Raw genomic sequence first — 144,179 nt, forward strand, 5'->3', positions numbered from 1 at the left:
TTTTTGAAAAATAATGTCCCCCAGTTTTCACTTGTCTATATATCATAGCTATTTATAGTCACTATACATCTTCTCCCATTAAGAGATAAAGAATCTTCGCTGGTTGTGTGACTTACTTTGACCAACAGGATAAAGTAGAAGTGAAAGCAATCTTGAATTGCTGGAAGAAAGAGACTTGGAACAGAGCCCAGTCAGTCCTCTTGTACTAGTGAGAAAGTCCTGCCAAGACCCGCAGAGCCACCAATTGAGTAAGTTTTGCAGAGCCCAGCTTTGATTGGCAGAAGTGCCAGCCAACCTACAGATGCAGGAACAAAAATAAATGTTTATGAGTGTATACTCTTGAGGTTTTTGTGGTTCTGTCGCAGCATCAATGTGGCAAAAGATAACAGATAAACTTTGTATCTACCAGCCCTCTCTCTCATCCCCATTCTGCCCCAGAGGTAAGCATCCCCGCCATGTGCTCATAGCACTTACTTTCACAGCCCATATTACACTGTGACAGTGTTTATACTGAGTTATAATCATTTATTGTAACTACTTGTTTACATATTTATCTCCTTGACACTAAGTTATTTTAGGGAGGAATTTTTTTTTAATCTTTTTAAGCCTAACACTCGGCACAATATGTAGTAAAGAAAAGAAACTGGTTAAACGTTCCTAGGAATTATGAGTTACCAAATCGCTAGCCAGGTTGAATATCTTTCCTTGGGTATTAGGGTCGTTTGTTTTTCCTTCGCCATGAATGGCATGTTTCATAGTTTTCTGTATGTGTTTCTATTGGATAGCTTCTCTTTCTTCCTCTTAATTTGTAAATCTTTTAAAATATTGTTTCCATATGTATTCTTTGTCAGATCCATGTATTGAAAACAACTTCCTGCCAGGCTGTAAACAAACTCTTTCCCTTTTATTATGGACTACATGAATTGTTTAATGAGGTTTAACTTTTTAATCTTCCCTTTATATTCCATTCATGCATGTATGCTCAGTCACTCAGTCGTGTCTGACCCTTTGAGAACCTATGAACTGTATGTAGCCTGCCAGGCTTCTCTGTCCATGGGATTATCCAGGCAAGCATGCTGGATTGGTTTGCCATTTCCTCCTCCAGGGGATCTTCCAGATCCAGGGATCAAATCCACATCTCCCGCATTGCAGGTGGATTCTTTACCACTATACCACCTGAGAAGCCAATAGTCCATCTATTTCGTGTTTATTTAAGCATGCCCCCTTTATTTCCGGGTCATAAAGGCACCCTCCTATATCGTCTTCTAAAACTCTGGGAGTTTTGTTTTTCGTATTTGGGTCTTTGAACTGTGTGGAGCTCACTTTCATAGATGGTTTAAGGTAGGGATTCAATTGCCTCAGCATCATTTAATGGATATTTAACCTTCCCCTTCACCTGAAAGTGAAAATCGCTCAGTCCTGTCCGATTCTTTGCGACCCCATGGACTATACGTCCATGGAATGAATTCTCCAGGCCAGAATACTGGAGTGGGTAGCCTATCCCTTCTCCAGAGGATCTTGCCCACCCAGAAACTGAACCGGGCCCTGCTGCATTGCAGGCGGATTCTTTACCAACTGAGCCACAGGGAAGCCCAGACACTGGCTCGCCTTCACCTGGGATGCAGCTAGCAGCAGGTTTCTCTATGCGCAGGGCTGATGTCTGGTACCTCTATTTGGCCCACTATTTGTTGACGCCTGCGCAAACACACAACCTCTGTGTTCACAGGACAAGCTACTCCACCTTGCTCTTTTTCTTCAAACTTGCTTTGGCTATTTCTGGCTTTTTATTTTTCCATATTCATTTTTACCGTCACCTTGTCAAGTTATACGCCACACCCTTATATGCGCTAGAGTAGTCAGAATTTTGTTTGGAAGTGCATTCAATTTTTAGGCTGATTTGGGGGAGAATTTACGACTTTAAAAATGGAATCTTCCTATCCTCTAAATAATGTAAATTCACCATTTATTAGATTTCATCTGCCTCCAAAATATACCCAGAATCCAGTAATTCTCACCAATAACCAACTTGGTCCAAGCCACGATCATCTCTCCCCTGATTAGCCAAAGTCGCCTGCCTACCGCCTCTCTGCCTCCATGTCACCTCCTCCACAGCAGCGGGGTGAGTTTTGTGAAGACATAAATCAGGTCATGGCCCTGGCATCAGGGCAAATCGCTTTGTCGCCTCCGTGTCAGATTCCACACTTTGGGAAACAGTGGCTTAAATGAATGTGACTGAGACGATGCTGGTAACTGGGAAATGATCAACTAAAGGGGGCGGAATGGGTAGCATTTCCCTTCTCCAGGGGATCTTCCCAACCCAGGGACTGAACCCAGGTCTCCCGCATTGCGGGTAGATTCTTTACCCGCTGAGCCACAAGGGAAGCCCAAGAACACTGGAGTGGGTAGCGTATCCCTTCTCCAGAGGATCTTCCGGATCCAAGAATCCAACCGGGGTCTCGTGCATTGCAGGCGGATTCTTTACCAACTGAATGAGAAGATGAGTGAGTGAGAAGATGAGCAAGAAGATGCTGGTAACCGGGAAATGATCAAGTAAAGGAGGCGGTCTCTTGGAAACCAAAATGGAAGCGGAGGCACCGGCCTGAGCAGAGCCTCGCACCGCCGCGAGGATGAACTTGGGAGTTTCTGATGGACTCAGAAGCAAACGCGCGGGCACAGCGGTTCCGCTCCCGGATCAGGCGGAGGCTGCGCCCAGAGCGCAGTGACAGCGAGGGTGCGTCCGGGCCTCCTGGCCTCGTGGCTGCGCACGGGGACGCGCTCCGAGGGCGCGCTCCGGGAGGCGGCGACGGCGACGCGCGGGGCCGCCGTGGCGGGAGAAGCGTTTCCGGTGGCGGCGGAGGCGGCGCCGAGCAGATTCTGTCTGAGAGCTGCGCCGGCTGTAGCCAGTGAGTAGCGGTGAGTTGCGGGCCTGGGTGCAGTGGGTGGGAAACGCGCAGGGAGCCGGGCGGACGGGCGCGGGCTGGAGCTGGGGCTCGCGCCCGCGGGCGGCTACTGGGCGACCCCCCACATCCCGGCTGGGAAATCAAAAACCCCCTCGGCCTGCCCGGGACTCCCCGGGCCAGGGGGTCCCTGCACCTTGGAAACCCCACCTGCCGTCCCGCTGCCTGAGCTCCCCACCTCCGGCAACCTGACCTCCCGCGAGCTCCGCCCGGAGCCCTGCGGTGGAGCGGGTCCCCCGGCACGGAAGGGGGTTCATGCATCCACGCTTGCACGCGCCCTGCCACGCCGTCCTCGGGGCCGCGTGCCGAAACCCGCCGCGGGGAGGGCACCAAGATGGCTGCCGCGGGGACGGGTGCGGGCGAGTGCAGGTGGCCGGTGACACCGACCCCCGCGTCCCCAGCTCCTGGCTCCTGGCGCAGAGCGGGGCTCCAACCCTGGAACGAGCCATCTATTAGGGAAGAGACCGGCAGGTGATGGAAACAGCGGTGGTCCTCTCAGAGCTTCCATCTCAGTGCTGACCTCCTGAGCTTTCGCACTTGTCACGGGTCTCTAACCTTCTGAGAATGACAGTAGCCACAGTGTCTACTAAGTGTGTGCAGGTGATCCAGGTCCATGCATTTTTACATTACATTCCTGCAGCCCCATGAGGTACTTGGCCTTGCCTTCCTAATCCAGATGAGAAAGGAAACTGGATCTCAGAGAGGTTGTGCATCCTGCCTAAGGTCACACAGTGGGTCCTCTGTAGTCTCAGCTTAAACGTTACTTCCTCAAAGACGCTTTCCAAACTTGGCTGTCTTGTTTGACATTTGTTTTTTCCATAAGATAATTTGTCACCAGTTGAAACGAACTATTGGCTTTCTTGTTTGATTCTCTGCTTGTGGTCAGGACCTCTGTTTTTCTTGCTCATCTGTCTGTTCTCTGCACCAGGTAGACCCTCACTGAATATCTGTTGAGTGCCTGAATGAAAAAGCTTAGCATGGGGAAAAAAAGCTTAGCATGGGTGACTTCAGAGCTTGGACACTGAATCAGTCCATGAGCCACTGCCTTCTGAACCCCCATGGCATTTTGTTTGTACTTATCTCAAACTTGTAATCTCTCTTCTGCCTCATTGTCTAGATTTTTTCCTTGCATGCCTCTAGCTTTTCTCTTCCTGTGCCCATCCCCAGTTTGTTGAGCTGCTTCTATGTTTCAGGCCTTGTAATAGGTGTGAGATGGATATGCAAGTGAATAAGGAAGCTTTGCCACTCTTGTGGTGCTGAACTTGGACTTGACATGTAAGATTGACTTGCCATATAAGAGGCATATAAGATGAGAGGGAATCTGGGACAATGAGGCTCCACCAGGAGGTTCTGGGACCTCAAGCAGCTCCTTTCTCCCCTGAGGACTGTGGGTGTCTGGTTTGTAAAAAATGATGGTGTTTGGAGAGGTGGGTATATCAGTTTCTCTCCAGCTCTCATATAATTGTTCTAAGTCTGTATTCAAGGGTTCAGCTGAGTGTGCAAGCATTTAAAGTCCCATGGACTTTCAGGAAAGTGTTGATACCTGAGTTGCGGTTGTCAGAGAAAAAGCTGTAGCTATAATTCAGAATCAGGAAAATATTTAGAACGCTTTTAATAGTCTGTAGAAGTTTTACAAAATCCCATGTGGATGGGTATAGAAGGAAGCCCAGAGGGCAGCTGGAGCATCCGTGACCCTTGGAACAGATGCGTCATACAGCTCCTCAGTTCTCTGATGCCTTGGAATGAAGAATAGCCTCTAACCTATTAAGCAAGCAGTGCTTAGGTGCATTCGATTGGAGTATGATAGTGAATGGAAGAACCTTTTGTTTGAGGTTAAAGGTAAGCAGGCAGTCATTTTTTAAAGGCTGAAGATGGCCTCGACTTGAGAACTTATTGTCAGAATAGAAATCAAACCTACACTCAGTTAATTATACAAAGTTTAAAGTTATCAAGTTTTTGGTTAACTATTACTTTGTGAAATAGACAATATATATAATCTGTGACTTGATTTTTTAAAGTAGGTGGTAAAATATGCAACTTGGTATGTCCAAAGTGCTAGAGTTTGGGAGTATTTTATTATTTTCACAGGCTGACACCACTGTCTCTAGTATAAACCAGTAGGATTTTTTTTTTTTAAATGGATAAGAACTTCACTCATCATAAGAAATTGATTAAGAAACTCAAAGGTGATCTTGAGGACCATCGAAATACAAACAATGATTATATTGTCACCTGTGTGTTTGAAAGTTCAGCTAAGAATGGGATCTTCCCTGTGAACTGGGAGGTAGGGGGCAGGAATGCTGGCAGGGAGACAGACAGACGGCAGTCATTCCCCCATGGCTTCTTGATTCTACACAGGCCCTCTGTCTTCATGCAGACATGTCCCTGAAACAGAGGAAGGTATGCAACAGAAGGTCATGCTGGGATTCGAAAGAATCTGCTTCTCAGCACAGGATTCAACTTAGTGTTCTATAAACTGATATCCTGAGTGGCCACACCCGTAACAAAGGAATGCTGTGTGCTAATGACCATCTCAAAGCCAAATTAGGAAATGTGCTCCTTGAATAAATGTTATTGCTGTTGCCATTCACATCACTTTTGGCCTCACAAGGGTCCGGAGTGAAAGAAAGAGTTAGTTGCTCAGTCGTGTCCGACTGCAGCCCCGTGGACTGTAGCCCACCAGGCTCCTCTGTCCATGGAATTCTCCAGGCAGGAACACTGGAGCGGGCTGCCATGTCTTCTTCCTCCAGGGGGTCTTCCCAGCCCAGGGATCCAGCCTGGGTCTCCTGCATTGCTGGCAGATTCTTTACCATCTGAGCCACCGGGGAAGCCAAGCAGGATATAAAATCAGGTAGAAATGGCATCTTGGGCATGACACTTGGTTTCGCTGAGTAGCTTTACAAAATAGGGGGAAATTTCTTAGAGAGCTGAAGTGAGAATTTAGCTGTCTAGTAACATGTGGAAAGCCCGGTATCTGGCACACAGTGGTCTCTCAGCCACATCCCGCCCCGGGGACTGGGATAGGGTATGTCGCACTTTCTGGCCCTAACCAAGTAAACCAAGGGCAACCAGATTCCTTCCCAGCTTTTTCAAATGCAGTTATCTTAACTAACAGTAAGCTTCCAGTTTAATAATTATCATTGTTAATCTTTGTCCAAGGTTAAAGGTCTTTTCCCAAGTCCTTGGGAGAGCACATTTCCTGATAATTTGTTTTCTGTGAAGTAAATTCTTCTTCTTTTTTTTTTCACAGTAGTTAAGCGTTTTCTTGGCATATAACTCGAATTTTGAAATAAAGCTTATCTTAGGAGAAAAGTGTTTTTCTCAGGTGTTTCTGGTCATCCTCAGGCAGTTCAGGCAGCCAAGCACTATTGTGCCCCTCGGGTCCCACCACACCAGCGGCCACCGTGTTTATGGACAAGACTTCAGCACATGAGGACAGGAGAGTCCGTGCATGGAGAACCGCGTGTCAGTGACGATCTGACATTTGTCTGCCCCTTCACATTTACTAAGGCTCAATAAAGCCCTCCTGTACACCTCCATTTTATAATCCTTTCAACTCTATGTCAGCCAACCCTCATCTCCATCTTCAAGATGAGAAAGTTGAGGCTCAGAGAGGCAGAGTGAGTCACCCAGTGACATGCTTAGAACAGAAGTGACAGAATCAAGACTCTAACCCCGACTGCAGTGGTTCAAGTCCGGTTCTCATTCTGCGGGTTGGTTGTCAGGATGGATACTCAGGGAACCAGAACGTAGAGTAAGGGCTCTTCCTCACAGGACCCAGCCAGCAACTAGTGTGGATGGCCATGGAGTCATCTAAATATTTATACTTCCCCAGAAAGAGGATAAAAACCTTCCCTTGATTGGAAGAGCATTCGGTTATTAATGTTTACTCGTAAGTTTTATATTCTTTACCACATAGTGTTTCCCAAACTTAGCTAGTCATAGGATGATGGTGGTTTAGTCACTAAGTTATGTCTGACTCTTTGCGACCCCATGGACTGTGGCCCACCAGACTCCTCTGTCCATGAGATTTCCCAGGAAAGAATACTGGAATGGGTTGCCATTTCCTCCGCCAGGGGATCTTCCCAACCCAGGGATCGAACCAGCATCTCCTACGAGTCATTCATATCGAAGTCATCAGTAAGGTTGATAAGTTAGTTGAAGACTTCAGTGGAGGTGGGTAATGTCCATCCGAAACAAGCTCTATATGGGAAGGGTGTCTGTACGTACGTTTGGGGAAATTTAGGCTATAGTCATTAGAATGTGTTTGCTTTTCAGTCTGTTCACTGTGTATTGGGTCTTTCCAAATCCAAGGCCAAGCCAGCGTGGGGTGCAGGAGAGGACTCCAGCCCATGCTGACAGACAGGGACAGTGACAGTTAAGTTGCTCAGTCGTGTCCAACTCTTTGCGACCCCATGGACTAACCTATCAGGCTCCTCCGACCATGAGGTTTTCCAGGCAAGCATGCTGAAGTGGGTTGCCAGGGAGTCCATACTGAATGTACAAATTAATTTTGTTCTGGGCTTCCCTCGTAGCTTAGTCCATAAAGAATCTGCCTGCAATGCAGGAGACCCTGGTTCAATCCCTGAGTTGGGAAGATTTCCTGGAGGAGGGCACGGCAACCCACTCCAGTGTTCTTGCCTGGAGAATCCCAGGGACAGAGGAGCCTAACAGGCTACAGTCCAGGGGGTCGCAAGAATCAGACACAACTGAGCAACTAAACCACCACCACTGTGGCTTCATCACCGGGCTTCCTAGGTGGCACCAGTGGTAAAGAACCCACCTGTCAATGCAGGAGGTGTAAGAGACCTGGGTCTGATCCTTGGGTGGGGAAGATCCCCTGAAGGAGGGCATGGCAACCCACTCCAGTTTCTTGCCCGGAGAATCCCAGGGACAGAGGGACCTGGTGGACTGCAGTCCGTGGGTGGCACAGAGTCCGCCATGACTAAAGTGACTCGGCATGCACACACACTTCCCCCTCATCCTCGTGGTGCCCAGTGTCGTCACAAGGCTGTCCAGCGAAATGCCTCCCTGTCTCCTCTGAGCAAATTCCTGCCCGAGAAGCACTTGCTCTAGTGTTGTCACCGTCCATTGTCATGAAGCACTGTGAGAACCACATCATCAGCTGTGCTCAAAACGCTCTGGAAAAGTGTCTGATCTTTGACCAAAGTCAGCCTGGACAGGGGAGAGAGGGAGGAAGGTTCAGGGACTGCAGGCAGGGGTATGGCTATGCTTTTCATGCATAAACCAGACTTTATGCTTAAAGTACACCATCAACCATAAACCTACCACTACCACTGGGGGCTTCACTTCCTATCCACGATGGTGCCCTGGGCAGGCAGCCCCATGGCCCAGCCCACAAGCTGGCACCAGGTGTGCGGGCCGGATGACCCCTAAGCGCAGACCCTGGCAGTCAGTAGGCGCCCACGATGCTGCAGGACCAGGTGTCCAGGCCTGCCAAGCTTCAGCAACGAGGCAGGTGGAAAGCTGCTGTGCCCAGGGACCCCTGCATAGCAGTCAAGGTCATGGGGTGCTTTGCCCCCCAAGGCAGCTCCTGGGGCAGGAGCCCCCGCCTTGGCCCCCTGCACTTTGGGCAGAGGCTCAGAGCTTCTCCTGGGTCTACAGCTGGGGAGACAAGTGAGCCAGGGCAGTGGCGCCTTGTCCACTGTCCCACAGTTTTAGTATAAAATAAGAAATAAATTTCATTTGTTTTGTTTTCAAACTGGACTCTTATTTACAGAAACTGGTTATTTTATTTAGTTGAGCTATTCCAAATCCTGAAAGATGATGCTGTGAAAGTGCTGCACTCAATATGCCAGCAAATTTGGAAAACTCAGCAGTGGCCACAGGACTGGAAAAGGTCAGTTTTCATTCCAATCCCAAAGAAAGGCAATGCCAAAGAATGCTCAAACTACTGCACAATTGCACTCATCTCACACGCTGGTAAAGTAATGCTTAAAATTCTCCAGGCCAGGCTTCAGCAATATGTGAACCGTGAACTTCCTGATGTTCAAGCTGGTTTTAGGAAAGGCAGAGGAACAAGAGATCGAATTGCCAACATCCACTGGATCATGGAAAAAGCAAGTGAGTTCCAGAAAAACATCTATTTCTGCTTTATTGACTATGCCAAAGCCTTTGACTGTGTGGATCACAATGAACTGTGGAAAATTTTGAAAGAGATGGGAATACCAGACCACCTGATCTGCCTCTTGAGAAATCTGTATGCAGGTCAGGAAGCAACAATTAGGACTGGACATGGAACACAGACTGGTTCCAAATAGGAAAAGGAGTTCATCAAGGCTGTATATTCTCACCCTGCTTATTTAACTTATATGCAGAGTAGATCATGAGAAACATTGGACTGGAAGAAACACAAGCTGGAATCAAGATTGCCGGGAGAAATATCAATAACCTCAGATATGCAGATGATACCACCCTTGTGGCAGAAAGTGAAGAGGAACTAAAAAGCCTCTTGATGAAACTGAAAGAGGAGAGTGAAAAAGTTGGCTTAAAGCTCAACATTCAAAAAACGAAGATCATGGCATCCAGTCCCATCACTTCATGGGAAATAGATGGAGAAACAGTGGAAACAGTGTCAGACTTTATTTTTCTGGGCTCCAAAATCACTGCAGATGGTGACTGCAGCCATGAAATTGAAAGACGCTTACTCCTTGGAAGGAAAGTTATGACCAACCTAGATAGCATATTCAAAAGCAGAGACATTACTTTGCCAACAAAGGTCCGTCTAGTCAAGGCTATGGTTTTTCCAGTGGTCATGTATGGATGTGAGAGTTGGACTGTGAAGAAGGCTGAGCACTGAAGAATTGATGCTTTTGAACTGTGGTGTTGGAGAAGACTCTTGAGAGTCCCTTGGACTGCAAGGAGATATAACCAGTCCATTCTGAAGGAGATCAGCCCCGGGATTTCTTTGGAAGGAATGATGCTAAAGCTAAAACTCCAGTACTTTGGCCACCTCATGTGAAGAGTTGACTCATTGGAAAAGACTCTGATGCTGGGAGGGATTGAGGGCAGGAGGAGAAGGGGATGACAGAGGATGAGATGTCTGGATGGCATCACTGACTCGATGGACGTGAGTCTCAGTGAACTCTGGGAGTTGGTGATGGACAGAGAGGCCTGGCATGCTGCGATTCATGGGGTCGCAAAGAGTCGGACACGACTGAGCGACTGATCTGATCTGATCTGATTTTATTTAGAGTGGGAAAAAAGTATAAACTGTTCCTGGGCTTGAAGGTTGGTGCAAGAAAATGCTTGTCCAATTAGATTGTGGGAGTCATAGTTAATAATTAAAATTTTATCTGGCTTGAGATCAGCTTTCTTTGTAAGAATGTTCATATGGCATTTCTGATTCACCTTTATGGTTTTGAAATTGGTGGGGGCAGGGACAAGCTCTCAAGTTTAGTTGGTATGTCTTACACCAGTACACAGTTGTATTAAAATCCTTTTTAAATAGTTTTATTTATTTGTTGTTACTGAAGTTTAGTTGATGTAAAATGTTGTGTTAGTTTCAGGTGTACAGCAAAACTCTTCAAGTATGTATATATATACACACACACGTATACATATATATACAATAGGTCCTTGTCGTGTGCCTGTTGTATATGCGTGTGTGTGTGTGCTCAGATGCTTCAGTCATGTCCACCTCTTTCTGACACTATGGACTGTAGCCCGCCAGGCTCCTCTGCCCATGGGATTCTCCAGGCAAGAATACTGGAGTGGGTTGTCATGCCCTCCTCCAGGAGATCTTCCCAACCCGGGGATCGAACCCGAGTGTCCTGCATCTCCTGCATTGCAGGCAGATTCTGTACTGCTGAGCTACTGGATGTATTTTATATAATGTGTAGATATTACTCACAAATCCCTAATTTATCCCTCCCCTGACCCCCACCTTTCCCCTTTAGTGACTGTAAGTTTTTTTCTAAATGAACGTATTTACAAAATCACGTCCTTTTAAGTAGTAGAAAGAGTGCAGTGTTATAGCCTAATGCTACTTAGCATATTGCTACGAATGTAGTACCTTAACACAACTAAATCTTACCCTAAAACAACCATATATTAGCTTATCTTTCTGGAGGTCGGAAGCCTAGACTGGTTCTGTGTTGCCTCTGGAGGCTCCAAGGGAGACTCTCTGTCCCTGCTCTTGGTAACTTCCAGAGGCCGTGCCCCTCACTGGGCTCCTGACCCTGCCTCACACCAAGCTCTGCTTGTCCCTTGTCACATCTGCTTCTCTGACTCTACTCTCCTACCTTTCTCTTTCTCTCACAAGGACCCTTGTTGTGATCAGGCCCACCTGAATCGTCCAAGGGAGTTTCCTAGTCTTAAGAGCTTTGACTTAATTATGCCAGCGAAGTCCCTTCGCCAGATAAGGTCACACAGTCAGAGTCTGGAGCTTGGGGGCAGGCATCTCTGGGGGGCCATGGTTCTGCCTGCCACAGTCTATACAGAGTGGGTGGCATGAGGTTTCAGTGTTGGGCTTTTGGCAGGCTAGGCCTGGCATCTGATGATAAGCCAGCCTTCTTCCTCCCTTGCTGGATAGCTACGAGCGACTTCTGAGAATCTTACTCTCCTCCTCTGTGAGTTGTGCATAATATGCCTAAAGCACAGTGTTGTGGAAACTGACATAGAATATTCTTCCACTGGCACACAGTAGGGGCTTGAACTCTCAGGCAAGTGCACAGCCCTGTTCCTTGTATGCAATAGAAACTCCAAAACTGTTGGAGTTCCTTTCCCTATCCGTCTCTTTTTCCTTTGCCTGTTAAAGAAGAGACTTTGTATACACTACTATATATAAAATAAACAACAAGATCTTACTATACAGCACAGGGAACTGTATTCAATATCTTATAAGAATCTATATGGGAAAGAATCTGAAAAAGAATATATATACAGATACATACATATATTGATACCTGTCTGAGTCACTTTGCTGTACATCAGAAACTAATGCAACGTTGTAAATCAACTATACTTCAACTTAAAAAAAAAGAGACTTTGTGAGGCCTCCACAGCCGTCTTCTCCTGTATACTGTGGGCACCATAGGGTTAGCGTAGCTTGGAGCTTCATGGTATGAGTAGACCTGTTTTTATTTAAGGGGAAAAAGAAGGGCCTTAAAGACAGCCGTTCTGTGAAGACATTAACTGCTGTGATTTGAGGGCGGGGGATAGCTGAAGGAGTAATAGAGAAGAGAATGATCTGGCTGACCAGCACCCGAGAGTCCCGTCCAGCTTTGGGCCTCTGCCCACTTCCTTCTGCTGCCAGCACCAGGGGCACACCCTGGGCGGTTATTTCCCCCTCTGTGCCTCTGTTTCCTGTGTGATGGGCACATTGAGGGCATCATTTTTAAGATCTTCTCTAGCTCTTACCCAATTAGAACATCTTTTATGAAGTACCGTGTTATAAAACCAGATCATGTTTTCAATAACGTGACCTTAAGTTTGCCCCATATTTAACAAATTAGAGGTTGGTTGCATTGTGGGAGACCTGGGTTCGACCCCTGGGTCAGGAAGATCCCCTAGAGAAGGAAATGGCAACACACTCCAGTATTCTTGCCTGGAGAATCCCATGGATGGAGGAGCCTGGTGTGCTACAGTCCACGGGGTTGCAAAGAGTCGAACACGACTGAGCAACTTAACTTTAACTTTTAACTTGTCGTTAAGAATGAGAATTCTCTGAAAGCTAAATTAACTTTTTGTTGTTGTTGCTGTTATATATATTAAGTGTAGAGGGGAAATAGTGACAGTGAGAATTAGACTTTACAGGGAAGAAGGATGACTTGGTACACAATTTTATGAGAAGACATCAGTGTCAGATACCCATGGGGGAGCACAGCAGCCCACTCAGGGCTGTGAGAAGACAGCTCCCAGCCTCACACAGAGGCGCAGCCTGGTGCCTGGAGAGCCGGAGGCCCAGGCCCAGAGCGCCTGCAGGAGCACCTGCTGGGCCCTGTGCTAGACCTCCTGGGCCGAGTCTCCAGAAGGCTGACAGTGTTTGTCTTTTTCAGAAGCTCTTCAGGTGATGTCAGTGTGTTCTGTTGGTTAGGAGCCACCAACAGGAGTCCAGTACAGTAGAGTACAGGAGTCTGTACTGGGGGCTTTGCAGGAATAAGAGTGCCCCAGGGCGGGGCCGCTAACGTGCTGTGTTGCCACTCCCTGCTTGCCACCACCATTGCTCATCCTTTTTAGAATTTGTCAAGATAACCAGCTTGCAGTATTCTCACTCCCCCGATGACCCTTTGGGACTTGTCTCCACTTCCTCACTGCCCAAGGTGGAGACAACCAGGGGGATCTTCCTTTTGGGCAGCGGGACGACTGGTAGACTCACTTCCCCTGTCCTCCAGGACAGCACCCTGCTGAGCTCCTACCCACTGTCACCCGTCGCAGCCTCTTTTGCTGTGACTTAGTCTTTCCCAACCTCTTAACATCTGAGGCCTTGGGTTCCTTCTCTTTTTACATTCACGTCCCTGTTGATCTCCCATTGCATGAGTTTCCGCAGTCTCTGTGCTTATAGCTCCCAGATGAGTAGACAAAAGCTCTCCTCTGAACTCCAGACTCTCCCTTTCAACTGCCTCCTGGACATCTCCACTTAGAAGGCCCCTAGGCATTGCAAACTTCATTCGTCCAAAGCTGAACTTGCTGTTTTCTCCCTAACATCTGCTCCTCTTCCATCCAGATTACCTTAGGAGTCATGCCTTTTTATTCTGTCCCACCCCCTGTCCAAGTTAGCAGGAAATCCCGTTGGCTCCATCAACAGCATATCCAGAACATCAGCGCTTCTTGACAGCTCCCTGCTGCCACCTGCTCCACCATCAGCCGTCCTCTGGATGTCTGCAGGAGCCTCACAGTGACTCTTCCTACGTCTGCTCTTATCACCCCACTGCATTCTCCACACAGCAGCTAGAGAGGTCCTTTTAAATTATAAGTCAGATCATTTAGTCCTCTGTCTGGAACCCACCAGTGACTCCTGTTTCCCTCAGGGTAAAATGCAGAGGCCTCACAGTGGGCACAGGCACCAAATAATCCTATTCCAACTTAACCCCCTCCCCATGCCTCTCAGACTGCTCATCTCCTGTCCCCGTCTTCCTCTCTCCAGCCCAGCTGCACACCTTCTTGCTATTCTTTGAAGACATCCGCCTCAGGGTCTTTGCCGTGTCTGTTCCTTCTCCCTGGCATGCCGTTCCCCCAGTGCCCGCATGCTCCATTTCATCTCTTCACTCCCATCTTGCTCCACTGTTATTTTCTCAGTGAGGCCTGCCCTGACCGCCCTGGTTCAAAACACACTCCCCATGATGGTTCCTATTCTGGTTTTTCCCCAAACCACCTATTACCTTCTTGTATATCTGACACTTGGTTTACTTTTGTGTTTTTACTGTCTGGCTCCCCTTCTATTCCCACCATCCCACGTCAGCTCCACCAAGGCAGGAATTTTTGTCTTTGTTCACTAATTTACCCCAAGAATCTGTCACAGGGTGGATGCCCAGTCAGTGAACACTAAAGGTAGCAGAATTTTCTAGACTTTAAAGAAAGAAGAAACCTGTAAGTCTGGTCTTGGCAAGAATTTCTTCTGTATTTAATCTGTGACCTACTGCAGTGTAGAGTATAGGAACTATACCATTCAGAAATGGGAGTGAGTTTGACCAGATTATCTGGTTTAATTATTACAGCATAGAAAGTATAACTGTAGAAACAAACTGTGACCTATATGCATAAGTGGAAATTCAAATGATGATCCTGAGGCAAAGCCAGTGTGAACTGTGTGTTATAGATCCATACTGGAAAAAGCACAGAAATTGGAAGTGCTGAGAAACTTCCATAAAACCATGTTAGAGTTCTATTATGTTAATATCTGCTGATCAATAATAAAAAATTGGGACTTTTTTGTGTCCAGCCTTTTTCAAAATTTATTTTTAATCTAGTTTACAAAAGCATTGGCTCAAGACAGGGGATTGGAAATGGGAACAAACCAAGCAGGGCTTTGACCACACAGTTTAAGACACACCGATCACACAGGCTCGGGCGCCCTCAGGGAGCCGGAGTGAAAAACACGTGAGACCTTCTGTACCTTTATGAGTTATCTCAGAGATCTTCATTTTATTGTCTCCTACAGTGATTTTCAACTTTTTGTTTTTTTGCTTTTCTTCCCCCCCAGCAGTAGAACCCTCTTTTTAAAAGATCGTTGCCATAAAACACAGCTGTAGAAGGCAGATGAAAGCAGACCTACTGTGGTTGAGTATGAATCCCCTCCACTCCCCTCAGTTTCGTTCAGTCGCTCAGTCGTGTCCAACTGTTTGCGACCCCATGGACTGCAGCACGCCAGGCCTCCCTGTCCATCACGAACTCCCAGAGTTTACCCAAACCCATGTCCATTGAGTCGGTGATGCCATCCAACCATCTCATCCTCTGTGGTCCCCTTCTCCTCCTGCCCTAAGTCTTTCCCAGCATCAGGGTTTTTTCCAATGAGTCAGTTCTTTGCATCAGGTGGCCAAAGTGTTGGAGTTTCAGCTTCAGCATCAGTCTTTCCAATGAATATTTAGGACTGATTTCCTTTAGTATGGACTGATTGGATCCTCTTGCAGTCCAAGGGACTTTCAAGAGTCTTCTCCAACACCACAGTGTAAAAGCATCAATTCTTCAGTGCTCATCTTTCTTTATAGTCCAACTCTCACATATACACAACTACTGGAAAAACCATAGCTTTGACTAGACAGATCTTTGTCAGCAACGTAATGTCTCTGCTTTTTAATCTGATGTCTCAGTTGATCATAGCTTTTCTTCCAAGGATCAAGTGTCTTTTAATTTCATGGCTGTAATCACCATCTGCAGTGATTTGGGAGCCCAAGAAAATAAAGCCTGGCAGTGTTTCCATTGTTTCCCCAACTATTTGCCATGAAATGATGGGACCAGATGCCGTGATCTTAGTTTTCTGAATGTTGAGTTTTAAGCCAACTTTTTCACTCTCCTCTTTCACTTTCATCAAGAAGCTCTTTAGTTCTTCTTTGCTTTCTGCCATAAGGATGGTGTCATCTGCATATCTGAGGTTATTGATATTTCTTCAGCAATCTTGATTCCAGCTTGTGCTTCATCCAGCCCGGCATTTTGCATGACATTCTCTGCATATAAGTTAAATAAGCAGGGTGACAATATACAGCCTTGACGTACTCCTTTCCCTATTTGGAACCAGTCTGTTGTTCCATGTCCAGTTCTAACTGTTGCTTTTTGACCTGCATACAGATTTTCCAGGAGGCAGGTCAGGTGGTCTCGTATTTCCATCTCTTTCAGAATTTTCCACAGTTTGTTGTTATCCACACAGTCAAAGGCTTTGGCGTAGTCAACAAAGCAGAAGTAGATGTTTTTCTGGAACTCTCTTGCTTTTTTGATGATCTAATGGATGTTGGCAGTTTGATCTCTGGTTCCTTTGCCTTTTCTAAATCCAGCTTGAACATCTAGAAGTTCACAGTTCACATACTACTGAAGCTCAGCTTGGAGAATTTTGAGTATTACTTTGCTAGTGTGTGAGATGAGTGCAATTGTGCAGTAGTTTGAAAATTCTTTGGCATTGCCTTTCTTTGGGATTGGAATGAAAACTGACCTTTTCCAATCCTGTGGCCACTGCTGAGTTTTCCAAACCTGCCGGCATATTGAGTGCAGCGCTCCACTCCCCTAGAGGTCACTAAAGTCCCTCAGCAGAGCCCTAAGTCCCTGCACACAAGTCTGATTCCTATTTTCCTGGGCATGAATTGGAGTTTCTGTTTTACTTTTTATATGTTTTATAGATAATATATCTTATGTAGTCTTATTGAAATTTGGACATTTCTTCATACAGTGACCCAGCTCTTTGAAGTGTTTCCTCGTATATCCGGACTTAACATGCATGACTTAAAGGTGCCCTAATTTGAAATTTAGACACTTCTTTTATCGTAGCAGAACTGGCTCAAAACTAGCAGGGACAAACCTTAGTTAAATAAAGTCATGTGTATTTCAGTGAGAGAAATAACAGTGGAGGGACTGGGGCTGTCTCAACAACAAAGGAAGAGATAGGTCTTTGAGAGCATCTTGGAGAATGGTGGAATTTAGGGAAGCTTAATGAAGAAATATTATGATTGACTCAGAGCAGGGCTTGGAGAAGGCCATGGCACCCTACTCCAGTACTCTTGCCTGGAGAATCCCCGGGACGGGGGAGCCTGGTGGGCTGCCGTCTACGGGGTCACACAGAGTCGGACACAACTAAAGTGACTTAGCAGCAGCAGCAGAGCAGGGCTGGCTGTGAAGCTCTGAACCATGAAGTAGCCCCTTGACCTTGTTTCTGTGGAAACAGCAAAGTTAAGAAAGATTTGGAATATTGTTTCCAGAAACTCCTTAATCTGAAACTGTCCTCCTGGGCTGGAAATCCAGGCTCCTTTTCTGTGTCAAAAGTGGGATATTTCATTCTTCCAAGTTTTATTTCAAACAACAAAGTTTCTGACAGTCTGTGATTATGGAGAACAAGGTTTCTTATCCACAAGTGAGATAAGAAAGCGGGGTCACCCAAAAAATGGGGTCGTTATGACACCTTTTAGCTGTATTATGAGTTTCAGAGAAATATGAAAGGAAGTGTTAGTCGCTTAGTCATGTCTGACTCTTTGCAACCCCATGGACTGTAGCCCACCAGGCTCCTCTGTTCATGAAATTCCAGGCAAGAATACTAGAGTGGGTTGACATTCCCTTCTCCAGGGGACCTTCCCAACCCAGGGATCAAACCTGAGTCTCCCACATTGCAGGCAGGTTCTTTACTGTCTGAGCCACCAGGGAAGCCCCTGGGAGAAATATGGTTTCCAGTTAACTTCACAGCTGACTTTATCTGTTTGTCATCTCAGCCTGTTTTAAGAATAATAGGGCTAATTTTTTACTTTCTCACTCTCACTGACCCGCTATTTCACATACACTGCATTCCTCACATCTGCGGGCCTAACATGCTTGATTTTGATCCCGTGAGCCATGATACATGTTAATTTGAGATTCTAATAAAGTTTAAATGGCAGGACTGACATCTTAAAACACCTGCCATCTAGTGAAGCACTGAAAATTAACTTAATGAAAAAATGACCTGGAAAAGAAAGCTACTAGAAGAACCAATATTAGAAATGTAAGAGGAGGAAACCAGTATGAGAAAGCAGTGGTTTGAAGCCATAATAGTGACCAAATCCTTGGACCTTCTAATATTGTACAGAGAGATATAGTTTAAGGAAGTCACTAGCGACGAGGGAAAAAATTAGTAGACAGTGATACAGCGTTACTTTAAAATAACATAAACTTTGAAGGTGTTGCTAAATACCCCAAATGAATATTTAGTGCCATAGGGGGTGCTTATGAAATAAGTGCAAGAAATAGTCAGGGTATTAAAATACCAAGTATGAAATCAACTTTGTTATTTGTTTTAATTAGATGATAATATGTATAGAAAATATCTGCAAGGAAATATACAAAGAGAGCAACAATAGTTATTTCAGAATGGCTAAATTATAGTAAGTTTTGTTTCTGTATTCTTTATTTTCTAACATAAACTTATATTATTCAAAATAGTACAATAAGCATATATTAAACAATACAGAGCAGTTCTAACAATAAACATATATTACTCAGAGAAAGAAATTAGTTACTTTAGAAAAAAGTAAGGGTTCTTAGCCAGAAAATAAGTACTTTATGAGAAAAATTATATGCTCCCATGTTATGACTATTCATGGGGTTGGCAAAATGTGTTTTTCCCATTATGACCCTGTTAGATTGAAGAGCATACTTTTTCATTTTTGATTGGTGGTTTTTATGCTGAATAAGGCTGAATGAATCTGAATCTTTTTTTAATTGTAGAATTTTTAGCATTGACCCTTTTTTTGCATTAGTCACTTCTACTTGTAGGAATAACAGATTTAGTAAACCAGAATGCAGTAGTAGTTTGATGTTTCTTTCACCCAGAAAAAGAATTTCAAGCTTCAGTTGATTACTGTTGATGTTATTTCTAACTTTTCATATTTTAATTTTTTTCTAAAGGATAGCTTTTTAAAAGTAAGGGATGATGAAATACTATGTCCTTTTAAAAACAATTGTGTGGGAAATTATTGAAATTTGTTTAGGATCAACTGAGATTTGCAAACAAATTTAGCTTTGGACTTAAATTGTTCTCTGCCATTTATTACAAAGTTATTTTCGCAAACTGAAGTGTCTGTAACTCTTTAGTGTGATTACAAAGTTTCCAATTGTATGGTAACATTATAAATCTTAAATCAGCTTGTCTTTCTGATCCTCTCCAGTCCAGGAAGATGTCTGGAGAACTTCCACCAAACATTAACATCAAGGAACCTCGATGGGATCAAAGCACTTTCATTGGACGAGCCAAACATTTCTTCACTGTAACTGATCCCAGGAACATTCTGTTAACCAACGAACAGCTGGAGGCGGCAAGGAAAGTAGTCCATAATTACAGGTAATACTGCTGCTGCTGCTGCTGTTGCTACGTCGCTTTAGTCGTGTCTGACTGCGTGCGACCCAATAGACGGCAGCCCACCAGGCTTCCTGTCCCTGGGATTCTCTAGGCAAGAACACTGGAGTGGGTTGCCATTTCCTCCTCCAATGCATGAAAGTGAAAAGTGAAAGTGAAGTCACTCAGTCGTGTCCGAGTCTAGCGACCCCATGGACTGCAGCCCACCAGGCTCCTGCGTCCATGGGATTTTCCAGGCAAGAGTACTGGAGTGGGTGCCATTGCCTTCTCCGACAGGTAACTCTAGCGGTATGCCTTTTGACTTAATGTGTTAGTAGATCGTCCTGATGGCCTCTTGTCTTAAACCTTCTCTTAGTGAGTTTTCAACATGTTTTTGCAATTAAATCCTTTTTATCAAAAGAAAAAAAAAGTGAGAAGAAGACAGGTTTTGTGCCCCATTGCTGACCCTTAACAGAAATATCCAAGGTTCATAATAACCTGAATATAAGACAACCATCCTCCAACTCGTAAGTGCCGATCTGTGAGGTGCCCTGCCTCCCACTCTGTGATACAGCTACTCCTGCATCCACATCCTTCTGTCTCCAGGTGGAGACCGCCTCTTACAGAACCAAGTTGTCAGGAATTAGGGTACGTTGGTCGCTTCTTCTTAGATAGAGCCTCAACGAATAAACCCCACATATAGCAGCTCAGATGGGAAGGATGCTGGTGGCATGGTTTGTAGGTTTGGGATGGATTTGGTCAGTTCAAAGAGCCAGGCATGAGGTAGAGAAGAGGCATGAGCTCTAGGGCAATAGTCACAACTTTCATTTATTTTTAATTTTTTTAATGCAATTTTTAAAGGCTATACTCAATTTACAGTTGTTAACAAAATAACTGTATGCTGTCTTCTGAAATACGTCCTTGAGCCTGTCTTATACCCAGTGGTTTATACCTCCCACTCTGCCACCCATATACTGCCCCCTTCCCCAACTTAAAACCACTAGTTTGTTCTCTGTATCTGTGTGCCTGATTCTTTTTTTGTTGTATTCACTGGTTTGTTGTATTTTTTAGTATCCATATATAAGCGATAATATACAATATTCATTTTTCTCTGTCTGCCATATTTCACTTAGTTAGCATTCAGTTCAGTTCAGTTCAGTCGCTCAGTCGTGTCCCACTCTTTGCGACCCCATGAATCGCAGCACGCCAGGCCTCCCTGTCCATCACCAACTCCCGGAGTTCACCCAGACTCAACGTCCATCGAGTCAGTGATGCCATCCAGCCATCTCATCCTCTGTCGTCCCCTTCTCTTCCTGCCCCCAAGCCCTCCCAGCATCAGAGTCTTTTCCAATGAGTCAACTCTTCGCATGAGGTGGCCAAAGTACTGGAGTTTCAGCTTTACCATCATTCCTTCCAAAGAAATCCTAGGGCTGATCTCCTTTAGGATGGACTGGTTGGATCTCCTTCCAGTCCAAGGGACTCTCAAGAGTCTTCTCCAACACCACAGTTCAAAAGCATCAATTCTTTGGCGCTCAGTCTTCTTCACAGTCCAACTCTCACATCCATACATGACCACAGGAAAAACCATAGCCTTGACTAGACAGACCTTTGTTGGCAAAGTAATGTCTCTGCTTCTGAATATGCTGTCTAGGTTGGTCATAACTTTTCTTCCAAGGAGTAAGCATCTTTTAATTTCATGGCTGCAATCACCATATGCAGTGATTTTGGAGCTCCCAAAAATAATCTGATACTGTTTCCACTGTTTCCCCATCTATTTCCCATGAAGTGATGGGACCAGATGCCATGATCTTTGTTTTCTGAATGTTGAGCTTTAAGCCAACTTTTTCATTCTCCACTTTCACTTCCATCAAGAGGCTTTTGAGTTCCTCTTCACTTTCTGCCATAAGGGTGGTGTCATCTGCATATCTGAGGTTATTGGTATTTCTCCCGGCAATCTTGATTCCAGCTTGTGTTTCTTCCAGTCCAGCATTTCTCATGATGTACTCTGTATATAAGTTAAATAAACAGGGTGACAATATACAGCCTTGACGTACTTCTTTTCCTATTTGGAACTAGTCTGTTGTTCCATGTCCAGTTCTAACTGTTGCTTCCTGACCTGCATACAGATTTCTCAAGAGGCAGGTCAGGTGGTCTGGTATTCCCATCTCTTTCAGAATTTTCCACAGTTTATTGTGATCCACACAGTCAAAGGCTTTGGCATAGTCAATAAAGCAGAAATATATGTTTTTCTGGAACTCTCTTGCTTTTTCCATGATCCAGTGGATGTTGTCAATTTGATCTCTGGTTCCTCTGCCTTTTTAAAAACCAGCTTGAACATCAGGAAGTTCACGGTTAACATATTGCTGTAGCCTGGCTTGGAGAATTTTGAGCATTACTTTATTAGCGTGTGAGATGAGTGCAATTGTGCGGTAGTTTGAGCATTCTTTGGCATTGCCTTTCTTTGGGATTGGAATGAAAACTGCCCTTTTCCAGTCCTGTGGCCACTGCTGAGTTTTCCAAATTTGCTGGCATATTGAGTGCAGCACTTTCACAGCATCATCTTTCAGGATTTGGAATAGCTCAACTGGGATTCCATCACCTCCACTAGCTTTGTTCATAGTGATGCTTTCTAAGGCCCACTTGGCTTCACATTCCAGGATGTCTGGCTCTAGGTCAGTGATCACACCATCGTGATTATCTGGGTCGTGAAGATCTTTTTTGTACAGTTCTGTGTATTCTTGCCACCTCTTCTTAATATCTTCTGCTTCTGTTAGGTCCATACCATTTCTGTCCTTTATTGAGCCCATCTTTGCATGAAATGTTCCCTTGGTATCTCTAATTTTCTTAAAGAGATCTCTAGTCTTTCCCATTCTGTTGTTTTCCTCTATTTCTTTGCACTGATCGCTGAGGAAGGTTTTCTTATCTCTTCTTACTATTCTTTGGAACTCTGCATTCAGATGCTTATATCTTTCCTTTTCCCCTTTGCATTTTGCTTCTCTTCTTTTCACAGCTATTTGTAAGGCCTCCCCAGACAGCCATTTTGCTTTTTTGCATTTCTTTTCCATGGGGATGGTCTTGATCCCTGTCTCCTATACAGTGTCATGAACCTCATTCCATAGTTCATCAGGCACTCTGTCTATCAGATCTAGGCCCTTAAATCTATTTCTCACTTCCACTGTATAATCCTAAGGTATTTGATTTAGGTCATACCTGAATGGTTTAGTGGTTTTCCCTACTTTCTTCAATTTAAGTCTGAATTTGGCCATAAGGAATTCATGGTCTGATCCACAGTCAGCTCCTGGTCTTGTTTTTGTTCACTGTATAGAGCTTCTCCATCTTTGGCTGCAAAGAATATATTCAATCTGATTTTGTTGTTGACCATCTGGTGATGTCCATGTGTAGAGTCTTCTCTTGTGTTGCTGGAAGAGGGTGTTTGCTAAGACCAGTGCATTTTCTTGGCAAAACTCTATTAGCCTTTGCCCTGCTTCATTCCGTATTCCAAGGCCAAATTTGCCTGTTACTCCAGGTGTTTCTTGACTTCCTACTTTTGCATTCCAGTCCCCTATAATGATAAGGACATTTTTTTTGGGTGTTCGTTCTAAAAGGTCTTGTAAGTCTTCATAGAACCGTTCAACTTCAGCTTCTTCAGCGTTACTGGTTGGGGCATAGACTTGGATTACTATGATATTGAATGGTTTGCCTTGGAAACAAACAGAGATCATTCTGTCATTTTTGAGATTGCATCCAAGTGCTGTATTTTGGACTCTTTTGTTGACCATGATGGCTACTCCATTTCTTCTGAGGGATTCCTGCCCGCAGTAGTAGATATAATGGTCATCTGAGTTAAATTCACCCATTCCAGTCCATTTTAGTTTGCTGATTCCTGGAATGTTGATGTTCACTCTTGCTATCTCCTGTTTGACCACTTCCAATTGAAAGGTTGTTGTTGAATCACGCGAATACACCGGGATTCTTGGCCCCCGGAGGAGAAGAATTCAATCCGGGGCCAGAGACGAGGCTTGATCGCTCAGAGCTTTTGTGTAATAAAGTTTTATTAAAGTATAAAGGAGAGAGAGAAAGCTTCTGACATAGGCATCAGAAGGGGGCAGAAAGAGTACCCGCTTGCTAGTGTTAACAATGAAGTTATATACTCTCCAGTGAATCCAAAGAATGTCTGGAGGTTGTAAAGACCTCATCAGACCTACTCCCATAATTTACATTTTAAGATAACACTGTCCTCAGGCAAGATACATCCTTGTAAAGACCAGGTGTACTCCCATAATTAACATTTTAAGATAACAGAAGGTTGAATCCAAAGACTGTCCTTAGGCAGGATACATCATTGGTATACAATCCTAAGGAATGTGGAGAAAGAAAAAAAGTTTGTCCTTTCTTCCTCCTTGAGAATTCCAGACCCCTCTCTCTTTGGGGACCCCAGACTCCTTATCAACCTGCCTAGGAAATGACTCTCTCATTCCCCCCTTTTCTTTTAGGAGAATTATGATGCCTAGGGAAAAGGGGCGTCGTTCTCCTTCCATAACTGCTTCCGAGCTGACAAGGGGCGTTGTCCCTAAATTGGTGAGGCAACATATTCTCCTAATCCTCATATTGAGGATATCTGATCCAGGGGCCCCAAATAGTAGTTGGAGGAAGCTACAGCAGTAGCAGGAGTTTGAGCAACCATTTGTAACTTAAAAGCTTTCATGAGACTAGAAACAAATCCAGTTATACAATTACAGATGCAGGGAGCAAACAGCAAAAACAAAACAATCCGAATTAAAATTAAAAGTCACATTATGTCCATAGTTAAAGTACAGAGTTGCACCAGTCCATTTTAGGGTTGGTAGATGTCATCAGATGAAGAAGAGGCATCGCATGTGATTGTTGTCGAAGGTATTCACAGACTTGGAGAAAGTCTTTTCCTTGAAGTGGGGATGTCCACCACGGGAAGCCTTCCACTGACGAAGAGGGGAGCGCTCCGAAGACCCAGCAGTTAGACCGATTGTGGAATGCAGCATAGGAGTGAGCCCAGGACAGGAAGACATTGTCTCGAGGATCCAACGGCAGACTCAGGATATTTGGAGTCAGCAGAAGGAGACTCACATAGATTATCAGGCCCATCTGCTGCCCTTTGCTTAACTCTAGAGCTTGGGTCAGAGCCACAAGCTCCGCTAACTGAGCATGGGTTCCCTGGGGGAGAGATTTTGCTTCCAAAACCTGTTCAGCAGTCACCACGGCGTAACCTGCTTTACGGTTTCCATCCTGAACAAAAGAACTGCCATCTGTAAATATTTCCATGTCAGGATTGGCTAATGGGGTATCCTTTAGATCCTCCCAAGCTGCATAGTTTAAAGTTAGGAATTGAGAACAATCGTGATCAGGTGTTTCATTTTCCTTCTCAGGAAGGAAAGTGGCAGGATTTAAATTTCCACAAACTTTAAGTTTAGTTACTGGTCCTTCTAACAACAATGACTGATACTTAAGAAGCCTACTGTCTGTCATCCAAATACTAACCTTAGACTGTAAGATTCCACTCACATCATGAGAAGTCAGTACAGTAAGGTTTCATCCATTAATTATTTTTAAAGCTTCAGGTGCTAATAAAGCCGCTGCCCCAATTACTCTTAGGCAGTGGGGCCACCCACGTGAAACTACATCTAATTCTCTGCTTAGATAAGCAATAGGTTGCTGGTGAGGCCCTCGGGGTTGTGTCAAAACTCCCAATGCCACACCTTTTCTTTCAGTGACAAACAAATTAAATTCTGACCCTGTGGGCAAGCTCAGAGCTGGAGCTTGCAGGAGAGCAGTCTGAAGAACCTTAAAAGCCTTTTGAGTTTCTGGAGACCAAACAAGTTTGTCGGTTTGGGCCTGTTGAGTTTCAGCTATAAGTTTATATAAAGGCCGAGCAAGTTCCCCATAACCTGGAATCCAAATGCGACAGTAACCTGTGATTCCCAAAAAATCCTCTCAATTGTCTTAAAGTCATAGGTAGGGGGTGATTTAGTATAGGTTTAATTCTCTCAGGGCCTATGGCCCTAGTCCCTTCTGATATGATTAGGCCCAGATATCTAACTGATTGTTGACAAAGCTGAGCCTTTTCTCTTGATGCCTTGTAACCACAGTCTGCCAGACAGTTTAAGAAATCTTCTGAGGCTCGCGAACAAGCTTCCTCTGTCTCAGCACAGAGCAAAATATCATCTACATATTGTAACACCACTGCTTCAGAGCTATTAAAGTTTTGTAGATCCCGTGACAAACTTTGTCCGAATAAGTGAGGACTGTCACGAAATCCCTGGGGCAAAACTGTCCAGGTTAACTGAGAAGCTGGCTGCGTAGGGTCTTCAAAGGCAAATAGGAATTGACTTTCTTCTGCCAAAGGCACTGAATAGAAAGCATCTTTTAAATCAATTACTGAGAAATATTTGGCCCGTTCAGGAATTTCAGACAATAGAGTATAAGGATTAGGCACCATGGAGTGTAAAGGAACTACAGCCTCATTTATTATTTGTAAATCTTGAACTAGTCTCCATTTACCATTCGATTTCTTTATACCCAAAATAGGAGTGTTGCAAGGACTGTTACAGGGAATTAATAGTCCCTGCTCCTTGAAATTTTCGATGATGGGTTTTAACCCTTCCTTAACTTCAGGTTTCAGTGGATACTGCTTCTTATGTGGAAATGTGTGTGGGTCTTTGAGCTTAACAACTACAGGAATAGCATTTTGTGCTCGACCCACAGATTTTCCATCAGCCCATACTCTAGGATTTACATTTTGTTCAACTAAAGGGAGAGAAAGGGAGGGCTCCATATTCATGAAAACAGAGGCATGGACCTTGCTCAGTATATCCCTTCCCAAAAGGGGTGAGGGAGATTCTGGCACGATCAGAAACTCGTGTGAAAACAGCACAGAATCCCAGTTGCAAGATAAAGAGTAACTGAAATAATACCTTTTGGCTCGTCCAGACAGTCCCATTATGGAAGCGGATCGGGAAGAAAGTGGGCCAGGGGCTTCAGTAAGCACAGAATAAGTTGCCCCAGTATCTAAAAGGAAATCGACGGATTGGCCCCCCACAACTATTAATACCCGGGGTTCCTCAGGTGTAATTAGGATGGGAGCTTGTGTGGGGACCCCCGGGCACCTTCAGTCCTGATTGTCTTGAGAGTCCGACCCTGGAGACCTACGCCTCTGGGGGCAGTCTCTCTTCCAGTGTGGTCCTTTGCAGACCGGACATGGAGCCGGGGGCGGCTTAGATGCCTGAGGGCAATCTCGCTTGAGGTGCCCCTCCTTTCCACAGTAATAGCAAGCCTATCCCTTTTCACCTGGGCCCCTCTGGGCATTTTTCTCAGGCTGTTTAAGAATGTTTTTCATAGCCATGGCGAAGGCTTCCGCCTTTTCCTTTGTCTTTTTTTGCCTTTCTTTCTTTTCCTCATATTCCCTACCATAATAGACTGTCTGAGCCAGTTGTAACAGAGTATCTAAAGACTGATTTGGTCCATACGCCTGTTTTAATAGCTTACGGCGGATATCTGGAGCCGACTGAGTGAGAAATCTATCCTTTAAGATCACTTTTCCGTCTTCACTTTCGGGATCAATCTCAGTGAATCTGCGAAGGCCTTCTCTCAGTCTATCTAGGAATTTACCAGGAGCTTCTTTCTCCTCCTGTTCTATATCTGCCAATTTGCCATAGTTTAAAGGCTTAGAACGCACCTGCCTAAGTCCTTCAAGAATACATCTAACAAAATGACTCTGATCCCATATTCCTTTTGCTGTGTTGTAGTCCCAATCTGGTTCTATAGTTGGGACCGCCTGATTCCCAGTGGGGAGGGCCGCTATCTTGTTCTCCCTCTTCCCTACTGATTCATTACCAAGCCATTCATCTCCATAAGCAACCGCTTTTCCCAAAACTCGAGTCTTTGACTCAGGAGTCAGCGTTTGTCCCAAGATATACATCACATCCTTCCAAGTGAGGTCATAAAGCAGAGTAACACCTTTAAAGGCTCTAATATATTTTTCTGGATCCTCTAAATAGTCTCCCAGATTCTCCTTGATTCTTTGTATTTCTTGATAAGAAAAAGGCTTATTAACTCTCACAGACTGATTATTTCTCCCGGTGGGTGTTTCATAAAGAGGCAACAGCTTGTGTGGCTGTTCCTCAGTCTCTCTGGCTGCTCTGCGCATATGATCCCAGGGATAGATTGGAGAAACCTGTTTTTCCTCTTCTCTTTGTCTCCTGTCCTCCATCTCATCTCTTACTTCGATGGTCTGAGTTTCTACTGAAACCAGAGTAGTCTGAGGTCTTACTGAGACAGGCGTTGTTTGGACCTCCATGTGGGCAGTTTGAATCCCAGTTTGGAGTCCCCGGTACGGGGGCAAAGTAAGAGGACAGGAGGGACCTGAAGTTTTCACGCCCAAATCTATACCCTTAGGACATAAGTCTGGCATATTTCACAGAGAGAAAAAGGGCAACACATATGCTACTTCTACTCATTTCCCTTGTTCCTTACAGAACCGGTCTAATTGCAGAACAGTATTATACTTAAGAGACCCTCCAACTGGCCACCGTTCGCCATCCTCCAATGGATACCGTGGCCATGCAGTATCACATAGGAAGACCAGGTGTGTCTTTTTTAGGCCCTGGGGATCAAATCTATCCCAGTTTTTCAGGATACAGTTCAAAGGAGTGAGGCTGGAATTGTTAGCTCCCATCTGTAAGAGAGAAAAAAAGCGACCAAGGCCATTTTTCTACCAGAGGCGTCCCTCCCTGCTCTAGATGGGGGTGTAGACAGACGTTACACCAAAAGCTTTTCCTTCCTGGTCGGACTTGGTCTGTCCCTTACCGACGCAGGCGCAGTCTGTGTCCCTCCCGGTTCTACCACCGAGATGGGGTGAGGATGTACCAGGGGTAGACTTGATAGCATCCCTACTTGACGTCCAGCTCTTCACCCTTAACCTTGCTTGCCTCTGATGTCACCCGGGGTGAATCAGAGTAACCTTCCGGAATGCCTCCCAAGCTAAGACTACTGGGGGAAACGTTCGTCACCTGAGTGCCTGTGCACGACCCTGAGTATTTCCTGACCACAATAAGACCGACACGAACATAAAACTGAGATGTTCTTTCCAAGCATCACCACACCAGTATAACAGCCTCCTCTGATCCATTAAGAGCCGGCGTTACCAAAGAAAAAGAAACCCATCACAGTCCCAATCTGAGTAACCTTTAACCTCAGAGATGTTCTGGGAGCTAGCGCTCCATCTAGCTTACGAACTTTCGATTCCTAGCGAGGCTAGACACTTTCTTGACTACCAATCCAAGTTTGGGACCTAAGCCACAGTACACAATAACAGTATAGATCACAAGTCCCTTGAAAGTCTATGATCCGATAGATTAGGTTAGTACTTCTAATTCCCAAGGAGTTGTGAAATGGTCAAAGAGACTGAAAAGTTTGACCGAGAAAGGAGAGTTCAGTGCACACGCTTTGCCCATTTCTGGTTGGTTCCCAAAGGAGACATTGGGTGCCTGTTGGCATTGGCAGGTCGGTATAACGCCCCGACAGGTTTCTGCCATAAGCCGTATGAGATCACCATGGAACCGCAGAGCAGAGCTCCTTACTTGTTTCACGCAGGGCATGCCATTCATTCACACAAGCACACGGTTAGTAAAGCACAGCAGAAAACGTGTTCGCTAAGAGAACAAAGAACTAAAGCTCCAAGCATCCTTACCTTGTCCTGAAGGATCCCGGACGAGCCCCCAAGATGAAAGGTTGTTGTTGAATCACGCGAATACACCGGGATTCTTGGCCCCTGGAGGAGAAGAATTCAATCCGGGGCCAGAGACGAGGCTTGATCACTGAGAGCTTTTGTGTAATAAAGTTTTATTAAAGTATAAAGGAGAGAGAGAAAGCTTCTGACATAGGCATCAGAAGGGGGCAGAAAGAGTACCCGCTTGCTAGTGTTAACAGTGAAGTTATATACTCTCCAGTGAATCCAAAGAATGTCTGGAGGTTGTAAAGACCTCATCAGACCTACTCCCATAATTTACATTTTAAGATAACACTGTCCTCAGGCAAGATACATCCTTGTAAAGACCAGGTCTACTCCATAATTAACATTTTAAGATAACAGAAGGTTGAATCCAAAGACCGTCCTTAGGCAGGATACATCATTGGTATATAATCCTAAGGAATGTGGAGAAAGAAAAAAAGTTTGTCCTTTCTTCCTCCTTGAGAATTCCAGACCCCTCTCTCTTTGGGGACCCCTAGACTCCTTATCAACCTGCCTAGGAAATGACTCTCTCACAATTTGCCTTGATTCATGGACCTGACATTCCAGGTTCATTTGCAATATTGCTCTTTACAGCATTGGACCTTGCTTCTATCACCAGTCGCATCCACAGCTGGGTATTGTTTTTGCTTTGGCTCCATCCCTTCATTCTTTCTGGAGTTATTTCTCCACTGATCTCCAGTAGCATATTGGGCACCTACTGACCTGGGGAGTTCCTCTTTCAGTATCCTATCATTTTGCCTTTTCATACTGTTCATGGGGTTCTCAAGGCAAGAATACTGAAGTGGTTTGCCATTCCCTTCTCCAGTGGACTACATTCTGTCACATCTCTCCACCATGACCCGCCCGTCTTGGGTTGCCCCACGGGCATGGCTTAGTTTCATTGAGTTAGACAAGGCTGTGGCATAAGGCCCTCCAATTCCATCTACGTTGCTGCAAATCACAAAATTTCATTCTTTTTTATGATGAGTAGCATTCTCTCTCTCTCTCTCTCTCTATATATATATATGTATATCAATCAGTTTAGCTCAGTTCAGTCGCTCAGTCGTGTCCAACTCTTTGCAACCCCATGAATCACAGCACGCCAGGCCTCCCTGTCCATCACCAACTCCCAGAGTTTACTCAAACTCATGTCCATCGAGTCAGTGATGCCATCCAGCCATCTCATCCTCTGTCGTCCCCTTCTCCTCCTGTTCCCATCCCTCCCAGCATCAAGGTCTTTTCCAATGAGTCAACTATATATATATATATATATGTATGTATGTATATACACCACGTCTTCTTTATCCACTCGTCTGTTGATGGATATGCAGCTTTCTTGATAAATGACCATGCTGCTGCTGCTGCTGCTAAGTCGCTTCAATCATGTCCGACTCTGTGTGACCCCATAGACGCCAGCCCACCAGGCTCCCCCGTCCCTGGGATTCTCCAGGCAACAACACTGGAGTGGGTTGCCATTTCCTTCTCCAATGCATGAAAGTGAAAAAATAAAGTGAAGTCGCTCAGTCATGTCCGACTCTTAGCGACCCCATGGAAGGCAGCCTATGAGGTTCCTCCATCCATGGGATTTTCCAGGCAAGGGTACTGGAGTGGGGTGCCATTGCCTTCTCCGAAATGACCATATATTAATCTTTGAAGCTTTGTGGACACAAAGGGTTTCTGTCTTATTCTCCATGTTCTGTCTGTTCTTGCTAATTTCTTGGCTGTTTGCTTTTTGGTTGGTTGGTTGTTTTACAATCCTTTAAAAAAAACAATAGAAAAACCACTCTTAGCTAGCTAGCCATATAGGCCACAGACAGTAATTTTCTGACTCCTACTCTCAGGGAAAGTTAGAAGCTGAGAATTGGATTAGTGTGAGCTAGAAGCCTAAACGTGCCGTAAATAATGCATGCAGGGTACATACCTGGCTGTCACGTGGGTAGTCAGGGAAGCCAAGGGCAGTCTACAAACTGTTGCCGAGCACTGAGCTGGCCAGGTCCTGGCATGCGCAGCCGTGCAGAAGGAGGGCTCCCTGGGCAGAGAACATCTTGGAGCCCTGTGAGCAAGTCCTGAGAAAACAGGCAGTGGAAGAGAGCAGAAATGTTATTCTGGGAATTCTGACAAATAAAATGTTCTGTGATTCTGGAACAAAAGCCAAGAAAAGAAGAGAGGTAGAGAGGTAAAGACAGCTAGGGGAGTTGAAACGAAGCCATAAAGGAGATTGCAAAGCCCCTAAACCTGTAAGAGCAAAAGTAAAACCTTCACTGGAGCCAGTGGTGGAGAACTCAGGACGTCAGTGGTACCGAGAAGCAGCAGACACAGAGACGCTGGGGGTGAACCTGAGCCGCTCTCCAAGGGTGAGAATCCAGGGTCGGCAGACTTCCTATGCGAAGGGCCAGATGTAAATATTTTCACTTTGCGAGCCCTACAGTCTTATTCTTTTGTGTTGTTTTGCGTGTTCACCACCCTTTAAAAATGGAAAAACCATTGTTAGCTTCCCAGCCATTTAAAAATAGGACATGATTTGTCAACGTCTGACCCAGGTGAAAAAGTGAGAGTGTGCAAAGGATTGTATTTCAGGAGAATAGAGGATGGCGCGTGAAGACATAATTCACTGATGCTTCTCAAGGAGAAATTAGAAAAATGCGAACAAAGCAATATTAAGTAAATAAAGAATTTTCCTCTGGTGAAATATCTAGAAATTAAACTCACTCTGTTGCAGGCAGAGACCCCCACAAAATGGAAATTTTTTTCCTTTTCTTTTTCTACAAAGAAACTTTAAAAAATGTTATAAGCAGCCAAAACAGGAAAAAAGTTATTTAAAAAAAAAGAACAAATGACAGAGAAGTCAACTTTTTCATCTGTGCACTGAGCATGTGAGGACAGCAAAAATGTGCTGGGTTTCCTGGAGAAAGCATGTAACTCAGGAATGTTATACCAGAGAGTCTGTTTAGAGAGGCAACAGAAAAATATACATCAAAAATGAACTCCTGGGGACTTCCCTGGCTCTTCAGTGATTAAGAATTCATCTTCCAATGCAAGAGGTGCCTGTTTGATCCCTGGTCTGGGAACTCACAGCCAAAAAGCCAGAAGATAAAACTGAATCAATATTGTAACAAATTTGATAAACGCTTTAAAAAATGGTTCACATCAAAAAAAAAGAGTCTTAAAAAAATGTAAAAAATAGACTCTTCATCAGTCCTTCTTATGAGGTCAAGAAATGAAGCAAAATTGAGTTCAAAAATAAGAAATCTGTAGTATGTAGTGATTCTGCAAACAATTCAAAATGGAATTGCCATATATCTAGCCATTCTGCTTCTGGGCACATACCCAAAAGAAGAGGCAGCAGGGTCTTAAACAGATATTTGCATCCTGGTGTTTATAGCAGCATTACCCACAGCAGCCAAAGCTAGAAGCAATGCAAGTGTCCATGGAAGGATGAATGAAAAAATAAAACATAGTATATTCACACAATAGAGTACTATTTGGCCTTGAGAACAAAGGGAATCCTAACACACGCTCAGTTCAGTTCAGTCGCTCAGTCGTGTCCCACTCCTTGTGATCCCATGAATCGCAGCACGCCAGGCCTCCCTGTCCATCACTAACTCCCAGAGTTTAGGCAAACTCATGTCCATTGAGTTGGTGATGCCATCCAACCATCTCATCCTCTGTCGTCCCCTTCTCCTCTTGCCCCCAATCCCTCCCAGCATCAGAGACTTTTCCAATGAGTCAACTCTTCGCATGAGGTGGCCAAAGTACTGGAGTTTTAGCTTTAGCATCATTCCTTCCAAAGAAATCCCAGGGCTGATCTCCTTCAGAATGGACTGGTTGGATCTCCTTGCAGTCCAAGGGACTCTCAAGAGTCTTCTCCAACACCACACTTCAAAAGCATCAATTCTTCGGCGCTCAGTCTTCTTCACAGTCCAATGCTCACATCCATACATGACCACAGGAAAAACCATAGCCTTGACAAGCCAGACCTTTGTTGGCAAAGTAATGTCTCTGCTTTTGAATATGCTATCTAGGTTGGTCATAACTTTCCTTCCAAGGAGTAAGCGTCTTTCAATTTCATGGCTGCAGTCACCATCTGTAGTGATTTTGGAGCCCAGAAAAATAAAGTCTGACACTGTTTCCACTGTTTCCCCATCTATTTCCCATGAAGTGATGGGACCGGATGCCATGATCTTCGTTTTCTGAATGTTGAGCTTTAAGCCAACTTTTTCACTCTCCACTTTCACTTTCATCAAGAGGCTTTTTAGTTCCTCTTCACTTTCTGCCATAAGGGTGATGTCATCTGCATAGCTGAGGTTATTGATTTCTCCCGGCAGTCTTGATTCCAGCTTGTGCTTCCTCCAGTCCAGCGTTTCTCATGATGTACTCTGCATAGAAGTTAAATAAGCAGGGTGACAATATACAGCCTTGACGAACTCCTTTTCCTATTTGGAACCAGTCTGTTGTTCCATGTCCAGGTCTAACTGTTGCTTCCTGACCTGCATATAGGTTTCTCAAGAGGCAGGTCAGGTGGTCTGGTATTCCCATCTCTTTCAGAATTTTCCACAGTTTATTATGATAAGACATATATATTCATTTGTAAAACCAATTGTTGAATTAATGACTAAGAAATACCCCAGAGTTCTCCTTCTTCTACCAAAAGACAAACTATCTGTGACCTTTCGGGGGAGGATATCTCAAAGGGTTAGTTGGCATCAAAGAAGAATCATGTATAGTGTAGCTTCAGGAAGTATGAATACCAATAATCTGTAGTCTTCATGAGATTCCAACAATGCCACTTTAATGTAAACCCAACCGAAGGTAATAAAAATGGCTAACATTACAAAGCAGGACAAAAGTAACTGCAAATAAAAAGGAAGTTGTATGAAAATCAGACAAAATTCAATTCAGGGCAAATAGATCAGAAGAAAATTGATATTGAGAAAATGAACATGGTCAGTATTCATGAAACAGTGGTTAATGTTGCATCAAATACACAAAGAAAAGACCGTTAGAAATACAGACAGAACTTGATTAAACATAGTCATCTAATCACATCAGAGTTGTTCAATCCTTTCCTTTAACTGTATGAAAAGAAAAACCAAGAATAAAATCACAAAGTAAAAATAATGAGAAAATTAATATCAAAACTTAGGGGATTGTGCCAAAATTGTACTGTGAAGGGAAGTTTATAGTTTTACATATCCCTCTGATTAAACATTAAAGGCTGATGACAAATGAACTGAGACTTCAGCTTAAAGAAATTAAAGAGCAGCACAAAATAATAAAAAGAAAATAGCAATACCACATGGCACATGCCGTGGGCTGATACTGCCTGCAGCACTTTACATGCGTTCATTTAAGCGTCACAGCAAAAGTAAATGCTATTCGTGTGCCCATTTTTCAGATGAAAGAACCAAGGCAGGAAAGTTTAGCTGGCTCCGAGTCCTGCCGCTGTTAAGGGACAGAGCCAGCATAGGAACCAGACAGTCTGACTCCAGAGTACATGTTGTTAACCACTCCACAGACTGCTTTTCAAGGAAAACAGAGGGAAGTTCGTATTTGTTTAAAGTCAGAAATTAATAGAAAAATAAATGTAAAAACGAATTCTTTGATAAACCTAGAGAAAGATAAGCCTGTAGCACATCTAATCAATACAAAATAAATACATAAAATTCAAACTATATAGCAAGAGGATAAGAAAGTTTCCTATGGGAAATAGAAATATAAAAATAAAGCCTACTATTTAGCTCTTTGCTAAAAATTTCAGAAATCTTAGTAAAATATCTCTGCTGCTGCTGCTGTTAAGTCACTTCAGTCATGTCTGACTCTGTGTGACCCCATAGACGGCAGCCCACCAGGCTCCGCCGTCCCTGGGATTCTCCAGGCAAGAATACTGGAGTGGGTTGCCATTTCCTTCTCCAATGCATGAAAGTGAAAAGTGAAAGTGAAGTCGCTCAGTCATGTCCAACTCAGCGACCCCATGGATTGCAGCCCACCAGGCTCCTCTGTCCATGGGATTTTCCAGGACATTTCCAGGAATATTCCAAGAATACTGGAGTGGGGGTGCCATTGCCTTCTCATTCTATCGCTCTATGAATATACAAATTACCAAAATTGACTCAATGCAAAAGAAGGCAAGGAAAGAGAAAAAAGGAATAAGGAAGAAATGAGATGAATAAAAAATAAAGAGAAAGATGGAATAAATAAATAAATATAAAACTTTCCCACTAAAATCTCTCAGACCAGTTAGCATCACAGGTGAAAGCATTTCTTCATTGGAAGAAACAACACCAATTCCATCACAAACTTTCCCAGAAAAGAGAAGAGGGGGAAAGTCTTCCTCATCCATTTTATGACACTACTGACAGCAAAGCCAAAGGGATTGCAAGAAAATTACAGACCAATATCCCTCATTAACATAGACATAAAAATCCTCAATAAAATTAACAGCTTAAAGCTAGCCACATAAAAAATGGATAATACCCAAAATAAGCAGAACCCAAATGTGGTTTATTACAACAATGCAATTTCATTTTAACATTTGGAAATTACTGTATTAGTAGACTATGACAGAAAAACATATGGTCATCTCAATAGATGCAGAAAAAGCAGACAGAAGAATCCAACATCAATTCATGATAAAACTCTCAGCAAACTAGGAATAGAAGGAATAAAGTACATCTAAGAAAACCCTACAACAGACACCAAATTTAATGATGAAAGAATGAAAAGTTTTCCCCTGAGATCAAGAACAAAGCCAAGAGTTCAACAGTCACTACTTTCATTTAGCATTGTGCTGAGTGGCTAGTAGTCCAGTAAGAAAAAATAGCAACATAAAAGATGTATAGACAGGAAAGGAACTAAAACTGTCTTCATTCACAGAAAGCATGATCATCTGTGTAGGAAAAATGAACCAAAAATGCAAAGAGTGTGTTTAGCCCAATCACAAGATATAAGATCAATATAGAGAAATTAGTTGAGTTTCTATTTGCTGCTGCTGCTGCTGCTAAGTTGCTTCAGTCATGTCCAACTCTGTGCGACCCCATAGACGGCATCCCACCAGGCTCCCCCATCCCTGGAATTCTCCAGGCAAGAACACTGGAGTGGGTTGCCATTTCCTTCTCCAGTGCATCAAAGTGAAAAGTGAAAGTGAAGTCGCTCAGTCGTGTCCGACTCTTAGCGACCCCATGGACTGCAGCCTACCAGGCTTCTCCATCCATGGGATTCTCCAGGCAAGAGTACTGGAGTGGGGTGCCATTGCCTTCTCCGTGAGTTTCTATTTAGTAACAGTTAATAACTGGAAATTGAAATTTTACAAATAGTATTTTCAGTAGCAACAAAAATATTAAATGCCTGATTTCAAGATTTACTATCAAGCTCGAGTAATCAAAACAGTATAGCATTGGCATAAAGATAGGTATATACATCACTGGAACAGAATAGAGGATCCCAAAATAGGATTCTCAGGATAATTCAGTAGAGAAAGAATATTCTGTTAGATGAGTGGGTCTGGAAAAATGGATTTTCGTATTAAAAAAAGTATTAATCCTTAAACAAAACCATAAACATAACTTGAATGATAAACCTAAATATACAAGCTAAACTATAAAGCTTCTAGAAGAAAGCAAGATAAAAGCTGTATGACTTTGGGATAGGCAAAGATTCCTTAGGCTGTAAGCATAAAGAATAAGGGAAAAGTTACGTCTCTACACTGCAGAAGACACTGCAACAACGCAGTTCACAAACTGGAAGAAAACATTTGCAAAACTTACAGCTCATAAGGGACTTACATCAAGGATGTATACCTGTGGTGGATTCATTTTGATATTTGGCAAAACTAATACAATTATGTAAAGTTTAAAAATAAAATAAAATTAAAAAAAAAATAAAGAAAGAAGAGATAAAGACTTCTTTTAAACCCAATTTTTTAAAATGGCCCAAAGATTTGAGTAGCCTGCTGACACTCAACCAAAGAAAATATAGAATATCAAGCAAGCACGCAGAAGGTGCTGAGCATCATTAGTTGTCAGGGAGATGCAAATTAAAACCACAGTGAAGTATCATCTCACACCTGTCAGAATCAAAAAGACAACAAATAACAACTTTCCGTGAGGATGTAGAGAAAAGGGAACCCTCATGTCCTGTTGGTGGGAATGTATAGAATGGAGATTCCTTTAAAAATTAAAACCATTAGGTGGTGCAAACATAATTGCGGTTTCGGATCGTGAATTTTAAATCATTATAACTAGGCTCAAACACATCTTTATTAATCAAAATAGGAACCATCACAATCAACACATTTTTGCCAACGGAGAAATAAGTTTGTTTATTCCTGTAGCATAAAAATCCGTGCTTGGGGATCCGATGAACTCTGGGAAAGCGTTTTCCAAGCCCCCTGCTGGTTGTGGAAGCATTTTCCCTGCAAAAAGGGATCAGGATGCTTGAAGAAGTGGTAGCCGGTTGGTAAGAGGTCAAGTGAATGTGGTGGAGGAGGCAAAACTTCGTAGCCCAACTCGTTCACCTTTTGATGTGTTCGGTGTGCAAAGTGTGGTCTGGCGTTGTCACGAGAAGACTGGGGGCCATTCTGTCGACCAGTGTGGGCTGCAGGTGCCACAGTTTTCATGCATCTCATCAATCTGCTGAGCACGCTTCTCAGATGTGGTGGTTTCACTGGGATTCAGAAAGCTCTGGTGGATCAGACCAGGAGCAGACCACCAAATGGTGACCATGACCCTTATTTTGGGTGCAAGTTGGGCTTTGGGAAGTGCTTTGGAGCCTCTTCTCAGTCCAGCCACTGAGCAGGTCATTGCTGGATGTCATATAAAATCCACTTGTCACACATCACAATCCGGTTGAGAAATGGTTCACTGTTGTTGTGTAGAATAAGAGAAGACGACGTTTCAAAGCAACAATTTTTTGATCTATGGTCAGCTTGTGAGACACCCACTTACCGAGCTTTTTCACCTTTCCAGTTTGTTTCAAATGCCAAACGACCACAGAAAGGTCGATGTGGAGTTCTTCAGCAACTTCTCATGTAGTTTTAAGAGGATCAGTTTCGATGGTTGCCCTCAGTGGTCCTTGTCAACTTCTGATGGCCGGCCGATGGGCTCCTCATCTTCAAAGATCTCGTCTCCTTGGCAAAATTTCTTGAAGCACCGCTGCACTGCATGTTCATTAGCAGTTCCTAGGCCAAATGAGTTCTTGATGTTGCGAATTGCCTCTGCTGCTTTACAACCCATTTTGAACTTGAAAATCACTCAGATTTGCCTTTTGTTTAACGTCATTTCCATAGTCTTAAAAAAATATGAAATATATAGCAAGTAATATGGAGAAGGCAATGGCGCCCCACTCCAGTACTCTTGCCTGGAAAATCCCATGGATGGAGGAGCCTGGTAGGCTGCAGTCCATGGGGTCGCTAAGAGTCGGACACGACTGAGCGACTTCACTTTCACTTTTCACTTTCGTGCATTGGAGAAGGCAATGGCAACCCACTCCAGTATTCTTGCCTGGAGAATCCCACGGATGGGGGAGCCTGGTGGGCTGCCATCTATGGGGTCGCACAGAGTTGGACACAACTGATGCGACTTAGCAGCAGCAGCAGCAGCAAGTAATAAGACATTTCACAACAAACTGTGGAAAATTCTTAAAGAGATGGAAATACCACACCACCTGACCTGCCTCCTGAGAAATCTGTATGCAGGTCAAGAAGCAACAGTTAGAACTGAACATGGAACAACAGACTGCTTCCAGATCCGGAAAGGAGGACGTCAAAGCTGTATATTGTCACCCTGCTTATTTAACGTATATGCAGAGTACGTCATGCAAAATGCCAGGCTGGATGAAGCACAAGCTGGAATCAAGATTGCTGGGAGAAATATCAATAACCTCAGATGTGCAGATGACACCACCCTTATGGCAGAAACCAAAGAAGAACTAAAGAGCCTCTTGATGAAAGTGAAAGAGGACAGTGAAAAAGTTGGCTTAAGACTCAACATACAGAAAACTAAGATCATGGCATCCGGTCCCATCACTTCATGGCAAATGGATGGGGAAACAATGGAAATTGTGAGAGACTTTATTTTCTTGGGCTCCAAAATCACTGCAGATGGTGACTGCAGCCATGAAATTAAAAGACACTTGCTCCTTGGAAGAAAAGTTATGACCAACCTAGACAGCATGTTAAAAAGCAGAGACATTACTTTGCCAACAAAAGTCTGCCTAGTCAAAGCTATGATTTTTCTAATAGTCATGTATGGATGTGAGAGTTGGACCATAAAGAAAGCTGAGTGGTGAAGAATTGATGCTTTTGAACTGTGGTGTTGGAGAAGACTCTTGAGAGTCACTTGGACTACAAGGAGATCCAACTAGTCAATCCTAAAGGAAATCAGTCCTGAATATTCATTGGAAGGACTGATGTTGAAGCTGAAGCTTCAATACTTTGGCCACCTAATGTGAAGAACTGACTCATTTGAAAAGACCCTGTTGCTGGGAAAGGTTGAAGTCAGGAGGATGAGTTGGTTGTATGGCATCACTGACTCGATGGACATGAGTGTGAGTAAGCTCCAGGAGTTGGTGATGGACAGGAAAGCCTGGCGTGCTGCAGTCCATGGGATCACAAAGAGTCAGACACGACTGAGCTACTGAACTGAACTAAATAAATCATTAGCAAAAAACGATAAAGCAAGGAATGCACATTAAAATGATGTATAACATAACCACATTTATTTAAGTATGTATTCCAGTATCAAATGGCAAAATTCATCAGCGCAAAACCATAATTACTTTTGCACCAACCCAATACATACATACATCAGTTCTACTCCTGGGTTTTCAAAAAAAGATATATGTACACCTATGTTTATTGCAGAATTGTTTACAATAGCCAAGATATGGAAGCAATCTAAGTACCAATCAATAGATGAATGGATAAGAAGTTGTGATAAATATAGATATGTAAAAACTATATTACTCAGCCATAAAAAAAAAAGAATGAAATCTTGTCATTTCTGAGAACACAGCTGGACTTGGGTGTGTTATGCTAAATGAAACAAGTCAGACAGAGAAAGACAAATACTGTATGATTTTACTTGTGTAGAATAAGAGAAGACGACGCTTCAAAACAATAATTTTTTGGAATCTAAAAAATGAAACAAATGAACAAACAAAACGGACACAAACTCACAGGTACAGAGAACAGACAGGTGGTTGTTAGAGAGGAGGTTGTGGAGAGGAGAGGGATAAGTGAAGGGGATTAACTCCCAACTGGTACAAACTCCCACTTACTGAATTGTCATCGTTGTTCAGTCACTTAGTCGCGTCCAACTCTTTGTGACCCCAAGGGCTGCAGCATGCTGGTCTTCCCTGTCCTTCACCATCTCCCAGAGCTTGATCAAACTCATGTCCATTGAGCTGGGGAGGCCATCCAACCGTCTCATCCTCTGTTGCCTTCTCCTCCTCCTGCCCTCAGTCTTTCACAGCATCAGGGTCTTTTCTAATTTCAAAAGAAATGAGTCACAGGTATGAAATGTACATTGTGGGGATATGTCAAGAATTATAATTTGAATATCTTTGTAAGGTGGCAAATGGCAGCTAGACTTATAATTTTGAAATGTATAGAAGTACTGAATTACTATGGTGTGTACCAGAAGCTCACACAGAGTTGTAGGTCAGCTATCCTGCAAAAACAAACTCATGGAAAAGAGCTCAGATTTGTGGTTACCAGAGGCAGTGGGCAAAGGAGAGGAAGTGGATAAAAGCAGTCAAAAGATACAAACTTCCAGTTACAAGATAAGTACTTGAGATATGATATACAACATGATAAATAAAATTAACACTTCCATACATTATATATAAAAATTGTTTAAAGAGTACATTCTGAGTTCTGATCACAAGAATCTTTTTCTATTTCTTTAATTTTGTGTCTGTATATATGAATGTTCGCTGAACAACTATTACGCTGATCATTTCATGATGTATGTAAGTCAAGTCATTATTTTGAACATCTTAAACTTACATAGTGCTGTATGTGAACTATATCTCAACAAAACTGGAAGAAAAAAGAGAGTATATACTAGAAAGTCTAAAGTAAAAAACAGAAACGACAAATACCACTTTCTGCCTACAAGAATGGCCAAAACGAGAATTCATCAATGTGAGGCAAGCGCAAGACGCTGGGCGTCGTCTTTAAAAGAAGTCCTTTGAATAACTGGAAGAATGTGTGGTAGGCCTGGATATGTTACAGAGGTTTCAGTTCTCTCCAGATGACTACAGTGCTGGTCAAAATACAACTGTGGTCACCTATAAAATTAACAAAATAATAGCTAAGGCAGGTTTGAAAAAGCAGAAGAGGAATGGGGTGAAGGATCACTGCTGCACGAGGCATGGAGTGGACTGCCATACAGTGGCAGCTAACACGTCATAAATCAACTATATTCCATTAAAAAAGTAGTTAAAAAAATAAACCATCGATTGCAGTAGTGGCTTCGACACCACAAGATGAGGGGATTACTGTGGAACGGCCAGAAAGCAAGCCTAACGCTCATAAAAGCTCGACTGGTGATAAAGATGACATTGAAATCTTCATATTGGAATGGGAGACCAGCCAACTGGAAGCAGAAGTTAAGCAGTTTCTCATATTGGTATCTTAAGGTAAATTCCAAATCGATTAAAAACTTTAAGTGACAAAACAAACAAAAAGACTATTAAGAAAATGCAAGAAGTGTCTGTAAACATACCTATAACCCTACAAGGGGTCACACCTTTCTGGGCAGAGCCTTATTTTCTTCCTGTGCTGTGCTTGGTCGTGTCCAGCTCTTTGCAACCCCGTGACCTGAATGCATAATAATAAAAATTTTCATGACAGCAGATAACCTAACTGAACAAAATTATCCACATTGTATAAAGAGTACAACAGGCTACTTAGATAATGACGATGGGACCGCTGCTGAGGATAAGAAAAGGGACATACTCAAGTCGAGAAAAAGGATAAAATATTTAGTTTTAATGTTTTACATAGTTTTTATCTCAGAGAATATACTCATTTCTAAGTAATCTTGGATGTGGGGAAAGTTTTATTTATAAGGACATTTACTTCCTCATCCTTTACCAGTGGAAAATGTTAAATGCAGTTGCAGTGTCCTACAGCAGGGATTAGGATTTCTATGGCTGCCTTAACACATGACCACAAACTGAGTGACTTAAAATAATGGAAATGTATGGTCTGAAATCAAGGTGTTTGCGGGGCACCCTCTGACAGCCCTAGGGCAGATCCTTCTTTATCTCTTCCAGCGTCTGGAAGCCCTAGGCTTGTAGCCATGTCTCTCAAATCTCTGTCTCCCTCATCACATACCCTTCTTTATGTGGCTGCGCTTGGTCTTACAAAGACATCAGTCATTGAACTTGCACCCCCTTCCCCGCAATCCAGCATGGCCTCATCTTAACTACATAATTAACAGCCCTGTTTACAAATAAGGTCATATTCTGAAGTTCCATGTGAGTGTGAATTTTGGGGGGAAAAGTATTCAACCCAGTATAGATGATATAGAATATATGAAGATACAGAGAAAGGTTTACAAAATAGCATTGATTAAAAAGGTGATAAACGCATCATATACATCCATCTAGAAAAACCTGAAAGGGTATTCAGTAAGCATTACCAGTGGCTGTGAATCAGGGAAAGCTCGAATGGTTTTAGTTATGCTAATGAATTTCTGTGTTTTCTAAATTTCTTGCAAGGAATATGTGTTTCTTTGATAAGGAAATATAATGAACCTTTCTAGTCTAGGTTTTCAAAATACAGGTTTAAGAATGACTTCATGTTCTTGATTGCCACAGCCTTTGTCTAATGAGGTAAAAATATCTTAGAGTTTACAGAGTTCAAAGTACATTTGAAAATGTCATTTAAAACAAAGAATATTTCAAAGTTGAATAGTTCCCTATTATACACAAATTTTTGTTTTTCCAAATTATAGATAAGTTGAGATTTGTGGGTTTAAAATGCTCATTTTAAGTGTATACTGTCCGTTGTATTATTGGAATTTCCCTGACTTTATGACAGTTCGATTTTTCACTCTACCCAGACAGAGATGTTCTAGGTAGCACTGGTGAGAGACTTGGAATGAACAATTGCTGTGTTGCTTTTGCTGTTTTCCTAGGCAAGGAATCATTCCTTCAGGTCTCACAGAAAATGAATTATGGAGAGCAAAGTACATCTATGATTCAGCGTTTCATCCTGACACTGGTGAAAAGATGATTTTAATCGGAAGAATGTCAGCTCAAGTCCCAATGAACATGACCATCACCGGCTGCATGATGACATTTTATAGGTAACTTCCGGCAGTGTCACAACACTTTGTTTTATATTCCAGGAGCTTAAAGCACATTTTTGTACTTGAATGGTTGTATTGAAATAAATGTCATTTCATGTGGAGTTTCATTTTGTATAAAAGTTACAATCCTGGGAGGTTGTTTTACCTTTTCCTTCTGTTGAATAGAACTCTCCTTGTTGCCCAAAAAGAGGTTGAATTTCTCCCTAAATCTTAGACTCAAAAGAAAATGAGAAAGAACGTTTAGAAAGCCTCTAAGCAGAGTCTCTTTGTAATCGATTCGTATAATATAGGTATAAGTATGTATGTAGGTGTAAACACCTAGGCTTATACGTGGAATGAGGGGGGATGAGAAATACTTAGCCTGCAGATAGCTTCTTTCTGTAAGAGAAGGGACCTGACGTTAATCACAGCAATTGAGTGCCTGCTCTTTGCTGGGCTCCCTTACAAGTTTAAGACAAGATTTAACTCCATCCTCACCTTAACCCAGCGATCCCATCCCCCAGGATCTAATGCCTGATGATCTGAGGTGGAACTAATGTAATAATAATAGAAATGACGTGTGCAATAAATGTAATGAGCCTGAATCATCCCAAAACCATCCCCCACTGCAGTCCGTAGAAAAATTGCCTTCCATGAAACCGTCCCTGGTACCATAAAGGTTAGGGACCACTGCCGTAGCCCTCTTAAGCTTGTTGCTATCCGTAGTTCATGAATGAGGAAACTGAGAATCAGAGAGGATAAAACCCTGCCCAGCTCCACTGGTCCTCAGCCTCTGACGCAGAGCATCCAGTCCTGGGCCCAGCGCTCTCCCTGCTCCAGCCCGTCTCCCGTCTGGTTCCCGGCGCTCACGTCGTCAGACGGCTAGATCCCAGGCGGCGGTGGGTGTGTGACGGACCTCTCTATTTCAGGACCACTCCAGCAGTGCTCTTCTGGCAGTGGATCAACCAGTCCTTCAATGCCGTGGTCAACTACACCAACAGAAGTGGAGATGCTCCCCTCACTGTCAAGTAAGACTGGAAGCGTTAACCAGCCTCTGCATTCCTCTGGCGTTCATTTGATCCAGTGCTGATGCCCTCCTGGTGAAAAAGTATATTTGTACAGATCGTTTATATGGTTCGGAATCTTAGGGAGCCTGTATCTCAGTAGTGTGTCTTTTCCTCCCTTTCTGCCTAAACACCAGTTTCCACAGCCTGCCTTCTCAGACATCATCCGTGCTGTTGGTGGCGCTGGTAGGAAGGCAGGGCTCCCGCACCGGGAGCACATCCCCTTCACCCCCACGGATCACACAGCAGGCAGCTCGGGGCAGGCCTTGTGGGTTACACAGATAGCAGCATCAGCAGTGGGGGTCTCTGCAGAAATGCAGGGGATTTTATATCTGATTTGTCTTTAAAATAGGATGTCTCTGGAGCCTGAAAGAAAGTGAATGGATTTAAAATTTTGCCTCCTGTGAAACAATGTTCAGGCAAGCTAAAGTGATTAGTTAACCAAAACTTTGAGCCTAACTGATATAACACTTCAAAGAATTTTTGGTTTTGTTTTAACTCTTAAATTGAGTTTGATCATCTGTATTCTTCTATTATCATCCTAGGGAACAAAGAATACTGAAATCTGCAACGCAGCAGTGCTGATCACACCTTCATTTCATCCAATTCTTGAATAAAAATTTATTTAAAAATAATAGAGAACTGCTTGGGCTTACTTGTATTTAGAGGATAAGATTTTTAGTATTTTTATACAGTAAGATGTCATTTTAAGAATGGCTGCACTGCATTTTTACTTTCAGTATATATAGCGATATTTTGAGAAGTATTTTTTATATAAGTCCATATGCTACAAACATTTAAGTTAATATGAATTTCCCCACATCTGTAGCTTCCTGCCCAGTCACAGCTTCCTTTCTTCCCCTCCCCGAGACATACATATTCTCCATGTCTACTTGTTTGGCGTGGTATTTAGGTTATATGTGAAGAATGCCATTTTTATATGGGTCTGCTTCCTTTTTGTATGAGTAGCTCTGCTGGCAGAGCTGAATATATCATTGATGAATCTTTTTTAAAATGTATTTTATTGAAGTATGGTTGATTTACAGTGTTGTTAGTTTCTACTATGCAACAAAGTGATTCAGTTAAAATGCACACTCTTTTTCACATTCGCTTCCACTGTAGTCTGTCACAGGGTGTCGACTGGAGTTCCCTGTGCTGTTCAGGAGGACATTGCTGTTTATCCATTCTATATACAGCGGTTTGCATCCGCTAAACCCAGCCCCCCACTGTGTTGCTCCCTCCCGTCTTCCGGCCTGGCAGCCACGAGGCTCTTCTCCTGAGCATGTTCCTGTCTCTTCAATGAGTTCATTTGTGTTATATTTTATGGAATCTCTATTCTTAATCTTCTTCATTTCTTCCCAAAATGTCAGACTTGAGTTTTCTGACATACACTCATTGTTTTTGTACCATTTTCCTTTTCAGTGAACTGGGAACAGCTTACGTTTCTGCAACAACAGGTGCTGTAGCAACAGCTCTAGGACTCAACGCATTAACCAAGGTATTCAGATTATTGTCTCCGTAGTAAAGCGTCTTAATTTGTTCTCACCTACCTGGCTCGAAGTCTGTCTGTTATTTCTCAAAATAGTTCAAGTCTGATGAATACTGTAGTCATCATTTTCAACTGTATTTTGTTTTTTTAAAAAGATTATATCATCACTAATAACATTTGCCAAGACACTAGTTTGTACCTGACACTGTGTATTAAGCGCTAAATGCTTCCCTACCACCCACACGGCCCATCAAGGCTGGGCGCTGGGCAGGGTGCCTTGGGGCACACCTCTGAAGAGTGGAGGAGTCAGCATCTAAACCCAAGACTTTGGGACTTCAAAACCCCTGCTCCATCATCCACATGCAGCCATCAAAATACGGATGTCCACCTGGTCCTAGGATGCCCAGGCTGGCAATATAAAAATAACCTCTAGGAAACAAGTTTTGAGCACACTTTTGGCCTGCGTTTCTATACAAGTAGGACTCTGTGTTGGTAGTGGTTTTTGAGAAGAAATAAGTATTTGCATTCAGTACTGTAGAAAAAATAAGATCTTGCTTTTGGAATTATCTTTTCTGCAGCATGTCTCTCCGCTCATAGGACGTTTTGTTCCCTTCGCTGCGGTAGCTGCGGCTAATTGCATTAATATTCCGTTAATGAGACAAAGGTAAGGTTAACATGCCCTCCTAGAGAGGACTTTTGCTTGACAGTAGGATCTCTTCTAATAAATTGCTTTGTTGAAACTTTAACAACTTTTGTTTTAATATTTGCAGATGAAATTATGTGAGATTTGCTTTCATATAATCTGGTAACAGGGTGAGGATGGGTCCATTGATGAAACAGGGTCAGCTCTGAGTTGCTGATTATTAAAGTGGACTGATGAGCATATGGGATTTGGACTAGTCTTTCTACTTCTGTATGATACAAAGTTTAAAAAAATAGATCTCAGACTTATGTCTGTGCCTGGAAAGCTTATTCTATAAAATAGGTTCTTCCCCCACCCAGATTTTCTTTTAGGGTTTAAGATAAGATTAATCTATATCTTTGGAAGTATTTTCTAGTACTGGCAAAAATTAAAGGAGAAGGAAGAATGAAAAAAAAAAAAAGCATTTTGGAGTGGATAACGAAAAACAGGGTAACAGAGGAGCGATAAATATAGCACTAGTGACCGTAGTTAAATATTCAGTAGTGCCTCTTCTTGTGGCTGCTCTGTCAGTATCGTTAGCTTACTTAATGATGCTGTGAGTTGTATCTCTCTATTTTCCTTTTTTTAGAAATTCAGGCAAGGCTTCATTGTTAGGGCATATTCTGGAGAAAAGACATAAAGAGACCAAAAAAGGCAGCTCCCACTTTTGAAGAGCCTGGAGCAAAAGCAGGGGGCTGGGGCAGGCCCCTGCGCACGCAACCTAAGGACTGGGCAAAATGCCTCAGCCGCCGTCCTGCAGGACCCCTGGACACACCCCTGCCCTCACCACTATAAGGAACAAGCTGGCCCCCAACCGAGGGAGCAAGCAAGCCCCCAGCCAGCCAGCAAGCTAGAAAAGGAAGCTGTTACTTGTTTTCGCTCTCCACTGCTGCAGCAGGAGCCCCAGTTAAGCCTTGCCTGAATTTCTTTAAGTTACCCTTTTCATCCTTTGAGTTCTATTGTTATTCAAAATGCTACCTTTTTTTTCTTTTTTACAAAGTTTGCTAGTGTTGTTTCCTTTTTGTGTCTATCCCACAAGGATTAAGCTTGTTCATGGCATTTAAAAATAAGGCTTATTAGGGCCAAAAATGACCCTGGAGTGCATTTTTGGATTAAGTAGGGACTTGATCTTTCACAGCCTAAGTACTGTTTCCAGCTGTTCCATGAACCGTCTGTGTATGAACTTTGCATGTGTCTTGCTCTCCAGGGAACTCAAAGTTGGCATTCCTGTCACAGATGAGAACGGGAACCGCCTGGGCGAGTCGGCAAACGCTGCCAAACAAGCCATCACGCAAGTGGTTGTCTCCAGGATCCTGATGGCAGCCCCTGGCATGGGTGAGGAGAACCTTGGCATCTGTTCATGTACTTGGCAGGTCTCGCTTGAACAAGCGTTGGTGTGCCAGTGAGCACCAACCATGAAGGATCCCTCCCTGAGGCGGCCTCTGGTGGTGGAGGCAGAAAACTGACCAAATAAGTCAGATATGTAATCTGTGGGATGGTTATAAGGGCTCAGGGGATACAGAGTGTGGGGATCTTGGAGTAGACGTTTTATCAAACACAAGTCCGTGTGTGCAGTGAGGCCAAACGACAGAGTTTGGAGAAGAGGAAGATCTATTGCAGGGCTGTGCAAGGGCAACGTGGCTCATGCCCCCCCAAAAAACCCCAAAGCATTTAAAAACAAAGCATTCTTAAAGGCCACACGATGGGGAGGGGGTGCCGCGGGGTGATTGGCTCATGCACAGTTCTCTGATTGGTTGATGGTAAGGTAACAAGGAGCTTAACAGCACAAGTCCTTGGGCACCGGACAGTCTGGGGCTATGTGCTCATGATCGTCCTGAGATACTGTTATCTGGGTGCTTCAGAGAGGAGCTGCAGCAGAGGATGTGGGGGATGGGGTCTGTCCCAGGAAGACCCCAGAGGTCCTGCTTGGTGACAGGAGTAGATGGGGCAGATAAGGGGGAGAGTGGTTCCAGGGATGCATCTTCTGGGGCAGATGGAACAGCAAGAGATGGCTGAGGAATGCCTGGTGGCTTGGAAGCATCACAGGGCTGCGTGGGGAGAAAGAAAAGGGCAGGAACAGTAGACAGGGGAGCCGGGCTGACGTGGGCAGAGCGTGGATGGCTCTGCAGGCATTTGGAGCCCTGGCTTTAGTCCAAGGGGTGGGAGGCCATGCAGGGTTTTGAGCAGGGCAGTAGTAATAATAACCCAATTCGGGCTTTAACTGCATGACTCTGGGTGCCATGTTGAGAGTCAGCTGAAGAGGAACCAAGACTGGTGATAGGAGACGGGTCAGGATGGTGGTGGACCAGGGCAGTTCACAGTACGGGTGGTGAGGATCGGAAGAGAAAGAATTGGGTCTTAGTCAATCTTGACAAGAAACTTCTAACAGTTCGTGAATAAGAATAACTTATACTGAGGATTTATTTGTATCAATTGGAAACCATTGGAACACAAACCAAGTTGGGTTAATTCCAACAACTGTGAATAAGATGGCTGCCAGTATGGACTCAGTTTTGTCCGTTAGACTTGGACTCAGCATGATGAAATGCAGAGAATCTCTGTTGTAACTTAGCTCCTCTGAGAATCTCTCATCTACTCCTAAAGCTTCTTCAGCTACACTCAGACCAGGACTCTTAAGAAGGTTCTCAGAAACCAGAGGGCCCGAGAGTACGGTACTCTTTAAAGAAAAAAGGAAACAGAAATGAGTATCTTCGATTTCCTTGTCTAAATTGAGTGCAAACAGCCCTTGGCTATTTACTAAGCTCTCAAAGAAGCACACTTACTTGAGTGCTGTTAGGGTTTCCCAGTGATGTGTTTTTGATTGTTGTCTTTGAATTCCTTTTGTCACTGAGAACGCTCATCAGCATTCCTCACAAGTAGGAGTGAGCAAACAAGTTAAAGAAAGAAAACTTTCTTCCTTTCCAACTACTGGCACTCCAGCTAATTGGTTATCTGATTAAAAAGCAGAGACGTTACTTTGCGGACAAAGGTCCATCTAGTCAAAGCTATGGTTTTTCCAGTAGTCATTTATCGATTTGAGAGTTGGACCATAAAGAAAGCTGAGCACTAAAGAATTGATGCTTTTGAACTGTGATGTGGAAAAGACTCTTCAGAGTCCCTTGGACAGCAAGGAGATCCAACCAGTCCATCCTAAAGGAAATCAGTCCCGAATATTCATTGGAAGAACTGATGCTGAAGCTGAAACTCCAATACTTTGGTCATCTGATGTGAAGAGCTGACTCATTGGAAAAGACTCTGATTCTGGGAAAGATTGAGGGCAGGAGGAGAAGGGGACGACAGAGGATGAGATGGTTGGATGGCATCACTGAGTCAATGGACATGAGTTTGAGCAAGCTCCGAGATAGAGTGAAATACAGGGAAACCTGGTGTGCTGCAGTCCATGGGGTCGTAGAGTTGGACACGACTGAAAGACTGAACTGAACTGAACTGATTAACCACCGTTAAGTGATTTAACAAAGACATCCTCGTGCGACAGCAGTGTGCATGCACTGTAGGGGTGGGTGAACTGAGGAAACCACAGTCATGAAATGCAGGCCGAGAGTCCCCTGAGTCAGGGACCAGCACGTTGTCACTGACCTGCAAGGAGCTGGGGAGGCTGCCCTGGTACGCCTGCTGAGCCCAGGTCTCCAGATTTTATGAGACCAAGCTGGCCACTGCAGCTTCTACCCTGGGTAGGCTTTTGGTTTTGCTCTCTCCCATTTTGAAATACAAGGCTCCTCTTTGGAGTTCAGGCATCCCAACAGCTTTGTTTCCAGTGGCTTGGTTATCTGAAACAGTAGTCCTGGGAGAAGAGACAGTCTTCCTATCCCAGCAACATCTCTAAAGGTGATTGACATATTGGAATAGCTGTGACAGTTTAGTCTGATGGATAGTTGAGCCTGAATCATGAGTAAATGAACTGTGCTCTCTGATGGTTACGTGCATCATTGCAGCTTATCGTCCGGGCTAGTTTGGTACAGTTATCCCATTATATAGATGAGGAAAGCAGAAAACCAAGGCTCAGAGCAGGGAGGTAACGTTTTCTGGATCACCCAGCTAACAAGTGGTCTGTGTGACTCAAGGCAGGAATTTTTATACTGTACTCCACAGGGATGGACACCCGGGGAAGCCTGCATTTGTATCATTGGTACAGAAGGGGAAAGTTCCTGATGCTTGCATTGTTGCATATTTAATGTTAAAGTTCTCATCAAAATCATAAAATTTTCTAGCGGGCATAGAGCATTGTGTTATTTTTCAAAACTTTAACAAATAGAAACAGTGGGAGTTTTTTTAATGCTAAGATATTTTAAAGAATATTGCAATGGCTTTTACTCTGCCAGTGTGAAACTCGTCTGCAAGTAATATAAGCCTCGTGAAATTGTTGAGAAAAAAAAAGTGAGCTGAAAATAGACATTATCCAAGATTTAAGCGGGTCTATCTTTACTTCCAGCCATCCCTCCATTTATCATGAATACTCTGGAAAAGAAAGCCTTTCTCAAGGTAAGTCCCAGTTCTGTTTATCCTTGTCTCAATCCTTACAATTTGTCTTCAGACTTCAAGCTATACAGACTGTTTCCCACGTGGATAGGGAGTAAAGAATTTGAAGGCCAGTGGCAATTGGACACTTGATGAAATATTTTATTTCTAATGAGAAATATTTGAAAAAGCTCTCATAAGTCTCTCATTTGTTGACTGCTGCCCACTCCTCTTGAGCGGCCATAACCCAAGTACAGGCTTATCTTAGTTATCAGTCAGATCCCTAGCTAAGTAATAATGAAGGGAGAGTATGAATTTGGAATAATTTGTTTGTAAGTCTGTGTACATACTATCTGAAAGGAAAGAATAATTGGGAGTAGCAGCTTCACAGAATACTGAATTAGTGCCTAGATGGATTTTTCTGTGGTAATCATCTCTAATAATCCATTAATCTATCAGCCGCCTCCCCTCAGGGTCTGAAGATATTCCAGGATGAAACTGTAACTGAGAAACCTCCTTGCATTGTCTGCATTCTTGTGGTTTCCAGGATTCAAAAGCAGTTGTATGTATGCTTCACCTTAGCTTTCCAGTTTCCTGTAACAGGTAGGGAAGAGACGGATGGGGTAGCTCCTCTGGTTCCTGCTGTGCTTGGAATCTGACACCGTTGCTCCTTCGGGAGGAAGGGCTCCAGCTCCTGGCTGGGGGAGCAGGCGTGTTGTAAACACTGCAGCTGTCTCAGGGTGAACCGTCACAGTGAGGGAACACTACCAGACTTTGAAAGAAGGACATGGTTCATAGGCCTGATGCTTTCTGAATGATTTCTGTGATTAGGAAAATTCTAAATGTCCGACAGGTTCATTAACCTGTATTCACCCTATGGGCTCCAGAGGGGAAAATTAAGGCCAACATCAAATACTTTCAATACAATTACATTCTCAGACGATAAGCCAAGAAAGTATGCTTTGAAAAGTCAATAGTATTGAGTGCCTCATTTGACTGGCATGTTGGATGTACCAATCACGTGTGAGAGTCAAAAAGAGGGCCCTCTCCTCCGCAGCCCGCTCATTCTCTCCTGGGAGCTTCGGGTACATGAGCAAATTATATTCTCGGAGCTTCTTCCTCTAGCAGTCTCGCACGTCGATGTGAATAGTGGGATGGGGTGTTGCAGTGTCTCTGTAGTGATCGAGCTGTTCTCCTCCGAGCATCCCGGGCGGTCCACAGACCCCTGGACCACCCCCAGGAGGCAGCATTCTCACATGCCTGCTGAGTCTCTATCCATCTGGTGGATTTCTACAGTCTTAAGTGTAAGATTAAACAAAAATATAAAACAGTTTCATTGATTTAACCAGTAAAGCTATTAGTGAAGACCAAAATGTAAAGGTGACCTCATTTGACATCTTACCTACTTTGATAAGCTCTTACTTGAGGATTCATGAAAAGGCTTTGCTGAAGTCTCTTTCCTCTGCAGAATTTAGAAACGATGAATTCTTTAAAGCTGCTCAGGGATTAGTGTGTGTGCTGGAACAGGGACTAGATCTTGAAGCTACCATATTATGTAAACAGATGAACTCTTTAAAGCTGCCAAGGAATTGGTGTATGTACTAGAACGCTGACTAGATCTGGAAACTACTAAATTATGTAAACATCTAAAACTCACCAACTTTGATGTCTCATTTATTTTCGGATAATCTAAATAAAAAAAAATTTGATGTTCCTTTCTCTATCTATCCCTGCTTTCCTTATGGGAAGTGGTTTAGGCTCTGAAGGAGAGAACCTGTCAAATGAACTTAGAGAGGGGCCATCAGCCTTATCCTCCAGGATGCTGGGAGGAAGTGGAACATCCAGTGGCTCCTTGACTTTACAGATATGGAATTGATTCACTGTGTTCTTCACTGCTAGCTCTTGATCTGATAAGACATTAGGATTATAGTCCTTCTGCAAGGGCATACGTTGACCCAGGCAACCTTTGGATTTTCCTGATTGTTAATTTCTTAAGGTATTGGCATGCCAACTTCAGGGGCAACAGAGAATAAAAAAAAAATAATAATAAATCCAACCTCCCCCTCCTGCAGACTTTAAGCAAAATCAGACTTTTAAAGCAAGATCAGATTTCCGAGTGGATACAAGGCTTGGAGACAGTCACCTCATCCTGTTGTCTGACATAAAAGTAAACTTCTGCAGGAAAGGAATACTAAGTGTGAGTCATTCCACCAATAGTATATGATTGTCGTGAATCAGCACCTGTGAATGCAGTGGGGAGACCACCTTCAGTGGCAGTATCCCCACCATCAAAGCTTTCCCAGTCCTTTCTCTCGGCCTCCCCAACACCACCCAGCACCCAGTTAGCAGAGGGGTGTCAGCAGCCCAACTCCGCAGCGAGGCTCCAAATCTGGCCATTTGCCACTGCTGCTGGGACATTACTCCCTGGGCGTCTCACTCCTGGCTGTGGGTATTGAGCACACGTGGGTGCTAATGTGGGCCTGGGATTCCAGAAATTCTCTGAGAGAGTCTGCATGCAGACCTACGTTCATGCTGAAGTTAGGTCACCAGAGAAAGCAGTGATGTGAACTTGGCCTTTTCTTCTGCTAACTGTCATGGCCTTGAACTCCTGGGGTCTCGGTGTCATTGGGAAAGTTGCTGCCGTTACTCTAATATCTCAGCAACAGACACTGGCCAGGAGACAGAGTTGGGCATATTGCATCATTTTCCTGCTGGGACAGACAGAAACTGCTTCAGATACAGCCTGGTGTTTTCTTCCATGAAGCAACCAGCAAATTGTTGCTGGTTAACCAGTTAGCCACTACTTCCACATGGCCCTAGGGTTTTTCACACGAAAAATGAGTAACTATTGTGTTTTCATCCCTTGTCCTTCCTCCCTGGTTTGTGGTTTTCGGCTTTGCTTGGAACTGCACCCTTCAACAATAATTTGGAGGTGTGCCACCTTGCTTCCCCTCTGCTTGCCCCACTTCCCCCCTGAAGGGCCTCACACAGGGCCAGAGGAGGCTGCTGGCATCAGAAGCCAGGTGGCAGGGCGGGGAGGCGGTCAGAGCAGCTCATGGATCCGTCCAAGGGCCTCACTAGCTGTCAAGGGTCTGGCTGCTGCTAAACTGATTCAGACCTCCTTGGAGGATGATGTTTTGAAAAAGCTATGGTTAAATGTTGAGCTCCTCAGACGTACATCCCACCCCTACATTCAGGGTTGTTGTTACATCAGAATATTGCATTTTTGCCCACGTGGCAAGGACTGTAGGACTTCACCGATAGTATGGCCATTGTGGAAGCGGAGGTGGAGGCAGCTTATATTTGTATCCATACATTTCCATCTGCAAAGCACGTTCACACACTATTTTGAAAGGGAGGCTTTTCTGAGCCCTGTTTACAAAGGCCCAGAGATCATTTCTTCAGCTGTGCATCAGGTCTGTGTGGGCGGCCACGTCTGCCTGGGTCAGTCGGCCCTCTGTTCCCACAGCTCCAGCAGCCAGATGTGCCTCCCTGCAAGGATGTGCTTCTCGGGGCTTTCACCTTGGATGTGACCAAACTGCTCTGCAAACATGAAAGGAATTGAATGTTCTTGGCTTTTTTAACCCGTGAGCTTGGGGAGCATTCGGCATGACTCATCCTTCCCCCCACGCCCTGTCTTTTTCCAAACGGAGTGCTAGCAAAAAGCATCAGCTGTGGGCAGGTGACTCACTGAAATCTTTGCAGTAAACCAGAAGTTCACTGCTTAAAAGCTGGTGCTTCACCCAACAGTGTTCTTGAAGAATCGCTCCTGTGGCCTCTTTACCTGGCTGGCACTTTTCATTGAGAACAAAGTTGACATGAATTGGGTCAGATAAGAGCTCCTCATTCCTGAAGTTCTTGTTCATTTATATTTTCTTTAAGAAAGGTGGACGGCTCTGTCTACTCAGTAGACTTTAAGGATTGTCTGCTGATGGAGTGTGACGACAGCATTTATTTGTTCACTCGTTTGATGCAGCAGCCCTTTGGTGAACGCCTACTGCACGCCAAGCAGTGTGCTGGGTGCCATTATCTTAGAAATAGGGCTTGGGCCGTGCTCTCAGAACCACATGGGGTGGTGGCAGGGAGGGCACAGGACATGGTCCAGTGCATGGTGAGTAAGAGTGTGGGGCATGGTGGGAGCATAGGGGAGTTCTCCCCCAGCTGCCGCAGGTGAGCGGAGACCCCTGAAGATGGCTGGCCGGGGGCACAGGCACTGCAGAAGCACAGAAAGGGCACAGAGGTGGGAGGCCTGTGTATGGTCAGGTTGCCTGGGATGTGGGCCATGTGTAGGGAATTGGTGGCATACACACATACACATATCAACTCCCAGTGGTTCATAGAATCTAAGTGTAAAAGTCTACAATTGTCACGCTTCTAGGAGAAAATAGAACATCTTTGAGATCTGGAGTTAAGCAAAGATTTCTTAGACTTAACACCAAAAGCACAGTCCATAAAAGAAAAAAATGGACAAATTGGGCTTCCTCAAAATGTTAAAATTCTGTGTTTTGAACACTATAAAGAGAATGAAAAGACAGGGAACAGACTGGAGAAAATTTATGCAAAGTATGTGTCTGATAAAAGACTTGTATCCAAAAGATACACTTATTCAGGAAAACAACTCAGTGTTTTTTTTAAAGGGCGAAAGGTTTGAACAGATATTTCACCAAGTATACATAGAAATCAAATAATATCACATATAAAGATGCTCAGTATCTTTAGTCATTGGGGAAATTCAGTTTAAAAACCACATTAGCTACCTTTAAACACCTATTGGAATGGCTACAATTGACAAGACTGACCATAATAAGCGTTGGGCCATAGTAAGGATGTAGCTAGCGGACCTGAAACTCTCATTCCCTACCGGTAGGAATGGAAAAGGAGCCAAAGACTTTGTTGTTCTTGTTGTTCATTCTCTAAGTTACGTCCAACCCTTCGCAGCTCCAGGGATTGCAGCACACCAAGCTTCCCTATCCTTCACTCTCTCCTGGAGCTTGCTCAAACTCATGTCCATTGAGTCAGTGATGCCATCCAAGCATCTCATCCTCTGCCATCCTCTTCTCCTCCTGCTCTCAATCTTTCCCAGCATCAGAGTCTTTTCCAGTGAGTCGGCTCTTCTCATCAGGTGGCCAAATTATTGGAACTTCAGCTTCAGCATCAGTCCAATGAATATTCAAGGTTGATTTCTGATAAGATTGACTGGTTTGATCTCCTTGGAATCCAAGGGACTCTGAAGACTCTTTGGAGAATAGTTTGGCAGTTTAAGTTAAACATATCCTTACCCTGCAATCCAGCCATTACACTCCTAAGTATTTACCTAGAAGAAATGAAAATGTATGTCCATAAAAGGCAGGTATTTAAAGCAGCTTTATATGCAATAGCCCCAAACTGGAAACAGTCCAAATGTTCATAAACAGGAAAATGGATTATCAAATTCCATTCACACAATGGAGTACCTAACCCAGCAATAAAAAGCCCCGAACCACGCATATATACAACAGCATGAGTAAATCTCAAAATAATTATACAAAAGAATAGATACTGTATATAAAATCCTAGAAATCATAAACTAGTATATAATGACAGAAAGTAGATCAGAGGTGGCCAGGGAATGGGTATAGTAGGGTTTAGGAAAGATGGTGGAACGGCCAAGGGCACAAGAAACAAAACAAGGATGATAACTACTAATATTTAATGACCTTGATTGTGACAATGGCCTCACAGCTGAATACTTGTGTCAAGACTTCTGCATGGTGAGTATGTGCAATTTGTATTTCATATACAGTATGAAGTAAAGAGTAAAGATCATTGGAAACAGAAAGAATTTACTCATACTAACTTTTTGAGCTTTTACTTCATTAGATATGTATCTTTTTAAACTTGTGATTACTGTCTGTAATTCATTTAAAATATCCTGTTTCCACAATTCTATGCTATGTCTCTCCCTCAAGTTCTGTGATTATTTAGGGGAAAACCCAAACATCCTCAGCTCACTTTTAAAATCTCAGACCAAGTTCTGTTTGAAGTAGGGGTGAATGAGGCGGGAGGGGGTGCTGGAAAGGAGTTGGGAGCAGAGATGACATACAGGTTGAGCTTCATGAGAGAGATCAGAATTGTCCGGAATCCTTGCGGTTACTGAGAACCCTTCCAACAAAACCCTCTGCACGAGCCTCCATCAGCCTTTGGTTTGTGCACACCCATTGTTGAGATTACACACGCCTATTCAAGAGTCCACTTGAGAAGAAGAGGCTGCTCTCATGGGCTCTTGTGGGTCAATCTTCCAGCAAGATGTTATTCAGTTCTTAGCTTGCCTTCCCATCATCAAGTCTGTGCTCCCAGACTGATGATACATGACTGGGAAAGAAGGAAGACGATTTACCATCTCCTTATGAAAATCATGCAGCATCATTCGGAGCCAGCTGCCCCTGATGCAGTATTTCCTTCTCCTGCCATCCCTTGAGGGGCGGGGCCCATCTACGCGAGCTCTGTGGGCCTGTCTCTGCTTGCTGACATCTCTCCCTTTCTCTCCCTTAACCCACGGGATGTACCTTTTCGCCAGAGGAGCCTTCTCAGAGACCAGGGTACGCCTCTCACACAAGCCCCCTTGGGATCCTGATCTTTTAATTAACCACTTGTGTTGACTCTGGCTGATTTCATTACAACTAGTTGGCAACTTGGTGGCAGCTCTTTCAGTGGCCTTACTTACATAATCTATATATCTCGTTGCTCTTTATATTGCATATTATGCGCTTATAAAAATTCCCTTTTGAAAGCTAAAAATCTAATAGCACATACCCTCCAAAAGACCAACCAACTCATTCATTTCCATTAACGAAAAAGTGGCAGTCAAGAATTTGTTATGCTAGCAATTATTCTAACCATACTGACAGCAACTAAAACCAAGGCAGGAGAGGTGCAGGGTTGGGGGCAGGAGCAGGGCAGCGACGCCTTTGGGTTTCTGAACATTCCAGGCACAGCGCTAGGTGCTTGATAAATGTTATCTGGCGTATCTTCGTGCACATGTTTTTAGGAACCTGTTGGGATCTACATTCTGCAGAAAAGGAACCAGAGCTTGGGCTGGGTGGACTCTGCCTCCCTTTGCCCACAGTGGGGGTGAACTGGAAGGACAGAGATTTGAATACAGGTTTGTTAGTTTTCTGGCTTTGGAACCACACTCCTCCCCAGCCAGGAGACAAATGATAGTCAAGCGATAACACTTTCTCTAGTTCCCATTTACGAGCAGGCATCTCTCTGATTCTAAGTGCAAGGGAGGAATATGAGAAGCCGCCTGACCCTTGCATGTGCATTGTGGCCAGATCTCCGAGGGCTGCAGGAAGTCAGGACTAACGAGCCGTTGCAGTGATACCCCCACACCTCGCTAATCGCATCCCAGCTGCATCTTGTAACGTGGCCATGCTCCTTCCAATTAACCAGCAGAGAAAACTGTCTCTGAGAGCCTGTATAAAAAGTATTCAAAATAGTTTATTTCTTTACCCAGAGGTTCCCATGGATGAGTGCACCTGTTCAAGTTGGAATAGTTGGCTTTTGGTGAGTAGAATTACTTCAGTGTCATTCTTTCCTTTTTTAAGATTAATATACAGCATATGAAAGTGAGGGCTAATATGGGACATGCATTTTGAAAAATGAGACCATCTCAGAACATCTGGTCCCAGTCATTAGCTAGAAAGAAACTGCCTTTAGAGAAACCTGCAACATTTGGAGCTACTTGTGTGATTCTTTTTAAAACTCCTTTTATCTGTTTGATTTTTTCCCTTTTTAAAATTATTTTGGCAGCCCTTAGTAGTAAAATTACACAAACAGGACATATTTTTGAGTTGGCAGTATAATACCAAAAAGAAAGAAAGGGGATTGTTATCAAAGTAGAATAGAAAAAGTCTGAAAAGTAGACCATTTTTAAAAGTGCTCTGATGTGTCTTTTTCATTTTTCTTTAAGCTTGGTGTTTGCTACGCCTCTGTGCTGTGCTCTGTTTCCGCAGAAAAGGTATGTATTTGTTACTCTTCAGAATGATCATGCGTTTTAACCTAAAAACAAGTTGCAGACACAGGTTCATTTCACTAGGAGGAAAGTTGAGTCTCAAAAAGATAAGGAAGCAGAGTCTCTAAAAGGAAGAGAGAGGCAGAAATTAAATGCACATCTATTTAATATCAAAACTCTCTTTGCCCAGCTCTTCGCTACTTGCTATGATTACATTTGAAAATGCTTTATTCTTGTGTAAGACCCAGGTTAACTCTGGTGCCAGTTTGCTCTTGTAAAAGTTTAAATATGATCCACTGATGTCCTGTCCATTGGCAAAGGCATCTATAAGGCAGAAATATTAGAATTTAAGTTCCAGCCCCAGGGAGAGCAACTGTATGTACTTAACTTTGGTTGGTATATTGGCTTTCCTTCTTCCTACTTGAGTTTTTTTTCCTTTTTTCCTTAAAAGCCTTATTGTGCATATATCTTTCATCACAAGTTGCCCTTGAATCCTGCCTTTGATGTAAGAACAGGATTAACCGGCATTAAATAGGCATAGATCTGAGGCTTCAGCCTTTTTCTGTCTAATGCCCAGGTGCAGAGGGGCAGTGCTGTGCTTCGTTGCTGGGATTCTGCTTCCAGTCCTGCCTTTGTCTTGTCCTTCATGGGCCGACAGGCCCCGCACAGATGGCCTTTAACACCCGAGGCTTTCCAGTGGCTTTGGGACGCGGCAGTCTCTTCTAGAACTGACTTCATCAGGTCCCCCATCTGATGAGACATCCGTCTTTTATCTGGTCTTTTGCTTGTCTCTGACCCCCACTGTTGTTAGCTGGGGACTTAAATTTCAAGGAGAGGGAACCTTTATCACCTTGACGCCCATAGTTAAGCCCCGCTTGGAGAGGGCAGGAGCTTCAGAACCTGTTGTGAAGCCCAGTACAGATGAATTTCCTGAAGAGGAGCACTGTTTAATTGGGCGAACCCCAGAATCTCAGGGCTTCGGGTAAGGAAGGTTTGTTTCCTTAGTCTGCGGTACTGGAATATCAGTGTTCAGCACTTGGCCTTACACTCTGTGACTTAGGAGCATGGCGTTTGGGTTGAGAAGGATCTAACTTCAAATCTCAGCTGCACCTCTGGTTTCCTTATCTGTAAAATTAAGATAATACTTAACTTTCCAAGGTTTTATAAGGGTTAAAAATGCATAATGTCTGACCCAAAAATTAAGCACTAAGTCATAGCCATTATCATTGCCATTAGCAACATTATTTTAAAATTACCCAAGGTCTCCCTATATAGAAGAAAAAAAACAGCCACTGTTTTTTCTATATTCATCATTTTTCTTTTTTTGCATTATGTCTATAAATCTATATCCTATCTTTTTACCTCTTAGTTTACCACATCTCAACTATGGTGGTGGTGGTTTACTCACTAAGTCCTGTTTAAATCTTGCTACCCCATGGACTGTAGTCTGCCAGGCTCCTCTGTCCATGGAATTCGCCAGGCAACACTGGAGTGTGTTGCCATTTCCTTCTCCAGGGGATCTTCCTCACCCAGGGATCTCCATTGCAGATGGATTCTTTACTGACTGAGCCACCAGGGAAGCCCACTCAAGTAAAGAATAATTCTTAAGAAACTAATTCCTAGTGTTACCAAACCCAAGTTCAGCAGCTTGCAGCTCAGAAGCCAGTAATTCAAGACACAGGTGTCAGTAGAAAGGAAAGATGCTTTACTCAGGGAGAAGGTGAACTCATGTCCAGAGACCAACTCCAAAGATTTTGCTCAGTTGTGACACTTTTTTTTTGTTTCATGTAATACCTTTTATTTAAAAAAAACAAAAACAAAAAACAACTTTTAATTTTTGTATTGGAGTGTAGCCAGTTAACAAAGTTGAGAGTTTCAGGTGAAGAGCAAAGGGACTCAGCCATACACATAGATGTATCCATTCTCTCCCAAACTCCCCTCCCATCCAGGCTGCCACATAACGTTGAGCAGAGTTCCCTATGCTATACAGTAAGACCTTGTTGGTTATCCATTTTAAATATAGCGGAGTGTACGTGTCCATCCCAAACTCTCTTAACTATCCCTTCTCCCCATCCATCCCCCCAGCAACTGTAGGTTTTTTCTCTAAGTCTGTGAGTCTGCTCCTGTTTTTTAAGCAAATTCATTTGTATCGTTTCTTTTTAGATTCCACATATAAGGGACGTCATACGATATTTCTCCTTCTCTGTCAATCATGACAGTTTTTAAAGGAAAAAAAAGGGGAGGGGAAAGAATCTCAACGAACCACCTACTGTGTCTTCAGATGTTGTCTTGCCCGAATGATCTGCCTGCAGATTGCTTGGCAGGGGGCAGAGTAGGGGGTGGGTGTTGGGGATAGAGAGCTCGTCATTTTTTTTAACTGCTTAATTCTTCATTCTTCTTTCTATCTAGGAAAAGAACAGGTTATTCAGGACAGCATAAATCAGGAGTTAGGTTAAATTGCCTGGTGATCTCATTACTATTAAGATTAGAGGGGAACAGAAATGGGCAAATAGGAAAGGGGCAAATGAGCTTTCCATAACAGAAAGTCAACAGTTTTGCTGGCCAGTTTTTCTTCATCCTCTTATATATTAAGTATGCATTCATAATGAAAAAATAAGCTTTAATACATGGACTTCCCTGGTGGCTCAGACGGTCAAGCGTCTGTCTACAATGTGGGAGACCTGGGTTCGATCCCTGGGTCAGGAAGATCCCCTGGAGAAGGAAATGGCAATCCACTCCAGTACTATTGCCTGGAAAATCCCATAGACAGAGGAGCCTGGTAGGCTACAGTCCATGGGGTCGCAAAGAGTCGGACACGACTGAGCAACTTAAAACATTCAGGTACATTTTTTACATGCACAAAGCAAAGACTTACAGTGGTCCTTCTCAGTAGTGTGACTACAAGAGATGTTTTTTCTCATATATTTTCATATTTTCTAAAAGTTCAGAATATATATCATTATACAGTGGACAGAAGCACATTAATGCAAGTGAATTTTTAGTGCTAAAAATTCCACTGAATGCATGTGTCTTTTTCTCATGAATTGTGAACATTTATGTTATTTCCCTTAGGAAGTGTCCTGACCACAGATTACTTTCCGATACATCAGGGTCTGAGAGTGTGATTACCATACCTCCTTGCCAGCGATAAGTGGTTTTTAAAGCTTTCAGTAAGATGAGAGATCAAAAGGGATCTGATGGTCCCTTTCTTTCTTATTTAGTGATAGTTTCCTGAGACATGAAGCATTTTTCAGACAGGGCTTTTACACCAGTCGGGGTGAACGGGGGTCCTTGCTTTCCTCTCCTCAGGTTCGAATTTCCACCGTCTGTGGGATGACCCTGTCATTTTCTCCCTTCTCCCAGTTCCATGTCTGTGACAAGCTTGGAGGCTGAGCTGCAAGCCAGGATCCGAGAGACCTACCCTGAATTACGGCGTGTGTACTTTAACAAGGGGTTATAAAGCAGGTTAAGAAGCATCTTCAGAGGAGCCTGCCTGCCGCGAGCCTGGTGTACCCAAGTTGGAGAGGAATAACCTGGGCGGCTGGGTTCTCTCAGTGAAGAAACCTTTTAAAGACCCATAGAAGCCTTTAGAGTCCAGCTGCTACTTACGCCACAGCCCCTGGGGGTGGTCCAGGTGCCTCACCTGCCAGCCCCCGCCCCTTACATTTGAATCATGCTATGATTTACAGACACCCTTCCTGTAGCTTTTATAGTCACTGTTTTTTCAAAGACAATGTCCTAACTCACACCCAGAGTTTTCCAGAGCATTGCTAGGCATAGAGTTAGATGTTCAGTATATTGATTGTCAGTCAGTGAAAAGGAAATCATACTGAAATTTTATCCCACCCTTGTTTCAAATCAAGGAGAGCTGAGTAGTGAGTTGAGAAAACACAAAAGCCCTGAGGCTAAACTGTAACAACAACAAAAAAAAAGACTCGTAAATATTAAGGACAGTTTGCTTTTCTGCCCAGGTTGGGCAGGAGGCAACTGAAGTAGAAGATGAATGTTTTGGATTTGTAGGATAAAAGCTCCTTCATAAACCTCCTGAAAGTCAAAGTAATAGACAAGTGTGATGCATGGAGGCTGCTGTCAATATCTGTAAGCTTTCCTATTGCTGGTGGCTTTCTTTGATTGAATTTTAAATTTACTCTGTTTTGTATTCTTATGAAGATATTAATCTTACCTTGCACTTGTTGACTTTATATTCAGTCATTTAAATCAACTAATTAAGTAACAGAAATGCACAAATGTCAAATTTGGGGAGTATATTCAAAACCAGCACTATATGACTGGGTTGAATCTGGCTTTTTTTTTTTAGAATCAAGAGAATGGTCTCATCTACCTACATCTCTTTTCTTGTCCTATCAGATTTCTTTGGCTTTCAGAAAGCTACAGAAACGATGTGTATGTGAATCATTGACTCAATGGATTTTACTTGAATGTTTGTATATTACATTCCACCCTGTTGGAAAATAACCAGCCCAGGGACCACTGTTTACATCACCTGTCTTGGTTTCACAAGTAACATATTCAATGTAACCGAGATTATGCTGTAATTTATAGAGGTTCAGAGGCATATGGGAGGTGGTTATTTCAGTAAGTGTAGACCACTCAGTACGATGTCTAATAGAGACCTGTAAGTGGAAACACACGTAGAAACTAGTTTGGGCAGGTTTTTGCTGACGATGTGAGCAGACTGAATTTCCTTATAAAGGCAGAACGGTGCGCCTCGTGTCTGTGCTTCTCTTTTCTCTGAAACGGTGAGTGGGCCTGAGGCTGGGCTACTCTGGGCCCTCCTGTGTGCTGCCAGAACCCTCTCACGGAGGTTTTCTGTCTTAAGCCATTTGAAGCAAAAGAGCTGTCCCGTGACATTCTGACCTTGGACATCTTTTGTTGCCATTTTTGCTTCTCTTTAAAAATTGGTAAAAGCTAGAAATTTGAGCCTGAGCTCCAAGAGGTGCTTACAGGGCACTTTTAACAAGAAACTGAGGCAGCTCGAAGGGCTTCCCCAGCGGCTTAGATGGCAAAGAGTCTGCCTGCAATGCAGGAGGCTTGGGCTTGATCCCTGGGTCGGGAAGATCCCCTGGAGAAGGCAATGGCAACCCGCTCCAGTACTCTTGCCTGGAGAATCCCATGGACAGAGGAGCCTGGCGGGCTGCAGTGCATGGAGTCGCACAGAATCAGACACGACTGAGTGACTAACACTTTCACATTCAAGGCCCTGAAGCCTCCACCCCCCACCCCCCGCCCCCACTAACCTCAGAATTCTTAGCCCTGGATAACTGGCAGCTCCACGTTAGTCTTAACCTTCATTGGAAATTGAATGACTGGTTGGAAGATTGGCAAACTAACCAAACGTTTAATGCACACCAGGATGAGACTGCCAGAGCCTCATGACAGAAGGGACCATGAGCCTGGAGATGTGTCTTTTAAAGTGTTATCTGCTGATTTTTGATGCTTTTATAGAGAAATACGAACTGTAGAGTTGAATCATGGTTTATCAAAAGGAACAAAATGAACCAAGGTTGGCAGTCTTTGCTGATCTCTTAGGAATACCTTTTCTGGAGAAAAGTTCACATGAAGTGCAATAAGCTTGTAAAGGTAAATAGTTATTAATATTTTGGGTAACATAACGAATTATAAGTATGAGCTGACTGGCAGCTTTTATTTCAGTATTAGCACAGTGTCTAGCCAGTGTTGGAGTCCACGTATTATTTCATTTCAACCGGATGAAATGTTAAATAAACTCAGAATGAAAATAAACCCTCTCTTTTATTTGTATGTAAAGGACGAAGCAGTTTTTATGTTATAGTCAACGGTACCTTTCATTCAGACTTCATACTGGGTACTGCCAGTAACTCCTTATTAATCAGGTAATACATTTCTAGTTTTGGCTACCAGTTTTCCACTTTCTTGAACCCCACAGAGGCACCCAGCACCCGCCATGAGCCCCACAGTGTAAATTCCAGGAACATGCATTATGACACAGGGGGATGAGATTCTGCCTTTGGCCTTGGTGACTAACACCCTTGCACGTGATGCTGAGGTCACCTGGCTTTTGTATTGTTCGTCAGATCCTAACATGGAACTCGCGTTTGCCATAGTTCACAGAGAAAATATACATCTAACCCAGGATCTGGGGAGTGCCTTTTAACAGACGTGATAAAGAACTGAGCGTTTTACCCTCCTTGGTCACATCTCTGCACCTGTTTTACTACTGGAACTCTGTTCGTCACTTAAATCATGGAGATATATTCGAGATATAGTTTAGGAGTCAGATATAGCCAGTACAATCTCGATCGTACCTACTGTTAAAATACATGTATTCGGGCTGCTGACATTCTTTGTGACCTTCAGTTTTATTGATTTGGATCGTTTGGACAGAATAATTAGATCTGCCTCATAAAGCTGTTGTAAACAGGATAACTCCAGTACAGAGCTTCACTTATTGCCCGGCACGCTCAATGGATTGTTCATCATATATTTGTTTAAAAACACTGGATGTGCATTCAAAATGCCAGTGTATCAATATACTGGTAAGATTTCAGAATCCCAGCAACTTCCCCAGAGACAACCCACAACCTCACTAAAAATAGCAGATTAAAATGGTCACAGGGAGACACTTGAATCCATGCTTTTTAAGTCCCTAACACAGGTTTGCCTAAATGAGACAGAGGTAGGGAAAGTTTCTGCACACAGATGAGAAAGCCGGGGTTTCGATAGTACAAGCTCAAGACCTTTCCCGGTCGCTTGAAAACTATAGTGGCAGCCAAGGTCTGACACCCAAAGCTACAATTGGAATGCTCTAATAAAATTAGTTTTTCAGAATTCGTGTATTCTCATGCATTCAGAATTTCACTGAAAGCCAAAGAAAAGGTTATGTTTGGTAGCAATGATACAAGGATCACTTAAACTCTAGATATTCAAAGTGTGGTCCCAGCAACATCCAGGTTTGTTAGAAACGCAAGTTCTTGGGCCTCAGCGTCTGCAGAAACAGAAGCCCCAAGATTCCTGCACACGTCACAGCTGGAGAAGGTCTGCCGTGCCACATCCCCGCTGCTCCCAAAGACCCAAGTTTCCCTCGGTCAGTTTCAGGTCGACTTCAGATACTCTGAATGTGTGTATCCACCCCTCACCAGACTCCAAGGAAGCTTGCAGCCTCAACGCTGACAGTCTTAGGGACACGATCAACACACTTGCACTTTCTGCTTTGTCCACGGCTACAGCGCCGTCCCCTGAAATGCGTGGCCCCAGCCAACCTGTGATTATCCGGCTCATCCTAGAATTCGGGTTCTTTCCAGGAATCTGAAGAAGGGTCCTCACATGTCCAATTTCCAGTTGTAGAGAAGAATCCACCTGGTGTCACTGAGAGGTCATCCCCAGGATGTGGAAAGAACAAGGAATGTGAAGGTTTCTAGGAACAGAGCTGGAAGTGGACGTTACCGCTGGGAATCGAGAGGCAAGATGGCTGGGACCATCCAGGTTGTAGCCATTGTTCCTGAGCCAACCCAGCTGTCACTGAGGACCCCGCTGCCCCTGGAGCTTCTGGCGCAGAAGGAGCACTCGAGACAATCCACAGAGGGCTTGTTGAACCCTTGGGGAGCCCGTGATATGCCCAGTCTTCAAGAGAAGGAACGAGGCTCAGAGAAGAGGCCTGATTCGTCTAACGTCACGTGGGAGCCAAACTGCCACCTCAGTCCAGGCCTGTCAAACCCGAATGTCTGCCACTGTGCTTCCCAGCTTTTCCATCAACAGGCATAATGAGAACTAGCTTTGGTATAGTAAATCACAATCTTCAGCATGTTTTTTTTCCTGCATACATTACTCCTTGTAATACCCCCAAGAGGTTCCTGTGAGCATCGTCTCCATTAAAAAGATGGGGAAACTGTCTTGAAGAGGTGAAATCACTTACCACAAGCCAAACATGGTAAATTCAAAGGACTGTAAAAGATGTACTCACGTTCCCACATAAACCCCCACAAACAAGGTTTGTAGAGTATACAAATTCAAATAAGCTCCGAGCCAAGGTGAAAGGCAGGCCCACAGGTCATTTGCAGATGGGATTCCGTATTAGAGTAACGCGAGCAGTGATTCTCAAAGGATGGTGCCCGGGCCAGCAGTGTCAGCGTCTCCAGACCTGCGTGTTCTCGGGCCCTTTCTGTTGTGCTGAGTCAGACACTAAGGGGACTGCCAATGAGCCCTCTCAGTGCCATGACACAGCCCTCTCAAACTTGAGCACCATCAGGCGGATGTTGGGATGGATGCTAGAGTTGGGCTCAGCTCCATTCTAGGAACCGAGGAAGCATAAAGTGCTCTGACCCTGTTTCCTAATCTGTAAAGTGAAGTTAATACTGCTTCCCTCGTTGACGGATTGGGAGGATTCAATGAGAATTAACTAACCGACAGCCCTGGGACCTCTCTGGTTAAGACTGTGCTTCCAATGCAGGGGTGTGGGTTTGATCCCTAGCCAGGGGACTAAGATCCCACACGCCTTGCAGCACAGACAGGAGATCAAAAATAAAATCAATGGACAGCACTTAGCCTGGTGTCTGGCACAGAGCATACTCAGCACATTGTAGCTGAATTTATATGATCCCCAGGGCCGGGAGTCTGACAGCGCTGTTGGTGATCCTCAGGACCGCTGGTGGGTGTCCAAATTTTCCTCTAAGATAGCTTGGCAGTATTTATCAAAGCTTATAAAAACACACACCCTCCTTAAAGCAATTTCACTTCTAAAAATTAATCCCCCAGGTGAATACACTCAGATTCACAGGAGGCCTGGCTACTCCTGGGAGCCTTATGAATGCAATGGTCGAGGAAGGTGAAGGAAAGGGGAGGTTGGAGAATGTTTTCAGAAACTGCCAGGAAGAAAAAAAAAGTGTATGTCATTATCAGGTAATCCAAAGTATAAGAGTAAATTTTCCCTGGGGAAAAATTCTTTTAATTTCTGAATTGGATTTTTGCAAGAGAAATAATAATTGATTATCACAAATATAAAGTAATTTGGAAAGAAATGCTCTCTCTGGATAGTGCGATTTTAAGTAATGTAAAATTTTTCTCCTTTATGCCTTTCTAGTTTTCCATTTTTTCTTCTGCTTCTGAACTCAGAACATGTTCAATACTTTCAAAAACAAGAACGACAACTATAGATTATAGACCCAGTTTTGTAATAAAAAATGCATTGATACGTACAGAAAGATATATACCACAATGGTTAAAAGTTGGTGTCTATGGATTTACAGGGAAACTTTATTTTCTTTACAATTTTCTGTTTCTCCGATTTTCTGGAATGCTCCTACATTGGTTCTATTGATAAAATCAGAAAGTTCGGGCCGTCAGTGGCCTCAGCTCAGACTCGGAAGAGGGTGCCTCTCAGCTCCCAAGCCCTGGGATTACCGAGCCAGTCATCGACCCTCCCCTGGATTCCAGCTCCCGGCTAGAAATAAAGGAAACAGAATCTGCCTTCTGAGACCAACCTGGACCTGTGGTTTCAGCGCTCCAGACCAGAGAGAGCCGCAGCGCCTAGAGACGCCGCCAGGGGGCAGCATAGCCTGCAAGATCGCGCGGTTGGAACCCGCCGATCCCCAGAACGGCCGGCAGAGGACGCAAGGCCACAAACTGCGGCCTGGGAACGTGCATCTCTGGATTTCGGAGGCTAGGTCGGGAGGATGATGCAGGAAGCTTCGAGAAGGACGTGCTGCCTCGGAAGCTGGGAAAATGCGGAGACAAGCAGGAATGGAGTCATCCCCTGGGGTTTATTGTGCCCAGCGCCTGATTCCCAACGGGAGGAGTCAGAGCTGAGCCCAGAACCACTGGGGGCTGGAGTCTGTCCCGGCCCTCGGGCCATCGCACCTGGCCCTGGACGAGGAGCCCTGAAGCCAGCTTGGAGAGGGGAGCTGGGACGCGGGAGGGCTCTAAGGAATGGTATCTCGCTGATACTGGGAAGAGGAGTACAGATTTTTCACTGGGCGGAGAAAAGGGGCGGGGAGAAGACGCCAGCTTCTCCTACAGGAAAGGCTTCTCCTTACCATGAAAAGACCTGGAAGCCCGGGAAAGTGTGGCTGAGTGGTGTGTGCAAGGGAGGGGAATTTGGGGGAAATGCCGCCAGTATCTCAGGATTATGAGGGCCCTTCAGTACCCAGTGACGGAGTGCCGGCTTCATCCTGAGAGCAGGCAGTCCCTCTGCAAGTGTTTGTCCAGGGGAGGAGCAGCAGCCACACCCTCACTCGGCCACTTACTGCTTTTGTCTGTGTGGCATCAGCCAGATCCCCTCTCTGAGCCTCAGTGCTCTCATCTGTAAAATGGAGACAATAAAACCTACATCACGGTCTTGCTGTGAAGCTTAAAATGGATAAATGGAGAGCCTGAAGTCATGACTTTCCTTCCCCTGCCCTTTCATCTCTCTGCAGTAAAGCAAATAGAAAAGGCAGACCAGCAAGCCCTAATTTACAGTGTCACAGTGGCAGCTCGGCGAGCATGACTAGGCCAGGGGAGTCGTCCCAGCTAGTTTCTAGGGACGAGGAAATCATTTCATCCTGTGTGATTGCAATCAAGAACAAGTTCTTTCGTCTTATTCCCGTTTATAATGAAAATGTATTTTAATCATGTGCAGTCTCCAAGAAAGATGGTAGCAGGAGAGAACAGTGCTTTTGATAAGAAAAAGCTAAAAATAGAGATGAAGATGTCGATTCTATTGAAATTCCAAAGGATGCCAAACTCTGAATAATGATTTCGGTCCAGAAGGTAGGAGGGGGCGCTGCTGGGAACCCTTTCCCCGCCGTGGAACCACTTCAGGTGCAGCAAGAGAAGGGCTGTGCAGCTTTCTGGCTGGGCGGCGTGGGTGCAGATGGCTGAAATGAGAAAGAAAGAAAAAGTTTTCTTCCAACAGCCTTCTCACCAGCAGGGTGACTCACATCTGTAAATCCAGTGATGATGACCTGAGGAGGAGGAAGAGGGTGCTGTTACTGAAAAAGAAGCTGAAACGGAATTTTGCTTCAGCTTCCCGGAGCTCCTCTGCAAGACAAAATCTGGACAACGGGGAAAACAAAACAAAGAAACCCCAGGCTAAGTAGAGCCTGACAATAAAAATGGAGGGAGGAAGAGGGTAAGTCTGGACAGAAAGCTGCCTGGACCAGCTGTGGGCAGTAGCTTTCAAGTCTGAGAGTTGAAAGCTGGGCGGGGTGGGGGTTGGGAGCGGGTTTGCGGGGAGAGGGTGCCAAGGGACAGCACATGCGGAGCTCCCATCCTTGAAACTACACATTGAGAGCACACCCCAGTCTGGGGGGAGGACAGGGTCTCTCCCCTTTCCTTCACTGCAGCATCATCTGAAGAGCCTCTCACAAGTCCCACTGCTTAGGCCCATCCAAGCCGATCACATCCCAACATTCAGAGGTGGCCTGGGAATCGGCATTTTAGGCTTCCCAGGCCTTGGGTTCTGAGTGCGGCGGGGACTGAGAACGGTTGTTCTCAGGATTGAGGAGTACACGGAAGTGTTTCCATGGCTTTGGAGGTGCGGGAGTTGGGGGGATGGGGGCGAGGGGACGGGGACGAGGTTGATGCCCAGCAGTGACTTGGGGTTCAGCAGGGAGCTAGGCGTGAGGGCGTGCCATCATTTAAATGCACTCGACCCCCCAGGAGCCGCTGTGACAGACAGGGGGGCTCACAGTCGCTGAGCAGTCGTTTTCCCCTATCACCACCTCGTTCACTCTCACAGCACCCTGTCAGTGAACTGTGACTCTAGTGGCCACCACGTCACCGGTGAAACGGCAGCCTTTCAGGCCCTTGCCAGGGACCAGGGACCGGCAGGGCGAAGGGAGGCAGGGCGCTCCCGGCCCCAGACCCGCCGCTCAGCCCGCCGGCCTTCGCGGCGAGGGAACGAGCCCGCCTTCTGACCCGGGGTACGAGGGGACCCGGACCGTCGCTGGACGCCCACAGCAGACGTCCGCAGGAGCGCAGCAGCGCGGGAGTTCTGGAGAACGTGGGTCTGCAGAGCTTGCAGCGTGAGTGGAGTGATGAGGCTCCTGGAGCCCCGCAGGGAGCTCTATTCCGGGCACGCAGCTGCCTCCTCCAGCCTTTCCCACCCGCATCCCCGCTCCGGCAGGTTCCCCCGGCACGCCTCCTCCTTCAGCCGTCTTTTCTGCCTCAACCTCTCTGACCTCAGAAGCTCTTTCTTTTCACTACCAAAATAGTACATGTTCATAAGGACAAACTAAGATGACACAGAAGTGTGTACAGTGATCGCTTCCTTCTTTCTAATCCCAGCCCCAGCCCTGCCTTCTTCGGGGGTTGGGGTAACTGCCTTGTATTGATCTGTACTCATCCGGGGCTTCCCTGACGTTAGTTGGTGAACAATCAGCCTGCAATGCAGGAGACTGCAGTTAGGTTCCTGGGTGGGGAAGATCCGCGGAAGAAGGGATAGGCTCCCACTCCAGTATTCTTGGGCTTCCCTTGTATGGCTCAGCTGGTAAAGAATCTGCTGGAATATTGCAGCAGATCCCCTGGAGAAGGGAAAGGCTACCCATTCCAGTATTCTGGCCTAGAGAATTCCATGGACTGTATTCCATGGGACTAGAATTCCATGGGGTCGCAAAGAGCTGGACACCACTGATTGACCTTCACTTTCATCTGGACTTTACATAGTATGCCATTGACTGTAATTGTGTTCAGGCTCCCCAGTTGGCACTAGTGTGGAATCTGCCTGCCAATGCAGGAGACTTAAGAGATGCACATTCTATCCCTGGGTTGGAAAGATCCCCTGGAGGTGGGCATAGCAACCCACTCCAATGTTCTTGCCTGGAGAACCCTATGGACAGAGGAGTTTGATGGGCTGTGGGCCATAAGGTTGCAAAGACTGAAACACAAATGAAGCGACTTAGCACATAAGTATATTTTGTTTGACTTTGTACAAATGAAATACACATATTCCCCTACAACTTCGTTTTTCCCCTTAAAATTTTCTTATTTTTTAGGTAATATTTATAGCCCTTCCTCATTCTTGCTAAGAGCCTCATAGAAGTCTGAAGCAGTAATTCCTATAATTTATTAATCATTCCTCTGTTGATAGACATTTCTGTTATTTCCACATTTTTGCTACTACTGAAAAAATAAAAACTTCTGTCCTGAATACGCTTGTGCAAAGATTTATATTGTTATGCCGTTGTTTCTCTGATAGAGGTTCCTATAAGTGAGATGAGTTAGGTCCTAGGAGCATTTAAATTTTTGGTGGTGATGATCAAAGCCAGCTGTATTTAGCGTTTATTTTGATGTGCATGATAAGCACAGTTTATTCATTATCCCATTTTAGCCTCTTATCAACTCTATAAGATAAATTCTATTATTAGCCTCATTTTTCACACAATAAATTGAGACCTAGAACGGCTGACCCCCTTGCCCCAAATCCCACAAAGATCATATGGATTGTCCTCCAAAAGGGTATTTCACTCTAGCAGTAAAGGCCCACACCTTCCCCAACACAGAATATAATTGTCTATTTAAGAACTAAAAATCTAAAGGTAACTTTTAAAAAACTTTATTTTGTTCCTATCCCTGCCTCCTCCCCCTTTGACCTTTCATGGGCCTGATGCCTGTCGGTCCCTTTGCTCTGCTACTGTCTACACAGCCCTTAGGCGCCGATGCTCTGGGTACACTGCTGTTCAGTCCCCACATCAAACCTATGCGATACGAACCGATCATCCTCCTTTCATAGATGAGGAAACTGAGGAGCAGAAAGGTCATGTGACTCCCCTGGGGGTCAAGGTCAATGGGAGCAGGAGCGAGGCTTGGACTCGGAGACAGTGTCTGCACCCCTCCCACAGACACGGTGCAGAGCAGCTTGCCATCGTTTGCACTGCTCCGTCCTCTCTCCTGAACACTTCCAGGCTCTCATTACCTCCCGAGTTTTAAAAACACACTTTCCATCTTGGAATCTGTCCAGTTGGGAAATGATGCTTCCTGGTAATCTGGTCCTAAATTCCTTAGCAAAAGCTGCAGTGAAAGGCTTGTCCTTGGTGAAGTCGCACCAGAAGTCCCATCTTGGAGATGTGAACCAGATGGTGGAAAGGAGAGAGCCCCATGTGCACAGAGCCAGGGGACTGCCTAGGTCTCTCCAAGATCTGCAGCCACAAAGACCAGAGACCTCAGTTCTGGAGATGCTACAGTTTAGAGAAAGAGCCAGGTTGGCTGACCCCTTGCATCAGAAATGCACCTCCAACCTACACTGTTGGTGGCAATGTAAATTGGTACAGCCAATGTGAAAAACAGCATGGAGGTTTCTCAAAAAACTAAAAATAGAGTTATCATATGATCCAGCACTTTCACTCCTAGGCCTATATCAGGGAAAAAAAAAAAAAAAAAGAACTCTAATTTGAATAGATACATGCTTCCCAATGTTCATGGCAGCATTATTTACAGTTGCCAAGATATGGAAGCAGCTGTCCATCAACAGATGAATGGATAAAGATGTGGTGTACATACTGCTGCTGCTAAGTCGCTTCAGTTGTGTCCGACTCTGTGCAACCCCACAGACGGCAGCCCACCAGGCTCCTCCGTCCCTGGGATTCTCCAGGCAAGAACACTGGAGTGGGTTGCCATTTCCTTCTCCAATGCATGAAAGTGAGAAGTCAAAGTGAAGTCGCGCAGTCGTGTCCAACTCTTCACGACCCCATGGACTGCAGCCTACCAGGCTCCTCTGTCCATGGGATTTTTCAGGCAAGAGTACTGGAGTGGGGTGCCATTGCCTTCTCCTCAGCCATAAAACAGAATGAAATTTTGCCATTTGCAACAACATGGATGGATTTGGAGGGTATTATGCTAAGTGAATAAGACAGAGAAAGGCAAATACTGTAAGATCTCACTTATATATGGAATCTAAAAAATACAACTAGTGAATATAAAAAAATGAAGAAGACTAGAACGAAAAAGAGAGAGAAAGAGAAGGAAGGAAAGAAAGAATGACGTGGGTGGTTCAAAGCATGGTGGCTGCCCCACCGTAGACAGGACACTTTACCCGCCCCTCTTGTTCTAGGAGGCCCACCAGCAGTCAAGCAGACAGAGGATGGCTGAGAGAACTCACTCCTTTATGACTCTAAAAGTAGTGAAGTGAAAGTGTTAGTTTTCAGTCGTGTCCGACTCCGTAGCCCACCAGGCTCCTCTGTCCATGGGATTCTCCAGGCAAGAACACTGGAGTGGGTAGCCATACCCTTCTCCAGGGGATGTTCCCCACCCAGGGACTAAACCTGGGTCTCCTGCATTGCAGGCAGATTCTTTACCACCTGAGCCACCAGAGAAGCCCCTCTTTATGCCTCTAGTAATAATGAAAACACTGATGGCCTTTCCACGGGGCGTGACTAAGCTCTTCTCTGGCTCAGACCCCCACTTTCATCAATCTCTCATGACCCATAGATCTCTAGAGCCTAGCTATTCTCCCCCCACCTTCAGCCCCACCCCTGCAGAGGGGGTCTTTGAAATCCCTGCTGAATGAGGCTCTTCACATCAAATCAGTGAAACAGACCCAGAACAGAATCAGTCAGGGCAGACGCCCTGGGGCATCCAGAGTCCCAGGGACTCTGCCCTGGACGATGTCTCAGTTGCTGTGTGCCTCTTTGAGCTCTGGCTTTCTTGTTTGTACAATGAGGCAGTAATAGGAGCTGCCTGATGGGGTTTGTACAAGGAGCTCCTGTGGCGATGCTCTGGGAGGAGGCAGCAACACAGCCTCGGGCAGACACACCAGTACCTAAGTGGTAGGTCCTGTCTCAGTCCGCTGGGGCTGCTCTAACAGAAATATTGCAGACCAACCGGGTGCCTTATAAATGATGGAAATTCAGTTCTCAGACTTCTGGAGGCTGGAGAGTGGAAATCACGGCCCTGGTGATTCCGTATCTAGTGGGGACCCGCTTCCTCACTGAGGGCCATCTCCTCACTATAACCTCACAACCTCCCAGGTTGAAAGGGAGGGCTGGCTCTCTCTTTGGTAAGGGACCTTATCCCAACGCTGAGGGTTCTGCTCACATGGCCTAATCACCCCACACAAGCCCCACCTCCCTAACAGCATCATGTTGGGGATTGGTTTCAAATGTGAGTTTCAGGGGTTGGGGACACAAATGTTCCACCTGCAGCCATTAGCATTCCATCCGAGGTGCCTGGTCCTCAGAGAGTAGGACTTGAGATCCTATGCTTTTAACGAGGTGATACCAGGGAACAGGATGGGGGACAGCGGGGAGTGGCGGGAGCAAGCCAGCGGGCTGTGGTTTGAGCAGGCTCCTGTGTAGGCACCTGGGGGCTCAGGCCACTGAGGAAGTGTGGAATCACATCCGTGCCATCACCCCGCACAACGGGAGGGAGGTGGGGGCGGACTCTGAGCCCCAAGATGTAAGCGTTGCCTTGAGAGGTGTGGTGGTTGCCAGCCCCACTGAACGTCTGGGCACAGCTGGGTAAAGAGACAAGGGCAGAGAAGAGGGATGCAGAAGATGGAGAAGGGTGGTGCTCAGCTTCAGGCCCACCCTGGAGGCTCAGGAGCATTGCTTACCTCAGGGCTCCACTTTCCATTATCACCAGAAATAACAAGTACGCGTAAAGAGGTATTTTTCTGTTCACTACCCACTTAAATGTAACAGAGTGCTTTGACCACCTCAGCACGCATGCACATGACCAACTTGATCTAATTTTTATTCTTCTCTGTGAAGCTTGATGGCTTCCCAGGTGGCGCTCATGGTAAAGAACCCGCCTACCAATGCAGGAGGTGAAGGCTTAGTCCCTGAGTCAGGAAGATCCACTGGAGGAGGGCATAGCAACTGACTTCAGTGTTCTCGCCTGAGAAGTCCAGCAACAGAGAAGCCTGGAGGGCTATGGGCCATAGGGTCACAATGAGTCACACACGACTGAAGCGACTTAGCACGTATGCACATGACGCTTGGATTTCAGTAAATACTCAAACAGTCTCCCTGGTTCGGGAAAAGGTAAGAAGGGAAATGGCCACTTATGGAGGGGTTCTGTGTGCCAGCAGCCATGCTAAGCACCCCATCCTCATACAGCTCAAGCCCTTGGGAATTCATCACACTGTTTTGTAGGGAACAAAACAGGCCTGGAGAGGTAATGCATCTTGTCCCAGATCACACAGCCGGAAAGAGATCCAAATACATTAAATTTAAAATCCCGGCATCAGTCATCCCAACTACCGCTGGAATGGGATGAAAAGGGCTCTACTCTTTGAAGGAGTCCAGATATCTGGTGAGTGGGGAGGACAGAGCAAAGTACTCAAAGTCAGAAGCCTAAAGGGCTGAGTTAATGACCTTAAATCACTTCCCACAGGTCCTCCTCCTGAAGGGTTTCTCTTCTGCTCTTAGGAAAGCCAGCTGATAAACTGAACGCTGAGATGGAGAATGGTCCTGCATTCCAGTTGACTGGGCATCATTGATAACAGCACTCTCTTCTGTTCTCAGTCATCTTGGTTTGGACACTGAGCTGTCTCCCTCTACAAAACTGTGGCTCAGATGGTAAAGAATCTGCCTGCAATGTGGGAGACCATGTTCCATCTCTGGGTTGGGAAGATCACTTGAAGGGAATGGCTACCTACCCGAGTATCCTTGCCTGAAGAATCCCATGGACAGAGGAGCCTGGTGGGCTACAGTCCATGGGGTCGTAAAGAGTTGGATACAACTGAAGTGACTCAGCACACACACACACACAAATGATATTAAGTTTAAAGAGCTTACCATGGTTTAGTTTACTTAATGCTCCCCACAATCTTGAGAGTTGGACTATAAAGAAAGCTGAGCACTGAAGAATTGATGTTTATGAACTGTGGTGTTGGAGAAGACTCTTGAGAGTCCCTTGGACTGCAACCAATCCATCCTAAAGGAAAAGAGTCCTGAGTATTCATTGGAAGGACTGATGCTGAAACTGAAACTCTAGTACTTTGGCCACCTGATAGGAAGAACTGACTCACTGAGAAAAACCCTGATGCTGGGAAAGATTGAAGGCGGAAGGAGAAGGGGACAACAGAGGATGAGATGGTTGGATGGCATCACTGGCTCAATGGACATGAGTTGGTGATGGACAGGGAGGCCTGGCACGCTTCAGTCCATGGGGTCACAAAGAGTTGGACACGACTGAGCGACTGAACTGAACTGAACTGAACGATCTTGAGAGGGAGCTGTTTCTGGCTCCACTTACTGAATGAATTTAAGGAGAGACCCAGAGAGGCAAGATAATTTGCATGAGGCCACACAACAAGCCCCCAGTATGGCTGAGACTGGATCCCAGATGCCCAACCCCAAAACCCATGTCCTTTTTGCCTTGCCATCCTGCATTGCTCTTAGATTGGAATCCATCCATCCATGCATTCATTCTTTTTCTTATGAGCACATGAAGCCACTCCTCATGTTTGACTCTGCTTCCCAGAAGCTTAGAGTCCAGGGCACAAAACCCAGTCTTGCACCTCACCCCAAAGCCCATGCGATTCTGTGCACGGCACATGGTGTCAACTCTGTGAACCTGCCTGTGGGTTTCAATCCTGGTTTGGGGGCTAACAAGCTGAGTGACTTCACCTGGGAGAGTCTATCTGCAGAATTAGATAATCCAAGCAAGTGCCTACCTCATACAGCTGTTGAGAGGATGAAAGGAGGTAATGGTCAGAGAGCGAGCTTGGCACTGTACCGGGCACACAGAAAGTGCTCAGAAAAAAACATGAACCATTCTTTTCTCTATCAGGTAGGAAACACCACCCAGATCTGAACCTGGATGATAGAGTCTCTAGGAAGCCAGAAAATTGGGGGGTTTTTTTGGTTTTAGCGTGTGGCTGGGAACAGTGATTCAAAAATTTATTTTCCCCTGGGGAATATGGACCACTTTCCAAAGAAAACAAGAGGGACTGTGGAGAGGAGAGTTATTTGGCTTCTGAGGGAATGGGACTTGAGAAATGTGGGTCCTTTATTTCTGCATCTGTGCTCAATTTATCCTAAGAGAGTCTCCATTTAATCACACAGGGAAGACGGAATCCAAGGGGGAGGGTATTTGCATAATAAAAGAGGTGATTGAATTTAAACGTGTGCAGTCTCTACCTTTCAGAGGCTGCAGTCCTTTTGTTCTCTGTTCTAATCGTTTCTGGCAGTTTTTTCAAAGGCTAAAGCATGTGGCAGGGGGAGATATCAATTCAGAAGGAAAGAAAATATGGTCATAAAAGGGGTTAATTTGAATCGTGGGTAGAAAGCCTTTTTTTCTTTCTCTCTCTTTTTTTCCCTGCGAGGGGCCCTGACCCAGAAGGGGAGAGAGTGACTGCCGGCAGAAGGAAAAGCAACTGATTTCCTGGTTTCTTTTTCCTTTCCTTCTTCCCCACCCTACCCAGCAAGGGTGGGGATGGAGGAGGGGTATTTCTTCAAAGTGGAATTTTAAAACATTTTGAACGCACATCTGTTTTGTTTTAAAAAAAAAAAAAAAGAAGTAAAACTATTCCATAAACACAAACAAAACACTGAAAAATGTACTTGAGTTTCATTTTTAGGACCAGCTGGAGAGACTGAAAGGCACTACTTAAGGACAGACCATATCCTTAATCTTCTCAAAGTCTTTTGATGTGTTTATATTATTCCCATTTCACAGATGAGGAAATTGAGGTTTAGACAGTTCAAGAAAGTCTAAGTAAAGTGCTTGAGGAAGGGATTGGCTCTCATTCTTTTTTCTGCAATGAAAGCAATATCGGTTCTGTTCAGTCGCTCAGTCATGTCTGACTCTTTGCGACCCCATGGATTGCAGCACGCCAGGCTTCCCTGTCCATCACCAACTCCCGGAACCTACTCAAACTCATGTCCATCGCTTTGGTAATGCCATCCAATCAACTCATCCTCTGTTGGCAATACAGAGAAAGACAGAAACAGATACCTCCCTCCCACTCCACACCCCCAAAATAACACACGAACAAAGAGAGGAATAACTTCTTGTCGTGGTCCATGTTCCTGTTGGAAAAGAATTTCCAGGCATGAGAATGAATGAGAGGAGAATAAGGTTTCTTAGAGTGGGAGACACTGTTAGTGGGCTGGCTGAAAGGAGACCTGACCCTTTTGCAGGCAGTAACAATGGCACCCCACTCCAGCACTCTCGCCTGGAGAACCCCATGGACGGCGGAGCCTGGTGGGCTGCAGCCCATGGGGTCTTGAAGAGTCGGACACCGCTGAGCGACTTCACTTTCACTTCTCACTTACATGCATTGGAGAAGGAAATGGCAACCCACTCCAGTGTTCTTGCCTGGAGAATCCCAGGGACAGGGGAGCCTGGTGGGCTGCCATCTATGGGGTCGCACAGAGTCGGACACGACTGAAGCAACTTAGCAGCAGCAGCAGCAGCAGCAGCAGCCAATTTTCATAGCCTCAAGAGAGAGAAAATTCCTACTGAAGTGGTGGCATTAGGTGATTGGTTAGGATGCTATATTATTGCTGTTGTTCAGTCACTCAGTTGTCTCCTACTCTGTAACCCCAGGGACTGCAGCACAGCAGGCTTCCCCCTCCTTCACCATCTTCCTGAGTTTGTTCAAACTCATGTCCCTTGAGTTGATGATGTCATCCAACCATCTCACCCTCTGTCGCCCCCTTCTCTCTCCTTCAACCTTTCCCAGCATCAGGGTCTTTTCCAATGAGTCAGCTCTTCAAATCAGGGGGCTCAAAGTATTGGAGTTTCAACTTCAGCATCAGTCCTTCCAGTTCAGGGTTGATTTTCTTTAGGATTTCCTTTCCTTGCTGTTAAAGGTATTTTCAAGTGTCTTCTCCAACACCACAATTCAAAAGCATCAGTTCTTTGGTGCTCAGTCTTCTTTATGGTCCAACTCTCATATCCATACATGGCTACTGGAAGAACCATAGCCTTGACTAGATGGACCTTTTCCAGCAAAGTGATTAAAAAGTGGTGCTTTTTAATACACTGTCTAGGCTGGTCATAGCTTTCCTACCAAAGAGCAAGAGTCTTTTAATTTCAGAGCTGCATTCACCATCCACATGATTTTGGAGCCCAAGAAAATAAAATCTGTCACTGTTTCCACTTTTTCCCCTTTTGTCTGCCTTGAAGTGTGGGACTGGATATCATGATCTTAGTTTTTTGAATGCTGAATTTCAATCCAGTTTTTTCACTCTCCTCTTTCACTCTCACCAAGAGGTTCTTTAGTTCCTCTTCACTTTCTGCCACTGAAGTGGTATATGCATATCTGAAGTTGTTGATATTTCTCCCGGCAATCTCGATTCCAGCTTCTGCTTCTTTCAGCCCAGTGTTTCTCATGATGTACTCTGCATATAAGTTAAATAAGCAGGGTGACAATAGACAGCCTTGTCATACTCCTTTCCCAATTTTGAACTAGTCTGTTGTTTCATGTCCTGTTCTAACTCTTGCGTCTTGACCTGCATACAGGTTTCTCAGGAAACAGGTAAGGTGGTCTTATCCTCCCATCTCTTTAAGAATTTTCCAGTTTGTTGTGATCCACACAGTCAAAGGCTTTAGCGTAGTCAATGAAGCAGATGTTTTTCTGAAATTACCTTGCTTTCTCTATGATCCAATGAATGTTGGCAATTTGATCTCTGATTCCTCTGCTTTTTCTCAATCCAGTTTGTACATCTGGAAGTTCTCGGTTCACATACTATTGAGGCCTAGCATGAAGAATTTTGAGCATTACCTTACTAGCATGTGAAATGAGTGCAACTGTGCAGTAGTTTGAACATTCTTTGGCATTGCCCTTCTTTGGGATTGTAGTGAAAACACCTTTTCCAGTCCTGTGGCCACAGATGAATTTTCCAAATTTGCTGACATATTGAGTGCAACACTTTAACAGCATCATCTCTTAGGATATGAAATAGCTCAGCTGGAATCCATCACCTCTAGTAGCTTTGTTCATAGTAGTGCTTCCTAAGGCCCACTTGACTTCACACTCTAGCATGCCTGAATCTGGGTGAGTGACCATACCATCTTGGTTATCTGGGTCATTAAGACCTTTTTTTGTATAGGTCTTCAGTGTATTCTTGCCAATGGTTCTTCATGCATACTCCTCATAACTGGCTTGCCATAGGAACCCAGGGCAGCTACCCATCTGTCTGCCCACTGTTTCTTTGAGAGCATATTCCTGCTTAAGTAAATCCTCACTTGATCTTCCTTTTTCATTTCTGAATTCCATCTATCATAAGAACCTTTCACCAGGAACAGTCTGTCTGGAGGACAGAGAACTTGAATGGGCCTACAAGACTCTGCACTGCACAGGGATAGAGGGGGTCTGGGATGACCTGGAAACTTGAGGCTCTCCAAAGTGCCAGGAAAGAGACAGAATTACCTAGGAGGAAAACTGCAGAGAAATGTGCAATACAGCCAAGGTAGAATGTGTGTGAGTAAAAGTTAAAAAAAAAAAAAAGTCTAACTATTTGTAGGGGAAGTGGCCAGAAGATACAGATCTCTGAAAATAAAAAGGGAGGAGCTTGATGTATTGCTATTTTTAAATAACTTGTGGAAACAGCAGAAGAGAGAGAAAAGTGTGACGTGTCAAAGAAAACCAGCATCAGACACATGTTAAAGGCACCAAGGCAGATTTTTTTTCAGACCAGGGCAGTAGGGCAGAAACTCAGGTACAAAGTGAGCTCAACTCTAACTGGGAAAAAGGTGACTGAAGCTTTTAAAGGAAGAGCAGAAAGGGGATATGAGGAAATGGAAAATCACGGAAGGGAGTTAAATGAAGAACTACTGAAAATAGTTTGATAATGTGGGTTGGAACAGGTACATTTTGTGGTTTGGCTTAATTTTTTTTTTTTTTTGAGTGCCAACTACAATTGGCACTTGCCATCTACCTCTGCAAGGATTAACTATGTGCTGCTGAATTTGCTGATCTTCAACACCTCCTGAAAGGAGTTCGGGGTGGAGAGCAGAAATGAGGCACTCTGTGCTCTGGGAAAAGTTGGCAGAATGGGTCTTCAGATAATTAGATATTTTCAGGAAGAGATTTTATGAGCCAATTCTTGTATCTCCTTGTATCTAGAAAAACACTAAAGTCCTTCATGGTGGTGTCTGCTTCTTGTAACTAACAGCAACCTTCTGCAAAAATCATATGCTTGATTGCATGGTCTCCCCCTTCTCTAAAATCATATATATTCTGACCTCCGCACCCACCTCTTTGGAGCAGTTTCTCAGAGCTCTCTGAAATGCTGTCTCCTGGGCTATAGTCCTCATTTTGCACAAAGAAAACTTAACTCAGAACTCTCATGTTGTGCTTTTTTTTTTTTTCCCCCAGTCGACATGAGCACAGACTTAGCACAGGGGCCTGAGGTTACCTGTTGAGGCGTGAGCTAGTGCAAGTGGAAGCCAGGCTAATGTCTGGCCAAGCCTCTCAGCAGCAGGCAGGCAAACTCCTTGTACTAAGGGGAAGTCTATGGTTCAGAGTAGCCAGGAGAGCTGGCCACCCCATCTTCTGCACAGGGTAGAAAATAATCTCACATTTTAGTGGGAAATTATACATATTCTATAGCACACCCTTATCAGACTCTGATTCTGTGGGAGTCTGTAAGTAGTTTGTTAGATGTAGACACGTGGAGTCTGTCCTGTCTCATTCCCCTCCACAGATTGGCAGAAAGTTTGCCTTCATTGGTAACTCATTTCAACACTCCTTTACCCACATATATTTGTCCTTTTCTGACTCTTCCTTTGAATGGGTTAAAACATCCTCCTTGTTCCTTTGTTGAAATGGACTAAAAATTTTAAGATATGTTCATATTTAAACAGGTCATTATTTTACCTGTTTGTGAAAATCATCTTTTAACAACAGAAATTTCCCCAAAATGTATGGGGAAACCCATCCCACTTAAATATGAGTAAGTGGAGGAAGATTGGGGTTAAAGAATAAGAAAGACAGAATAATTAGCAAAGTAATATATCTATGAAAAGCAACAACACATTAGAAACACATAGTTCCAGTGAGAGGAAAACTATAACCTAATACTTCAACATGAGCTAGAAAACTGGGAGGGAAAAGAGCCATTAAGAAAGACCAATATAAAACAGAACTAGAAAAGGTCAGGAATGAATTAGAGATAAAATTGATAGGCACCACAGAAAATTGCTGTTAGAGAAATATAAGGTTAAAAGGGAAAAAAAAAAAGAAACAGAAACGAGGAATTTTAAAAGATTTGAGATAAAGTGATAGATATAGAAAATAGAATAGAATGTTCACCTTCAACACATGTATAATAGTTCTGAATGGGGCGAGGGGTGCAACACAAGAAAAATAGCAAAAACTGTGATCTAAGAAGCTTTTCTGGGGGGGAAAAGATACTTGAGTTATATAATCTGGGAAAAGCAACTGATCAAAGCTAAATGGTCAATGCCAAGTCACACTCCAGTTAAACATTTGGACTTTAAAAGGAAAAGTACATTAGGTGTCCAGCCAAAATGAACAAATTAATAAGAGGGAAAGAATTTGAAGACAAATTGTCATCAGAACCACTTTATGTCAGAATTCTAAAGCGTAACATATTTATGAAGTTTCAAGAAAGAAACGAGAGCCAAGGATTTTATAGTCAGTCAAAGGGATCAAGTGAAAAGGTCACAGCACAAGCCATTATAAATAGCCAAGCAGAAAAATCACACAAAATATATGACATCTCTAAATTCAAAATGATAGTTTAAAAGTCTCATGGTTTCCTTTAGAAACTGCCAAGTATCAACTCTTTATGCCAAAAATTGATGAACAAAGAATAAGACTGAAGCATTTACTTGCCTTGTTTACATGGATTAGATTTCAGGGAAACCAAATAGCAAGCAAAAGTTTTTTCTATATAGGAGAATCATAGCCAAGAAATGATAGCATTAGATAATCACCAATTTGCAATCCCTAATGAAATAATACGTCTATGCCAATGTCTGCCGACCTCCTTTTCATTATCACCCTCCTCAAGGAATCTTTTTAGACTTTCTCCCCCAATCAACTCTTCTCCCATGAAATTTTAATACTACAAATGTATTGTATACTACTGTGTACTATATCTACTTCTATGCTTTATACACAGGAAAAAAAAAGATTTTTTTTTAATCCCCCATCCAAGAAAAATTTTTTGCCCCCTCGGAGACATTGTCAGCCCAGTAAGAATGCATGATCTGGGCAGTGATCATCAACGGCATGATGGTGAACTTTATCATGCGGAGATCCACTGACACATCTGAACTTGCTAATCATTCTTTAAAATGTGGAAAACAGATGTTCTGGGTACCTTGATATGAAGCAGTAGGAAGTAAAGAGCACTACTGATGAAGGTGAAAGAGGAGAGTGAAAAAGCTGGCTTGAAACTCAACATTCCAAGATCTAAGATCATGGCATCTGATCCCATCAGTTCAGTTCAGTTCAGTTCAGTCGCTCAGTCATGTCCGACTCTTTGCGACCCCATGAATCGAAGCACGCCAGGCCTCCCTGTCCATCACCAACTCCCAGAGTTCACTAAGACTCACGTCCATCGAGTCAGTGATGCCATCCAGCCATCTCATCCTCTGTCATCCCCTTCTCCTCCTGCCCCCAATCCCTCCCAGCATCAGAGTCTTTTCCCATGAGTCAACTCTTCGCATGACGTGGCCAAAGTACTGGGGTTTCAGCTTTAGCATCATTCCTTCCAAAGAAATCCCAGGGCTGATCTCCTTCAGAATGGACTGGTTGGATCTCCTTGCAGTCCAAGGGACTCTCAAGAGTCTTCTCCAACACCACAGTTCAAAAGCATCACTTCTTCAGCGCTCAGCCTTTTTCACAGTCCAACTCTCACATCCATACATGACCACAGGAAAAACCATAACCTTGACTAGACAGACCTTTGTTGGCAAAGTAATGTCTCTGCTTTTGAATATGCTATCTAGGTTGGTCATAACTTTCCTTCCAAGGAGTAAGTGTCTTTTAATTTCATGGCTGATCCCATCACTTCATGGCAAACAGAAGGGAAAAAAAGTGGAAGCAATGATAAATTTTGTTTTCTTGGGCTCCAAAATCACTGTGGATGATGACTGCAGCCATGATATTAAAAGACACTTGCTCCTTGGAAGGAAAGCCATGATAAACCTAGACAACATACTAAAAAGCAGAGACTTCACTTTGCCGACAAATGTTCATATAGTAAAAGCCATAATTTTTCCAGTAGTCATGTGTGGATATAAGAGATAAAATAGGCTGAGCGCCAAAGAATTGATGCTTTAGAATTGTGGTGCTGGGGAAAATTCCTGAGAATTTCTTCCTTGGACTGCAAGGAGATCAAATCAGTTGATCCTAAAGGAAATCAACCCTGACTATTCATTGGAAGGACTGATGCTGAAGCTGAAGCTCCAATACTTTGGCCACCTGATGTGAAGAGCTGACTCTTTGGAAAAGACTCTGATGCTGGGAAAGATTGAGGGCAAGAGGAGAAGGAGGTGGCAGAGGATGAGATGGTTGGATGGCATCACCGACTCAATGGACATGAAATACCAGAAGCAGTGCAGGAGAGGGAAGCCTGGGGTGCTGCAGTCCACGGATTGCAAGGAGTCTGACATGACTTAGTGACTGAACAACAGCAACAAACCCAGGAGTAGCACTTGCAAAAAAGGAAAGAATAAATTTGACTCTAACCAAGCCTCTAACTATAACCGGTCTAGAGGAAATACAAAGATAGACAAGGATGTTAAATACAGCAGGAGGAAACAATCAGTTAAACGTAGAATATGCAAAGTTTTACAAGAGAAATGACCCAGTTTCTTCAACAAATGGAAAAAAAAATGTAACAGGGAAAAAGAACTATAGATTAAAAGAAATTTAGGATACGTGTCAACCAAATGCAGTATGTGGGTCTTATGGAACATAATTTGGATATTGTATGATATTAAGGAATTGTTACCAATTTTGTTGAGTGTGATAATGGCATTGTGGTTATGATTTTTAAAGGTCTTCACCTCTTAGAAAGTCAAATTGTTGTATTAATGGGTGGAGTCACATGATGTCTTGAATTTAGTTTAAAATAGGCCAACCTTCCCCTCCCCTGGACAAAAAGGAAAAAAAAAAAAAAAAGGTTGGGATAGAAATTGAGAAAACAAGAAAGGCAGTCTTAATAACTGTCAAATTTCTTGATGATATGGCGAAGTACCTCACATTCGTCTCATCTCTACTTCTTAGTATGTAGAAAGTTTTCACTGTAAAAGGGTTTTCTTTAAAAGAATTGTTATTTGCTTAACCAAAATATTCGAGAGTAAACATGAAAGAGGGAAGCCAACTAATGCTTTCTGGGGATTAGAGGCCAGTGTTCTCAGGTGCTCTTGTTTTTTAAAGAACCTAGAAATTGGGTTTTTATGGAAACTCTCCAAGTTTTTAAGTGTTAGCAGCAAGTTCTGGATGTGAGAGTTGGACTATAAAGAAGGCTGAGTGCCAAAGAATTGATGCTTTTGAACTGTGGTGTTGGAGAAGACTCTTGAGAGTCCCTTGGACTGCAAGGAGATCCAACCAGTCCATCCTAAAGAAAATCAGTCCTGAGTATTCATTGGAAGGACTGATGCTGAAGCTGAAACTCCAGTACTTTGGCCACCTGATGCAAAGAGCTGACTCATTTGAAAAGACCCTGATGCTAGGAAAGATTGAAGGAGAGAGGAGAAGGGGATGACAGAGGATGAAATGGTTGGATGGCATCACCAACTCGATGGACATGAGTTTGAGTAAACTCTGGGAGTTGGTGATGGACAGGGAGGCCTGGCATGCTGCAGTCCCTGGGGTCACAAAGAGTCAGACACGACTGAGCGACTAAACTGAGCTGAACTGAACTGAGCAACTTCTGCATTTGGCCCCATTGTGGATCCAATATAACTTGTGAGGCCCTCATGTGGGCGTTAGGGAAAAAAGCCAAACTCCATTTCTCTGATTGAAAGTAGTCCACGTTGGGAATAACTTGTCTGCTTTTAGTTTTGAAAAGCATGGTTATTTTTGAAACGTTGGTTTATTTTCCCAAGGCCAACTGAAACGATTGACTTTAAAAATGTACTTCCGGGTCTCATCTTCCTGCTGTGCCTGAAACCAATACTGCTGCTTAGTCCTCGCTCCTGCATGTCCCTGAAACACACTTTTTTTTAAAAAAAATGAAGTGTAATTAATTTACAATATTGAGTTAGTTTCAGGTGTACAGCAAAGTGATTTAGTTATACATATTTTTTCATATTTTTTTCTGTTAGAGGTTATTACATGATATTGAATATAGTTTTCTGTGACACATAGTAGGTTCCTGTTTACCTGTTTTATAAACTGAAATATGTATCTGTTAATCCCAAACTCCTAATTCATCCCTCCCCCCAACCAGTTTCCTTTTTGGTAACCTTAAGTTTGTTTTCTATGTCTGTAAGTCTATTTGTTTTATAAATAATTTCATTTGCATCATTTTTTAGATTGCATATATAAGTGATATTATATGATACTTGTTTTTTCTGTCTGACTTACTTCACTTAGTATAGTAACCTCTAGGTGTATCCATGTTGCTGCAAATGGCAGTGTGATATTCTTTTTCATGACTGCATAATATTCCACACAGATAGCTAAAGATGTGATATATACATATATGGGCTTCTTTGTTGGCTCAGACAGTAAACCATCTGTCTGCAATGCAGGAGACCCGGGTTCGATCCCTGGGTTGGGAAGGTCCACTGGAGAAGGATATATCACATCTTCTTTTCCATTCATCTTTTGATGGACACTTAGGTTGCATGGCTATTATATATCATGCTGCTATGAATATTGGGGTACAAGTATATTTCCAGATATATGCCCTGGAATAGGATTGCTGGATCATATATTAACTCTGTTTTTAGTGTTTTAGGGAACTGCCATACTATTCTCCATAATGACTGTACCAATTCACATTCCCACCAACAGTGTAGGAGGGTTCCCATTTTTTCACATTCTTTTCGGCTTTCATTATTTGCAGATATTTTGATGATGGCCACTCCGACTGCTATGAGGTAACACCTCACTGAAGTTTGATTTGCATTTCTCTAATAATGAGTGATGTTGATTATCTTTTCACATGCCTGTTGGCCAACTGTGTGCCTTCTTTGGAGAAGTGTCTATTTAAGTCTTTTACTCATCTTTTTTTTTTTTTTAATATTGAACTATGTGAGTTATTTATATATTTTGGAAAGTACAAATAGAAAATGATGGCCCCTTCTCAGTTGCATCCCTGGAGATTATTTCTTTTATCTCTCTCCTGCCCCTTTTATTGACCTGTCTTACCATCCTTTCTTCACCCCTCTTCCTCCCTCCAGTCTGCACAAGGCTGGGCCCCCATTCTGTCTTGCACACTCCCGTGGGCAGGCACCTGTGATCTGTGTCACACCCATGACTCCTAAGTCCCCCTCTTCAGCCCAGCCTGCCCTCCTGATGATTTTCCAAGACACCTCAGTAATGACTCAGCTGGACAGTGTTCCAACCAGGTGCACAATCTTTTTTTCCCTGCCACTCCCCTCTCTTGATGTCACTGTGAACAGAGCCACTCTGCTCAGAAACCATAATTTGGGATATCAAATAGCTGTATGATCTCACATCTGGGTCTGTGTTCATTCATTCATTTAACAAACACTTATCGAATGCCTACCATGTGCCAGGCACTGTCTGGACACTGGGGAAGTCAGACACAATGGCTTTGCTCTGATGAAGCTGATGATAGAAAGACAGCTCCATGATATAAAGCAGGGCAAGGTGATAGAGAGTGACTCTGAGCAGGGCCTTTGGAGCAGAGCCCTGGGTGAAGTGAGGAGTAAGCTATGTGGATATTTGGGGAAGAAGGTTCCAGACAGAGGGGACAGCATGTGCAAAGGCCCTGAGGCAGCAGCATCTTAGCAGATTCCAGAAACAGCAAGTAGACCAGGAAGGCTGGAATTGAGTGAATGAGAAGAGGGTGGTAAGAAAAGGGATCAAAGAAGTAGCAAGAAGCTGGATGGTGCAGAATCTTATCAGTCATGGGATGGGCTCTGGGTTTACTTCTAGAGCAATGGGAGGCCACTGGAGGGCCTTGGGCAAAGGGATGACCGTATTTCATGAACATTTGTGTTACAACTCTCTGGCTGGAGAATAAACTGTAGGAGGACAAGAGGAGAAGCAAGGAGACTGGTGGACTAGCATTTCCATGAGACCCTGTTCTCAGAGATTCCTTGTTCACTTGGACTGTTTATTGCATTCTAAATTCTGAGGGCCCTGGATGAGCTGTTTAGAACTGGCTACCTGCACTAAAATTCAGAGTTCCTGGCTGTGTGCTGTCCATGATGCACAAACTAAAGAGGTGAGAAGCTGGGTTCCGCCTGCATTCCAGCCCTTGCCGGGATCTCTCTTCCCTGAATCATTCCAGCATCTGGCTCCTTCTCTTCCTTTGGGTCTTTGCCTAAGTATGAGCCCTTCAGAGGCCTCTTCTCTGATACTCTATGTAATCAGAGCCTCTCTGTTATTCTCTGCCACTGTGCTCTGTCCATTTTCATGGTACTTATCACATGTCACGTTCACACACATGCGTGCATTCTAGATTACCACCCGTCTTCCCTACGAGGGGATTCCCTGGTGTCTCAGACAGTAAAGAGTCTGCCTGCAATGCGGGAGACCTGGGCTCAATCCCTGGGTTGGGAAGATCCCCTGGAGAAGGAAACGGCAACCCACTCCAGTATTCTTGCCTGGAAAATCCCATGGACAGAGGAGCCTGGCGGGCTACAGTCCCACAGCAGAGCGACTTCACTTTTCCTTTATTTCTCCTACCACACTAGAGAACCAGGACCGCCATCTTGCAAGCATGAGAAGAAAGACTCTCAGAGAGGCTGCCCGGAAGTTCCGACAAGCAGAGCTGGGTCATCCAGCTTGGAACTGTCAACCTCCAGACTTCCTGTCAAATGAGGACTTTAAAAACCCCCATGTTTAGGCCCTTTTTGTTTGGTATGTTGGTCACAAAGCTAATAGCATCTCAGTGGACACACCCCATCTTCCAGAAGAGCAAACCGAGTCTGACTAATGACGTCACTAAAGAAGCACCTGCTTTTGCTGTTTCTGTCCTCTTCACCAATGTGCCTCCTTTGCCCGGCCCCTATATCCTCCTGGCAAGGACAGCCTTGTCCTTGAGGACCCCCCTCCCAAGCCCTGTCCCCTAGGAAACCTTTGATTCCACCACCCCCTGGCGCCTCCCCACCTAGAGGATTGTTTGTGAGGGCCCAGTAGCACCAGCAGCACAGAGTTCTTCGAGAGAGGGGGGGGCTTCAGCACTGGCCTTTTTAAAAGCCATCATTATTGTTTCATGTTGGAATTGGTGATCATTATTTTATTCCCCACTGAGTTTATGCCAAAGAAGCAGCTCATTCCCTCAGAGTCTTCAAAGGTATCCCTGTGCCCCGGGGACTCTCCAGGTCTGCAGGGGAGGCAGGGTCTTTTCTGTGCTCACTTGGAGATCCATCCTGAGGGTGGTGAGGCTGCTCTGGGCCCAGCTACAGCTAACTGGTTGCAACCTTGGGCTAGTCACCTCTCTGACACTTGGGTATTTCCTCAGCAAAGGGAGGTTGTTGGACTCAGCGGGTCTTCCTGTCCCAATCTCTGAAGACATTTTTCTGAGTCTGTGAAGCATCAAGGAATTGCTTACTGAATTCTGAGCTGATCTCTCTAGTCAACTGTGCTGTCTTCCCAGGAACTGAGGAAGCCCTGGAGGGCCCAGGACTAGATGGAGCTCTATGAGATGGGTTATCTTGGGGAAACTGTCATCCATGCAGCATTTTCCCCTATTGTTTCTCATCAGGTCCTCTCGAAGACCCTGGGCTGTGGGGAAAGAATGATCTTTTCAACAAACTGTGCTGGGACAACTAGATATTCATCTAGAAAGGAATGAATCTGTACCCCTACTTCACACCACATGCAAAAATTAAACCAAAGTGGACCAAAGAACTAAATATAAGTGATAAAGGTATAAAGTTCTTAGAGGATAACACAACAATAAGTATTTGTGACATTGGACTAGGCAGTGATTTCCTAGGCCTAACACCAAAGGCACAGACAAGGATAAAAACAAAAAATAGGTAAATTGGACTTCATTGAAATTCTAAACTTTTGGGCTTTAAAAAACACTATCAAGAATGTGAAAAGACAACCTCCCAAATAGGATAAAATATTTGCGGATCTTATATCTCATAAGGAACTTGTATTTAGAATATAAAAGGAATCCTTACAACATGATAATAAAAGTACAAATAACCCAACTTAAAAATGGGGCTGTTGCTGCTCTTTAGTCTCTAAGTTGTGTCTGATTCTTTGCAACCTAATGAACTGTACATGCCAGGCTCCTCTGTCCTCCACTATCTCCCAGAGTTTGCTCAAATTCATGTCCATTGAGTTGGTAATGCTATCTAACCATCTCATCCTCTGCTGCCCCCTTCTCTTTTTGCCTTCAATCTTTCCCAGCATCAGGGTCTTTTCCAATGAACTGGCTCTTCCCATCAGGTGGCCAAAGTATTGTAGCTTCAGCTTCAGCATCAGTCCTTCCAATGAATATTCAGGGCTGATTTCCTTTAGGACTGACTGGTTTGATCACCTTGCAGTCAGTCCAAGGGACTCTCAAGAGTCTTCTCCAGCACCACAGTTCCAAAGCAATTCTTCGGTGCTCAGCCTTCTATATGATCCAACTCTCACATCTATACATGACTACTGGAAAAACCATAGCTTTGACTAAGTGGACCTTTGTCAGTAAAGTGATGCCTCTGCTTTTTAATACACTAAGTTTGTCATAGCTTTCTGGCTGCAATCACTGTTCATGGCGATTTTGGAGCCCAAGAAAATAAACTAGTCACTGCTTCCACTTTTTTCCCTTTCTATTTGTCATGAAGTGATGGGACCAGATGCCATGATCTTAGTTTTCTGAGTGTTGAGTTTTAAGCCAGCTTTTTCACTCTCCTCTTTCACCCTCATGAAGAAGCTCTTTAGTTCTTCTTCACTTTCTGCCATAAGGGTGGTGTCATCTGCATATCTGAGGTGATTGATATTTCTCCCGGCAATCTTGATTCCAGCTTGTGCTTCTTCCAGCCCAGCGTTTCTCATGATGTACTCTGCATGTAAGTTAAATAAGCAGGGTGACAATATACAGACTTTTCGTACTTCTTTCCCAATTTTGAACCAGTCAGTTGTTCCCCGTCAGGTTGTAACTATTGTTTCTTGATCTGCATACAGTTTTCTCAGGAGACAGGTAAGGTGTTCTGGTCTTCCCATCTTCGCATTTAAGAATTTTCCAGTTTGTTGAGATCCATATAGTCAAAGGCTTTAGCATAGTCAATGAAGCAGAAGTAGATGTTTTTCTGGAATTCCCTTGCTTTTTCTATGATCCAAGGAATGTTGGCAATTCAATCTCTGGCTCTTCTGCCTTTTCTAAATCCAGCTTGGACATCTGGGAATTCTCCGTCCACATACTGGTGAAGCCTAACTTGAAGGATTTTGAATATAACCTTGTTAGCATGTGAAATGAGTGCAATTGTGCCATAGTTTGAACATTCTTTGGCATTGCCCTTCTTTGGGATTGGAATGAAAACTGACCTTTTCCAGTCCTGTGGCCACTGCTAAGTTTTCCAAATTTGCTGACATATTGAATGTTGTAGTTTAACAGCATCATCTTTTAGGATTTTAAATAGCTCAGCTGGAATTCCATCACCTCCACTAGCTTGGATCCTAGTAATGCTTCTTAAGGCCCACTGGACTTCACATTCCAGAATGTCTGGTTCTAGGTGAATGACCACATCATCATGGTTATCCGGGTCATTAAGACCTTTCTTGTATAGTTCTTCTGTGTATTCTTGCCACCTCTTCTTAATATCTTCTGCTTCTGTTAGATCCTTACCATTTTTGTCCATTATTGGGCCCATCTTTGTATGAAATGTTCCCTTGATATCTCCAATTTTCTTAAAGTATCTCTAGTCTTCCCCTTTATATTTTTCCTTCTTTTTCTTTGCACTGTTCATATAAGGAGGGCTTCTTATCTCTCTTTGCTATTCTCTGGAATTCTGCATTCAGTTGGGTATATCTTTCCCTTTCTCTCTTGCCTTCCACTTCTCTTCTTTCCTCAGCTATTTGTAAAGCCTTCTCGGATGACTACTTTGCATTTCTTTTTCTTTAGGATGGTTTTGGTCACTGCCTCCTGTTCATTGTTATGAGCCTCTGGCCATAGTTCTTCAGACACTCTGTCTACTAGATCTAATCCCTTGCATCTATTCATCATGTCCACTGTATAATCATAAGGGATTGGACTTAGGTAATATCTGAAAGGCATAGTGGTTTTCCCTACTTTCTTCAATTAAGCCTGAATTTTGCAATGAGGAGTTCATGATCTGACCCACAGTCAACTCCAGGTCTTGTTTTTGCTGTCTATATAGAGGTTCTCCATCTTTGGCTACAAAGAATATAATCAATCTGATTTCAGTATCAACCTTGTCATGATACCCATGTGTAGAATTCTCTCTTGGGTTGTTAGAGAAGGGTGTTTCCCATGATCAGTGTGTTCTCTTCACTAAACTGTTAGCCTTTGCCCTGCTTCTTTTTGTACTCCAAGGCCAAACTGGCCTGTTGTTCCAAGTATCTCTTGACTTTCTTCTTCTGCATTCCAATCCTCAATGAACAATAAGACATCTTTTTTGTGTGTTAGTTCTAGAAGTGTTTAGATCTTCACAGAACCATCAACTTCAGCTTCTTTGGCATCATTGGTCAGGGCATAGACTTGGATTATTGTGATGTTGAATAGTTTGCCTTGGAAATGAATTGAGATCATTCTGTCATTTTTGAGATTGCACCCAAGTACTGCATTTCAGACTGTTTTGTTGACTATGAGGGCTACTGCATTTCTTCTAAGGGGTTCTTGTCCAAAGTAGTAGACATAATTGTCATCTGAATTAAATTTGCCCATTCCCATCCATTTTAATTCACTGAGTCTTAAGATGTCGATGTTCATTCTTGCCATTTCCTGCCTGACCACATCCAATTTACCTTGATTCATGGATGTAACATTCCAGGTTCATATGCAATATGTTTTTTACAGCATCGGACTTTACTTTCATCACCAGATACAAATGAAAACCTAATGTCCACACAAAAACTTGAACATAGATGTTCTTCAGAAGTGACCGGGAGGACCCAGAGGGATGGTATGGGGAGGGAGGAGGGAGGAGGGTTCAGGATGGGGAACACGTGTATACCTGTGGCGGATTCATGTTGATATATGGCAAAACCAATACAATATTGTAAAGTTAAAAAATAAATAAAAAAAGAATTAAAAAAAAAAGAAGTTATGCATAGTAGCTAAGTGGAAATAATCCAAATGTTCATCAACTGACGGATAAACAAAATGTGGTATGTCCTAGAATGGGGCATTATTTGTCAATTAGAGGAAATGAAATTCTGATTCATGCTACTACAGAGATGAACTAAAAACACTATGGTAAGTGAAAGAAACCAGAAACAACAAAAGGCCAGTTACTGCGTCATTTCATTTACATGAAATGTCCAAACAAGACTGATCTCTAGAGATTAGTGTTGTCCATGCAGTAGAGGAAGGGAGAAGAGGGACTGACTAATAATGGGTATGGGGTGTCTTCTGGGGATGATGGAAGTTTTCAGAATTAGACGGTGACGATGGCTGCACAGTCTTTGGCTTACATGAAAAATCACTTGATTGTGAATTTAGAAAGGATAAATTTTATGGGCTATAAATTATATCTCAACTTAAAAAAAAGACCCTAGGAGATACAGGGGCTCTATCTCTGCCTCACCCATCTACACTTGCTCTTCCTGCCCTGTAATGCCAGCTTCACCCTGAACTGAAGTCACAGCCCTGGGCCTAGCCTGACACTCCTCCTCATGCCCCAGTGAGCACCCAGAGTGCTACTTGTAAAATGCAGATCACATCCTATCCCTCCCCTAGATAGAGTGCTCTGCTACTGCTGCTAAGTCACTTCAGTCGTGTCCGACTCTGTGCTACCCCATAGATGGCAGCCCACTAGGCTCCCCAATCCCTGGGATTCTCCAGGCAAGAACACTGGAGTGGGTTGCCATTTCCTTGTCCCATGCATGAAAGTGCAAAGTGAAAGTGAAGTCACTCAGTCATGTCCAACTCTTCTCAATCCCATGGACTGCAGCACACCAGGCTCCTCTGTCCATGGGATTTTCCAGGCAAGAGTACTGGAGTGGGGTGCCATCGTCTTCTCCGTATAGAGTGCTCACTGCCCTGAAATAAAATCTCCTATCCCTGTGGCCTCTAGGGCCCTATGAGATATGTCCCCTGCCTGCCTTGCCCTCACCCTCACTCCACTGCCCCCTCATCAGTCTACTCCAGACACACTTGCCTTCTCTGTGTTCCTCAAGCTCCAGGCTTGTTCCTACTTTGGGGGCCTTTTTCTGGCTGTTCTCTCTACCAAGATGCCCATTCCCACAGATGTCTGCATGGATCTATCACAGCACCTGGCACATGTATGATATCAACAGTCTGTGTCAAACGAATAAATGAACCATCGTGCATCTGCCATTTATAGCGGTGTGCCCTTGTTGTCAAGGTGCCTAATTGCTTTGCACCTCTGTTTTCTAATCTGTAAAATGGGCCCCATTGGCTCAGTTACAGGAACTTGGTGAGATGCTGCACATAAAGCCCAAACAATGGCTTCTTTTCTTCAGGGGTAAAATACCCAAGTAGGAGGAACATCTTTTGTGATTTGAGGGGAATATTTGAATATTGCCAGGTTTGGTGGCTCAGATGATAAAGAATCCACCTGCCATGCAGGAGAACCAGGTTCAATCCCTGGGTCTGGAAGGTCCCCTGGAGGAGGGCATGGCAACCCACTCCAGTATTCTTGCCTGCAGAATGCCATGGACAGAGGAGCCTGGAGGGTTACAGTCCATGGGGTCGCAAAGAGTCGGACATGACTGAGCAACTAACACTTTCCTCCCTTTGAATACTGGGCCCCAGAGTAAACTTTGCCTTTAGATCCCCACTGTCAAAGGCAACCCCATGAAGGGGCCTGGCCACTTCTGGACTGCGGTTGCATTACAACTCACAAGCCATGGAGAGAGAGTTCCAGGGTGGGAAACATGTCTGATTTCACCTCTGTGTCCTGTGGGAACCGCTGAGAGGCAGGCCCAGAGTCCGCACCCTCAGAGTCATGACCCCAGTGGGTGACACAAAATGGATCCTCCCAGGGAAGTAAGTGCCTGTGAAGTGGGTCCCGGGAGGGTGGTGGACACTTTGCTGTGAGCTTTCTTGCCTAAAAAAGGCAGGCTAGAGTCAGGACTCCCACTTCTGGAAACGTAGCAGACCTTGTGGAAGTCACCCACTTTCAAAGGCCCATCGTGGAAAAACAATGGGTGTGTTGTCCGCAGCTGAGCCCCAGAGACCCCCAAGGCCAGGCTGCTTCTGACCGAGGCCTGAAAACAGCCCTGTGGGGTGGGAAGCGGGCCCAGGCTGGCATGCAGGCCAGCTGCTCTGAGACCTGCAGGAAGCGGGCCACAGGGGCATTTCCATGCTCTGGATCCTGGAGGCCACTCGCCCCATTAAAGTAGAGTGCTCTTCCCTGCCCCGGCACTGGGCAGGGTACCTGAACACACTTTCCTTTCTGGGGCTTCAACTTCCTCTTCCTAGGGCATGCAATTGAACAGAGTGCCCTTCTCCGGTCTGTGGAAGAGGAAGGATTTATTTGAATCCTTGGAAGGACTCCAGAGGTCATGTCCTGGGGAGCGGCAGGCAGGTCTAGATTGCACTCCACTATGGTTTTATTAGCTGTGCCACCTTCGACAAGCCAGTGACTCTGAACCGCTTTCTCATCTGAACTGGGAACACGAAGCTCCACTCCACAGAACTGTCTAAAGGACTAAGATGCTGCATGTAAGGACTCCTGCAGACATAAACTTAGAGGCTAATACACGAGATTAATATACAAAAAGCACGAGCCACAAAGGAAAGGAGTTGGTTTGACTAAAATTTAAAATTGCTGAGTGAAAATGACCAACAAGAAAGTTAAATTTTGATTAGTCAAAGGCAAGGAAAATGTATTTGTAATACATAACCAACAAAAGATTGATAAGCAGAATATGATAAAGAATTCCAATATATCAAGAAGGAAAAAGCAAATAACTGAATGAAAAATGGACAAAATGACTAAGAAATTCACAGGAGAGAAAATGAGGCTCTGTCCATTGGATTCTCCAGGCAAGAATACTGGAGTGGGTTGCCATGCCCTCCTCCAGGGGATCTTCACAACACAGGGATAGAACCCACCCTCTTACATCTCCTGCATTGACAGGAGGGTTCTTTACCACTAGCGCCACCTGGGAAGCCCCAGATACTAAGATATAAAGTACTAAATTATACCTATCAGACTGGCAAAAACTAGAAAGTCTGACCAGCATAATAAAGGTGGAGTAAAAACAATGAGGCTATCAACCATAAGACTGTAAAGGCATATCTGACCCATCGATTTATTTTGAAACACCTCTAATCACAGGTAGTGACAAAAAAAAAAAAAAAAAAAAAGCTAAATAATGACTCTTCCTCTACTATTTCCAGGCAAAACAGAAGCAAAATCCAGAGGTGTTCTTGTTCGATAAATGGGAAGCAACAAAGGAAGGAATTTGAATCCAGAGTGAGCAATTAACTAATGGCATCTTTATCTAAAAGCAGGAGGCAATCTTATGTTCTCAAGAGGAACTTACCTTGAGTTGTCTTAGAGCACTTTTCCCCTCATCATCTAAATTCTAGAGGCACTAGATCTGACCCACACAAGCTGTATTTGCAATTTCACAAATGAATAAAAAAGTTAGACAGGAGTCACAGTGACAGGCAAGATAACACACATTTTCTGCACACCTAGCGGTAATTGCTCAATGGCTCGTCCCCATTAGACTGCAAGGTCCTTAAGAGCAGCAGCAATAACTAACAACTGCTCATATTGCATTAAAAAAAAAAAGTCCACCCATTCAAGTGTTCAGAGATGTGAAACAACCAGAGCTCTCATACACAAGTGAGGGATATAAATTAATACAACCACTTTGGAACAGTGCAGCATTATCTAGAAAATTTGAGCTTATGTATACTGTGTGAACCAACAATTCTGCTCTTAAGTATATACCCCAGAAAATCTTGGGCACCTACATACCAGGAAAAATGTGCATAAATTGTGATAACCCTAAACTGGAGAACAACTGTGCATCAACTGTAGAAGGGAGGGGTGAGCAAGCTTTTTTTTCCAAAAGGCTATATAGTAAATATTTAGGCTTTGTGGGCCATATACAGGCTTACCACACTAGTGGTAAAGAACCTGCCTGCCAATGTAGGAGACTTAAGAGAAGTGGGTTCAATCCCTGGGTTGGGAAGATCCCCTGAAGAAGGGCATTGCAACCCATTCCAGTATTCTTGCCTGGAGAATCCCCATGGCTAGAGGAACCAGAGGGCTACAGTCCATAGGATCACACAGTCAGACATAATGAAGCAACCTAGCATGCAAGCACACAGCACAGGCCATATACTTTCTGCCACAACTAATCAATTCTCCTTAGGAAAGTGAACGCAGCCATAGACAGTGTGTAAATGAATGGGCTGGGCTGTGTTCTAATAAAACTTTATCTATAAACAACAGGCCTTCAGGTGGATTTGGATCCATGGGCTGTAGTTTGCAGACCCCAGGTAGAATGATTATATAAATCGTGGTATATTCATTCAGCTCAGTAATATTTTCCAACAAAAAATGTTACAGAACAACATGGATGAATCTTAAAAGAGTATTTTTGAGCTAAAGAAGTCAGACTTAAGAGGAAACATAATTTGCATACTATTTATAGAAAACTCCAATGCAGGCAAAATTAAACTGAAGTGTTTAGGAATGCATAGCTAGATAGTAGAAGTATGAAGAATGTTAATGTACAGATTATCATAAAAGTTAGGACAAAGGTTACCTTGGCAGGATGGAGAGGGGTGTCATTCAAGGGGTAGGCTTCTGGGGCACTGACCAGTTTTTACTTCTCAGCATGGATGTTCATTTTAGAACAATCTATTAAACTCTACATTTAGATTGCATATACCTTTATAAACATGCATTATTTTCACCAAAAAAGTTTTTTAAAATATAGAATCTTACCAATATGTAAGAAATTTAGAAAGACTAGGTGCCAAAATACCCAGCACAATACTTGTATATTTTTAGTATCATATAGAACAAATCCCAGGAACTATGAACACTCTGGACCTTATGTGGTTTATTCCTTGCATCATTTCACACATAGAAAATAGGGCCTATGAGGTTTGTTTGCTCACAATATGTTTACATCTCCCACATTCATACCAGTATCCATCAGATTTGCTCCCTTTTTAATTAACCAAGTCTTACAGTGATTATTTAATATCTTTCTATAAATCTCATTTTATGTTGTAGAAGGCCTCCATTTTGAAAATCTACATTGTACAGAAGCACATGTCTTTAATGTCTCCAGACAAAAGCCTTACAGTTCGTTTTAATGTTTGCACTTTGGGGTGCAACTTACAGGGAGGGCCTGAAAAAAGAATGGGAGGGGACTATTAAGTATTTTTAGTAAAATGTTGCCTTTGTCTTGTGCATAACATGTAGAATATGCGCTTTAATTTAGTAAATATTTTTTTAAAGGTAGAAATACTTTGTTACTGTAACTAAAATAATTCTTAATCAAAATTTAATTCTTAATCAAAATTTCTGAAATTCTTGTCATTTTTTTTCATACTTATCTGAAGTTGTTTACCGACTTAGTTTTGTTTGAAGTGTGATTCCCAGCCTCTCTTGCAAAAAAAAGTAGGTTTCTGCTAATGAATTGAGCAGACGTTTAATATTTTATATACCTTTTGAGCTGTGTAACTTAATATTTGGATTCTTGACAATTTGTTTTATTATGTAATTGATAAAATGGTGATGTGTATTAACATTAGCTCAACCATATATTTATACTGTCCGGGAACAAATGGTTATAGTTCTGTGGGGGAAATAATTTGTCAGTGTTCACCAGCTTGTAAAAATCTAGTGCAAGAGCTTAAACATTAAATAAACGACGATATGCGTTTATCGTCAAAAAAAAAAAAAAAAAAGAACTTCTAATATTTATTCTCACACCCCAGTGTATTTTCCTGCACCCTGAGAGGGATGTTCCAGGAGAAAATCTCCCTGGTGAGGGTAGCTGCCTAGGGCCCAGCAGAGAGTTTCCCAGACATGAGGGCATAGAAGGATAGTAGTCACTTAAGCCCTAAGGAATTTACCCTGGAGAGGGAAAAGAAGGTTTTGGCCTTGGCAGCCACATCTCATTTCAGGGGGAAGCCTCAGAGTTGGAGCTGAAACCTCGTGTCTGAGCCAGAATTGGAGACAGAAATGGCCCTGCCAGTCAGATCCTATGTCAGCTTCTTTGGCTTCTTTTAACACTGAGCTGGGGGTGGCAGAGTTTTGAAGGGCTGTTTCCCAGTTGCACAGACCCATTGATCCTAGTCTACAGAGTCACTCATGACAAATGCTCAACATGTGTGCACATGTAAGTTTTTGCATGCACTCACATTTGTGAACAAGTCAAACATTTAAAACAGATAGCTCCAAGATAGCTACAGTGATAAAATTATCTTGAAAAACACATTGGCTACTAAGAACTGAAAACATGCCCCAACTTTTTCCCCTGATATTTCTACATCCAAGATTGTTTCCTTATGATATTATCAGAAATACAAAATAAGTTTCTGCAGAAAAATTTTCATCCCTCTGTTATTAACACCAGTGAAAACAGGGAAACTACTCAGTGTTCAAAAATAGAAATGATTAAGTCAACCAATTCCAGACACATGATGAAAAATATTACGGTCATTAAAATTCTATTTAGGGAGAGTTGGTAATAACCAAGAGGGGAATAGGATACAAAATTGAAATTACAGGATGATTATGATTTCAACAACAACAAAATCTTATACACAGAAAAATACCATAGAAGGAAATCCAATAAAACAGTGAAGAGTCATCTCCAGGGGGAAGGGATGAAATTGGGATGATTTTTTTCTTTATAATTTTCTAGGAGAAATTTTCCTAAATTATCAAAGCAGCTTGATTATTTTTCAAAAATTGTAGAAAAGTAAGTGAATACAGCTATGTGTAAGGAAGATAAAAAATCATGTGTCATGGGACAGAGAGTGAAAAGGGAAAGTGAGGCACCAAGTGGGCAAGAAGAAGTTACTACTTGTTGAGTCCTTTTTGATGGTTTATATACCTCAACAGCAGGCAACTAGTCAGTGCCCAAACCAGGGTTTGTGTGTTCCAAATCTGTTCTCTTAGCCACTGATCACCTACCCGCTAGTCATCACTGCCATCACCATCACCACCATGAGCATCGCTGTCCATTTCCTCAATTCAAAAACAACTTTTTTTTCCAAATTTAACATTTCTGAAATTTCATGCCATTGATATGGCAGTTTTTTCCCTCCCCCCAAAGCTATTAAATCAATGATTCATCTATTTTTTTCTCTCTCCAAAAGCCTATTAAATCAATGATTCATCTATAATCACTGCTTTCATAGAGCCAAGGAAATATTGTAATTGCTGATTGTTATCGAGTAGTTACTTTGTGCCAGGGACTCTACATAAATTCGTCAACTCCCTACAACAGCTCTCTAAAGAAAATATTTCATGTACCACTTGAGCGATGAAGAATGAAGTTCAGAGAAATGAATAACATTCCCACGGCCCCTCACAAAGGAAATGGCTGAGCCAAGACTTGACCCACTAAGCATCATGCACTCAAGTTTGTCTCTTCAAAACTTTCATCCTCTGCCACTCCGCCTTCTCCACCTGACACCCTCCCACTCCCTGGCCCTGGTTCCCTGAGTCACAAAGGGGCTTCCACCTCACCCAACACCAACACACAGCTAAAGAGTAGAGCAGTTCTCTGCAGACATTGAATAAATCATTCTAAATTGACTCATTAGATCTCCTTCTGGGGGACCACCCATCCTCCATAGGCAATCCCTGTGTTTCCAGTAGAGTTGACCCTGTCCCCTCCATAGACATGTGACTTGAGCCTGGCCAATCACAATGCTATATTTGCTTAATATGGTGATTGGGTTAGAGATGGGGACCTGACCTGCTTAGAGCCCATGAAATGCCTTTAGTCCATTTCTGTGAATTTAAAAAATATGCTGTGCCTCCTCCTGCCTAGAGAAGGATTAGAGAGAAGGTGGAAGGGCTGGAACTGCTGTAACCATCTTGTGACATTAGATCTGATAATAAAGCATAGCCAAGAGAAGGGGAGAGAAAGAAACTGGATACTGTTTTCAGTTCACTTCAGTCGCTCAGTCATGTCCGACTCTTTGCCACCCTATGAATCGCAGCACGCCAGGCCTCCCTGTCCATCACCAACTCCCGGAGTTCACTCAAATTCACATCCATCGAGTCAGTGATGCCATCCAGCCATCTCACCCTCATCGTCTCCTTCTCCTCCTGCCCCCAATCCCTCCCAGCATCAGAGTCTTTTCCAGTGAGTCAACTCTTCGCATGAGGTGGCCAAAGTAGTGGAGTTTCAGCTTTAGCATCATTCCTTCCAAAGAAATCCCAGGACTGATCTCCTTCAGAATAGACTGAGCCATGCCAAATAGCAATCAAACCCCACCAGCACTGGTGTTCTCTGATAAAAACTCTTCAACAGGTCCCCAGTGTCTGATAATAATGTCCAAACCCCACCATTTTGGCATTCAAGGCCTTCCTGATCTGGCTTCAACCTGCAATATTAGCGTTCAGGCTTTGCACAACTCCCTGTCATCCAAGGCTCCATCTACTTTACACCACCCTTTAGCAACTTTCCTTCTTAAAAGCTTTTGTGTATGCCGTACCTTCTGCTTCAAATGGCATTCTACACACATGAAATAAAACTTCCTTACAGTCTTAGACGTCCAAAGACAGTGCGTTTCCATCCAGGGTATCACAGATAGAAAGACGGGCATCCAGAGGGGATGCTACAGAGAGATTTCAAGACATCAAATAGGGTTTGGTTCAGCTCAGGGTTTCTCTGGCCTAGGGGTTGATGACTACCTGTGTAAAAATCACCAGAGGGTGAATGCCATTATCCAGATTCACAGACTGAAACGTTAGCCCAGATCTACAGAACAAGAACCTCTGGGTATGGGCCCCAGGAATCTTCCCCTTTTGCAAAATCTCCATTCTATGGATAAAGAAGATATAACATATGTATCTATATGTGAATATATATGCACACACACACATATATATATATGGTTGAGTAATATTCCACTGTATGTATACTTATATATAGGTATAGACACATAAACACAACCATGTTGCTGCAAGTGGCATTATATTATATGATGTCAATCACTTGTGGAATCTATAAAAATGATATAAATGAACTTATTTTAAAAACATAAAGAGACTTACAGACATAGAAAACAAACATGCTTACCAAAGAGGTGTGTGTTTGTGGGTTACATTGCTTCAGTCATGTCTGGCTCTGTGACCCTATGGACTGTAGCCCACCAGGCTCCTCATGGGGATTCTCCAGACAAGAATACTGGAGTGGATTTCCATGCCCTCCTCCAGGGGATCTTCCCAACCCAGGGATCGAACCCACATCTTTTACATCTCCTGCCTTTGTAGGGGGGTTCTTTACCAAAGTGGGGGAAGGGTAAACTAGGAGTTTGGGATTAACAGATACATACCACTATACATAAAATAGACAAGTAACAAGGACCCACTGTATAGCACAGGGAACTATATTCAATATCTTGTAATAACCTATAATGGAAAAGAATCTAATATATATGTGTGTGTGTGTGTGTGTAACGGAAGCACTTTTCTGTACACTTCAAATGAACACAACATTGTAAATCAACTATACTTCAGTGAAAGAAAGAAAAAGAGGGAAATTTAGTTATTACCAAAAAAATAAGATCCCCATTCTAATGTTTGCTAACATTTGAGAACTCCTAGGTGAACATCAAGCCCCTTTTAACCCATGATCATACAAAGTCTGGACGTTTATCAAAATTTCAACATCCCCTCCTACCATTTTTTTCCCAATTTTTTTCCCTGTGAACTCTGATGCTTGGAAGTAATTTCCATTGCGTTGCTTTAGATGGGAAGGGAGAGTTCACTGTAAAGATTTTATCAGATGAAGCTCCACTCCTCACCCTTTCCCTGAAGCACTGCATGAGTGTGCCTGCACACATTCCTGCTCCAAAAATAGCTGCGCTCAGTGCTCTATCCAAGAAGAGAGCATGTAAATCCGCTTGCCATAAACTAAGTAACCCTCCATATTTTTCCCTCTCTTGTTCCCTCTGCCACAAATGCCATTTACTTCTGCATCCTTTAAACACACATTCATAGAATACCTACTGTGTGCCAGCTATTTTTGGGGTGCTGGGGATACTGAGAGTCAAAACAGACCCAGTCCTTGTCCTCAAGGACTAGCAGGAGAGACAGCGGGTGCAAATATAGCACTGAGACATGTGCTCTCCATTCTTCTGTTCACTCACTCGCTCCTGTGCTTGAGTGGCAGAAATATTTAAGCACACACTATGTGCAGCGTTACAATGATGCAGAAGTGGCCAAAGAGTCAAGAGACTGCTCTGTGGGAGCCCCCATTCCAGTAGGGAAGTTGGATACCACACAAGTGAACAAAGGAACCAGACAATATCCGACAGCAAAATGTGCAATACAAAAAACAAAGCTGTATGGATCTGCTTGGAGCAGTCGCGGGGGGTGGGAGATGCTGGTGTGACCAACGTGGACTTCAAAGGAGAGGACCTTTGAGCAGAGACCCTGATTCAGAGTGACGAGAAGCTGCCACCAGGTAAAAATGGGGGGTAAACACACCCAGACAGAGAGACCCACCAGCACAAAGCCCCAGAGATGCTCCGTGAGTACCAGGAACAGGAAGACCAGTCAGCTGCAGGCTGGATATGAGGGAGGAGGAGGGGGAAGTGAGCACAGGGATACAGGAAGGGCCTTAAGTGGAGCTGCTGCTGCTGCTGCTAAGTCGCTTCAGTCGTGTCCGACTCTGTGTGACCCCATAGATGGCAGCCCACCAGGCTCCACTGTCCCTGGGATTCTCCAGGCAAGAACACTGGAGTGGGTTGCCATTTCCTTCTTCAATGCATGCATGCATGCTAAGTCGCTTCAGTTGTGTCCGACTCTGTATGACCCCATAGATGGCAGCCCACCAGATTTCTCTGTCCCTGGGATTCTCCAATGGAGTGGGTTGCCATTTCCTTCTCCAATGGGTGAAAGTGAAAATGAAAGCGAAGTCGCTCAGTCGTGTCAGACTCTTCACGACCCCATGGACCCCAGCCTACCAGGCTTCTCCATCTATGGGATTCTCCATGCAAGAGTACTGGAGTGGGGTGCCATTGCCTTCTCCTTTAAATGGAGCAAGATGTGCCAAAAGATCACAGTGGGAGATTTGAATTGCATCTCAACCACAATAAGATGCCTTGGAAGGTAGTTAAGCAGAAGGGCATATAGGATTGAGGACTCTAAGACTGAATTTAAGAAGCTATTACAGGATCCATGAGAGAGAATGTCCTGATATAGAAAGGAATCAATGCAGAAAGAAAAGGATGGGTCCATATGGAACTTGTGAGGGAAGGAGTGTAGATCCAGGATGACTGGCAGGCAGATGGGGCTGGGCAGGCAGAGAGCGAGCCAAGGAGACAGATGACAACTGGCTGAACTCAGAGGTGGATGTGGTGTCATTTTCTTAGATGGGAAGGAAGTGGTTGTTTAGGGGGCAGGGCAGTGGAGATGGAGGGATCGGTGCTTTGTGTGTATCCGAGTGGCCATGTTAGTGGAGCAGTTGGACAGTCAAGTTCCCAGCTCAGTGGACAACTCAGAGCTGGAGATGAAGATATGTCATGGGCACATATCCCTGACAAGAGGCATAGCTGTGGGCTCATGGTCTTGCCAGAAAGGAAGGAGAAATTCTTCCCCAGAGTGAGTGGAGGCAAGGGCCCTTGACACCGGGTTTGTCACTTAGGGCCTTTTGATTATGAACTGCAGAAACCAAGCCTGGCTATTGAGCAGCTCAGAGACTGAGATTCGAGAAGGAGACAATCCAGGTAGGGCTGAATCTCAGGAGTAGAAATTCAAGGACCACCTTGGGATGACTTGGTTCCAGCTGCCTTCTGTCCTTGTAAGATACTTTGGGAAGTGGAGTTCCAGGAGTAAGGTCTGGAGGACCCACATCTTGGCTGTGGGCTGGGGGTGGGCCATACACCTGGTTCCTCTAGGACGTCATGGGAGGTGACATGCAGGAGGTGAGTTCTCAAAGAATACCTGGATGTTATGATCAAAGAAGGCAGGAGGGAAGATGGGCAGACAAGAGCAGCAGACGTCTACTCTACCCGGCATGTCTGGAAACTCCTGCACAATTTTTAAGAGACAGCTCAAAGATCAAATTCTCTCTGAAGTTGCCCTTGACCTTCACAAGTGAATTTACATGCCCCTCCTCTGTGCTCCCACTCTCTAAATTGTAAGCACCTGAAGGCCCATCAGTCTACCCCCCACCCCCACCGCATAGACCATAAGCACACCAAGATCAGAAACGCACTCCTATTCATCAGGGAAACCCCAGCAGCTCACACAGGGCCTGGCATATAATCAGAATTCAGTTTTAAAAATTGCTGCCCTGAATGTGTTACCATCCACTGAAGATAATTGGGATCACAACCCTGGGATTTCTTTTAATGTATCATTCTGTATTCATTTTAAAGTCTGGGGCACATGGAGTGACAAATTGCAGAGATCTCTCCCAAATGCCTTTCAAGTCACACAGCCAAATCAGTTCAGCAAATTATGTGTAATCAACGAGGAAATCAATAAGTACTGCAAGTTCATTAAAGAGTTTAGCAGATTCATTATGTATTTAGCACATCCAGTTCAATTTGCAGGAAGTTCAGAGAAAAACAGGCTTTAGCATGTAAACAATGACTCTGATGGAGTCTTTGGAGAGTCCTGGCTGCACAGCCTTTGGAGGTGAGGACAGAGGCTTCCCACCCGAGCCCTGGCCCGCCCAGGCCAATCCCATGAGTCAGGAGTTTCTCCTCCAAAGATGACGACTGTGCTGTCACAGGCCCTTTCTTCTTGGAAATTCTAAGGGAGATTCTAAAGAAAAATTCTAAAGAAGGGAGGAGAGGGTGGGAGAAAAATTATAGGAAGTATGTGATTCCTGGGGATTCTTGCCTTTCCCTTAATTTCACAGCAGCTTCATGCCTCTGAAAAGAGGTCATTTGCTAATTTATTTAACAAACCTTGTCTGAACACTAGCTCTGTGCCAGGTCACAGGCCATGCTCTGGAGTGCGAGCTGAAGCAGACCTGGACCTGCCTTCTGGCCACTCACAGCACAGCGAGCCAAGTAGAGGCTCCAAGCCCCTCTATCTGAGGACAACAAGGAGGAGGAAGGGATGTTTGAGCAGGGTGCTGAGGGATGATGAGGAGCGCATCAGGGTAGCATTTCACAGAGAGACAAATGTCCTCCAAGGGACAGAGGCAAAGCAGTGTGTTTGGAGAGTGACATCTGGGTAAATGTCACCAGAGCATCAAGACTGGAGGCAAGACAGCACCAGGAATGCCTCTTGCCCACAAGTAAAGAGACCTCTCCAGTCCTCCTGGTTCAAGTTCCTCTCACTGCAGGTTCAGTCTCTGGTGCTGGGGGAGGGAAAGTGATTGCCCAGAATCACCCAGCAAGTGGCAGACACCAAATGTGACTTCTGGCCATCGCCCCCAAGTCCTTTGCAAATTCTCTTGGTCACCTCTGGCCATAAATCTTCCCATGCTCCAGTTTCTGAACTGGGCTGAGAAGTGGCCCCAACTTGAGAAATCACGGGGGACACAACCACTAAAATTCCCTTTTATTGATTTGGAACAACTGACACCAAAAAAAGGAATAATTCACACACGGTGAGAATGTAAGATGCACACCCACAGTGGAGTGCAGCCTCCATGGCAGACATTGCTAATCAAACCCTGCACTGTTGCCCACTGATTTCCTAACCCAGCACTCTAGACAGCCGATTAGGAAAGCGTTGTCACTGACATGAAAGCTTTTTCCTGCACACGCATTTAACTCTGCCAGCTGTTACCATCGGTCGAGCAGTAAGGAGTGAAATAATAAAAGAGCTAATATCGAGTACAAATTATAAAAAGCCAAGGAGATCCAAAGCAGTGTCCAAGCACTCAGTGTGTGGCAGCCATGCTGCATTCAGCAGCAAATGCAGGTTTCAGACTTGGCAGCTGCTGCTTGTATGGGGCCCTCTGTCACTCCCTCCACAAGAGGAAATCAGCTCAGGTTAACTTTAGCAGGAGACAGGAATCCGTTGGCACGGTCACACTGGAGTGGGCCTGGCTTTGAGGCGGGGGCTTACAGGATGTCATCTGAAGCTTCCTCAGCCTCTTTTCTCTCAGGCCTGCTTTCCCCCACGCTGGCGCCCTTCCCAGGCAGAACTGCCCTTTGAAGGGACAAGTTGGCCCAGGCGACATCCCCACAACTCCCAGCCAGGGAGAAGAATGTCCCCTTTCCCCCATGGTTTCCAACCAAGTCCTCAATTCAGGCTCTCATTGGGCCACCCTGGAGCACTGCGCCTGTGGAAAGCACGCCCAGCAAAGGAAAGTGATGATCGCAGAAGCAGGAGGGATAGATACCATGAAAACTGATAGCATTTAGACAGCATGAAACCGGGGTCACCCATTACGATAATAACTGCCCACATAACGGGGAGGAAACAGCCTCAGAGAGTGAGCTCGGCCTGGGATGGAAGGGAGGAGGGGAAGCTGGCATGACCACTCTCTTCCCCAGGCTCGCTGCCTGTCTCTCCCCTTCCCCGCTGCTAAGTGAAATAGACAGTTAAGAGAGGACCCCTCTGTGCAGCCCAGGGTTAACCCTGTAGCAGGAGATGCCCAGTGGCCTCCAACTGCCTTTGATAGAGAGCCCTGTAGGGGCCAGCAGCCTCCTGATGAAAGAGCTTCTGCTCACTCTCTGCCTCCCCTGGACAGCCCAGGGGAGCAGACTCAGGCTCCCACTCCTAACTGCGGGGCTTGTGTAATGCCCTCACTCCCAAATTGAAGTGTTCAGAAGGCCCTGGAGAGACTGCTGAAATGTAGAGTCCTTGGTCCCACCTAGAGAGCTTCATTCTGCTGTTCTGGAACCCGGCCTAGGAGTGGACAGTTTAAACACATTCCCCAGGAAATCTCTGTGCCACACGTTGAGAGAAACACTGGTAAAATGGGGTTTGAAGTGCAATAGCTGTGGCATTCAGTAATATTCAGAAAAGAGTAGCTTAAAGCTCTGGCAGCTTAAGGCTGTCTGACAACACTCCCCAGGGTGCCAATGAAGATGAAGTCTCATATGCAACAGACCGACTGCACCAAACCTGACCTTGAGAACCGCCTGACGGCCATGGCTGCCAACCCCTTCTCCCAGTGGCCGGCATGGCTGGGCCAGGAGTGTATATTGTTCCAGGAGATCTGGGCCCATCAACTCCTCCCTCAGAAAAGCTGGAGTTCAAAGTCACACAGCCTACAAGTAACCAGAAGGGGTGGAGCAAACTGGGCTTTAAAAAAAGGGGGTTGTCAGACTTTCTGAGTTTGTCTTTTTTAAAGAGAGGCCAGAAATGTCAAATCTTATAGTATTTAAATATCTGCTCATGTTTTTTAAACATTCCAAATTGTCAAGAGTAGCCAAACTCCATCTACAAACCACAGTGTGAGTATCTTATTTAGGTGTGGTCATTGACTCACTTCTGGCCAATTGAAATCTTGTGTGGTCAATAGAAGCGTTATGTGGGTCTTGCTGGAAGTTTCCTTAAAAAGGAATCCTTCTCTTCCTCACTCCAGATGCTTGGAATACAAAAATACTGGCTGGAGCTTCAAAGATCATATTAGACACTGAGGTGACTTTGCAGTTGGAAGCATGCTAAGGATGACAGAGCAGAAAAGCAGCAGTCTGAGTTTTTTATGACATTGAGAAGTTGTCATGCTAGATCTGAGCTTCTGAACTCTATACTTCTCTTATATTTCTCATGTATTTTATCTCAGTTATATGCAGCCAAACTTAATCCCCTACCCTCTTCCTAATTTAGATGAGTCCTGGCCATTCTGCTTACTCTTGGGTTTCATAAGAGGACCCTAGATCTTTCTAGTACAACTCCCCTTAGTTGGACTAGTTTGGATAGGATTTTATCCCTTGGAACCCAAACATACTTTCTTTGCTGTCTCTCTATTCCCACCCCCATTCCTTACTTATCACCACTAGCCATCATTTTCAAATTAAACAAATGTTAAAGGATCACTTTTTAACAGGCAAAATCATGACTTTCATACAAATGCAAAATGAATTTGTGTCAAAGATATGATTTAGTTGATTAATCACAAGGGAACAAGGAAGATATCAAAACAGGCTCAAGGAGAATCCAAGGAGCAGACTTGAATTGGCAATCAGGAATGCTGCCATGAATTTGTCAGTGGATGCAAATCCGCCTTCTCTGTGACAGAAATCAATTGCGCCTCCACAGCAAAATTCACTTGCATCGATGTGGACAAGAATCATTTGCTTTACTGTCTGTTTTCTACAGCTTACAGAGATATAAAATAACTCAATCAAAGACCATGAAGGGCACAGATCCTACAGAATCAGAAAACCCCAAAGGGTCTCCCAGACACAGTTTCTAAACCTAACAACAATCATTTTCCGAGCGTCCCTGGCTACTGAAGAATAGAGAATGCCACGTGTCTTCCCAGGAGCACCCTCCCCTAACCCCTTCATCTGTGCTCTTGACTTTCCTGCTTCAAAAATACCTACAGAAGTTTCTCAGCTGAACTGGATTTTGAAGAAGCAGGAGTTTAGCAGGCAGAGAAGGTTCTAGATTAATGGGGGTACTCATAGAATCACCTGATCCAAGACAACTGTGCTGTCATGTCCAGCTGTTTGCAACCCCATGGACTACAGCCTGCCAGGCTCCTCTGTCCGTGGAGTTTTCCAGGCAAGAACACTGGAATGGGTTGCCATTACCTACTCCAGGGGATCTTCCCAACCCAGGGAAGGAATCTGCACTGCAGGTGGATCCTTTATCCTCTGAGCCATCACCTGAGGAGCTGTTAAAAGTGGCCATGACCAGCTTCTGCCCTAAATTTCCTGAATTTGTTGTGTTTGCAGAGCTGGCCCAGTGTTTTTACTGGGACTGTGCAAGGGGTATGAGGTGAGGAGACGGTTAGCTGCTGATGGAGATGTGAGAGTGAGCTTCCTCCTCCCTGCCCCTGGCCACTCACACACACCCCCGCCATAGCGCTTGCCTCCCCTGGGTGCCATCACCACTAACTCTGAATGTCTGGTTTGCAAATACCCACATGGTACCCAGATCTCATGGTTTCCCTGAGAGCAGTTGGTAAAGAATCTGCCTGCAAGGCAGGAGACCCTGGTTCAATACCTCGGTTGGGAAGAGCCCCAGGAGAAGGGAAAGGCTACCCACTCCAGTATTCTTGGGCTTCCTTTGTGGCTCAACTGTAATGTGGGAGACCTGGGTTTGATCACTGGGTTGGGAAGATCCCCATGAGAAGGGAAAGGCTACCCTTTCCAGTATTCTGGCCTCGAGAATTCCATGAACTGTATAGTCCCAGGGGTCACAAAGAGTTGGACATGACTGAATGACATTCACTTTCATGTCCACTTTTTACCTAGATCTCACCGCCTGCACCCTATCTCGCCACCTCTAGCTACCTCTCTTTTCTGTTTCCTCTTTGCTGTGAGGGTCACGAGGGACCCGCTATCTACGTTTGTGGTTTCCGTCCTCTTCTCTTCACCTTAAACCCACTGTGGTCAGGCTTTTGCCCCAGCCCTCTGCCAGCTGCTCTGTCACGGTCACCACCGTCTACATGGCCAGATCCACACTCCCCCTCCTCTATCTGCCGCTTGACAGATGGGCTTTGTGCATTCCCCACTTCCCTCCATGCTCTGCTCTCCCGGTCCCCTTACCTTGGTCTCTCCTCTCAGCCTCCTTTGCTCTCCCTTCCCTCTTCTGAACGTCCCTGGTGCCCAGGGCTCAGCTTCTTTTATCCCAATATTCCTTCCTGTGGAGCTGTCAGCCTGAAGGCTTTAAATGTCTCGGTGTCTTTCAACTCCAAAGTTCACATCTTCCAAACACTTTGCTGAACTCTGACCTCTTTTTCTAAATGTCTACTCAACAGCTCCACCTGACAACCTAGTAGACAAACTCAATCTGTCTAACCGTAGCTCAGATCTTCCCTCAAAACCCCGTTCACAGCCTTCTCTGGCTCCCTTTGCACTCACCCCCATCTTCCATCAGCTCAACCACGACCTTGGAGCCATCCCTGACTTCCTACTGCTGGTCACTTTCCTTGGATCCAGCTGTCAGAGAATCCTAGTGCTTCGCCCAAAACCAATGCAGGGTCCCACGACTTCTTGCCCTAGGGCCACCATCCTTGACTTGAATCTTCAGCAGTGCCTAAGGCCCCTGCCTGCCACTGCCCTGGAACCTACACAGCACTCATTCCACACGGTGACCACGGTGAGTCTTTTCAAACACAGCCAGGCCTCAGAGATGTCTCCGGCTGGGCTCCAGACGGCACAACAAAGCAAGTATGTCAATAAAGTGAGTCACATGAACTTTTTAAAAGGTTTCCTGGTGCATAGGAAAGTTGTGTTTGCACTACCCTGATTGGGCTTCCCTGGTGGCTCAGACGGTAAAGACTCCACCTGCAACGCAGGAGACCTGGGTTCGATCGCTGGTTAGGAAGATTCCCTGGAGAGGGAAATGGCAGCCCACTCCAGTATCCTTGCCTGAAGTCTATTAAGTGTGCATATGTCTAAAAAAGCAAAGTGCATACCTTAATGAAAAGTACCTTATTACTAAAAAAACACTAATCATCATCTGAGTCTCCAGCGAGTCCTAATCTTTTTGCAATGTGAAATCAAAGATCACAGGTCACCAATATAAATGTAATAACAAGGAAAAAGTCTGAAATATTTCGAGAATTACCAAAATGTGAGACAGGGTCAGGAAGTAGCAAACGCTGTCAGAAAAATTGTGTCAAGAGACTTGCTCACCGCACATTTGCCACAAACCTTCAACTTGTAAAACACTTAGCATCTGGGAAGCACACCAAAAAGCAAAGTGCAATAAAAGGAGGTCTGCCTGTATAAGTCTGATTGAGGTCATTTTTCGGCTTAAAACTAAATTCCCAAGAGCTCCCCTTGCACGCAGAGAAAACTCTTAGTTCTAATTGTAGCCCTACCAGGCCCACAAAGGGCTTCCCAGGTGGCGCTACCTGGTAAACAACCCATGTGCCAATGCAGGAGACATAAGAGAAGTGGATTCCATCCCTGGGGGTCGGGAAGATCCCCTGGAGCAGGAAATGGCAGCCCGCTCCAGTATTCTTGCTTGAAGAACCCCATGGATGGAGGAGCCTGGCGGGCTACAGTCCATGGGGTCGCTAAGTCACAAAGAAGACCGAGCATCTGAGTATGCAGGCCCATGAAATCTGGGCCTGTGCCCTTTCTGAAGCCCTCTGTGCCAGGCTCCCTCTCCTCGCACCTGTTGCTGCAGCAACCAGCTGTGCCCCTGCCCCTTCCGAGGGCCCCTGCTCTCACTGGGTGTCTGCGTCTCAGGGCCGTCCTCCCCAGGTATCCACAAGCGATGCCCTTCTTCCTTCAAGTCCCCGCTCAAGGGTCTCCTTTGCTGACCTCCCTGATTTATGGTGGATTTTTCTGCTTGTGGTCTTTATTTTCCCAGGGTAGAACATACACTCCATTAGGGCAGGGATCTTTGCTTTGTGCATTGATTTACCCCAGTGACTCAAACAGCACCAGGCACAGAGCAGTCATTCAATGAACAGTGGTCACTGAATCGCTCCACATCAGGCCCCAAGCCAGCCACATTTCACTGCAATCCCGTTTCAAGGCTAAGCACTGCTGCAAGTGACAGCAGAGGCAGAGAGGCAGGGCACCAGGATGCTGAAGGGACTTGCCCAAGGACAAGAGTAAACGCCAGCCCAGAAGCTGCCCCCGAGTCTGGTTGGAGTCCAGATTAGAGACACTGCCATGCTGCAGGCAGAGCCAGTGCCAGATCGTAAGGGCCCTGCGTGCTCAGCTGATGAGGCTGGATGTTGTCTAGGCCAGGAGTTCTCCTCCTTTAACAAGCATCAGAATCATCTGGGGAGGTTGATATACACAGATTTTTGAGTACCATCCCCGAGTCTCTGAGTCAATAGAACTGGAATGGAGTCAAGAATCTGCTTTTTGGGGACTATCCTGGTGGTCCAGTGTCTAAGACTCCTCACTTCCAGTGCATGGAGCCCGGGTTCGATTCCTGGTCAGGGGACTAGAGCCCTCATGCCACAACTAAAGATCTCGTGGGCCACAACTAAGACCCAGTGAAGCCAAATAAATAAATGAATATTTAAAAAAAAAGAATCTACTGTTTTAACATGTTCCTGGGTGATGCTGCAGCTGCTCTGGGGACCTCAACTCAAGAACCGTTGGTTAGGCCCTGAGAACCACCAAGGGGCTTTCATCAGGAGAGGCAGAAAGGGCCATGGGCAGGCTGGATGGGAAGGAAGCACCCCTTTCCAGGGGCAAGACCAGGCTGCAGGCAGAAATGGAGCGGAGGGTGGCCAGGCTGAAGCCCCAAGCCCCCTTAGGCCCTCTCCTCTAGCTGATGACTATATCTCCTAGGAAGAAGAGGCGGGCCTCCTGGCTCCTCGCTCACTTGAAATTTTAATTATCTGCCAGAGCGTGATTTCCACAGCCACCCCCACTAGAGGCGGGTGTGAGACAAGCCAAATAACTCCAAAACACATGATTTCAGCAAAAAAAGAATCCCAGTCTCCCTGGCAGCGCCTTGGCAGCAGAGTGGTGATGAATCCAGAGGCAGTGGAGGGGGAGGCAGGCAGGCGCCCTGTACAAGCCCCAGGACTGCGTTACCTCAATTGTCAGGTCAGTTACCCAAGAGCTACTCAGGAGTGTCTGCCCCACCTGGGCCCTGGGGGCTGAGGACTCGAAATGGACCTTCCCTGTGGGCATCAGAGGGACCAGATTTATCTGCCATCCCAGGGTGTGAAGTGCACACTGGCATAGTTGTGTAATATTCACTGTAATAGTTGTGTGTCTATTCAGAAGTGAAAAATGTATAACTAGCACATTCAATCTGTGCTGTTATGGAGAACTACTTCTTATAGTGGAGCTACATAAGTTTTTTTTTTTTTTAAAGAGAATTGATCTCAAGAAAATGTTAATTAAGCCATGGGTATCCAGCAATTCTATAATGCTTACTCACTATTTATGTATGAATTCATCAAAGTTTTATAATAATCCTACAAGGTAGGTGCCATGATTATACCTAGTTTACAGATGGAGAAAACAGAGGTACAGAGTGATTAGTTTGCCCAGTAGGGAATACAGGGCAGTTGAGATCTAGATTCTGTGCTCATAACAGCCTCTTGGTGACATAGGCAGGATGTGGTACTATTCTCTGGACAATGTTCCTCCAAACATTGATGGTTGGGAAGCACCCAGCAGTCATCCTTCCTGCCTCAGCCATTCTATGACTTCAGTTTAGTTCAGTCGCTCAGTCATGTTCAACTCTTTGCAACCCCATGGACTGTAGCATGCCAGGATTTCCTGTCCATCATCAACTCCTGGAGCTTACTCAAACTCATGTCCATTAAGTCAGTGATGCCATCCAACCATCTCATCATGTGTTGTCCCCTTCTCGTCCCGCCTTTAATCTTTCCCAACATCAGAGTCTTTTCAAATGAGTCAGTTCTTCACATCAGGTGGCCAAAGTACTGGAGCCAGCTTCAGCATCAGTCCTTCCAATGAATATTCAGGACTGATTTCCTTTAGGATGGACTGGTTGGATCTCCTTGCAGTCCAAGGGACTCTCAAGAGTCTTCTCCAACACCACAGTTCAAAAGCATCAATTCTTCAGCACTCAGCTTTCTTGTAGTCCAATTCTCACATCCATACATGACCACTGGAAAAACCATAGCTTTGACTAGACAGACCTTTGTTGGCAAAGTAATGTCTCTGCTTTTGAATATGCTGTCTAGGTTGTTCATAACTTTTCTTCCAAGGAGAAAGCGTCTTTTAATTTCATGGCTGCAGTCACCATCTGCAGTGATTTTGGAGCCCCCCAAAATAAAGTCACTGTTTCTACTGTTTCCCCATCTATTTGCCGTGAAGTGATGGGACCAGATGCCATGATCTTAGTTTTCTGAGTGTTGATTTTTAAGCCAACTTTTTCACTCTCCTCTTTCAGTTTCATCAAGAGACTCTTTAATTCTTCTTCACTTGCTGCCATAAGGGTGGTGTCATCTGCATAGCTGAGGTTATTGATATTTCTCCCAGCAATCTTGACTCCAGCTTGTGCTTCATCCAGCCCGGCATTTCACGTGATGTATTCTGCATGTAAGTTAAATAAGCAGGGTGACAATATACCACCTTGACGTACTCCTTTTCCTATTTGGAACCAGTCTGTTGTTCCATGTCTAGTTCTAACTGTTGCTTCTTGACCAGCATACAGATTTCTCAGGAGGCAGGTCAGGTGGTCTGGTATTCCCATCTCTTGAAGAATTTTCCACAGTTTGTTGTTATCCACACAGTCAAAGGCTTTGACATAGTCAATAAAGCAGAAGGAAGTAGACGTTTTTCTGGAACTCTCTCACTTTTTCAATGATCAAACGGATGTTGGCAATTTGATCTCTTGTTCCTTTGCCTTTTCTAAATCCAACTTAAACATCTGGAAGTTCACAGTTCACATACTGTTGAAGCCTGGCTTGGAAAATTTTGAGCATTACTTCCTAGCGTGTGAGATGAGTGCAGTTGTGCAGTAGTTTGAGCATTCTTTGGCATTGCCTTTCTTTGGGATTGGACTTCAAAGTGTACCAAAGCAGTGATGCAGGATGCATGATGTAAACAGCTGCCTGTAACCCTACCAACCACTCACCAAGCCTCGTGAGAGGACAGGGACAGACTGCATCTGTTTGTTTCAAATGTGAAGGGCCCGTGGTCTGTCTCGAAAGCCCCTCCTTTCTGTGGATGAGCAAAGAGGAGCCTGAGGGGTCGGGGTGGGGGGGGGGGAGGTGGAGTGAAGCAGGAGAGGGCGGCAGGCAGAGCAGGGAGGAGACCTGACCTGGGGAGACCTCAGGCCACGATAGGAGTCTTCAGTCCCACAGACCGGATGTAATTTGGAATCTTCCAGGTCCTAGGCTTCCAGCCCTCATACACAAGAGACTTCCCTTTTTATAATAAATATTTAAAGTGAATCTGAAATTTGTGTAACTGGCATATCCATGCTGCTATGGAGAGTTCTCTTTTAAGCTAAATTTCCTTAAGTCTTTTTTAAGAAGTGTTCCCTTTACTATCCTGAAGTTTTTAGGTAGTAAAACATGCCAACATACATGATTTTAATATATATGCATGTATATATGAAAGCTCCCACCCATAGTGTAAAGGAAAATAATTCATAATTCAATAGCACAGATTTCAGTATGTCAGTGGTCTGGCCTGACAGTATTAGAGGAGGTAGTGAAGGGACAGACAGTGAGACTCTGACTCCTATTTATTCATATAATGTATTGATTTGTCTTAAAGAAGAACAAGGCATGATGCCTGATGCAAAAAGGTATAAGACGCCCAGGAAAATGAAGAGCCAGAGGCTGAGTGGACCCTACATTAAAAACCAGCATCAGGGTTAGTATAAATAGATCTACCTAATTCACAAGTGATAAGAGAAAGGGAAATAACCTGAACTGAAATTTGGTGACTATGTCAAGACAAATGGAGAACAGCCTCATGGAGAAGCTGGGCCTTCTCTAGAAGAGTGGTGTCCAGATAATTCCTGTGGTGTGACCTATGACAGGGCAGCCCAGAGTACCCCAGAAAACACATCTCTTGCCTTGAAAGTTCAGTACCTCCTGAGGCACACAGCCAGGCTCAAGGACTTCCTTGGAGGGAAGACAGGACGTAGCATCTAGATGGAGAAAATGAATAATAGCAACAACACTAGAGGCTTTAGAAAGGCTGTGTGGTCAACTGAAAAGTCTATCATCATAAAAACGGAAAACAATAAACAACCCCCAAATAAAAACATTTAATGTGTAACTTTCAGAACACGAATCTCTTATCATTAGGACAAAATAAAATATTAAATTGTTTTGAATAGCCAGAATTTTGAATAATTTGGAAATTTTTAGTTATGAAATTTAGCAAGAGTTCTGCGTGTCACATAGCGCCACTCATTTAATACAGCTTTGTCCTCAGTCTCTGACAAGATGCGAGGAGTGATTGCTTTTACAGACTGTTGGAAGCCCTTTTCAACTAGTAAATATGGAGTTGTAAAATCGATGGTAGAAGATGAGTTGGATGCATATAAGAGAGAAACTGGTTATAGTCATACCACCCTGAAGGCACCAGGTCTCAGAAGCTAAGCTGGAGGGGGCCTGGTTAGTGCTTGAGTGGGAGAATTGGTCAATAATCTCAAGACAGAATGTTTCTTCTATTTAAGCCTCTCTAGCTGTAAAAACCCCTTTTTCCTAAATTACTGGGATTTCACGCAACGTCTTGTAAAAACTTGTCCTTTAAACTGTTGAAGCATTCTTGATTGTGTTTGTGTTCTTTAGCCTGGAGAGATGTTTTAAAGCCTGGAGAGATGCAGACACTTCTTCCCTGTGCCTTGCTCTGCCGGACCGCCCCAGCCGGAACAGGGCTCAGGCATCCTGGCCCCCTCCCGACACGCCAGCGGCATGCACGATCCTTGGAACAATAAAAATTGCTGCTCTCCATTTCCAAAATGCCCCCCTAGGGGGTGTATCAATCAGGGAAGAATCCCAGATCTATACCGTAAAGGAAAACTCCTGATCGCTGGCTTTATTAAGTCCCTACTATGCGCCTGAGTCTCAGGGACTCCTCACAGCAGACTTGGAAGACCATTTTATTATCCCCATTTTTACACATAAAGAAATGAAAGTGCAGGAGGATAAAGGGACGTGGCCAAGGTCACCCAGCTGGTGAGGACTTGGCTGTGTCACACCACTGTCCTCATTTGTCAGATGACTGGGAAGCAAGCACTCAGTAAGCATTTATGGAACGAGACTACAAAGAACAGCCTGAGAGGACTGTCTGGGCAGTTTTCTTCATTCTAGCACCCAATCTAGTATGTTTCTGGAATGTGTAAACTAAAAACTGAATTTCCCGAGTCTGATAAATCATGGAATAAGAATTCCTACTTAAAGACTGTAGAAATTAAACAAGATCCACATTTTGAAAGCACTTGACATATAATACTTTCATCCTTTCCTGCCTTCTTTACTCCACTCTTACCCTTCAAGGTCAAGATAAAAACTCACCTTAATAAAAAAGATCCTGCCCTTGACTGCAGCATTTTACAGATGACGAAAGCACTTCCGTATATGTGATCTCGATTGATATTCTGATAATTCCAAGTGTTCAAAGAGTTGGTTTTGAGCCCCCACTAGATATCCAGAGACACCAGCTCAGGGAGGAAGCCAGACCACAGTTCTTAGCCCCTCTCAGAGTCTCCCACATTTCCTCCTTCCACTCTTCAAGGATTCTGCTTGATTAGCATTACAAGCAGGTCTTTGGCTAAGCCCAGCCCTGCACAATCTGGCCTTGGGTGAAAATTTCACTGCAACCAGCTTTGCTGGAATACTTCCCTTCAAGCTTACATTGGCTCTTCAAGGAACTTTTCATCTCCCCACCTGAAAATACCTTGAAGATACTCTGAAAGCTCCTGTCTAGAGGGTTTTCTCAGTAAAACCCTTTCCAGCCTCCTCCCCTTAGGGTGGGAGCCACCTCACATCCTATTTTAAGGAGAAGTGACTGGTAAACAGAGGGCAGGAGCTGGAGAGGGCAGGACCAGAGTCAAAGCCGCTCTTGTCTGGAGCTGAGATGGAGTCCACCTGCCCGCCAGATGTGACGTCCAGCATCTGAGATGGGGAAGGGATGGGAAGTTAGAGATGGTGGAAATAAGGACAAAACACCATCTCCAGCAGCCATTTGGCTATCTTTTGGAGAACATTTGCATGGGAGGAACGTAGGTGGACAGGAGCCAGGGACTGCCAGTGCTTCTCACAACGAACCACTGTCCCTAATCCTGCTGAATTCAGCCACATGGTGGGAGAGGGCAGGAGAGGGGATGGTGAGCCATGTGCAGACCAGTGCCTGCAGAGCAGCAGGGGCAGAGGCAGGGTGTGGTTTCCTGAGTCATCAGAGGAGACGTGTTTTCCTCCAGAATCCCCAGCTTGGACTCTTTCCAACGTGTGCCCCAGCATCCCTGGCCCAGCCAAGGGTGTGCTTTTGCTGTTGTTGTTCATGCCACAGAAAAATTCAGGACAAGAGAAAACACAATTTGTGACTGAGCTGCAGGGAAGGGGTGGGTCCATTCTGCAAACATGATCTCCCTAGCTCAGTCCTTCCCAACTGCTGGATCCCAAGCGCCTCAGACCAGATCCAGGACCTGTAATAGCTGCTTAGAAAGCACTTGTTTACAGAGGAAAGAAGGAGAAGAAAACAGAAAGACCACCTTTTTCTGTTCGGTCATCCTTTCCCTTTGTGTTTGTCGCAGGCTATGAAATGTGTGAATTTCAAGTATATATTCTCTTACTACTTTGCAAAAGCCACCAGAACTGGACTTTTAACTAGAGATTTTGTGCTTTAAACAAGTTTAAAATATCTTCGCAGAGAGTGCAATGGATAAACCCTTCAGTTCAGTTCAGTTCAGTTGATCAGTCGTGTCCGACTCTTTGCAAACCCATGAATCGCAGCACACCAGGCCTCCTTGTCCATCACCAATTCCCAGAGTTCACTCAGACTCACGTCCATCGAGTCAGTGATGCCATCCAGCCATCTCATCCTCTGTCGTCCCCTTCTCCTTCTGCCCCCAACCCCTCCCAGCATCAGAGTCTTTTCCAGTGAGTCAACTCTTCGCATGAGGTGGCCAAAGTACTGGAGTTTCAGCTTTAGCATCATTCCTTCCAAAGAAATCCCGGGGCTGATCTCCTTCAGAATGGACTGGTTGGGTCTCCTTGCAGTCCAAGGGACTCTCAAGAGTCTTCTCCAACACCACACTTCAAAAGCATCAGTTCTTTGGTACTCAGCTTTCTTCACAGTCCAACTCTCACATCCATACATGACCACTGGAAAAACCATAGCCTTGACTAGATGGACCTTTGTTGGCAAAGTAATGTCTCTGCTTTTCAATATGCTATCTAGGTTGGTCATAACTTTTCTTCCAAGGAGTAAGCGTCTTTTAATTTCATGGCTGCAGTCACCATCTGCAGTGATTTTGGAGCCCCCCAAAATAAAGTCTATCACTGTTTCCACTGTTTCCCCATCTATTTCCCATGAAGTGATGGGACCAGACGCCACAATCTTCATTTTCTGAATGTTGAGCTTTAAGCCAACTTTTTCACTCTCCTCTTTCACTTTCATCAAGAGGCTTTTTAGTTCCTCTTCACTTTCTGTCATAAGTGCGGTGTCATCTGCATATGTGAGGTGATTGATATTTCTCCTGGCAATCTTGATTCCAGCTTGTGCTTCTTCCAGTCCAGCGTTTCTCATGATGTACTCTGCATGTAAGTTAAATAAGCAGGGTGACAATATACAGCCTTGATGAACTCCTTTTCCTATTTGGAACCAGTCTGTTGTTCCATGTCCAGTTCTAACTGTTGCTTCCTGAGCTGCATACAGATTTCTCAGGAGGCAGGTGAGGTGGTCTGATATTCCCATCTCCTGAAGAATTTTCCACAGTTTCTTGTGATCCACACAGTCAAAGTCTTTGGCATAGTCAATAAAGCAGAAATAGATGTTTTTCTGGAACTCTCTTGCTTTTTCGATGATCTAGCGGATGTTGGCAATTTGATCTCTGGTTCCTCTGCCTATTCTAAAGCCAGCTTGAACATCTGGAATTTCACGGTTCACGTATTGCTGAAGCCTTAAGAAATGCTAAAATTTCCAGCCCTTTGAGGCGTAACTCTTAGAAACATTTACTTAAAAGGGCAAGAAATTCTTAAAAGGGAAAGAAATTTCTAATGAATTAATGGATCCAGGACTTCCTCGTCAGTGTCTGCTCATTTAAAAAGAGAAGTCGTCTTGCAAAAGAAAGGAAAAAGGATCAATTGTCATACTGACTCAGCCTCAACTGGATCCAGACAGCACGGAGCAGGAAATGCAGGAGGCTGAGTACCATGTTACTCATGCCAGCAGGCTGCAGTCAGCAAACGGAGTGGGAGACAGGGGTGAGGGGGGTGGGGGGCAGAGTGAGAAGATGCAACGTGAAAAATGAGCATGTTTCCTCGAAAACAAAAAGTTGCTTTTAAAAGCACAGAGAGAGAGAGAGCAGGAAAGCCTTAGACGGGTTCTAGGATAGCTCATCGTCCGATGGTTATGGTGTGATCCATGCCATACTCGGAGCCCATTAGAGCATGCGTGGCTTCTGCTCTCCTGCTGTGTTTGGTTGCTTGCTTGTTTTGCCACACCATGTGGTTTGTGGGATCTTAGATCCCAAAGCAGGGGTCAAAACCACACCCACAACAGTGAAAGCCCAAGTCTTAGCCACTGAACCTCCAGGGAATTCCCATAGCACGTGTTTTTAAAGAAGGAACAGAGAGGCAGTCACTCACAAAGAGAGCAACACTCATGTCTTTAGGGACTGGAAAAATCTTAGCTATTACAGTGATAGATGGTCTCTAAAGGCCTGCAGTATATAAAGAAATATACAGTTCATCTGTGGTATTCAAATTTCATGGAGCGAGATGGGAAGCGTTGTGATTGGTGGGGGGAGGTCTTAAACAAGACCATGATAAAAAAAAAAAAGGTTTGAAAACACACTAATTGTAAAGTATACCTAGGTGAGGCAACAGGAAATAATGACAATGCAGTGAGTATCTGATGAAGTATTAATTGATATTAAGTGATAATGGTATTGTGTTTACATTTTTAGAATCCTTATCTTTCAGAGAGAACAGCTGACCGAGTGACCGATAAAAAGAGAATAGGAGAGACAAAGACAGAGGTCAGGCACCCGGGATAACGGGAAAGAGTTTCATTGGTGTTTCTCAGAGCAGAACAACGTCTTTGTTGTATTTGGGGACCCGCCAAGTAGTGGGCCATGGATCAAAGTCAGCCCATAGTATGTTTTATCTGACTCTAGCAGTGTTTTAAAATTATTTGAGCCAACATTTTCAAATAAGGGATTTCACTTCCCGTTTCCAGCTTCTTTTGAGGAACCAGACTCTGGCATTTGGACCTGCGCCCTTAAACAGAGCCTCTGTTCTTCTGGAAAAGCCACCGCAGATCATACTGGAAATACCCATGCTCACAGTCTCTTCCCTTCCTGTCTTTCCCTTCCCTGCCTGCCCTCAGTGTATGGAAATCATATCAGGAGCAATGGCCACTGACCCCTGTTCATCAAAGGCAGGCCAGGCGGAATTTGGTCTCAATCAAAGCAGGAGGTAGGTGCTAGATCATCTTTATTTTACAGATGATGACAAAGGCTCAGAGAGGTTCAGCAACTCACTCAAGGACACACAGCTGTATAAAACTTCTCCTCTGATTCCAAAGCCTGTGCTCTCATTTGTCATCCCAGCTGTTGCCTCTTTCAGGTCACACAACACACCAGCTCAGTCTCCCAGACCCTTGGGCAGTCCTGCTCTGAGGTGGGAAGGCGGGGGTCACTCCAGCTCCCCCAAGGACCTGACCCCAGCCTAGTTGGCTCCCGGGCACGAGTGCACCTACCGTATTTGACACCCAGAGTGGATCAGTTTTCGCATTTTTTCCCTCTCTATGAGGGACGTATTCCGTTATAATAATCTGAAATAAAATAATATTGTAAAGTGAAATTTGTGGAGCCCTATTCTGAGGTCGTCGGAGAAGGCAATGGCACCCCACTCCAGTACTCTTGCCTGGAAAGTCCCATGGGTGGATAAGCCTGGTGGGCTGCAGTCCATGGGGTCGCTAGGAGTCAGACATGACTGAGGCTACTTAGCAGCAGCAGCAGCATTCTGAGGTCGTAGGGCAATGTTTCCAGAATAAGCCCAGCTCCATAGCATCCGTTGCCATGAGCCATTTTGTTTGACACGAACCATCCTGTCCCTAACCAGCCAGCTCCCATCCCCGCATAAGGCAAGGTGGGCACCAAGAGACCTCTGACCAGTGACTTAACGCCACCCTTCCCCATAAGAGTTTTCTTTGTCTCGAGACTATGAAGACTGGCGGCAAGCCCATGAAAGGGGCCAGCCCTCCCTGGGCTGTCAGGAAGTCGGCCTGCTGTCTCTGCAGTGCGCCCTCACTACCCTTTGTGCTCAATAAATTCTTTCTCTTCTAAAATACTCTGCGTCTGGAAATTCTTTTCCAGCCTGAGCTTGGACTGCCTCAACAGAATTGACATATTTCATGTATAAGCTGAAATTTGCACTATCAAAAGAAAATATTACACCTCACAGTTGGTATTTCATTCCACTGTTTTAAATTTTAAACATAAATATAAGCTCTAAGTAGCCACTTGGAATGAAGAAATTGAAGAAACTCAAGTTCAGTTTCTTAGTCTTTGGGGTTACTGTGCTTTTACTTATTTCAAATCTAATGCCCAAAAATGGATACACAGCAACATTAACCCCTCCCAAAGTGAACTTGACCAATTCCAAATCGTTATGAACTTATTTTCCAAACAAGAGCTTAAAGCTGAGCCTGAGTGTATGGGGAGTTCTCAGAATTAATTTGCATGTAGAATGATACACTTTTAAAGAATATATAATAAAAATGTGCTAATAGGAAGCCGACATGTATTATTAAAACTCTTAACAAGGACAAAGCCAAGTACCTAGAACTTACATCAACAAATGTATTTTTAGGGAATAATATTTTACCACTAACTCTGTCTAGTCAAGGCTATGGTTTTTCCAGTGGTCATGTATGGATGTGAGAGTTGGACTGTGAAGAAAGCTGAGTGCCGAAGAATTGATGCTTTTGAACTGTGGTGTTGGAGAAGACTCTTGAAAGTCCCTTGGACTGCAAGGAGACCCAACCAGTCCATTCTGAAGGAGATCAGTCCTGGGTGTTCTTTGGAAGAAATGATGCTAAAGCTGAAACTCCAGTACTTTGGCCACCTCATGCGAAGAGTTGACTCATGGGAAAAGACTCTGATGCTGGGAGGGATTGGGAGCAGGAGGAAAAGGGGACGACAGAGGATGAGATGGCTGGGTGACATCACTGACTCGATGGACGTGAGTCTGAGTGAACTTTGGAAGATGGTGATGGACAGGGAGGCCTGGCGTGCTGCGATTCATGGGATCGCAAAGAGTCAGACACGACTGAGCGACGGAACTGAACTGAAGTAAACATTATTTAGAATGACAGCCATAAGGTGATAATAAGGTCATTATCCAATTCTCAGACAAGGTACTCCTTATCGCCTACCTGGTCACCCTGTGTGCTCAGCCCCTCCAGGATACCCTCTCCTGAGTCCAGGAGGGACCCGGGGGGCTGCCCCCTGAAGTAACAGAATGGGGGCAGAAATCTGTTGTCAAATTTGGTACCTCAAGTGAAAGTTTTTTATAAACCAGGCAGTGTACAAAACTCATCAGTATTCTCAGCTTGTGCTTCTGAAAGGCACAAGCATTTCAGAAGACTCTAGCATAGTTTGAAGGGGCATAGCTGCTGTTTACTGGGCGCTGGGCTCTAAACTCGGGGGACTCCCCCAACCTCTTCCTCGAGTTTGAGAATTTGTCAGAACAACGCTTGTGCCCATGTGCTCAGTCATGTCTGACTCTTTGTGACCCCATGCACAATAGCCCGCCAGACTCTGTCCATGGGATTTCCCAGGCAAGAATACTGGAGTGGGTTGCCATTTCCTCCTTTGGGGAATCTTCCTGGCCCAGGAATCGAACCCCTGTCTCTTAACCTCACATATTGGCAGGCGGATTCTTTACCACTAGCACCACCTGAGAGGCTTATAGACTTCAGGAAAGTGCTTTACTGACTAGTTCCAGCTCACCTGAAAAAGATACACCTCAGGATCAGACAGATGGACGAGGTCCATGGAAAAAGGGCTGAGGGAGGGGCCGGGGGCTTCTGCGGTCTGTCTGGACACTCTACCCTCCAAGCTCCTCGATGTGTTCACCCACTCAGAACTCTGCTGTTCAGGGGATTTTATGGAGGTCTCATTGCACAGGCATTAAATTATTGGCCATTAGTAATTAACTCAGTCTTCAGCCCATCAGCCTTCCCCAGAGGTTAAGGGAGAAGCTGAATGTTCAAACCCTTTAAATCGCATTCTGGTCTTTTAGCAACCAGCCTCTTCCTGAAGCTATTTAGGCACCCCAAGACAGCAGTCATTACATATAAAAGACAACCTTGTTAATGAAATAGAGTTGATTTGCAACATTATGTTAGTTTCAGATGTACAGTATGATGACTAGGGTTTTGCTTTTTTTTTTTTTACACATTATATTCCATTACAGATTATTACAAGGTAAACTCCAGGAGTTGGTGATGGACAGGGAGGCCTGGCGTGCTGCAGTCCATGGGGTCGCAAAGAGTGGGACACGACTGAGCGACTGAACTGAACTGAACTGTAGAGCACGGGTATAATTCCCTGTGCCATACAGTAAATCCTCGTTGCTTATCTTTTTTTATGTATTGTCGAGACCAGCTCGACAAGCAGGGTTTCCGAAAGTGCGATACGGCAAGAGAATGAGAAACGAGACACAAGAATTCAGAAAAAAGCGAGGATCAGGGAACCAACCCCGCCCAAGGTGAAGGTGCCGAGCCTGAATCCAAGCCAGCTTTATTATACTTTCAGCCGTGAATGAAATAATATGCGGGGAGTTAAACTGTAACTCACGTGGCCTTCAGGGCCAAAGAACAAAATGATCAATAACCATTGAGTAATTAGGAAACAGTAATCAATAACAAATCGGTAACGAAGACTAATATTCTTATCTATAGATTTTCCACCAGATACGTAAAACCTGTGACTCTGAGATGCCAGTTGAGAAACAGTCTGGGTTCGGAACCGACCCCAGGATCATATCTTGTTTTCAAAGTTATGAACTGTTTCCTTTGGACTTGTTCCAAGAGTCTCATGCCTTATAGCATCCAGTTTATCAATAAACTTATCGATAAAGTTTAACATTTATCAATTATAAATAATTGATTATAAACTTCTTTTGCGGCCCTTGCCGGGGTCTGCCTTTCTTTTATTCTCCGTCTCCTACAATGTATAGTGGTTTGTATCTGATAACCCCATACTCCTGATTTGTCTCTCCCCCACTTCACTGTCCCCTTTGGTGACCGTAAGTTTGTTTTCTCTGTTTTTGTATATATACTCATCTGTATTATTAAAAACATTTTTGCCACTCCAAAATGTTCCAAGGGTTCTGTGGTGGGAACCAGGGACAAAGTGCAAATATATAGTTGTCACAATCGGCCACCTGGCATATACCATCCCATTTAATATCTTCCTCATGATAATTCTGGCAGGTGGATACCGCCATCTCCATTTTGATGATTAGGAAACAGAGGCTCAGAGATGTTAGTAAACTGGCCCAAGGCATCACAGCCAAGCCAGGATGCCAATCCAAGCCCTGGGCATTTCCAAGCCTTCTGGATCCAAAGAAAGGAGGGTTTTACCCCGCTTGGCGTGGGGCGAAAAGGAGACAGATCCTGTCTGCGCATCACCCTGAAGCCAGGGACGTGAGAATCCAGTCCCACTGACGGAGTGGGGCCCGTTGACCATCAGGGAGAAGTCACCGGGAAACTTGAGCAACAAGGAGGGAAGATGGGTGTGCTTGCCTGTTCTTGCTTATTTAAGAGACGTGTTGGCAGCTGAGTGAAAGAGGGATCAAAGCGACCTTGTGCTTTGGGGCATGCAGCCAGACCGCTGCCAGACCAAGTTAGAATGTGCCTTGGGAGTCCAGCTAGCAAACTACGAGGCAGATAGACCAAGTAATCAGCCCTGGGGAGACAGAGCGACAGGGGGCACATGTGCACCCCTATTTCAGGCTTTGAAAGCTAAAGCCGAGAGAGGCAAAAATGACTTGACCAAGGTCACGTAGGCCCCAAGTACCTGAGTCAGGCGCTGAACCCCCGTCCACGTGACTGCATGGTCAGTGATGTGTCCACAGCCTGGGGCTGACCCAGGAGGAAAGGAGGGCTCCGGGGTCCAGATTTCTTCCTCGGAAGCCACAGACTCTTATCTCTCACAGCAAGAAGTTCCCACAGCAGTGATGGCTCTGCAGCCGCTGCCTACGACTTTTTCTATTCTGAGTGCAGGGTATGCAATTAGCATAAATCTGAATACATTTCTCATTTTTAACAGGAAATAGAAATACATGAGGAAAGAGATTTAAAAGCTCATGTTAACTAGTGAAGCTTTGTGTCATCCCTCTTGAGATTCTACCTTACTTTCCTCCTTCTGCTTAAGGAGCCCATTCTCAACAGTCACCCTGTAACAGACTCCTCTTTATCCTCAAGGCCCAGCTGAAAGGTCCTGTCTGTGGTAGAGTTTTTTGGAGCCTCCAGGGCAGAGTTGATGGCTTTTCTCCTCACAACTCCCTGGACTGTGATAGCCTCCTCACACCCTATCTCTCTGTCTTCACCACCTGAGGTTGCCTCAAGTCCATGTACCTCAGGGGACTGGCTTGACTGAAAAGCTCTAGAAAGTTCTCTTAGTGCTGCAGGTGCCTTGATGCTCTGTCTGCAATGCCCAGCTTCAAACAGAGGAACCCCACACCCCAAAAGCTGTCAGGCTGACTTCAGACCTGTTTGCACAACTTCCCTCTGACTTTGTGGTGTGCTCTGAGAGTCTGTCAAGCTCAAAGCTGCTCTCTACCAAAGCAGCAAGGACACAGTTCTGTCTCAACACCAGGCCAGTGGTTAGCTCTAAAGGGCCTGCCACAGAGTCCCCAGTTACCCTGAATATGCCCCGAATATAACTCAGATTGGCAGATCCCTGGAGATCCCTGGGCCTCCGGGGATCTGAGCTGGACCTACTCTTGGATATTTAAATAAAAATAGCCCACACCCCGCATCTTAGATAGCTACATTTCTTCTAGGCAGCCTTTGCTCTTATCTCTGGTTTCCTCTGCATTCTCACCCTCCACGCTGTCTTTGCCTCCCTGCACCACCCCATGCTGGCTGGACTCAGGCCTGATTGCTTCACTGCCCCCAAATTACCACAAACACAAGGTTCTGTGTGTAACAGATTTCCACTCAAAGTTTAGGAGGCGGGAAGGTTGGTTATTGCACCTCACTCGGTGCAGGTCACAGCTTTAACTTGAATATCATCTTCAAACCCCACCAAGAGGAGTCCTTCACTGGCCACTTGGAGCCTTTGAAACCAGGTGCTTGCTTCTTGATATTTTTCAGGTCTTTTCCTTCCATAGCAGCCCCTCAGGCCCTCATTTTCCATTTTAAATCTCCCCTCAACTAGGATACTTCAGCTCTCTACTCCCTACTCTGTTAGAGGCTCGGGGAACACTCACAGGCCATCCAAGGGCCCTCCACACCTGGTGACCGTCCTTGAGCTGCATGGAGAGTCTGCAAGGCATTGATTTAACCTTTCCCCTTCCTGTGACCAAATTCCAGGTCAGGGGTCTTATCTAGGAACAAAGGAAATCCCAGGGCTTATATGTTGCTATTTTTCTTTCCGGTTCATCTCACCAGTCCCATTTTTTCCCAGGACCCAGGATGGATGATGAAAGAGAGAGGAAATGAATGGATGGATGATGACACAGCACACAAATCAAGAGGCGGGCAGGAGGGAGCACGGGGGCACTTTGGAGTTGGCTGTGAAAGTACTGATAACCACACATTCCTGGAAGGGTCCAGTCCTGTGGAAAAGCACGTGTCTCTCTGGTATGGATCAGATCATCTAAATGGTCATTGTGGTCAATGGTATTTGCTCCTGTCCTGCACCGTATGAACGGAACATACATCCTTAACCCATGGACTTGGACTTGGCCGTGTGACTTGCTTTGACCAATGGAACCTGAGTGGAGTGGACAGTGTGGCCATCCTAAGCCGAGAATTTAAGATGCATTGCCTGTTTGTGTCCTTGCTCTCTCGCTTTCAGTGTTGGCTGTGAGAAGAACTTATTCCGGGAAGACCTAGAATTGGAAACACATGGGGGAGATTTGAATCCAAACCCAGCTGAGTCACAGCTGACCTAAAGATCAGAGAGTGAAATATAACCATTTATTGGTTGCAAGCCACTGAGTGTGGGGGGAGGTTGTTTGTCCCCAGTACACACTAACATGGACATCTAGTTCAACCTCTGCCCCAGTGCCTGGTTCTACCAACTGGAAAACAAGCCTCAGTTTATGTACCTCCAGTCGTGGGGAGCTCACTACCTTACAAGGCTGCTTAAACCCATCTCTCGATAGTTAGATCCCAATCACCTCCTCCACTTGAGTTCACCTGTTAGTCCTAGCTCCTTCTGTTCTTCCTTCCTGGCCTCACAAAGCAAGACCACGCCGGTATAGCAGAGACTGTGTGGCAGAGACTGAAGCAGTGTGGTGTTGCAGCCCCACCCCCTACCTCCTTAGACCTCCCACTGTTCCTACACAACATGGTCCCCTGCACCTTCCCCTCTCTATCTGCTTGCCTCGCCTACTGTCCTCCACAAATGCAGTCTGGGACTGACAACTGCAAGGTAGCCAGTCGGCCAGGCCCTCATTTCTATTGGTCTAGACAATTCCTTCCTGGGAGCTACCTGGTTAGAAGCAGACTCAAGCTGGACAGAGCCAGGGACAAATCCCAGACCTGCTGTGTCACCTTGAATACGCCACTTCATTCTTGGAACCTCAATTTTCTCATCTGTATAATGAGGACAAAACATGCCTCTACCTTATAAAAGCAGTAATATGCACCATACACACTTAGCCCAGTGCACAGAAAGCGCTCAGTCAGGTCGGTAGGTGCCCAACATGCTACTGGAGATCAGTGGAGAAATAACTCCAGAAAGAATGAAGGGATGGGACCAGAGCAAAAACAGTACCCAGTTGTGGATGTGACTGGTGATGGAAGTAAAGCCTGAAGCTGTAAAGAGCAATATTGCATAGGAACCTGGAATGTTAGGTCCATGAATCAAGGCAAATTGGAAGTGGTCAAACAGCAGATGGCAAGCATGAGCATCAACATTCTAGGAACCAGCAAACTAAAATGGACTGGAATGGGTGAATTTAACTCAGATGACCCTTATATCTACTACTGTGGGCAAGAATCCCTTAGAAGAAATGGAGTAGCCATCATAGTCAACAAAAGAGTCTGAAATGCAGTACTTGGATGTGATCTCAAAAACGACAGAATGATCTCTGTTCATTTCCAAGGCAAACCATTCATTATCACAGTAATCCAAGTCTATGCGCCGACCAGTAATGCTGAAGAAGCTGAAGTTGAATGGTTCTATGAAGACCTACAAAACCTTCTAGAACCAACACCCGAAAAAGATGTCTTTTTCATTATAGGGGACTGGAATGCAAAAGTAGGAAGTCAAGAAATACCTAGAGTAAAAGGAAAATTTGGCCTTGGAGTATAGAATGAAGCAGGGCAAAGGCTTATAGAGTTTTGCCAAGACAATGCACTGGTCATGGTGCAAACATCATCTTCCAAAAACACAAGAGAAAACTCTACATGCAGACATCACCAAATGGCCAACACTGAAATCAGATTGATTATATTCTTTGCAGTCAAAGATGAAGAAGCTCTATGCAATCAGCAAAAACAAGACTGGGAGCTGACTGTGGCTCAGATCATGAACTCCTTATTGCCAAATTCAGACTTAAATTGAAGAAAGTAGGGAAAACCACTAGACCATTCAGGTATGACCTAAATCAAATCCCTTATGATTATACAGTGGAAGTGAGAAATAGATTTAAGGGATTAGATCTGATAGATACATTGCCTGAAGAACTATGGATTGAGGTTCATGACATTGTACAGGAGGCAGTGATCAAGACCATCCCCAAGAAAAAGAAATGCAAAAAGGCAAAATGGTTGTCTGAGGAGGGCTTACAAATAGCTGTGGAAAGAAGAGAAGCAAAAGGCAAAGGAGAAAAGGAAAGATATACCCATTTGAATGCAGAGTTCCAAAGAATAGCAAGGAGAGATAAGAAAGCCTTCCTCAGTGATCAGTCCAAAGCAATAAAGCAAAACAATAGAATGGGAAAGACTAGAGCTCTCTTCAAGAAAATTAGAGATACCAAAGGAACATCTCATGCAAAGATGGGCACAATAAAGGACAGAAATGGTAGGGACCTAACAGAAGCAGAAGATATTAAGAAGAGGTGGCAAGAATACACAGAAGAACTGTACAAAAAGTATCTTCATGACCCAGATAATCACGATGATGTGATCACTTACCTAGAGTCAGACATCCTGGAATGTGAAGTCAAGTGAAGCATCACTGTGAACAAAGCTAGTGGAAGTGATGGAATTTCAGTTGAATTATGTCAAATCCTCAAAGATGATGCTGTGAAAGTGCTGCACTCAATATGCCAGCAAATTTGGAAACTCAACAGTGGCCACAGGACTGGAAAAGGTCAGTTTTCATTCCAATCCCAAAGAAAGGCAATGCCAAAGAATGCTCAAACTACCACACAATTGCACTCATCTTACACTCTAGCAAAGCAATACTCAAAATTCTCCAAGCCAGGCTTCAACAATATGTCAACCATGAACTTCCAGATGTTCAAGCTGGATTTAGAAAAGGCAGAGGAACCAGAGATCAAATTGCCAACATCTGCTGGATCACCAAAAAAGCAAGAGAGTTCCAGAAAAACATCTATTTCTGCTTTATTGACTATGCCAAAGCTTTTGACTGTATGGATCACAACAATTTGTGGAAAATACTTCAAGAAATGGCAATACCAGACCACCGCACCTGCCTCCTGAGAAATCTGTATGCAAGTCAAGAAGCAATAGTTAGAACTGGACATGGAACAACAGACTGGTTCCAAATGGGTAAAGGAGTATGTCAAGGCTGTATATTGTCACCCTGCTTATTTAACTTATATGCAGAGTACATCATGAGAAACCCTGGGCTGGATGAAACACAAGCTGGAATCAAGATTGCCAGGAGAAATATCAATCACCTCAGATATGCAGATGACACCACCCTCATGGCAGAAAGTGAAGAGGAACTAAAAAGCCTCTTGATGAAAGTGAAAGAGGAGAGTGAAAAAGTTGGCTTAAAGCTCAACATTCAGAAAATGAAGATTGTGGCATCTGGTCCCATCACTTCATGGCAAATAGATGGGGAAACAGTGGAAACAGTGGCAGACTTTATTTTGGGGGGCTCCAAAATCACTGCAGATGGTGACTGCAGCCATGAAATTAAAAGACACTTACTCCTTGGAAGGAAAGTTATGACCAACCTAGACAGCATATTGAAAAGCAGAGACATTACTTTGCCAACAAAGGTCTGTCTAGTCAAGGCTATGGTTATTCCAGTGGTCATGTATGGATGTGAGAGTTGGACTGTGAAGAAAGCTGAGCGCCAAAAAATTGATGCTTATAAACTGTGGTGTTGGAGAAGACTCTTGAGAGTCCCTTGGACTGCAAGGAGATCCAACCAGTCCCTCCTAAAGGAGATCAGTCCTGGGTGTTCATTGGAAGGACTGATGCTGAAGCTGAAACTCCAACACTTTGGCCACCTGATGCAAAGAATTGACTCATTGGAAAAAACCCTGATGCTGGGAAAGATTGAAGGCGGGAGGAGAAGGGGACGACAGAGGATAAAATGGTTGGATGGTATCACTGACTTAAAGAACATGAATTTGATTAAACTCCGGGAGTTGGTGATGGACAGGGAGGCCTGGCATGCTGCAGTCCACAGGGTCACAAAGAGCCTGACATGACTGTGGGACTGAACTGAACTGCACACTCTTTTGCAGAGATGTTTAACTTTGCATGAGCCAAGTGCTACCTCTCACCTTCCTCACCACATCCTGAGGGAGGAAGCAGAGGCAAAAGAATGAAAGAGCCTTTGGGGTCATGCAAACCGGTCTTGGATCCCACCCTTGTCTCTCACTGGTGTGCAACCGTGGGTCAACAAATTCACCTTCCATCTTGCATCTTTGGGATGTGAAAGGATTTTTTTAACAACTTTATTGGCATATAATTCACATACCATAGAATTTGCCCTTAAGGTATACCATTCAATAGCTTCCAGGTTATTCACAGAGCTTCATATCCATGACCACAATCAATTTTAGAACATCTTACATCAAAAAGAAACCCCACCCTCCTTAGCCATCAAGACCAATCCACCTGGATCTCCTGGCTACTACTAAGCTACTTAATGTCTCTGTAGGTTTGCGTGTTCACAGAAATGAATCCTGCCTTTTATGACTGGTTCATTTCCTTATATTAATGCTTTCAGGGTGCATCCCTGTCATATGGAGAATTTTTTTTTCAATCAATCTGGACTTTTTCACATGCCACTTTCACTTCTAGAAATCAATAGTAACCCTATCAGCCCCCATGGATACTAAAGGCCATTATCTTCCATCCTTTCCCATTCAGTCCTTGTAGCAAACCTATGACAGGGCTTGGGATATCTTGCTGATGGGAAAAAGAGGCTCCTTAAGTGAGGATGCAAGGAATTCCTAGGAAGGATGCTCCCTGCTTGCCTACTTTGTAGTACTCTGACCGCAGCAGGCAGCATCTCCAGAGTCCCCAGACGATGCTCCAGCAGACTCATCTACAAAACCTCCCAGGCCCCGGCCTCTGGGCTCTGGACCTCTGGGCCAGGGTTCCAAACCACACTGAGACATTATATGCTAACGTCTTTTACTGGGCTTTTATTGGTATTTTTAAATAGCCCAAGACTATAAAACTCTTAAAACAGGGGAAAGTTCAATGGCATTGGATTTGGAATGATTTCTTGGGTTATGACACGAAAGGAACACACAACAAATGTCAAAATAGTTATATTGGACTATATCAAAATTTAAAACTGCACAGAGTGAAAAGACAGCATAATAGGAGAAAACTGTTACACATCTTGTATTGGCTAAGGGCTTAATATCAGAATACATGGAGAATTAATAGAACTCCACAACAACAACAAAACCAGCCCAGTTTAAAAAATGGGCAATGCGGGAGATCCCTGTAGAAGGGAAAGGCTACCCACTCCTCCCCAACTGGGAACCCATTTGGGTCTTCTTGGAATTTGCAGGAGTGTGGCCTTCGGGAAATTTGGAAGACTCTGGGCTCTTTTCATTCGTTCATTTATTCATTCACGTACTTCTTTTTTTTTTTTTTAAACTTTACAATATTGTATTAGTTTTGCCAAATATCAAAATGAATCCGCCACAGGTATACATGTGTTCCCCATCCTGAACCCTCCTCCCTCCTCCCTCCCCATACCATCCCTCTGGGTCGTCCCAGTGCACTAGCCCCAAGCATCCAGTATCGTGCATCAAACCTGGACTGGCTTCTGCTTTTAATTGTGGTTAAGATACACGTAGCATAAAATTGAACATCTTACCGTTTTAAACTGTACAGTTCGGCAGTATTAAGCACATTCACACGGTAGTGAAAAACAAACTTTGTATCCAGTCAACAACAACTCCCCATTTCTCCCTTTTCCAGCCCCTGGAAACCATCATTCTATTTTTTGTCTTAGGAATCTTACTGCTGCTGCTGCTACTATGTCACTTCAGTCGTGTCCAACTCTGTGTGACCCCAGAGACGGCAGCCCACCAGGCTCCCCCGTCCCTGGGATTCTCCAGGCAAGAACACTGGAGTGGGTTGCCATTTCCTTCTCCAATGCTTGAAAGTGAAAAGTGAAAGTGAAGTCACTCAGTCGTGTCCGACTCCTAGCGACCCCATGGACTGCAGCCTACCCAGCTCCTCCGTCCACAGGATTTTCTAGGCAAAAGTACTGGAGAGGGGTGCCATTGACTACTCTTCCTCATTTAAGTGGAATCATACAGTATTTGTCTTTTTCTAACTGACTTATTCGGAGAAGGCAATGGCAACCCACTCCAGTACTCTTGCCTGGAAAATCCCATGGACGGAGGGGCCTGGTGGGCTGCAGTCCATGGAGTCGCTAGGAGTCGGACACGACTGAGCGACTTCACTTTATTTTTTCACTTTCATGCATTGGAGAAGGAAATGGCAACCCCCTCCAGTGTTCTTGCCTGGAGAATCCCAGGGACGGGGGAGCCTGGCGGGCTGCCGTCTATGGGATCGCACAGAGTCGGACACAACTGAAGCGATTTAGCAGCAGCAGCAGCAGCAACTGACTTATTTCAATTAGTGTAATGTTTTCAAGGTTCATCCATGTTGTAGCACGTGTCAGAATTTCCTTTCCTTCTAAGGCTTGAATTCCCTTGTATGTATACACCACATTTTGCTTGTCTATCTATCCATCAGTAAACATCTGGGTTTCTTCCACCTTTTGGTTACTGTCAATATTGCTGCTATGATTTTGACTGTATCAATCTCTCTTTGAGGTCCTGCTCTCAGTTCCTGTGGGTACACACTCATAAGTGAATTTTTTTTGGCCCAGGCCTGGGAAGACGGCACAGAGCTGGGGACAATAAAAGGGTCCTCACACCTCCATTAGGATGCAGAGCACTCACACTCGTTCATCGGATTCATTTTGCAGAATGCTGCTTAGGTGACAGTTTTACAGATAAGTAAAGAGGCTTGTTCAAGGTCACACAGCTAGTAGGCCAGAGAGTAAGTCCTCAAGCCCCCACTCCTTTTCCAGAAGTCCCCAGACGATGCTCCAGCAGACTCATCTACAAAACCTCCCAGGCCCCCGACTCTGGGCTCTGGACCTCTGGGCCAGGGTTCCAAACCACACTGAGACATTTATATGCTAACATCTTTTACTGGGCTTTTATTGGTATTTTTAAATAGCCCAAGACTATAAAACTCTTAAAACAGGGGAAAGTTCAATGGCATTGGATTTGGAATGATTTCTTGGGTTATGACACGAAAGGAACACACAACAAATGTCAAAATAGTTATATTGGACTATATCAAAATTTAAAACTGCACAGAGTGAAAAGACAGCATAATAGGAGAAAACTGTTACAAGTCTTGTATTGGCTAAGGGCTTAATATCAGAATACATGGAGAACTAATAGAACTCCACAATAACAACAAAACCAGCCCAGTTTAAAAAAATGGGCAAAGGATTTGAACAGATATTCCTTCAAAGACGATAATTTAGAATGAAATCTTGCCATTTGCTACAGTATGAATGCACCTTGAGAATATTGTTCTACATGAAACAAGCCAGACAAAGACAAATATTATATTATTTCTTTTCCAAGCCTGTGCTCTTTCCTCAACCTCTCAGCAACGTGCCCCAGAGCCTGAGTGATGCTACCAGCTCTCTCAAAAAAGCTCTCAATATAATTTCTCCTCCCAGGCCTTCATCCTCCTCTTACGGAAAATGAAAGTTCCAGGGTTAAAATGTCTGCATGCCACTCATTCAGTCCTTCAGCAGGTAGCAGTGACAGCATTCTGGGCTCTGGGTACTTCCCTGGCCCTGTGGATGCAGCTGGAATCAGGTGGATCAGGCCCCTGGCTTCATGGAGCTCACAGACAATGAGCATGTAAACAAATGGGAGACCCCTAGAGTACAAGTGCCCCAAAAGACAAGGCCAAGGGTATTCTGGGGAAGACTGCATTTAAGGGCAGCGAGAGAAAGCAGGGCAGCTTCCCCCATGTGTGTGTGTGTGCCTGTAGTCACTCAGTCATGTCTGACTCTGTGACCCCATGGACTATAGCCTTGCCAGGCTCCTCTGTCCGTGGGATTCTCCAGGCAAGAATCCTGGAGTGGGTTGCCATTCCCATCTCCAGGGGAGGGCTTCCCTCACAGCTCAGTTGGTAAAGAATCCGCCTGTAATGCGGGAGACCCCAGTTTGATTCCTGGGTCCAGAAGATCTGCTGGAGAAGGGATAGACTACCCACTCCAGTATTCTGGCCTGGAGAATTCTGTGGACTCTATAGCCCAAGGGGTTGCAAAGAGGAGGATGCGACTGAGCAACTTTCACTTTCCCTTTCCCCAGGGGATCTTCCCAACACAGGGATGGAACCTGGGTCTCCTGCATTGCAGGCAGATTCTTTACCACCTGAGCCACCAGGGAAGCCCCTAGTGGCTCAGCGGAAGCCTCCACTGGCTTAGTGGTAAAAATCTGCCTGCAATGCAGGAGACCTGGGTTCCATCCCCGGGTCTGGAAGATCCCCTGAAGACGGAAATGGCTACCCACTCCAGTATCCTTGCCTGAGAATAAACAGCAACAACAGAGCAAGCAGGCCTCCTAGAAAAAAAGTAGCATTCCAGTTGAAAATTAGAAACTCAAAAGGAGCCAGCCATTAAAGAGCAGCAGAGAACACTCCAGGCCTAAATACTGCAAAAATGGGGGCATAAGTGTGCGGCTAGAGCTGGGGGGAAGGCAGGAGGCAGGCGCCGAGGGCGGGAAGCCAGGGAGCAGGGTTCAGATTCCGTTCCGGTGAGGAGTGTCTTGAGGCAGTGACAAGAAGAAAAGAGCAGCCTGGCCCGGGTGTGCGCTGTCAACTCCAGAGCACTGTGCCCTTGTGAGCTGTGACACCCTCACTCTTCCGGGTCCCCTTTTGTGCCAAGTGAAGGGTCCGTCTCCCAGGTCTGGGTCCGTCTTCCAGGAAGGGTCCGTCTTCCTTCAGGTCTGTCCTGATACTCTGGACAAATGGACACACCTAGGAGCTAAGCAGGCGATGGTCGCTCCTCTCATTTCCTTCCCTGTTTACTTTTCCCAGCCCCGACAGGCTCTGGGCCTGGGTTCACCTTTCCCAGGAGCACCCTGTCTGGGCCTCCAGCAGGCGGGCAAGGGTGACCTTCACCGTCTGAGCAGTGCAGCTAGGGCTGAGCACTACTCTGGGCGGGCCCTGAAGGAGAAAAGGCTTAGAAGGCAGAGATCAGTGAGGAAGCTCCAGAAAAGGGGGAAAGTCATGCTAAGCAGAACCTGGAGAGCGCCTGGGGAAGCCTCGGCCTGGAGAGAAAAAGCAACTGAATCTAAGGTGGTACAGCAAGTTAACTCCTGTGGGACGTTCTTCTACCACACCCGGTAATCTGAAGGTCCTGGTGCATAGCAATAACAATAATGACAATAATGACTGCAGTATAGCTATTGGTGATAATCATTAAGCTCTCACTCTGTGCCAGACACTGGGTGAAGGTATTTACATGTTCAACTTTTATGCTTTTCGGAGCACCCCTACCAGGTAGGGGCTATTAGATACACAATCTCTAGAGGACAGAGACAAGGAGATTTAGCCACTGGGTCGGGCTCAGACTCACACCTGTTGCCTCCAGAACCCCAGTCTTTCCTTTTACAGAAATATAGTTGATTTATAAAGCTCTGTTAGTTTCCAGTATACAGCAAAGTGATTCAATTATATATATATATATATATATATATATTCTTTTTCAGATTCTTTTCCATTATAGAGTATTTTAAGATATTGAATGTTAATTCCCTGTGCTATCCAATAGGTCCTGTTGCTTATCTATTCTATCTGTTAATCCCAAGCTCCTAATGTATCCCTTCCCCCTCCTTTTCCTTTGGTAACCATGGTTTGTTTTCTATATCTGTGAGTCTATTTCTATGTTGTATATAAATTCATTTGTATTATTCCTTAAGACTCCACATGTAATTGATATCACATGGTAGTTGTCTTTGTCTGACTCACTTCACTCAGTATGATAATCTCTAGCTCCATCCATGCTGCTGCCAACAGCAGAATTTATTCTTCTTTATGGCTAATATTCTATCATACGGTGTATATGTATGTTTGTGTGTATACCACATCTTCTTTATCTATTCGTCTATTGATGGGCACTTAGGTTGCTTCCATATCTTAGCTAATGTAAATAGCACTGCTATGAACATTGGGGTGCATGTATCTTTTCAAATTTGAGTTTTCATTTTTTCCAGAAAACTACCCAGGAATGGGATTGCTGGATCATATGGTAGCTCTACCTGTAGTTTTGTAAGGACTCTCCATACTGTTCTCCATAGTGGCTGTACCAATTTACATTCCCACCAACAGTATAGGAGCAGGGCCCCACTCTTACCAACTGCGCTACCAAGTGAAGGCCCAGAGTGGGGAAACCCCTTGCCCACGGCCACCCCAGCTCACTCACACTCACGCTGTAGTCACTGCCGGCCACCGTCCTCCAAAGGGGCTGTCATATGCCTTTTTATAGATGGCACCAAAAACGCCGGCTGAACTGAAACTGATTGTGGTAACAAATTTTGCCTAACTGTTGCAGATTCATTCAGCACATACGGGGGAAGAGAAAGAAGTTTCAGGAAGGAGGCAGATGGAACAAGCCCAGCTAGTGGTCGTAGTAAAAAGCACATGGGTTTTCTGAGAAGTCACAGACTGCTCATCTGTGGGATCTTCAGCAAGTCGTTTAGACACACTCAGCATCGGTTTCCTTATCTAGAAAAATTAGGATACAATTCACAGCCTCACAGAGCACGGACTAACTCAACTGATGGACATAGAGTAGGATGTGGCCGATTTTTCCTGCAAAGGACCAGGTAATAAATGTTCTCAGCTTTGTGGGCCATAGAGTCTCTGTCACAGCTTCTTAATTGCTTTTGTAGTGCAAAAGTAGTCATGGACAACACATACTCACAAAGACAGGCAGCAAGCTGATTGGCACACAGGCCATGGTTTGCTGATACAAAGCGCCTAGCCAAGACAGGGCACACACAGATCTGGGTATGACTTTCATGGGCCCCAGCAACTTGTGCCTTTGCGGATCTCTTCCACCATAATAAAATTTTGTGAGACCTGGAAATTTTATTTTTAATGTGAATTTTTTTTCCCTTATGACTTTAAAATAAGCTATTTTCATAGGATAGGATACCAAAATTATTATTGTGGGCCCTAGGCACTGTGCTTATGTGCCTAATGGAGGAGTCAGCAGTTGGCAGGCAGCAGGCACTTAGTAACTGGGACCTCCCCTCCCACCCTCTTTTCTTTGCTGGATGGGACTGTATCTTTGTTGTCTAGAAGTGCACAAGAAAATATCAGAGACTGGGTGGCTTAAATCACACAAATTTATTTTTTCCTGGTTCTGGAGGCTGGACATCCGAGATCAAGGAGTCAGCATGGTCAGGTGCTGGTGAGGCTTTTCTTCCTGGCTTACAGACAGCCACCGTCTCACTGTGTGCTCACATGACCTCTTTTTAGCATGAAGGAGAAGGGCTGGGGAGAGAGAGAGAAGAAGCTCTCTGATGTCTCTTCTTATAAGGAAACTAACTTGATCAGATCAGGGCCCCACCCTTATTACCTGGTTTAACCTTAATTAGTTCCTTAGTGGCTGAATCTCCAAATACACCCACACTCTGGGTTAGAGTTTCAACATACAAATGGGAGTGGGGAGACAAATATTTAGTCCTTAACAGCCTGAAATTGGACAAGAAGGAAGGACAGCTTTTATGAGCTCAGGCTTTGCAGTAAGGTCAGCTGAGTGTTAGATCCTGGTGGACACTCCCTGGCATTTATCAGAGAAATCATTTCACTTTTTCTGCCCCCAAGTTCTTCTTCTACAAAATGGGGATAATTTCTCTGTCATTGGGCTGTCATGGGACATGAAGCAAACATTCAACAGAGACTCACACATGGTGAGCACAGAGTCAATGTTAATGACAGTGAGCCAAGTGCTGACCCATTCATCAGGCACAGCACATGGGGCCCACAATACTTTCAGTGTCTTGTGACAATACTTTAAAATCATAACACACATATACACACACAAACACACACAAATTTCATATTAAAAAAAGGACATTTCTAGGGCCCGCAGAATTATACTATGTTAGAAGGTGAAACGAAAGTCACTCAGTCATGTCCGACTCTTTCGGACCCCGTGGACTGTAGCCCGCCAGGCTCCTCTGTCCATGGGGATTTTCCAGGTCAGAATACTGGAGTAGGTACCTGTTCCCTTCTCCAGGGGATCTTCCCAACCCAGGGATCGAGCTCAGGTCTCCTGCATTGCAAGCCTATTCGTTATCTGAGCCACCAGGAGGAGACCCATGAAGGCACACGTTCCTAGGGCCCACAAAAGTCATTCACAGTGCCGTGAGTGCCTGGCCCTGGCTAGGCGCTTTGTATCAGAGGTCAGCAAACCATGGTCCGCAGGCCAAGTCGCCTTCTGCCTGTTTTTGTAAATATGTATTGTCTGTGGTTACTTGTGTACTACGGAAGCCGTTGAGAAGCTGTAACAGGGACTGTATGGCTCACAAAGCTGAGAAAACTTATTACCTGGCCCTTTGCAGAAAAAACTGGCCACCTCCCACTTGACATCCATCAGTTGAGTTACTCCATGCCCTGCGATGGTGGTGATGCTGTTTGTAGTGACGGTGAAGGGATGCATATGAACTTAGTGGTGATGATGTTGATACGGCTCATCTTATTAAAAACAAAACAAAACAGAGTGATTGGATGGCCGCAGTGGCTGCAGATTTTCAGCTGAGCATAAATCCTTGCCATCACCAGCGCAAGGAAGACCCACCAAAAGGAGTGGATCCTAGCATCCCTGCGTGGGGACTCAGACACACTGAATCCTTTTTTCTGGGCTCCTCACACAACCTTTCTGTTCAAACTCTTCATCCAGTTGAACTAATACTTGTGGCCCCATTTACACCCTGACACCAATTCTCTGAGATCAGCTGGATGTCTTGGAGCTAGTGTCATGCCCACGGGTCTAAGATCTCTTCTGTAAGACTGCCTCCACTTAAGATGCCAGCCACCAGTCTCAGGAGCCACCCACACTTCTCACTGGCTGACTATAAATTTCCAGGTTCCCATGGCTCCCAGAGGCTTGATAATCCTCTAGAATGACTCACAGAATGCACTGAAAGTGCTATACTTATGATTACAGTTTTATTTTAAAGGTACAGATCAGCACCAGCCAAGTGAAGAGACACATCGGATGAGGTCTGAAGAGAAGGATCCAGAGCTTTTTTATCCTCTGTGGAACAGAGACACATCACCCTCCCAGCACACCAATAAATTCACCAATCAAGAAGCTCCACCGTGCCATGGTGTCAGAGTTTCTACTGGGGTTTCATTAGGTAGGCATGACTGAGAAAATCATTGGCCACATAATTGAATGCAGTCTTCAACCCCTCCCCTCCTTCAAAGTCAGGCTGGCCCAATGTTCCAACTCTGGTCGCAAAGAGTCAGACGTGACTGAGTGACTGAACTGAACTGAACTGAACTGAATGATAGATTTATCATGATATTGAATGGTTTGCCTTGGAAACGAACAGAGATCATTCTGTCGAAGAAGCTGAAATTGAACAGTTCTATGAAGACCTACAAGACCTTTTAGAACTAACACCCCAAAAAGATGTCCTTTTCATTATACAGGACTAGAATGCAAAAGTAGGAAGTCAAGAAACCCAGAATAATAGGCAAATTTGGCCTTGGAGTATAGAATAAAGCAGGGCAAAGGCTAATAGAGTTTTGCCAAGAGAATGCACTGGTCATAGCAAACACCACCTTCCAACAACATTAGAGAAGACTCTACACATGGACATCACCAGATGGCTAACACTGAAATCAGATTGATTATATTCTTTGCAGCCAGAGATGGAGAAGCTCTATACAGTCAGCAAAAACAAGACCAGGAGCTGACTGTGGCTCAGACCATGAATTCCTTATTGCCAAATTCAGACTTAAATTGAAGAAAGTGGGGAAAACCACTAGACCATTCAGGTATGACCTGATTTTGACCTAAATCAAATCCCTTATGATTATACAGTGGAAGTGAGAAATAGATTTAAGGGACTAGACCTGATAGATGGAGTGCCTGATGAACTATGGACGGAGGTTCATGACATTGTATAGGAGACAGGGATCAAGACCATACCCAAGAAAAAGAAATGCAAAAAAGTAAAATGGCTGTCTGAGG

The 144,179-nt window shown here is 44.6% G+C and overlaps 1 protein-coding gene and 1 long non-coding RNA gene across 4 annotated transcripts; one reads left to right on the top strand and one right to left on the bottom strand.

The window, feature by feature from the left end:
• The first annotated feature begins 2,838 nt into the window (after positions 1-2,838).
• Positions 2,839-64,949, top strand: SFXN1 (sideroflexin 1). 3 transcript variants are annotated; one of them, XM_086319024.1, is made up of 12 exons: positions 2,839-2,913; positions 19,256-19,428; positions 43,330-43,500; positions 44,412-44,510; positions 45,969-46,044; positions 46,614-46,699; positions 47,925-48,052; positions 51,168-51,217; positions 57,750-57,771; positions 58,689-58,738; positions 59,145-59,192; positions 62,550-64,949. In XM_086319024.1, the coding sequence occupies exons 2-12, from the start codon at positions 19,265-19,267 to the stop codon at positions 62,577-62,579; spliced, it is 924 nt and encodes a 307-aa protein (XP_086175150.1). In that variant the 5' UTR covers positions 2,839-2,913; positions 19,256-19,264; the 3' UTR covers positions 62,580-64,949. The 3 variants fall into 3 exon arrangements, with proteins under 3 accessions (XP_086175150.1, XP_086175149.1, XP_086175151.1); XM_086319023.1 differs by lacking the exon at positions 57,750-57,771; XM_086319025.1 differs by lacking the exons at positions 57,750-57,771; positions 58,689-58,738; positions 59,145-59,192; positions 62,550-64,949 and adding an exon at positions 51,653-52,907.
• A 4,810-nt stretch (positions 64,950-69,759) lies between these two features.
• Positions 69,760-112,811, bottom strand: LOC147365446 (uncharacterized). The gene is made up of 2 exons (XR_015133770.1): positions 112,496-112,811; positions 69,760-70,036 (listed from the first exon to the last, which is right to left on the bottom strand). It is a non-coding gene; the product is annotated as an uncharacterized LOC147365446 (long non-coding RNA).
• Positions 112,812-144,179: the final 31,368 nt, after the last annotated feature.

Source organism: Bos grunniens, chromosome 10, assembly GCF_055505025.1.
Source record: "Bos grunniens cultivar Pamir isolate PY7600 chromosome 10, Bosgru_T2T1.0, whole genome shotgun sequence".
In the NCBI taxonomy this organism is placed as follows: Eukaryota; Metazoa; Chordata; class Mammalia; order Artiodactyla; family Bovidae; genus Bos; species Bos grunniens.

Bases quoted from the DNA above. Each gene is read 5' to 3' on its own strand.
- SFXN1 (XM_086319023.1), top strand. From the start codon at position 19,265: ATGTCTGGAGAACTTCCACCAAACATTAACATCAAGGAACCTCGATGG. The intron at 19,429-43,329 runs GTAATACTGCTG...CTGTTTTCCTAG, and splicing joins AAAGTAGTCCATAATTACAG to GCAAGGAATCATTCCTTCAG. The intron at 43,501-44,411 runs GTAACTTCCGGC...TCTCTATTTCAG, and splicing joins TGCATGATGACATTTTATAG to GACCACTCCAGCAGTGCTCT.